Source organism: Coturnix japonica, chromosome 3 (assembly GCF_054131305.1).
Source record: "Coturnix japonica strain WE chromosome 3, WE-NBRP24, whole genome shotgun sequence".
Taxonomy (NCBI): Eukaryota; Metazoa; Chordata; class Aves; order Galliformes; family Phasianidae; genus Coturnix; species Coturnix japonica.
The window spans coordinates 30,239,507-30,375,518 of NC_140665.1; the positions used below are offsets into that span (position 1 = coordinate 30,239,507).

At 45.3% G+C, this 136,012-nt stretch overlaps 2 long non-coding RNA genes across 3 annotated transcripts; both read left to right on the plus strand.

The window, feature by feature from the left end:
• Positions 1-8,923: 8,923 nt before the first annotated feature.
• LOC107311357 (uncharacterized) lies at positions 8,924-49,934 on the plus strand. 2 transcript variants are annotated; one of them, XR_014944678.1, is made up of 4 exons: positions 8,924-9,056; positions 9,349-9,422; positions 10,058-10,225; positions 17,647-19,090. It is a non-coding gene; the product is annotated as an uncharacterized LOC107311357 (long non-coding RNA). The 2 variants fall into 2 exon arrangements; XR_014944679.1 differs by lacking the exons at positions 10,058-10,225; positions 17,647-19,090 and adding an exon at positions 48,941-49,934.
• A 37,844-nt stretch (positions 49,935-87,778) lies between these two features.
• Positions 87,779-108,709, plus strand: LOC107311360 (uncharacterized). Its single transcript, XR_001554019.3, has 2 exons — positions 87,779-87,888; positions 108,462-108,709. It is a non-coding gene; the product is annotated as an uncharacterized LOC107311360 (long non-coding RNA).
• The last annotated feature ends 27,303 nt before the right edge of the window (positions 108,710-136,012 follow it).

Genomic DNA, 136,012 nt, shown 5'->3' on the forward strand with positions numbered 1-136,012 from the left:
CCAGTAGAGATCTCCTCACTGAGGTGTGCAGGGAAGGGAGCCTGGGAGACACGGTTTGCCATTAGGAGAAACTCAGACAGCTCCCAAGTCTCAGGAGGGAGCCCTACACCCACCCTGAAAACCACACAAACCAAAACAAAAAGGTGGTTTAAGAAAGCAGCGTGCTCTGAGAGGCTGTGCTTTTGTGGTGGGAATCAAACCTTTAGTGGGAGGGAAGGCAAGTAGTGGGAGGAACCTGCCCCCCAGGAGGAGATAAAAGAACTGATGGTCGGGAAGGTAAAGCTAGGGTATGGCTCAGCTCTGCTGCTGGTTCCAGCTCAGCCTCTCCCACCACAGCCCCTCTGCACGATCCCCACAGTGATAGGGTTATGGCGTGATGAAGAGGCAGGCACGCACTGGAAGCCTGTTCTTCAACCTGGAGAGAAGGGTGAGTGGGGAAGGGTTGTGCTCTGGCCCCACAGCTCCATGTTTCAGATCCCCAGCTGGCACAACGGGGTGCACTGGCAAAGCATGGCTGCGCATTGCCAGGGTTGTGTCCATCTCCAGAGCCAGGAGCACGTGTGGTGGAAGCAAACTGGTTGTGGAGGTTTCTGGCTGGCTTTGCTCTGTGTGTACACGTGCTCGTATTGCTATTTACATACACCTCCACCCACACAGAATCTGAACTGGAATCAAAATAATGAAATCATAGAGTGCAATTTTCCTATAGCAAATCCTGAGCTTCACCCTCTGGATGCTCCTGATGCAAACTTCCCATTCTTTCCTCTACTCTTTCCCACTGCTCTCTGTAGATGAACCCCCCTTGCACCACCTTGAGCTCCCCGATTCTGATCTTGCTCAGTGGGACAGCTCATCTTCTGACATCACAACTTCTGAATGGTCCTGCACTCCCATGTGCAGCCCTTGCTGTGTAGAGGCTGGTGAGATTAAGTTCCCAGCAAGCACCCAGGAAGGGCTGCCAGCTGCAGCCTCACTCCGTTAGTACATGTGCAAGGGACTGGGAGCTGATCAGCCCCAGAAGGCAGCTTCCTGATGCAATTAAGATAGAGGTGAATTTAGAGACATCTTGCCAGTCTCCTGGGACACGTGCTGCTAATTAAAAGTCAGTCAGTGCATTTAGGATCAAGGACTGAGGTGCATGCTCTGGTGGTAGAAGACATTTCTGCATGTTCTCGTTAGTCTGGTGTTTGGATCTACAGAACGTGGCTGTGGCTGCCTGTGCAAGAGCGGTTTCCTCGGACTCTTGGCTTACACTGTACGCTTTATCCAGCTTAAACGTTTGGAAAATCAGAGAGGCAGGATGTCCTGCAGGTCAGGCACTGGGGTGGGGCTCAGAGGTTTTCAGTTTTGCATTTGAATCGTCTGGATTTGAAGCACAATGCTGGAGAAGTAACTTTCTTTATGCCTTCGTTCACATCATACAGGCAGGGCCTGCAAAGGGCTTCCTCTGGTGGGACCCTGCCCAAACAATAAAGCTTTGAGCTAGGGATGGTTTCCTATTCCAAGTGTGCAGCATGGCTGGTCTCTCGTCTCCCTCACCCTTAAGACAGCTGTGATACAAATAGTCAATCATCAGAGGACTGTTTTTTTTCCCAACCGTGAATACAATTTTAACCAGGCATTGTCTTCTCTGCAAACTATGAGCATTTCTGTTGGAAGGTTTGCGACCCTGGCAAGTAAGTGAATAGGGTTTGCGCACTGACAGTAATTAAATGATGCATTCACTTTGGGGTTGAGGAGGAAATGTGCTCTAGGGTGGTCCATCGAATCCAGAAGCAGCACCACACGACTGAAGAGGCAGCTCAAACAAAAGATTTCACAACGAGACTTTTACAGCTCAGGCATTCGGGGTCTTTGGATTGGGATTTAGTTCCCAGACACAGATCTGCAGCAAAAGCTGAGGCTCTCAGGTTCAACTACAAAAGGGGATGCGCAGCTACCTGGCAGGCTGGAGGGGCCTCCAGCAGAAGGAGCCACATGTATGTGATGATAATGATGATAACACATATCCTGGTGTGAGGCTAAAATCTCTTCTCCAAATTATTTGAAATGGCAAACTTAGGAAAGCAGAAAATCAAAAGATAAACCATCTGTTTGTAAAGGGGGCACGAGTTAATGAAGTGTTCATCATGTGGAGTGAATATTTGGTGTGTATTTAATTATATTTCCCTCTCCTATTTTGCCCTTTTGTATTTTTAAGCAGTTCAGAAACAAAGTAAAGTTGTGTTTCACATCAGCTCCTTCAGGTCTGGGATCAAGTAACCTCTTTCCCCCTCCAGCTGTCAAAGGAAGCTGGTGGCTGGGGACTGCCAGCAGAGCGGATAAGCATCTGCTGAACACTGCCAGTTCCTAGGACTGATCCAACGCCAGGCAGTGCCCCTGATGGCTCCCAGCTTCTCCCCCCAACATTGTTCCCCTCCCAGCCCTCTCTGATGGCCACCCAGCTGTTCTCCTGCTCCAGCCCTCAGATTTACAGTCTGTCACAGCTTGCAGCTGCCAGCAGGGCTTGATTGAGGCTGGCGTGCTGTGGTTGGAAGGGCTGGCCCTTGTTTCTGGGGCTGCCACCTCACCCTCTGAAAAATCCGAGTGCTCAGAAGAGCGAACAAAACCATACAGAGAATACTTCAAGTGGATGGATCCCAAAGCAGGGAATCTGCCTGAGCACACCAACAGCTGGATGCAAGGACACCATGAAACACAGAGTTGCTTAGCTATTTTGGAGGACTCAACCTTTGTAGCCCAGGGGAGATGCTGGAAGGTCAGCACAGCTCCCACCATATGGGAAGAGGAGCGCTACAAAGATTTGCTTCATCACCTTTTGGCTGTTAGGAGGAGGACACCATCCTCTATCAGCTCATAGCCCTGGGAGCACTCACCAGAGCAATACCCTCTAATGCTCACCCTTGCAGTTCTTCTCCCCAGTTCTCTCCCCAAAGATGTTCTGACATATCCGCCTCAGTTTCAAATCCTATCTCTCCGTCCCTTGTTAAAGCTCTCACACTGCTCTGCACCCGCCCTGCTGTGTCTACATGTTGCTTGGGTTCTGTCTGTGCTCCATCCCTAAGCTCCTTTTTATGAGGCTGGGAGCAGACTCTCAGACTTGGTGCCAAGCTCAGCACAGGCCCTGCAGTTCCCTCCTTCCCTGCTGCCAGGTCGTGCCAAGCTCCAGTCACTGCCTAGGGAGAGGGTGATCCTCTGCAGCCATTCCCCTCCTTCCCCTCCAATGCTGGAAACTGCTTGAGCTTTTTCTATGCTTTTATCCCTCACACCAAGAAGATTAACCACTAATGAAAAACATTTAGCTCTCATGTTCTTGCTGCTCTTTCATATCAAGGTTGCCTACAACTACTCCAGTAGCCCAGAGACGTGGTAAGTGATGGCTGTATGGCTTCTGCTCCTCAGCACTCAAACTTTTGGTCTTCACAGCCAGCTCAGACTGTTGTTAACCCCATTCTCCATCTACTGAGGCTACTGGTTGGGACTGTTCTGATCATCTCTCAGACCAGCAAAGCTTTGTCAGCACTGACATTCACCAGTTTTTCATTGCACTCCCCAGAGCACCAAGGTACATCTGCCGTTTCTGAGCTCTTTCCTCATGCAGAGATGCCTGAAATTCCTCGCATTAAGAAGCCAGACTGCTTTGATCTCCTGGAAGCAGCCAAGGAGGGAAGATCCTTGGAGCATCTTCCTCTCTGTCAGCCTCCTGCAGCCCAACATTCGGCCCCACTGACAAACCATTTCCCTTAATGAGCAGTGACTGCCTTACCTCCCTTGGGCCCTGCAAGGATTAAGGAGTTAATTGCTTCGGAAACTTACAAGGAGAGACTAATAATAATAATAATAGGAGTGGCACAAACATTTCACAAGGAGCAGCCTGTCAGATGCAGCCTTCTCCTTCTCCCTTCTCCTTCTCCTTGCTCAGCGCTGGCTGAGAGGTGGCACTCTCCTTGTGTTGGTCTGTTGGTTTAACAGACAAACCAAATCCTGTCTTGTATATGTGTGTGTGTGTTTGTCATGGAAGTGAAATAGTATCACAGCCTCACAGATCACCTGAAGGACCTGAAGCCGGGCGCTGTTAGCACTGAACAACCCTTTTCCCACTGTGGCTATGGTTGCAGTTCTCCAAGGGATGAGGCAGCACCACAGTCGCAGCCATCCCAGGACCTGTAGTTTTCCCTTCTGCTTTACTCACCCCTTGTGCACGGGGGCTGCGTGTGTTACTGGTTAAGCCCTGGCACGTCGCAGTAGCGCCTGCATCCCGAGGGCACCTTGTAAAGCTCTGCTGTTAAGTCCACACCCTATCGACGTCCAGCTTTCGTGGCACCTTCTCAGCCTTCCCCGCTGCGAAGCCATATGCTGCTGCGGCAATGTTGGGATGTCATCGCTGTATCCACAGCAACGCACCGTGATGTCATAGAGAGAGGATTAGGACGACTCTGCGGTCAGCCCAGGCAGGATTGCTGTCTCCAATTAGAGCAGCGGGGTGCAGCCAGAGCCCCTCTTTCTCTGGACGAGCCCCTTCAGCCCTCGCTGCCGGGCGAAGCCCCGGACCCCGGTTGATGGCAACATCCCCTCCCCGACCCAGAGGGGCCGCAGGAGCGCTCACAGCCCGGCCCCGCCAGCGCTGGGTGCTGGTACTAATTAGCAGCTGGAGCGGGGTTATTACAGGACAAGCTCTGGGGAACTTAACTGCTAACAGGCCGGCTCTGGCGGGTGGAGGGAGGGGGGGAAGAAACCAGAGGCGAGCAGACTTCACGGGGGCCTGGGGGCGCGGGGGAGGAGGGAGTGCAAGGGCTTCCTCTCCTCTCATAAGCAGTGCAGTTTGTAAAACACAGATGTAATTGTCCTTTGGAACACATGTATGCAGGATGGGGAGGGGGGGGGGGGGAGACAGCGAGTGTAGCTCATCAGCTCAAGCGCAGAGCTGCATCCCCAACAGCCTGGCTCTCTGCACATCTGTTTCATGGGCTCTTTTTGTCACCAGAAAAAAATAGCAAAAGCTTTCTTGTTCAGCACGGGCTGCTCCAGCACTGCACAGGCACAACTCGCATGCTTGGTGCTGTGGGGTTTCCCCGGATCCTTGGGGTCAGGTCCTGGCTTTAGCCCAGCCTCACACCTTGCAGCCTTGTTGGATCTGGAGCAGCCAAGCCCAGCTCCTGTGCTGGTTCCAGGCACATCTGGGAGGCTGAACATGGAAGAGAAAAGCAAGAGCATGTCTTGCATACACAAAGGCTGCCTTCAAGTCCTCAGTCTTAGAATTATTAAGATTGGAGAAGACCGCTAAGATCATCTCATCCAACCGTGCAACCATGCCAGAGGCTTGTCAGTCCTGCCCAGACTGCTATGGCATCTCATGGCACCATCAGGTGTGGAAAGGAAAAGAAGGCAGCAAGGGTGTACTGTGAACATGTTTCCTTATGAGCTCCCAAGTCGTCATGTCAACTCTGAACTGGAGGTGGTTACCTGCCGCTTCCCACAGAGGGCAAGATACCACTGATCAACCTTGGGAGGGAGAACTGCGGCCTGGTGTGCTGCACTTCAGAGATTGCTGACACCCAGCCCATGCTACTGAGGTTCTGCTTCTAAGCACAGACTGGATGTGAGTATTATTTGTTCACTGCTAACTAGGCTGGTAGTGAGGCTGTGAGGCAGGAGCAAAGCTACTAACAAAGCAGTGTGGTTCTGGATGGTGCTGGGCATTGCGAAACAGTGATGTACTGAACATGTCTCTCAAAGCAAAGCACCGGCTGCAGTCACAGAGCACACATGGCCTCCTTCTGAGCTACGTTCCCTTGCATGGTATGGCCTTTTAAAATGTGCCAGAGGGATCAAGTACAAGCAGCACGCACATCAGAAGCATGACACACCAGAACAACAAAACACTCCCAAAGAAAACGGGAAATGCTGTAGAATTCATTGAAAATGTCCCCAGGCCCCCTTAACTTTCATGCCAGGACCTATTATTTTTAATGTTACTAAAAGCTGGTCATAAACAGTGGCACGACACCAGGTCAATGCAAGTAGGGACAGAAGAAATGCAAACAGTAACAAAGCGCAGATTTCCACAATCTCTTTATCTATCTATCTATCTATCTATCTATCTATCTATCTATCTATCTATCTATCTATCTATCTACTTTGATAGAACATATTGCAGCCATAGAGAAAATGCCACCAAAGACAGGCAGGTACTGGGTACATGCATCATCTTGCAGCCATTCCTCAAGCTGAAAGGGTCCTGAGCATGCTGGAAGAAAATGGGAAGCAAAAGACTGTGAGGAGTCATACAAGCCTTTCTCCTGCACCAGGGCCACCCCAAAGGGTCAGTGCTACTAAGGTTTTTGTGGCCAACATTTTTGCCAATGTGGAGGGGAGAAGTGGGAACTTTTCCCCCATCGAGCTGTGTGAATAACACCCAGAGAATGATGCAGATAGATCTGTGGGGTAGGAGGATGGTTTTGCCTTTCCCCTGTGATGTGCCCACTCCCTGTGTCCCATTTGGACCTGCCTGCCCCCTCTGGGCTGGGATCCTGGCACACAGTCCAAATACCTCTGTGTAGATGTAGATTTGGTGTTTTGAACAAAGAACCAGTGTAACACTGCAGAACTGCTATGGGAGAGCATGGCCCTCCATGCAAACCACTTGGACTTTGCAAAACCAGCCCCCCACCAGGGCTCCCTCCTCTGCTGTCCCCCTCCACGCCCCTCTGGGAACAGCCTGGCAGGGGGGAGGAAGGGGTTAAAAAAGCCCTTGGGCCTGGACGACCCATCTGCCACCTCATCTCGTGTGACACCAGTCATGCGATGGGGGGGCGGAGGGCAGGGAGCAGCTCTCTTTCTCTCCTGTTTGCTGAACCTCTGATTATCATTTCTGTGCCGGCAAGGAGGTGGCATGCCATTGTGCGTCAGCTGGGAGAGCCTGCTGAAAGGGGGGCTTCTCCCTTTCTTAAAGGAGACGGCCCTTTCTAATCCTCCCTGCTTGGAGGAATCACCCTCCTCCCCAAGAGCCTTCCTTTATTGAGAGGAAAGGCCCCTTGGTAGCTCCAGCCCACCCAGCCATCCCAGCTCCAGCCCTCAGGGCACTGGTCAGAGCCTCCCAGGGATGCTGGACAGGGGATGCTCAGGAATGCTGCCTCCAGGAACAGGGACTGGGGAGCCTCAGCCTTCTGCAGAAGCTCTCTGACAGAGAGGCCAATTAGCAACAATTACAGCACTGGGTTTAGTGCAATAGAGATGCTTGGCCACGAGGAGCTGGTCCAAGCTCCTCACCTCGTTTCACATAGGCAGCAGCAATCAGATGGTAATAACCGTGGGTCACTAGAAGGTGACCTCGAGGTGAAAGGCTCCATATCCCATTACTAGTTTACTGAGCTAGCAGCCTAACACATCTCTCCAGGGCTTTGAATCAGAAAATGGTATTGAAACCCTCTGAGAATGTCCCTGCTGGCTGGTGTTTAGCATTGTGCATTTCCCAGCAGATATGTGGGAACTGTAATTAAAATCCTCCATGACTACTGAGCACTGGGACCTTGCCATTAGTGTTATGTGACTGGGCAGGAATTTATTGATTTCTTTCTTGCTCTGTGCATGCTTTACAGCAGATGCCAGCTCTGATTTTTCTGCTGTTTTATTATGTCTTTGTACTCTCACCATTACGCTTTCCATTAGCATCTGCTGGTATTCCGTGGTGTGAGGAAAGGCTTTGAATAAGAAGGATCGTTCCTGCTCCCATCTCTGTTGGTCCTGTTTGCATCCAACAGCACCAACAATCCAGCTGGGTCATTTATCCCACCCAGGCCCTGCAGTGCTACTTTGATCTCTTGCAACACCCATTCCAGCTGCTCTTTTTTATTCTCCATCCTCACAGGGTTCAAGAAAGTGTTCTCTTCTTCATGGCCATTTGTGCCATGATGGCAGGGAAATGGGATATATCTATCGGCATGAAATGCTCCATATGCAAACCCCAAAAGCTATCTGCTTCCCACTCCAAAGACACCTCTCGAACCTGTGTCACTCTCTTGGCACTTCCACCGTTGTCTCTGAAAGCAGGTGCTAGGGGACACCAGTTACTTAAGAGCGGGTAGCAATTTCTTACTATAGCACGGCAGCCAAAGCAGAAGGTGACCCTGAGGGATTTCAAAACCTAAGCATGTTGGGATGGAGGCCATCATCCCTCTTGAGGCTGATCTGGCTCCTTTTTGGAGGAGTTGCAGGAGTGGCAAGGAGAAACAGGTTTCAGTCAGCAGCAAAGAGCTACCCTAGAGGGATTTTCTACATGGCTACCAGATGATTATGGGGCTCTTTTGTCCAGAAGAACTGTCAGAGCAGTTCTTTAAGCCTTCACTGTGCTGGGAGTCTCCTGGGCTTCTCCGTTGAGGCACCACAAGCAACCAATGACTGAGACAGCAGCAACTAGCAGAGAGGGTTTGAAAGCTGCTGCAGGGTGTTGCACAGGGCACTGTAACATAGGGAAATGCAACTGGCTTCTGCAATTACGCATTCATGACTCCTGCAGTAGTTCAGGTTAGAAGGCACTTCTGGAGGTCATCTGATCACACCCTCTGCATTACAACGGACCTCTGAAAGTCAGTTGATCCAACTCTTTGCACAGTGTGGCCAATCTCTGTACCAGATCCACTTTCAGAGCCAGATCAGGGCTTTGATTTGTAGAGCTGTGAAGATCACCAAGGCTGGGTGTTACACAATCTCTGGACAGCATGTTCCAGGTCTGACCACCCTAATTGTGAAAAAAATATTTCCTAATATCTAATCGTATTTTCTCCTGCTACAGCTTGTTCTGTTGCTTCTTGCACTTTTGTGGTGCACCTTCAGAACAAAAGCCTTAATTTTCTATATAATTTCTAATTAAGTGTTTGAGGAGATTACACCTGAGAACATACAAAATCTTTTGGCTTCTTTCAGTGTGAAAAGGAGAAGCAATATCACATCTTGACCTTGAAATCCTTCCATGCTGCTCACAGATGCACCTGCCACTGGGATCGGAGCAAGTCAAATGATTATTTCATAAGCCAATACAAATTGTTCTCAGGAAACAGGTATGATCTGACTTAGCCTGGAGAATTAATTAACACTGAGCAAATTCCTGGTAAACGGTCCAGTCTCTTTCTCTGGATTGAGCAGATGAGGAGTAGGAAAGATAGAGGGGGAAGGAAGGCAGCTCTGAGGAAGTCAGTGGTGTGGGATTGTAAGGAATGAGAGGGAGAAGGATCACATGGGGGGATAAAGCATCTTGTGGCTGGCAGCTTGGTGGAGCAAGATAGGATAGGGCAAGCTTGACAAGGAAAGAACATTAGTATCTTGCTTACTATAATAATGACTTTCTTTCAGCCAAAGAAGTGCTACAAGAATCAGAGGAGAAGGCAGCAGCCCAAGAGGGATTGTGATCCTCTCAAGCAGCCCAGGTGATTATGTAGTTAATTGCTAGCATTACCTCTGCAGTGAGAGCCCTATGACATCTTGTCTGAGATGTAGGTTTATCCAATGTGCAGTTCACAAGTTTAAGGCAATACAGTTTGCTCCAAGGAATCTATAGCTGGTAAGTGAAAGAGCAGAACTCGCCTGGGTCAGTTACAGATCCTGTATGCCCTTCCTAAGAACAAGTAGCTACAGCTGAATGCAGCAAACCTCACTGCCCTGGGAGAATGGCAACTACACAGACTTTGCCTTTGGATAGACAGACAAGCAATAGCACGGGGATGGGGAGAAAATGTATCCTCTTTTTTTTGAGAGGCTTTTCTAGTGGGATTGTGGTCTGTTTTTAGGGAGCAAGAAAAAAGACAGTGGGAAAATAGCATGGTGTCCAGCAGAGCTTTAATTCTTGCCTTTGAAGACAAGAGGAGGGGCTCATCTGGCACGTCCTACATGCAGAAAATGATGCAGGCCATCTAACGTCTGTCTTGCTTTCTGTAAAGGTCTGTGTGTCCTGTGACACACTGCTTACCAGAACCCTGTGTCTGAGGTATGGCATTCAAGTAAGATCCTATGGGATGAATGCTCCTTGGATGAATTGTCATGGCAATCTTTTCCTTCATTCCAGAGTGGAAGAAACCAAAGACTAACAAGAGGTTTGGGAATGCAAAATTAGTGTGGAATGGGTGCTGCTTTCACATGGATGCTTAGAGTGGAGTATGGGGGAGAACTCCAGGGGAAAAAAAAAAAAAAAAAAAGAGCTGGAAAGAAGCAGTACAGAAAAAGACCAAAGAGAGTAAGTAGAAGACTGGGGCAGAGGGCTGGTAAACACTTGGGTTCCTCAGCTGGCCTAGAACAATGGTTGGAAGATGGGTGGACCAGAGAAGGATTTAAGGCCAAGCTCTGACTTGCAAACAAAATTCATGTTTGGATTTGACCCTGCTGATTGTCATGGGTGTTGCTGAGTTTACAGTTTTCCTCGCTGGGGAAGGAACACGTAGGGACAGGAGCAGCAGGGTCAGGTGTGGCTGCTCACTACTTCAGGCTTGGTGTTTCCCTCCCCGTGGACTTTTCTCTGGGAAAGTCCATTGTTGCTACAGAATCATTTACCATCATCTTCCTTCTCATTTTGGTTCAGAGGATGGAAAACGTGCAGCAAGTCAGAGGGACTTTGATATTGGAGTTGGTTAAATATGATTAATGCTTGGAATCACGTACATGCTTATTTTTATGTTGTTGAAATATGTTGCTTATCCTGGGACATGCCCAGCTGCATTTATCAGAAGCACTTTCCACTGCTTTTCTTCGGTTTAGCGGTAGGAACTCTAGTATCATCTCGGATTCTACCTCCTACTGCAAAAGGAGAGAAAATCCCTTTCCTTCCAACACCGTTTTGTCGCTTAGGGTTGCCAGAAGCACAAATGCAGTTAATACTATTGCATCTTCTCCTTAGAGAAGCTCCATCTGCTTTTCAAAAGTTATTATTGTTATTATTCTTATTTTAACACCATTCTTTTGAATACGAATGCTCAAAGCCAGTTCTCAGGTGCTGAGATGTATACATGCTTGGGGACAGTTAACAGCTTCATCGCTTTTACAAACAGATTCTGATGTTCACACAGAGCTCTGCTGGAAAAAGTGTCATGGCCAAAATGAAGGAGGGGAAAAGCCATGCAAAAGAGGAAATTGGAAAGGTTTTATTTCTGCGTTGCGAAGACCTGGGGCAAATCCATCATTAGTGGAGAGGCAGATGTACATAGAAGAGAAAGAAAAGCCAGTGAGATCAGTGAATACAAGTGATGGTCTCCAGTGCAGTCATGGCCACAGCTGTAGTGAGCCATGGATATACACAGGGTAGCTTTAAATGAGAGCCGGTGCTGCTGCATAGGTAGTAACAGCACTGTTGGTGGTGTAGCTGTGGGTAGTAAGGGCTGCCAGCAGTCCTGGAGGTTGGCCAGTGAGCTGCATCTCCACCACCCGAAGAAATCTTTTCAGGAAGATGATCAGAGCCACTCAGGAAGGGAGCAGCAGGAAGGAATCACAGCAGAGCTGTTTGCTGTTCACAGTGGGTCGGATGCATTTCTTAATTCCCATATTTATGTTCTCCCATGGTCCTGGCCCCTCTGAACCTACAGACACTGAACCCCCATGCTAGCCCAGTATTACTGGTATGTATATCACCAGTACCAGCCTGTGGTACAGCCACCCTAAGGGCTTCCAGGTGGTCCATGAATGAGAGCTTTTCCCCCTTCCAGCACTCACAGGGTGAAGGTTGGAATAACCTCTCCACAATGAAAATGAAATGAAAGAGCCTTCTACCTCCTTCTTACAAGCAGAATCCCGGCCTATTAATCAGGATGGCTGGAAGGGGGGGTGCAAAGCAGGGGAGAAACATATCTTTGTGTCTGCTTGACAACTTTGTAAGAGGCAATGTTACCATGGCAATGGGTGGTCTTTAGCGAGAAGGGGAGTGAGCTATAGTGTCAGGGTGAGGAGAAGGGGGAGCAGAGCTAAAGGGAGGCAGTTTGAAAGAAGAGGGGGAGAAGGGACTGTGAAGCAGTCATTTGTGGGTGATGGCCAGAGATGTATGTTTAGAGATGTACATTCAACAAAGGGCAGGCAGCTCTGACGGCAAATCTGGGGGTTGGCATGGCTTCCTTGAACACAGGCTCTCTCCTGAGCTGCTACAAGATGGGCACCTCTACAAGGGCCCACATCTTTCAGAGGGATCATCGCCCCTGGCAAATGGGGCACCATGCTGAGCCCCTGAAGCTTCTGCCTGGCCTGAAAGCCACCACTTAGATGTCAGCAGGCTGCTCGCCTCCATCCTACCCCCAAGTCCCAGCGCATGTTAGAGGAACCCTGTTGCCCATCCCAAGACGACCACACACCATGGCCACCACATAAGAGTTGGTTGGCAGCAGAAACCAGTTGTCTGGGTTGGAGCCAGAGAGATACTCCAGCACTGTAGCAAAACATTGCTGAAAGGCCGTTGCCGCATGGGAAAGGTCTCCTCCTCCCCACCTCGCTCGGATGTGGATGGAGTTCCTCCGGTCTCGTGTTTTTTGCGAGGGGAGGGGCCGGGTGGGCAGATCGTCTGACAGTCGGATGATTGTGTGGTAGGTGGGGAGGAGAGGGAACAAAAGCTGAGCGCTGAAAGCAGAGCGTGACCCACAAGCGCCGAGAAAAACCCAAACCGACGAGTTTCCCGTGAGCTCTGCGGCGGGGCGCAGCCTCTTCCAGGCCTCTGTGTGCGCCAGCGCCGGAGCTGCTCGGCGTTACGGCCAAGCACCTCGGTGCGGGTGACAACAGGGGGATGCCTGGAGGCCCAGCCATCCTCCACTCGGGCCCCAAGCCGGGCCGGGCCGCAGGAGGTGCTCAGCCCGGCGGTGCCGGCAGGTGGCAGGGCAGCCCCGCGCCTCGGCCCGGCCTCCGGCGGTGCTGCGGGCGCGGCGTCTCTATGCGGGGCTGAGGAAGCCCGGCTGCTCCACGCCTCGCCCCGCCGCCCTGCGGGAGGGCTGCTGGCTGCGGGGCACGCAGAGCTCGGAGCTGCTCCGGCCGTGTGCCGGTTCGGTCTTCCTGTGTCGTCAGCCGTGCGACGTGTGGCTGCAGGCGGCGTGAAGCTGGGCCTGGTGGCGGCTGCGGGTGCCCTGCCCCGTGCGTTATTCCCGGGTAGTCTGCGAGAGAAGGCTGCTCGGGAGAGTGATGGGCATTTTTATTATTATTAATGTCAGCGTGTTCGCACTGAGGTTAGATTACAGCCCCATTGTGAGCGGCTCGGAGACAGCCTGTACTCTGGGAACACGCCGTCCGAACAGGAACGGCAGCAGAAAGGGCAGGGAACGAGCAGAGCCGGAGGAGAGGAAGCGCTTTTCCTCCGGTTCATGCAGCAGAAAACAGACCTCTCGCACCCTCCTCCTGCACCCATGCAGGCCCCTTATCCTTTGGACCGCACGGTCCTCTTGTGTAAGTGGAATAAATAACCTGTGACTGGCTTTTTTTTTGGTGGTTCAGCATTTGTAAATGCTGACCGTTCACCTTTTGGTTAAAGCTAAACTGGCCTTGTTTCCCCAGAGTTTTGACATATACAGGGAGCCCAGAGCCCGCTTGGGCCCGCAGAGGCAGTCATTAACCTGTGGGGTTCCTAGCTGTGCCCTGCTGCCCATAGGTGCCAGAGCTCTGATGGAGGAGTGCTGCCCACCCAGGGACTGCTGCAGGCAGCTGAACCATTCACTCCAGCTTACAAATCGATTCCAGAGATGTTTGAAGGGAGGGAGCTGAGGGGAAGCAAGATTTGCAGAGGGAACCGGCCTGGCCTTTTTGAATTCAGCCGCAGAGTTAGTTAACAAAGTTGCAGGTTCTCAGTCTCCTTTGCTCTTTCTTTGCCAACTCTTTTTTTTCTTCCCCCCTCCCTCCCCTCCTTTTCTTTTCCCTTCCTCAATATAAATACCCTGGGGCAGTTTCTTTTCTTTTTGGTATGAATGTGATGATCTTTCGGGCCTGCGATTGGCTCCGCGGCTTGTCATCGGGGACACACCTCCTGGCGAGGGGCCACCGCCTCCCCCCTCTTGTGAAAGCTTCCCCTTGTAACAAGTGAGCGTAATTACATCAGTTACTCACTAGAGCACAGACCTGCTTTAAATTTTGGCCTCTCTCAGCCTGTGAGAAGCTGAAGGACTAGAAAATGCGGTTTCAAAGGCCTGTAACATTCTGGGGCGTGCAACTCAAGCTGGGCTTTTCCCTCTCGGGAATGGAGTCTCCTAGTCACATGTGAGGAGGAATGAATATCCCTACCAGCCACTGAAATGGCTATAAGTTAAGAGAGCAGACATGCTGCACCAAAAGAGGATTTCCACTTTGCCAGACCCTGGCCCACTAAATGAAAAAAAAATACATATCTGATCCCTTTTGCTTCTAGAGGTGCTGGGAAGGAAGATGGCTGAGTGAACTGGAGGGGCTGTGAGTGATCTCTGCAATAGAGTAAAGCCAGCTAAAAAAGGGCATCTGCTAACAAAAGAAAGTGTATTTCATCCAGCAGCCATGGACTGCAGGACAGGGTCGGTCGGGCATTTCAGGGGAAGAGTGGCCCTGAAGAGTGGCATTTAATGAGCTGGGTGGACACGACAGTAGCAGTTTGACACCTATCAGATGGGTTGGGATGGGAACTTGCAGTGCTTCTGTGGGCTTGTTCCAGTAAGGGCTGAGTGCGGGTGAAAGCATTCTACTCATGCTCCAGATGGAGGATTCTCCACTGGGTAAATCACTGTAGCACATGGGAAGCCAGTGCTGTCCCTGTTCCACACTGCCAGGGCAGAGCGTGGCCATTAAAGAGGAAAGTTTCAGTGCAAGGAAGTGATGTTCTGAGTGATGAAGAAAACTCACCACTTCTTATCCCAGGACATTTGGTCCTTGAGGGACACAGTCATGCATGTCGGAGATGCTACTGCTGCTTGGGGAGCTGGAAGGATGAAGATGAGGTGCAAACCATTTGACTAAAGCTGAGTCCTGATGTATAGGCATTTACTGAGTGTCAGAACTACTGTTCTGACACAAGATGAAGCTGGGCCTTTTCAAACACGTCTTGCAATAATTATACAAGGAAAGACACCTTTCTCCTCTTGTCCTCCAGCTATTATCTAGCACATAGGTGTTCACTGAGACCAAGCAACTGAACAGATTCAGCCCTGGTCTAGATCAAGCAGAGCAGACCTTGAGCTGGCTCTCTCAACTCTCACTGCTTGACTAGTGGATTGACTGGAACCCTTTTTTCCATGTCTCTGTCCTTCAGTTCTCCACCTTCCTCCAAAATCAAAATAACCACCTGCTTCCTACCCTGCATCAAAGGGTCTTCTTTCTGGACTTGCCATCGGAACTGATGTAACCCTATGAAAAATGTAGGTTTTCATGAGACAGCATTTTCCCAAGGACATAAAAAGCTCCTTTGTTTCTCTCATTAGCTCTCAAAGCAATTGGTTCAGTGATGCTGTCTGTGTTTTCTCCCACGGACCTTTTCCTGGAGCTGTCAAGAAGCTTCCTAGGTCATGGTCCATTCAAAAGCTGCCAGGAGTTGCAGGATGCTGCAGACCTGGTCTGAAAACCAGCAAAGAGCATTACTTCATTATTGCGGCACTAGAAATATGACAAATAATGTTAGGGGCTTTCCATGGTACCAGCTGTTCTATCATTTTCAGTAAGACTGGGATTTAGGTACCCAAAACTGAGTGTACCCTCTCTGAGATGTGCTCCAGGGTGCCTGACACCTCTGCTAGTCAGGACTTCCCTGCCCTATGCATCCTATGGGCTGGAGAGCTGGGATAGATTGGACAGTGTTTAAGGTCTAGATATCTGGCACGGAGGGAGCAGGCAGAACAATGGGAGTTTGTGGTGCCGGGGACAGGTGCATCAGCAGGCCACAGAGCATTTCCACATTCCCAGATGTGCTGTCCACCTCTGCCCTGACCTCTGGGCTGGGGTGGGAGTGTTCTCTCCCAGCTTTGCTCTGCAGGATATCAAAGCATATTGACCCATTTCCCTTGCCTGTGAATGTCTACCAATTCACCTCTCTTATATATGCTTTTCAGGTAAGATCAAGCGTTCATTCTTTCTATTACTATTCTCCCTGATGTCCTCTGCAAGCAGTCTATTGGCGAGTGATGAAATTCTTTATGTAGAAACTGAAATGTAGGGACCGCATGGACAAAATAATAACGCTAGTCATAATAATAAATAGCAGCCCCATTCGCTTTACTCCGCAGCTCGCAAAACAACAGCCCAGTCCAAATTCTCATCTGCCGTGGAGATAAAAGGTGTGATTTACTCTGTCGGCTGTGGAGAGCAGACACACACAAGGCAGTTATCTCTGGTCATAAACAAACTGGAGTGGCTTTGCCTTTTAACAGGCTCCCTTCTCCTCTCCTGAGGAGTGCTACTTTCCTCCTTACGTAACCCTCTGGGCAACTCCACTGACCTATTTTGTTTTAATAAACTCGAGCAGTTTGAGTTATGCGCCCTCCACTTCTCAGACGCCATTGCCACTCCACAGGGCTCCCTTTCCTGCCCTGCTCCGCAAGGCTGCGTAGGTAATGTCTTGGGAGAAGTCAAATAAATGGCTTCCATGTTCTGACACAGCCCATATGTGCTAAGCTTCCCTTTTGACTGTTAGCCTTGGAAAAGAGAAGGAAAAACTGAGTTGTCTAGGAAAAAGCATAGCCTTTCAGAAACAGTTTTTTATTACCTTCCTTATCATTCCTTTAAGGCCATAAAGATTATACCAAAGAAACTATTAAGTTTTCCAGGATTGCAAAATATTTTATCAATGATGCACACGAGGCATGCCGTTCCACTTTTCAGTTTTCTTTTTGGCATTAAATTTCCTTTTATGTTCAAGGATTTGATCTTAATGTTCCCTCCGTACCTTTCTGTTTCCATCCTGCTTGGAGGCAGTCAGACATGGTTAATGGTTTCTTCTAGCCAGGAGCCTAGAGTGAGCTGCAAATAGAAGACCTTGCAGGCATTAAAAAACAAACAAACAAACAAACAGTGAACATGGGAACTAGAACTGTGGCACCATGATTTCTAGAGGGGCTGAGCTTCTGGCATTCCCTCCTTCATGGGTCCCAATGTGGGAATAAACTTCAGGAGAACAGTGACTGGTGGCACTGGTTTTCTATAGTGCCTCATCTGCTTAAGTTCACATAGGGTATATTCTTCCACTAAAAAAATATTATTAAAATATATTCTTTCGCTGAAAAACATCTGTGAAAACCTAACACTGTAATGCTTCTAATGCTTTAATTCTGGGATCTGGGCTGAAATTGCTGCATACTGGTGTATCCACCAGGTTATCCTGGGAAACAACTAGGGCTCAAATGCAGCAGCAGGCTGTTTGAGATTCTCTTCCCCACATGCTACAGTGGAGGAGCAGATTAGTGTCCTGCTCGTAATGAGTCCCTTACAAATCCCATTCTGGAAAAGGATATCCAGAGCTTTGGGAGAAACTCTGCAAAGAGTCTCATGAGAGGCCCAATTCTTCACACTGGGAAGTGCTGTGGGTGGACTGCAAAGCTCTACTGGATATTGAGTTAATCCAAGATTTACATGCCATAAGCCTGCAAAATTGGGCTGTGGTGGGCTTTAGCTAAAGCAGTGTTAGCTAACCTCTTAAGAAACCCAATTTTTCTCTACCTTGCAGTCTTTCCAATGGGTCTTGTTTTCCAGGTCCTGATCTTCAGCTGGCAGAACACAGCTTCATCCCACTGAAAAGCCAGTGGAGCAGATAGGAGGATCTTAACCTGGCACAATTCTGTTTCCTGATGACATTCTTGTTTCCACCAGGCAGGACAATGAACCAAACACTAGCAATGGAAGAATAGCAGATAGATGACTGGCACAAAGATCCTCCATTCACCTCTCCTGTAGCATTTACTATGAACAGAATCCAGAGCAGGGAGGTGAGACTTCGGTGGTGTTGGCACAAAGAAGACAGGAGTCTTAACTCAAGCTGAGTTGCAGTGGAAAAACTTTTATCATGGAAGTGCCAAGTATAAATCTCTATCTGAGACTCCACAGTTGAGACACTTCAGAAACAGGACTGTAATACCAACTGAAATATAACAGCGGTATTATAGCCATGTACATCACAGTGTGCCAACCTTTTCCATAGTGTCCCACGTGGAGAAGCTTCCCTTTTCCTACAGGATCAGACCTCCTGCCTGGGGTGGGCAGAGTGGTTGGGAGCATGGGACCTCTGAGCGCAGGTGCCTTGCCAATCTGAGCAGATATCTCAGCATCAATTTAGGCAATGCTCATATTTTCCAGGTTCTTTCTCCTGTAATGCAACAGTATGGAAAGACCCCATGACTAGAACATGAAAAACAGGTGAAGGAGGGAGCTGCTGGGTGAGCTTACAAAATATGTAAGGAAAAACAGTCTCTTGGATAGTGCCTTGTGATGCTAAAGGCACCCACAGTCTTTTAATGGCAGCTTAAAGGAATCTGCTCACTGGGCAGGAAGGAAAGGCCTGAACTGTTCTCAGCTCTCCAACTCAGACAACAGAAAGTATCAATTACAAACTTTAAATTCATTTTTAATTCTTTTTTCTCTTTTGAAAGAAAATGGAAAAGAAATGTGAAGCAGTGGCAGTCTGTGTCGGGGAATGAATTCTAGTATATTTGATAAAAAAAGCTTCTTTTTGTTTTGTTTGAAGTGTCAAATAACACATGCTTCCTGCCAAAGCTTTTCAGAAAGTTGAACCAAACCACTGCCTTAGCATCTGGAACTAAAGCTTGGTAAGTGCTAAACCCACTTTTGACTACTACAACTCTTCCGTGAGTAGGAGACGATGACTGTTTGTCCATTTCAGTTTATTCAAAGACTTAGATTCAGTGGCTTGTTCCTTCAGCATTGAGAAACTGTATGAGGTTTGGAGAAAGCAGACAAGCTTGTTTTTCCCCTCTGGTTTACAAGGAAAATAAGGATGAGAGGACAAGATCCAGCAGATCCGAAATGTTGGGGTATATGGTGTCCCGGAACAACCTGTTTAACCCACCAGCCACTGACAGTACTTCCTTTGTTTACTAGTACTTTTTCTTCTCTGTTTTGCGATTAATGTGGTTTATTTAAGTAATAAAAATTTAAGAGTTCAATAAAAAATGGTTTTAGACTTCTTAGTGGATTCAAATTTCATTCTAAATGCAACCCGATATAAATCAATTCGAAAGAAAAACAGTCGTCCCGTAATAAATTAGGAATGAATAATGCACAATTTTCCAGATAGAAAAATGCAATAATCAAGACCTAATGAAAGCACGTAAAATTGTAGATAAATACGCATAGATAAAACTCTACTGTGAACAGTAAATAACAGAGTTGGTAGGCAGGCTGTGCACAGTTCAGAGTCAACAGTCTTAATGGTTACAGCCTGATGAGTATCAACCTTTCATTAGGGAAAATAATTAAGGATAAATGGAAAAAAAGCTTTGAATTAATATTTAAAACTAAGCTCTCCTGCTTGCTAATTTAATTGGGTGATTTAATCTGTTTGCTGAGGTTCAAATTGATCAGTTTTAGTTCAGTTTCCCTGTGTTTACAGGATGGATGGGGTCTTATGCATCTGAAGTTTCCCCTTTAGCTCTGCGAAGCTGAAGCCAAACCTCTCTGGACTCAGGGCACTTTCCTCACCAGTCTGCCAGGAGTCTGCCACCAGTCTGGAGAAAGCCTTCATTATTAGTCAGTGCCTAGTGCAGTTTCTAGTAGGTAGCTTCTGTCGCTGCCTAACGCATCACTAGCAAGCATGATTGTAGCATTCCTGCAGAGGAACCAGGAAACAAGTTGCTCTGATGATGACACGTGCTAGCAGCTTGAATTGTCCCTCCCCATGCTGCATCTCTCTTTCAATCTAGCCTGTCCTGTTCCATCCCATCCCATCCCATCCCATCCCATCCCATCCCATCCCATCCCATCCCATCCCATCCCATCCCATCCCATCCCATCCCATCCCATCCCATCCCAACCGCTTGGGTGCCTGAGGATCTTAAAGCTCTGTTTTCATTAGGCTCTATGGGAACACCATGTGTGTATAGGTGCGGAGTTCTACTCTCTGTGTGAACTTGTTCTGACCTTGGTGTGCACCACTGAGCACTATGTACCCAGGATATGTTAAGGATAAGGCATGAGGCAAGCAGTAGTGACAGACTGACTTCCAGCATGCAATGAGACGATGAGACAAAGGCAGGCAGTGGTCAGGGCAACTCTGTGCTACGTCACATTGGTTCTCAGCTGTCTTTGTATGCAAACAATTCCCCTAGTGCAAGATACATGCTGCGTGTTTGCATCTCTACCTATCTGCTAATTATCCCATTTATGTCATGAATCAGCTTCTCCACAGAGGAGAGACCCATGGAACAACACGTGGCACCTATTTAATGTATTTACTGTGGTGTATTTACTTTGTTTAACTAGTAATGGCACAGATCGCAGGGAACTTACCAGGAAAAACATCTTCCTATATTCCATGGAAAATACATGCACAGTTGTCTAGCTGGGTTCCAAAACAACCCATACTTGTCGTCCCCAAATTGATTTTTGTTTTCCAGCCTTCCCCATCAGTCTCCTGTTGCTGTTCGTGAGTTCCTTCCTCTGGCTGTAGATGCCTATCAGCATAACTGGAATTCATGGCATGACCTTTGATTCATTCTGTCCTCATGCCAGACTCCAGCAGGTCTCTGTTATCAGATACTAAGGTCTATTATAACCTGAAGTGCATGCACAAATTTACCCAGGCGGGTATGCTGGTATCCTTGCCTGATAGTTCCTCCTTCCCAGAGGAGCACGGGCATCTCTCAGCCTCCTTAGGGCCGCCAAGGCCTTTCTTTACATAAGGAAAATATGTTGGCACAAAAGGCAAATGGTTACACATGCTTCTGCTATTTTCCCTTTCGGAGGGCAAATGCTCGTTCATATCCCATGATGTCATCTTTTGACACTACGTATTGATGTGCCAGGCAAGTATAGTGCCCTCATCTGCTATCTGCCTCAGCCTGCAGGGACCCTCTGACCCTGGAGCACAAGGATTTGTCCTGATTCTCCTCTTCAAAGGAGAACAAGGAGGAAGGAAGTCAAAGGAACATTGATTCCCCAGGCAGAGGCACAGGAGAGGGATGTGCTTTGCTCAACATCAGCTTGGGGGCTGTGGCAGAGCTGGGGACAGAAGCCAGACCTTGTCATCCCCAGCACTGTCCTTCCACAATACTATTGCTGTTTTTATAGTGTGCATGAGTTCTTACAAGCAGTCCTGTCTCCCAAGTGGACACCACAGTCTGGGTCATGGCAGGATACATCCTATATCTGGTTGACCTGCTGCACTGCTCCAGAAGCTGCAACACAGCAAAGGTAAGGGCTATACTGCAAGCAGGATGTTACTAGCAGCAGATGGGATGCAGAGAGAGCTCCTGTTCTGTCTGTGTGCCTCCAGAGATGCCTACTAGGACCATTTGAGCCAAAAAGCCCGATCTCATTTCCTCTAATACCCTCGCTGTGTTCATCAGTGGTCATTAGGAAGTGTTGCTGCAGCAAGTGGGAGGAGGTAGCATGGACCTTGTGTGACAGAGCCACGTGCCGACAAACTAGAGTGCTTCAGCTGATCCAAAGGGATTTTAGTTGAACTGCCTTCGCCCACTGTGAGCGAGTGCCAATTTGTCAAGCCTTGGTGACACTACCTGGCATCAGGCAGTACAGCAGGTGGACATGTGTGCTATCTGTGGGACTGCACTAGCGTTTCCCCCTAAAGGACCACATATATCTATTATGCCTTTGCAGTCATTGAATGCAGGAAGTGCCTTTGGTGTACGTGCTCATTACAGTTATCCTGGAAGATGCTTCCCACTTACCACAGTGTCTCTCAGTTTATCACACAGCAAAAGCAAGATGAGGCTGACAACAGGCTCAGTAAATCCAGCCTTAGCTCATCAACTAGCAAGTTCTGATGCCAGGTTCTTGCTGCTTAAGGATGTAGGGAACTCCCTGTTAAATTTCCTTCCAGAATGGTATAGGGTTAGTGTCAGATTTGGCTTTAATCAGATCATAGGCACCTTTTAGCAGTGCAGATTTAAAACCAGCACATACAAGGGAGTGCAGTAAGGCCACCTCCAATGAGTGCCGCTTGTTCTTACATGTGTGCTGTGTGCTGTTCTCACACACAGCTTCATACTCCCTGGTTATACATTAGCAATGACACATTCTTTAGCTCAGGTTTGAGTTAGATGTAGATTGAGGCTCTATATGACCAGCTGCGGTTGGGGAGAAACAAAATGTCACTAGGGATCAAATATTTTCTGGTCCCAGATTAACAGACAGAACTTGTGACAAACCACTGCTGCTAGTTACTGATATTCATTAGTATGAGCCTGTTCCAGATTGCAAAGCTGAAGCCATCTATCTCAGATGTAACAAAGGTTAAGAGACTGCCATGATTACACACACAAGCAAAAAAACCCAACAACTGGTAGAAACGGGATCATCAAAGTGGGGCCATTTATGTCACAGGAAACATATTTGGGCGATTCTTTCTGGGCAGGAGTTGAGAACTATGATTTCTAGAGAGCCCTAGATGTGTTACAAACACATCCCTTACAGAGTCTCTTGGACAGCACCGGGAAGGCAGGACAGGACAGAAACTTGTTGATTCTCCCTTTTATCAAACCGGGCAGTGACTGCACAGGTCAAGTGTTGTCCTGGCTCACTCATCTAGGTCAGTGCAAATGTTGCTGGGGTGAAACCAGTGTTTCAGCTATCAGAAGAGAAGATGTTGGCCTAATACACTGACAGAGAAAGGATGTATTTTTGGAAAAACCTAGTAACTGCGCTGTGGTGGTGATTTCTTTCAGTTGTTTTGTAGAACAAGTGACCCATGCTGGGACAAGTTGGATATGGCCCTCGTTCTTCTGTACCTCACTTCTCTCCAGTGCTGGCTCCTGGTACAAGTCTCAGTGCAAAATGGGTTACACACAGCAGTGTGCTGACATGTGGTTTGCTGGCGAACAAACAGCAGATTTTCCCAATGCTTTCATTCTGCCAGTGGGAGGTAAAATTTAAGGAACATTAACATGAATAAGTGACTTTCTATGGCAGCTGCATTTACCGGTCCTGCTTCTCTCCCTTGTCTCCAAATTTCTGACATGACCTTTGATAAGAAAGTGTCTTGCTGGAATGACACTAGATTGCTGGGAGCTCTTGTGGGACAACCCCTTATCAAAGACTGAGCGCAGCCGTGACCGGCATGGAGTGCCAGTCCAAATTTACCCAGGCTGCTATGTTGGCACACTTCCCTAAATTCTCAACTTCACAAGCTTTTATCCTGCACTGCAAAGTGAGGGCATCACGGACTCTCCTCTTAGCTGCCACTAAACCCATTTGACACCACAGAAATATGCCCAAGTGAGAACATGCTCACGCTCCCAACCCATGTTCAAATCTCCCCTCCCTAAAAACCTCAGGAAAGAAATGTTCGAAATATGTCTTTCCCAAGCACGGTTCTGTTTACTCGATGGTGATTGTTCAAGGAGGTGTTTTTGGCTTCTCCTCTCCCATTCTTAGGTTCTCAGCTGAACAAGGGCTGTATTCTTGTCACGGTGTGTATCGGGCAATGAAGGAGAAGCAGCAATGCCTTTCTGGTGCCAGCTGGCACCATGCCCTGTAATTGTTGTTGAATGGGGATGTAATAATCGTAATAGTATGTTTCTCACTCAATTCAAACCTCTCCTGAGATGCTCTTTTTATTTGAGGGGGGCAGGGGGGATCTGTGTCTCTCTGCACGTCTCAATCTGCCGCTCCAGCTGGTTTCTTTATCCTTCTGACCATGCCTGTGGCAAACCAGGTGCTTCTGGAAGGCTGTGTGCTCTGCTTCACCCCGATGCACTCCTCAGCTGCTGTGGGAACACAAAGACAAGCCCCCGAATGAGCACCAGAAGGGCTGCTGGGCTTCAGATCTGCCTCCTACGGCTCTCTCTGCCATTTGGTTTCTGCATCTGAAAGAAGGCACCAAAGCACCGGGACAGCTTGTACGGTAGGAGAGGGGTGGCTCAGCCCCAAGTCTTCCCTTCTAACTTCCCTGCCTGTCTGGCCTTTAGGAAGTAGAAGGGAACTCAGCCATTAATAACCCTTGCAGTTTTTTGGCCTCCACGCTGAGCCTGTCCATGAGAGACCAATTATAATTGTGCGGCAGCCAGAAATCTCAGCTAAATGGCCAAAGCCCTCTGATTCTGAGAAATTCTGGGGGAAGGATTTCTTTGTGGAAGGAGAGGATGAGAACAAAAAAAAGAAAAAAAAAAAAAAGGAAGAAAAAAAAAAAGAGGATTTTCTTGGACACATGGCAGGCTGTGAGCAGGGCCAGGATTTCATACAATGCAGATTGCTGTAGCTGACTCCAACACGAGGCCGTGTGCTGCTGCAGACCCAGCACAGGGCAGGGATTTCTCCCTCTGGTTCTTTCCAGAAGACCCCACCACCACTCAGCTCCCTCCAGCAGGCACCTCACAGTAGCAAGTGCCTTAGAAAGGGGTGCTTGAACCAAAGCCAAGACCCCAAGAGCTGGTCCCATTTCTTGATGCCTGAGTAATGGGGTCCTTGGGGAATTCTGTCCTAATGGTCAGCCTGCACTGTGTGTTGGCTGTGCACATTTAACCCATGTATGTGTCCGAATGGGAGAAACCTGCCAGGCCCAGACACCTTCTTGGCTCAGCTTATTTCCATGTGGAAAATGAGCAGTTATTTTGAAGGGCTGGAGGTTGTTATTGCAGTAGCTCTGGGTCATCCTCTTCCCTCCCACATGCCAAAAGCTTGGGTATCTCAGCACACCAAGATCTAAATTCTACATTTCCTAAGCAAAAGTGAAGATTAAAATGATTGCAAAATATATTATGAAATGGGGGGGAAAAAAAAGTAAAATCTCTTTGTCGAGAGGTTTATCCCTGAGCACATGTCAGGTCTGTATAACAATGCAGGGAGGGAATATGTGCAAAAGACTTTATGACAGATGAAGGCTTAAAATGTGTAACTTTTTCAGGAGTTAATCCTAAGTACAAGAACATTTTACAGATGCATGTTACATGTTTGGCTTCATTCAGGTGCAGATGCAAGGGTAGGTGAAGAGAAAGCATTGCACATGTTTAGTTATATGATGAATGGGTAGGAAGGTGTATTGTTCTTAGCTGGGACACAGCTCTGCTGCCATCATTTGCTTACCCAACAGTTACATTTGGAAACAAGGGGGTTCTGTAAGGTGTTGTTTGTTTTTTTTTTAATGCTACTTGTTCAAGGAAATACAGCTGTACATGTCTCTGTTCATTGCAGAGGAGCTGGACTAGATGACCTTTATTGATCCCTTCCAACTCCAATGATTCTGATTCTGTATTACCAAAAGCTGGGAATGGGCAGAAAGCACAATGGAGCCACCCTAGTTTAGAAGTGTGGCAATGATAATGGTAGGGAAGGGTTGAACCTCATGCCTTGATCCCTCCTGGGACAGTGTGTGTGGACAGATGTCAGCACTGGCTTTTCTCTAAGAGGCAGCAACTGTCTTGTCAGTTTTGTGAATGTTATGAGTAGGCGCTTAGTAAGCACTCCCAAAATGTCAGTGTTATTCTAGGTGCAAAAATAGTTTGAGGAGCTTCACAAGAAAGCTCTTTGCTCCCCGAGAGAGTAGGAGTAAAAAGATCTTTGGAAGATTCTGGCCCATTTGTCTATGCTATTACTAATAGCATTTCCTGGATAAGCAGTTGTGTTGCTGGACTATGAGAGTAGATGACAAACAGAGAAAATCACCTTTGTGGTAGTTTCCTAACTTTGTAATTTTGGTAGTGTTGGCAGCCGTGGAGTAAGACATATTTTGTCCAAGAAAGTGGTACAGAAAGTTGGGTACTGAGAGAGAACCTAGAAGGTCGATGTTTTCTTTAAGAATTCTGTTTCTTCTAGCTCTGCTGCTTGATGCCTTGCTTAGTGTGAGTAAACACTGAGATACTTCCACAGCTCCTGTGTGGGCTCCAAGGGCATTCCTACCTAGATAAGACTGGTTCCTAGGAGCTTCACACTCTTGCTGCCCACTCCTCTGTGATGATGGTCTGGATTATCTACAATTGGCCAGAGCTCTGGTGCCCAAGCCTGGCTGCAAAGCACCAAAGTCACAGAGTCATTGCAACCCTGAGAACACAACTGAAACTCTAATCCCATTATAACGATTCAATGTACTTTCCTCAAACTTTTAATAGGGTAACATGTACCTGAATAACTAGATTTCCTCCTCATATCCATGATTCCGCTCTTGGCGATGATTGGAGAACTATGATAACATAATCTGATTTGGATGGCCTGTGCAGGCACCACCGGGCAGCTGTTGATATCAAGTTAGGAGAATGAAGATGTATGGTCCACAGGAATATTCAATTACATGGTTTCCTTTCCAAAGGTAATAGCCTGATGAATAACAAAGTTACTTGCCCTTTTATTTTATTTCATTTATTTATTTATTTATTTATTGCTGTCACCATCTCTGTTTCCAGGGGTTTCTATTGAGTTATTTTCATTTTTCTATTCAGCACCCATCTGGAGATGGATGGGAGTTCCCTCTGTTTCTGGAAGCCACCACTGCTGAATCAAAATCAGCTGCCTGTGTTGGAATACTGTTAAAACATCAAAGTAAAACTTGTGTGCAATAGAGCCTGGCTTTCTAGATCCTGTTAGCAGAAGCCCTTGGAGACAAACTCTCAACAGCCCATCTTGCAAGCATTTGCAACTAGTCTCAGCTCCCAATAAAGAGCTTCATTGCAGAGACAACTGAAGACCTTTTTCACTTCACCCTCTATAACTAGACTGGATGTCTGAGAAGTGCTGAGTTCACTGAGATGTCTAAAGTGGAGTGAAAAGCCACAAAGAAGCTTTCCCTAAAGATGCTGGGCACCACAATTACTTTACTAATCATCTGTCTGAAAAAGCTCTCCCTGGTTTGTAAAGCAGAACTAAAGGTTATGAGTAGATGTCATCCTTGTTCATGCACTGACAGACTACTCACATAAATTTCTCCCTTATGGACTGAATACCTTGGGCTTGTGCTGAATTTTCTGACTGGGGTCCAAATACAAGCTCAGCTTGACTGGGACTCTCCTTCCCACTTTGAAACTTCACGTCTGCTCTCTAGAATAATAGAAGCATTAAGATTGGAAAAGACCTATAAGGTCACCTAATCCAACTGTCCACATACCACCAATATTGCCCACTTAAACCACATTCCTCAGTGCCACTTCTCCACATTTCTTGAACACCTCCAGGGACAGTGACTCCACCACTTTATCCATCAGCATTCAAAGGAGGAGGCCACAGTACTTACAGCCCACCTGTGCTTTAGGGGCAAAGAGCATTTCATTTCTCCCTGTCATCATGCAGGACTTGGGAAGTGACAAGTACTATGTTCTTCCAAAAGCGCTTTAAGCCTTTTGCGGATATTTAGTAGCTTTCAAAAGATTTAAGGAAGAACACTTCCATCCTCTTTCAGATGTGGGAAAGAATTAGCAAATGGTGACTTACTACCCCAAATCTCTTCAGTGAACCTCAGTCTCTTCTCCAGAAATAGTTTGTGCCATTCTCTTCCCAGTACGTGAGACATCTGGTGTTTCTTGCTCCTGTGAATGTTTCTGGGGACTGTTTTTTAATGTTTTGGCATTAGACAAAGGGGTCTTTGCATACCAGTATTTCTGTCCTTCCCCAGTCTCATCCCCTTTCAAGTTTTTGCTCCAGCTGGATTCTGCACAAACATTTTAAATTGCATAGCACCCAGGAAAAAGCATTATGGAATGATTGCCTGGTCTCCCATACCTGCTGGAAATAATAAATCAGCTCACGGTGCTAAAGGTGCTAAAGGTAAACTCAACATTTGAATGAACCTCAAGAGCTTGTGGAATTGAACGGAAAAGCTCCCAATGATATTAATGACCTTGTAGCAAGCTTCTTCTTGAACATAGTACCAAATTAAATCAAGGTCACTCTGGAGCAGGAGAGACACACGTACACTGAAGTGACATAAGTAGAAAGTAAGTTTTATTTAGCGGACAACTATCTGAGTGCTGGTTTCACTTAAAAATATAGGAAGTAAAGGGCTATAGAATAGACTGGAGGAATTTTCTCTCTTTTGCCTTTTTGAAAGAAGCATATGAACTTTAGCATAGAAGAGCTGCTCCAGTTTTGTGATTTATGACAGACGGAAATACAAACAGTTCTGCAATCGTCAATAACCATCTTCCTCGTTCCACTGAAATCTCACCTAAGGCTATGTGTTTTTGTTCCTAAATTGTCATGATACTCAGCAGATGTGAGGGTTATTATCATCAGATAATTTCTGGGGGAAAAAAACAACATGCAAAAAGGTGCCAAGTGTAATTTTCTTCCTTGGGCATCATGTAAGGACACATAAAGGCAGATGACACCTGAACTTGGAATAGAGACAACTCCCAGCCTATGGAATCCTTAAAGCAAGGGGTGGGAGACAGGGAGTGCAATTCTTCTCTTAGCTAAGGAAGTCAGGGCACGGAGAAGGATGTGCATGAGACTGCACAGGTTTAGTGGCAAAGCTTAGAGTTGAAGCCAGGTGTTGTACTTTCCATTGCTGTTGCTTAACCATAAGAACTCCTTGTCTCCCTGAAGTTTCCTGATTAGACCTGAACTCAACTGTTGCCACACCCTGAATGTGATGATAGTTATTATTTATATGTTTTATTTTCTGTATCTAATGCTGCCCTCAGCAAAATGCCATGCAAGAACTGAATCATTGTCTCAATGGGTACTAAAAGATCAGTGCTTCCATCTAACCCTGTGCACAGACTTCCAAAGATAGCACTTAAGTGATGAAATCAGTGCCATTAGACATAAAGATGACTCTGCTGAGATTCCAGTTCTGTTTCCAGCAATGCCCGCATGCCAAACTCTATACAGCTTGGACACTGTGGAGAAATCCCATCATGGCCATTTCTCATCATCTGTCTTCTCAGAAGGAGTGTGGTCACTAGGCACTGCCAACAAAGGTTTTAGCTTTGAGCTGGAATTGAAGAAGGAGACTTTCTGGTCACAGCCACACTAGGTCAGCCCACCTCACTGGCTGTTTATGAAAGCAATTTTCAGAGTCACAGATGGAAAATTCATTATGGGAGCTGACTGTTAAAGCCACAAGGATCGCAGTGGCCGATCTCATCACATCATTTGAAAACCCAACGTGAAGGACTGACTCTGCCTAGCCAGTTGGCAGTCCAGGCACTTTGTTCTGCCCCACTACTTATCGAATCCAATACATGTTGGTAAACCAGAACACGTGTTTTAGCCACCATCACAGACTGGACATAAAGAGTCCAAATGATGACAAATTTGCCACTTTCCCCAGGAAATGTTTTTAGTTATTTCTTTCATCAAACCTTAAACAGCAAGATAAAGCATAAGAAAAATTCTCTCTTTCCCTCCCAGCAAACTCCCTGAAAATGTGTGTCTTACATCCAGTTTGAATTTGACACATCTGATCTTGTGGATCAGACTTTTTTAGTCCCTTCTTTTCTTGGATGCATTTTTCCTTGGTAGATCATTAAGACATGAGTGTCCTCTACTTTTTCTCCGACAATTTATACGGTATCCTGAAGAGTTTTTCATGTTAGAGAGTATCTTAAAGATTTTATGTCATGTCTGCAGCTCATTTCGGAACCTTTTCCAGTCATTTTGCATCTTCCTTCAGCGTTGTCCTACAGTATATGCTTTGTTAGTGTTGTGCCTGTGGGAAAATCATGTCCTCAACTGCTAATCCATATCTTCTAAGTTAGCTGCCAGGAGGAACAACATAGGTTTTCTTGCTCTGTCTGAAGGCAGCTCCCAGTGAACTATCTGCATAATCCATCAGAGCTTCCCAGAGTCATTGCTTTACAGAACACAGTCTCACAAATACATAGTTTGTATATTTGCCCTATTCTGTGCTACATTCCACTAGGATAGAACTTACAACAAACACCACCTTACTGTCACCCAGTTACGAACATCAGAGGTCACTCTGTAACACCAGTCTGCTCTTACTGATGTTTTCCTTTCCCCATTTTCTGTCTAGACACTCCCCAACACACAGAGCATGGAATTCTTCTGTCTTCCAGAATAAGGAACATCCCACTTCCTTCCCCTGCCTCACCCACATTCAGATGAAATTGTCATTTCTCAGTATCTGTAAGCTATCCATGTTTTAATACACTGTATTCCTCTAGATTTCTCTCAGTCTGCATTGCATGTTCTGATCAGTGCCAACTTTTGGGAAATCTGATCCATGTTCTTATTTCTTTATTTTATAGTATGGACTGGAGGATCCAGAGGAGTTGTGCACTGTAATGAGCAACGTGTGCATGTGAGAAAACATTCCATGGCCCCAAGCAAATATAACCTATGCAGAGTGTAGGGCGAGGATAGGCAGATGCCAGGAAAAAGGATTTTACGGTAGCTTTGTTTTGCAGAAATGGGACAAAGACATGGAGAAGTGAAAAATAAGGATGTGTATGTCTTAGCTGTCAATAACCAAACTTTCCCAGCAGATGAGTAATAGGAAACACCCTCACCCAACCTTTTGCCCTCACTACTGCCTGACACATTGCTCTGATTCACAAGTGTCTTCCCTTTTTCTTCCCTTTCCCTGACCCTTTGCCATCCTTGCTCAAGTTCTCAACTAGCCGGCCTCACCTCAAGTGCACGCTTACCTATGTTGCCTTACTTTACCCGTGTTAACTAATTCCAGAAAGTCATATGTCCTCCCAAATGATATCATTTTGGCCAAGGGCTCTTTTCCTCCACTTTTGGATTATTTCCTGCCACGGAGATGCAGAACTGCTGTTTTTTTGGCTCTCAGCTCCCCTTCCAGAGCTGTGAAACCTCCCTTCTTTTGAGACACCTCCAAGTGGCCTCCAGGTTTTGCAAGGTTCAGATTCACCACACTCGAAAGCATTTTGCATCAGATGACCTGCACAGTGTCGTTTTATTGTAGTGAGCACAGAAATCTGCTCCCATGAGAAGTCACAGGCAGAATCCCAACCTCCTCCTGTGCACCTGCTCCTTTAAACAGCCTCAGGGCAAGCCAGCTCTTTCACAGCTGGCTAGCAGATGGGAAAAGGTGAGAACAGACAGGCTGCTGTTCAGGGTTTCTGTAGCAGAGTAGTAGGATTGCTTTAAGCTCCTCTTAACACATTATGCAGAATCTTAAGTCTTTAGCTGAACCAGGACTACAATCCTCTTATGCGTCTTTGCTGAAATTCCGTGAGTTGCAGGCACGCACGCACACACACCAGCACAGAGGAGCCTTCAGGAGCAGCTTACCCCTCACAGGTGACAAACGACACCAGGCAAGTTTGTGCTGGAAAGCCCATGGGGCCATCAGTCACCTACAGACAGGAGATGGCTTTTGGCTCCCCAGGCCTTAAGGCATGTTGCGATTGCCTTCTTTTTATTTACGGATAACGGAATTCCTTGTTAAGATTGGCTTGTCCTTTCTTGCTAGGGATTTTTGTGCCTGTGTTTGTTTTCTGCTTCCAGAGTATTGATGTCAAGTCTTTACCTCCCTTGACCTCCAGCAACAAGGCAGCTCATGTTTGGTTCTGACAGCCTGTGAGATCTATTTGCAATGGGTCACACTCACCTCTCTGCAGGACATGGTGCCAAACTCAGGTTGGATATGACTACCAGCAGTACATATGCATGTTCACCCATGTCTTGTGCAGGTGAAAGAGATCCTGTCCCACACAGAAGAGGGATTTCCCAGACCTTGTGCCAATTCTATCTACCACTGTGGATCAGGGGCACAGGGGAAACCTTATCGATCACTACAGTGCCCTGAAAGCAGGCTGTGGTGAGGTGGGGTTCAGCCTCTTCTCTCAGAAAACAGTGATAGGATGAGAGATAATGGTCTCAAGTTGCGCCAGGAAAGGTTCAGGTTGGATACTGAGGGAAAGCTTATTCTCTCAAAAAGCAGTGAGGCAGTGGCACAGGGTGACTAGGGAGTTGGTGGAGTCATTGTCTCCCTGGAGGTGTTCAAGAACCATGTGGATGTAATGCTGAGGGACGTGGTCTAGAGTGGTCACAGGCATGAGGTGATGTTTGAACTTAGACAATAGTGATGCAAGAGCTGACTATGGTGAAGAGGTGTGGAAAGCTCTGTTTTGACTTTTCTCATCTCTGGTAGGGCCTCAGATACTCACTGATGTGTGAAGGCTCATTCCATACATTTCAAACAGATGATCTATAATCTCCACGAGTGAGACCTTATTTTGATTGCAAGAAATGTGAAGAAACTCTCGTGGTTACTCTGGTATTGCATCATGATGTCCCCTTTTTCCTTCAAGAAGCTAAAACCTGAAGAACTTGATCACCTGGTACGCTGGTGTCAGAGCCCAGATCTCAGCCCGAGGTCCAGAGCTGCATTCCCTGACTGACGTCTTGCATTACATGGGCACTACAATGCTGGCACTGTACTAGATCTCATTTTCATTTAAAGAACAAATCAGTCAGAGCAAACCTACCCATCTCTGTTTGAAGCAGAGCCAAATCACAACTGAGCACAGTGTATGAAACAGTAACTGGAGCTCTGGAAACTGAGCTGCTATATTTATTCAGCCTGAGGTGAAGTCTGTCCCCAGATAATTGCAAAGGGGAATGAACTTATTCCAGTAAGGTCAGTTTTACCATTTCATCCCTCACAAGCTTAGATCATAGTTCCTGTTTGTTAGCTGCAGCCGAGCTGCGTACAAAGGAGTTTTTGCTGGGGGATCCCTCTCTGAGGTGAAATGGTGCCTGTCCCATTGAATTTACAGGGCGGTTGTTTGTCTTGTGCAAGTTGGTAGCAAGAGTTTTTGTTTAAGCAGAACAGTTTCCTACATCAGCTGTGCTTCCATTAATAAACACTCAAATTTGGGTGAGGTGCAAGTCTGAAGTGGAGGAGAAAGAGGAATCTATTGTGGGGGGTGAGGGAGACATGGAGGGAAGAGCTGGAAGGGAAGAAAGGTTTGGGTAGAGAGGAAATAGTGCAATGAGGGACTGTTGGGATGGGAAGAGCAGGAGGGGTAACACCCAAGAGCAGTGCAGTATGTGGAATAAAGCATCGAGATCACGTGTGCTGGAAGAGTATTGCTCTTCCAGAAAAGAAAGCTTGTGCTGTTGGCTGCACGCAGCTGTGATCTGCATGTGTTCTGCTCCAGATCTACCAGTGGTTTCTCCTGAACTGGAACCATCCACAGGGAGACTGCCAAAACCACTTTTGTGGACACTCAGCAGAGATGCTGGTTGAACTCACATGAGAGAACTGGCCTGGCTTGGCTCCAGTCGCACCCTGTTCATGCTCACTGCTCTTGGAGTGGCCAAGCTATTGTTTGCAGGGCCTGAACTGCAAAGCTGCATGCATGGAACTGAATCAAAGTCCCACACTCAACAAGGTGGACAGCAAGTCTTTGAGGCTGGGCAGCCTCAGACATACCGGGGGTAGGAGATTGCCACTGAGCATGTGTGTGCTTATGGTCCTGCTGATGAGGCTCTAGCTGCTCTTTGTCTGGCTCACTGCACTGCAGAAGCGTGGGATGCTGCTAGCAGTCTTGGAGCATAGCTTTAAATTCGGTTTGTCTTACAGCATCAGATATATTACAAGGATGATATGAATCCCTCTGTGCCAGTACCTGTCATGCACATTTCTACACTTATTACCCCGCTCTTTCAAGCATTTATATTCCCATACATCACAGTTAGGTCAGAACCATAAATATTAACAGGTCGGGTGGCCAGATGCTGCCCATTCTTGTCATAGCAGATGTCTGAGTCAGTCTCATGGCTCTATAGATGTGTAGGCTCCTCTAAGTCCAAAAGTAACTATTACCAGTTCCTCTGGAGAAATTCTGCGAGATGGTCTGCAGTGGTTGGTTCTAGACTAACCAAGCTGGAGGGCAAATTCCTGCTCAGCCCCACAGCCTTGAGAATGGTTTATCAGAATCAAGAATGCACATATTTCTGTTGGAAGTCTGACGTGTTTTAAATAGTTCCTATTCCAACAGAACATTTGGAGAGCACTGTAAGTACTACCTTCCTCTCCAAAAAATCTTGCTTAGCTCTTGTGTCCCACAGCACCCTGAGGCAGTGAGTTCCAGCGAATCTGATAAGATGACTGTAAGGTCATGTACTGTAAGTTCTGAGGTGTCCTCCTGCTGTTGGACTGTAGAATTCAGGGCTTAAGACACTTTTTTTTCTTTTTTTTTCCTTTTTTTTTTTTTTTTTTTCTCTCTATCTAAACATTTCCATGCCAGCTCCATCCATCTATCTTCTCTGCAAGCCAAGTATTTCTCACTGCTCTGCTCTTCTCTGAGGTTAGTCTTAGAGGCCAGTTCCTCTGGGTAGGGCCATCAAAGTGCAACTATATGCAAAAGAGTGCTGGGGAACTCCATCCTCTCCATCACCATCACAATCACTTCTCCAGCATTCAACAGGATGGCGGAGCTTCCAGAAGGAGTCAAAGTGATGGAAGAATTCCTAGAGGGCTGCAGATGAATATATCCAGCCTATTTTGATGGAGATGCTCTTACAGAACTTGGAGGAAGGCAAAGGGAGGGATGTTAAAATGAACGTCTAGGTTGGAACCCAAAGTATTAGGTATCTGCACCATTCAGCCTGTGTTTGGCAGCTCCTTGCTCCATGCCCTGTGGGATGCCAGGATGTGCTCAGTGTAGCAGTGTGAAGGCAGTGTGCCACTGGAATTTTCCAGTATGTGACAGTGCTGATGAATCCTGGCCCCACAGAGACTCAGTAGGGGTCTGGTTTGGCCTCATCCTGTTCTCTGATGGCTGGCATCGCCCTACGCAGCGGGTATCCTGGAGACACGAGCAAACACCTGGACGCAAGATCAATGCTGGCTCTCAGGAAACCTCAGCATGAGCTGAAGTGGAAGAGGAAACAGTGCCTTTTCATCGGCACACAAGTGTACTGGCATGTGCCTACTTCTGTGCCAGCAGGTGTTAATGCCCATCAGAGCGTGTCAACCAGCAGGCACTGTCTAATCCTGCTGTTGTATAATGAATAAGATTATTGAATGGGAGAACTGAAGGTCAGAGAATGAGGATGAAGCTCTCTGGTGCAGAGCTACTGTGCTCTGCTGAGATATCAGGGAAAGTCTTCTCTATTGCTAACTCTTCCTTCTTGGTCTTCTCTAAATCTGGATGTCCATGTTCAAGGAGGAGGCTGGAACAGGAGTGGAAAGACCAACTTCAGCTCCAGATGAGTGTGCCCACTTGTGCTGCATTTGGACACGATTAGGTATCAGAATCCCACCAATTTCAGGCCATTATTGAAAGCTAGAGCTGCTCCTGACAAAGCAGATGGAAGCTCTCCAAGAGATAAACCTTCCTTCCCTTCAGTCTGTTACAGGCCTCACAGTGTGACTGCCCAGTGGAAAAGAATGTGCAGCACCCAAGACAGTACAAATATATCTGAACAGAGGGAAAATGGACAAAGAGGCAGAAGAAGCAGATGAATGTTCAAATTATCAGCAGCTGAAACACACAGGAAGTGAAAAGAAAGTGGAAAAGCAGGAATGGAGTCTGAGGGAGGCAATAAATCCAAGTAATTTCCTTATATCAGCTCTTCATTATAAGCAGTAGCTTTTGTGTCCAGGCTTCTTCTCTCTTTCCTATACTCTGAAGAGCTGAGAAATTTGAAGATAAAAGATCATTTAGTGTACAAAAGAAGAAATGGTCTTACTGTGTTATTCTGCAGAGCCTCAGGGAAGAGCTGGATGCTTAATACTTTGGGTAGACTCTGAAGGGAAGGAACTCTTTGAGCAGTCTTCAAATGGATGGACTGATCTGCAGTCTGGAGAATTTGGGGAATGGGAAAAAGGATTCTTAGTACTATAAAGAGCTGAAGATTGAATTAATTTCTCCAAAAGCAGAAAAAATCTCTCTCATCTGCTTTTTTTTTTTTTTTTTTTTTTTTTTTTAAATTATCCAGAAACAGTGGGAAGGATCCAAAAGCTTGAGGCTAATGCACAACAGCTCTGTTAATCATTTATTAGTGTTTGGTTGGTGCCTGTAATGCGTGCGTGGAGATGGCTCTGATGAGCTCTAAACTTCTGGTTCCCATCTGGAACCTCTTGCCGTGTCCAGACTTTGCTCAGACTTTGTTTACCGTCAATTGGCCATCTGGCCTGTCACCAGGAAACACATCAGTACAGGTATTGATCTGTACAATTGATTTTGTCTTGCTTCCTCCTCCAGGAGTGTGTTCACATGAGAATGACTTTGAAAATATCAAGTTCAGAATGTCACTATGGACCCACACAAGGGTCCTCAGGCATGAGGACCTTTCTTCTCTGCCAATGAGACTCTAAAGAAAAGGGATCTATTGATACACAGAGCAGCCAGGGCTGAGAAGGATCAGAAGCCTGAGGGTTTCAAACTTATTTAATCTTATTTAGGCTGAACGATAAGTTTCTGTTGGGCAGAGATGCCTGCAGAACATCATGAGGATGACTTGTAAGAAGCAGCCCACTGGGGTGCTTGGGCAACGTTCACTCAACTTGGTTTATGGAAGAAGAAAACTTAAAAGAAGCAGTCTGGCCTCTAGACAGGCTGTGTGGTGCCACAGCTCGTGTCTCCTGCGTTCTCATGGGAAGGATGGCATTCCAACTCCTGCCTTGAAGGGTGTCACCTCCAGCTGTCTTTGATGCCTCTGATGTGTTCTTCTTCCTTTAAAGCACTGAGCTGGCCTTGGGTCCCTCCTCCTTCATCACTATGTTGGCTGCTGCCAGTGTTCCTCCTTCTAGACTACCAGTGCAGTCTCTGGTTGCTTCAGCTCCTGCTTCTTGCAGCTGGCTGACTCATCATTTCTGAACAGAGTGAAATATCAGTGAGAAACACTTGTGTTGCTGCCCCAGAACAAGTAGACTTAAGAAACTGCCCATTGAAGTTACAGTGCACGAGTGACTTCCTCTTAAGGTAGATGTGTGCGCTGCAAAGAAAGAGTGGCAGCAAGTAGAAATGAGTGAGATGGGGCTGTTTCCTCAGCAGTGGGGTTTCTGTGACCCATCCAAGGGCACTGTAGTCTGTAACTAAGCAGATTGAGTCATGCCAGTAGCAAAGGTAGCAGCCAGAAGGATGGTTGCCAGATGTTCTGTCTTTCTGTGTTCCCAGACTCCTCATTTCCAGAGGAATCAAAAGAAAAAAAATAGAAAAAAAACCCAACACCCCCTCCAAATAAAACCAAAAAACCAACTCTCCCCTTTCCTTCCCCAGCAGACCCAGCTGGTGAGTGCCATGCCAGGGTAAGTGAGCCTGGCAAGAGCTGGCTGTTGCATGGGCAAATCAGCACATATGCACTGCTGCACCATGCCTTGTGCCTCTGGTTGCACAGCAACTGGGGGACACATGCTCAGGTCCCAGCAAAGTCCCAGGGCCAGCTCTGCTGGAACCTGGTCCTCCATGTCCCTCTGAAATCTGAAGGGGAGTGAGCATCTGCGATGTCAAGGAAAAGGCTCAACTGACAGTGACTGAAGTTCAGCCCTGCCAGTGTACTGCAAATGCTCTGAGTTCTTGGCAGGCCAAAACAGGAGCCGTTGGGGTTATTTATTTATTTACTTATTTATTTATTCAGTTTGAGATGGAGGTTAAACGAGAGCGAAGGTTATGATTTAAATATCCATCCTTCTGCCAACCAAAAATGTCAGGAGGGTATTGAATTACTATTGACTTTGCAGGCTAGTGTTCACCCCCCTCGTCCCTCTAACCAGGCTCTCCCCATGTGTCTCTTGCTCCACCGTCAGGGCTGCTATAAACAGAAAGCCAGCCTTGCTGGCTGACACTGAAGGTGTTTTATTCCCCCCCTTCCCTAGCTGAACCAGCCAGCCTCCAATGGCAGGCCAGGATGGGGCCTCAGCTGTCCCCAGCTCTCCCTCCCACCACCAGACCTGAAAGCTGAATATTGCCTTTGATTCAAAGGTAACATCATGACCTTTGCAAAACCATCCTGCCTCTTAGCCATGGGTTCTTCAGTGCCAACTGGGACCATGGAACCATGGATGTGCTCTGACCTTCTCCTAACCTTAGCCTTGTTTTTTATATCTTTCTCCACTATGTCCCCATAGTATTTGGCTAATGCCAGGTGCTTTCACTTTCAGAATGTTCCATCACTCTTAGGGGGTTCAAACTCTCCATCATCTCTTCCTTCCTTCCTTTTTGGACATTTGGGTTGAGGTATCTGCTCGGCTGGGCTCTTCACAGGCTGAAATGAGATGAAAAGTCCTCTGCTGCTGCCCAGTGTTGCCTTTCATGGAGCTCTGCAGAACAGCATTTTCCAACAGTTGCAGGGTACACAGGGGCCATGTAAGGTGGGGTGTAGTCTCAGATATCACCCTTGCCTGATCTTGAGCTACCACTGGGATACAGACATGAAGTACCCAGCTGGGATCATGTTACCAAGGGGGGAGAAGTGTTCCCTCATGTTTGGGGAAAGTGTTGTTTTATGGGGCCTACTGGCACTGGCAGACGTATGGGACTGGGAAAGGTGGGGTGAAGGCAGCCTGGAGAAGAGGAATGAAGGAGATCAGGAGAGCCATAAGAATCTACACAGAGGCAGCTTAGCTCTCTACAGATGGGCACCGCACCCAGCTTTGGCCACCTGGATGGACATCTTTTGCAGAAATCAAGCTAGCCCTGGAAACCACACTGGGTGGCACCCTATGAATAAGCCTGTTTATCCTATGGGATTTGCCAAAGGTTTTGCTAAAGGAAAAATATAAACAAAAAGCAGTGTGATCCTGCAGTGATTTGGCTTCTTAAGCTTGTGGGCTTTCTTTGGTTGTGCTTCTGATAACAATATCAACCACTTTGCAAACGTCTCTTAAATGAAGTAATCTGCAGGGGTAAGCCCTATACCAAGACCTCGTGTGCGGGATCAGCAGGTAGCAGGGAGGGTGCTCAAGGTTGAGGACACTGCTGGGAGCTGAGCAGAGGTGAAGAGACATCCAGGAACCCACAAATTAGAGTGTACACAGTAAATGAGGAGGCGCAATTTGTGCCATGCCTCCTCCAATCAGTTTATCAGGGTGGTCCAGTTGTTCCAGCCCCAAATCACCACTTTGCTGAGTTGAGACACCAGCAACAGCAGATTATCATCAAACTTTCATCACCCAGGGCTGAGCAAGAGTGTGAGAAATTTCAGCCCAGGGGGAAAAGAAACACCAACTGGTTTCAGAAGGTTGCTGAAACCAGTGAAAAGAAGTGCTTAAAATAAAAGTGCCACCTCTACTATTAAGACAGCCAGTGTGTAAGTGCATCCTGGCAAGGAAGAGAGGAATTGCAAGATCTGATGTGGTCAGCACAGGATTTCAAAAAGGCATCCAAATATGTACACCATCAAATGAAAACTTACCTTTGTTTCAACAGGATATTGAATGAGGGCACTATGAACCAGAAAATCATTGAGTTGCCTATTGATTTAAAAGACACCTTTTTGTCAGCTGCTCTTCTGCTTACAGTTTGCAGCCACAACAGCTGGGTGGGCTGTACTGTGGGCTATGTCTCCTCCGAGGACATTGTGGAGACTTTATGCCATCCTTATAGTGTCATTGGTGCTCTCTTGCTCTGCATCCTGGATTGAGGGATGATGATACAGGGTCTGAGCAACACTGCTATGAGACAAAGTAGTTTCAGGTATACAGGACCATACAGCTCTGTGCGGGCAGCCTAGAGTAGTTGCTGGCATGCCTGTACCTCCCAAGTTCCATCTTACTCTTTCATGCCGTGCATCCAGGATATCAGTGCATATTGCAAGAAGTCAACACATGGCAATCCTGTCTACTGTATCTCTTGGAGTACTCCCAGCTCTTTACAGATTGATTGCACAAGCAAGATCTGGTGGCAAGAGCTGGAGCAGTGCTGATTTTGAGCCTCAATCTGCTATGTCTGCTCTTTACTCTCTGGTACTTCTGACATCTCTACAGCCTTTTTCTGTTTTGCTTTCCCATGGCTGGAAAACAATTTCTCTTTCCTTCAACAAATCGTCTCCTTCCAATTCCTTTAAATGGCTCGCACCTTTTGTCTTTCCTTTCATCACCATCCTCCTCCGTGACATGGTCGGCTCCCTCCATCGTGCCCGATCCTGCCTTGCCTGTTGGCATCTGCATAATCTGTGTTCAAGAAAAGCTTATTGGAGAAAGAGATTTGTCTTACATGCTATTTGTCTAGCATCAAATACACCTCTTGTGCTCTACAAGAAATTAACAGACAATGGTCAGGTGCAGACAAGAGCACACCCGCTTCTGAAGCCTCCAACTAATGCTGCTTCCCTGACAGCTTCTCACAAAAGAGTCATCTCAGTATGTGTGGGCAGTAGGAGTTTTGGGAGATCTGGGAGCAGACTATGGGCCCCTGTTTTTGGAGCAGCCCTCTGGAAGAGAGCAGCTGGTGGCTGCGGCATGGAGCAGCAGCAGTAGTACCCCTCCAGTGCCTCTGCTCTACCAGCACTGCCCCAGATCCTGGGCAGACACCAAATGGCAGAGTGGTAGGCTTGGGGCCAAGAGTGGCCTTTTCCAGTTTCTAGTGCCTGCCTCAAAGACAAGCCAAGGCAAGTCATGTACGACTCGGGGATGCTGCACGTGGCAAGGCTAATGTTGGAAGCCTGGCTATTCACGTCTGTGCAGAACAAAAAAAAAACAAACCCAAGCCCAGACATCTTTCCCTGCCAAGAACCATGCTTGTCTTACTGGGTGCCATGCAGGGGGTTGGCTGCTCTGAGAGCTAACCCAACATCAGCTGCAGGGCTTAATAAAAAGCTGTTTGCTACCACAGCAAGGAACCTGTGTGCAGCTCGAGTTCCTGCCTGATGATAGCTGATGATCAGGCTGGCACAGGGATATGACTGATCCAGTTGCATGGCACTGAACATCCATCTCCTCCTGCAGAACTAGGTACTTGAAGAATGTCAGGAATATCAGAGACTGGTGTTTTGGAAGTGGCTTTTCCTCAGCTGAGATCTCACTATATTGATGTAGGTGCAAGAAACATCTCATTTAGCATCATGCTGTGAAAGCCAGGTATATCATCTCTTTTATGTGAGACGTGCAGAAGAAACATCTCAGAAGACAACCTGGTATAAGTATATCCCATGACAGTTGTTCAGGACTGTGTCACGGTGTCATGGGATATTTGGGTTGAGTTAGAGTGTGTCTTACATTAGTTGTTATTCTGGGGCCTAGAACTACAAGAGACACGCAGTGGTTCCAACACAAGCAAAGAAAGCTTTCCTGAGCTTCAGACAGCTCTCAGTCTGTCAGCCCAACATGCTCCTTTTGCTAAAGTGTGTCTGCTCAGCAGCCAGAAGAAAAGCAAAATACGTTTTGAGGGGAGGGTGGAGGGAGCAGGGAGAAATGTTATGAAATAAAAGATCAGAGGATCAAGAGCACTTTTGAGGCTCAAACATGCCACACACAAGCTCTGGGCCTGTGGTCAGCCGGAAAACATCAGTTTAAAATTCCACAATAGCCCTGGTATTTAATCCTTCTAATGCAAATTCCCCCCACCCCAGTCCTAGATCGGCACTACTACTGTGGTGGCACAACCCGAGCCTTTAAGCCCTTTTGAAGTATGCAAGAGTCCCTGTTTCTCAGCAGGAGGGCTGGGAAGCTATGTCAACAATGTCAAAAATGTTCCTGTGATTACTGTACCTTTCTGAGCAGAAACCAGGAGAGAAAGCAATTAATGCCTCCTAATCTTGCTCATAAATAAAACTCGCTCTCGTTGAAGCGTCATCTCTGTAGCCCGCTAATTAGGAGGGCTGTCTGTCACTTCTAGTCCTGCAATAGTGGGAGGACACCCACTATCTCCCTCTGCCCAACACAAGGGTTAGACTTTTACAAGACAAGCCATGTGTATGAATGCAATTGCAGGCAGTGCTGTGCACCTCTGTGATATTCTTCATGGTTTGGCTCCCAGAGCAGCCAGATACTGTGGGACATGGACTTTGGGGTCCTGGCCAACACCTGTGCCAAGCTCTAATCCAAGATGTATGAAGGGTGAGGCAAGGGGAACAAGCCAGAAGGCACAGGTGTTGACATATGATGGTGATGAGAATTGCAGACCACTCCAAGTCAGACGGAGGGAGAGGCACAATGTGTATTGGCAGATAGTCCAGCCTTATCAACAGGTGAAGTGCATGCCAAATATTTCCACCAGCCTCCCTTATGTAAGCTGGGTGACTTCCTATCAGCATCAGGAGCAAGACCTAGGAGAGCTGGGAGCAGTGCTTACAGAGCAGCTCTTGAAGGCATTCTAGTGTGTCTGGATTACAGTCACTCCAAGTCTTTGACATGTAGCTGCCTTGTCCTGAGGTATTCTGGGGGTCTTTCCCATGGACTGCTCCAAAGCAGAGGGAAAGGCTCTGCTCTTGGATAAAACATTTCCTTTAGAGACCAGTTTGAGCCAGAGGAGAGCTCAAACTTTGGCTCACAGCCCCAGGTGAAAAGTGTGTTTGTAAAGACCATGTGTGTGCATAGGGAGGAAAACAATCATAACTATACAGGCTGAGATAAACCATGCGGGAGGGGCATGGGAAATGCAAAGATGGTTGTGCCATCTGAAAGTGTGGACTTACTGCACATAGCTGATGGGATCATGGCAGGGGGTAGATAAATATCTAAAGAGAGGGCAAATAAATAGGGAGGCAGTGGAATGAATGTGGAACAGCAGAATGGATGATGGTGGTGGCATGTGTAGGGTGTGAAGACAGCTGAATACAGACCAGGAAAGCTGATCTTCACTTTGCAAGGTCTGTGCAGGTGGGAGGCTTAGTGAAGGGGCAAAAGCTGAGATGGAGAGGATGGACAGGAGTCAGTCATGGTGACTTTGGTGCCAGTGGAGGTGGTGGTCCTCAAATCCAAGTATCTGCAAGACAAGCCTCACATCTCTGAGTGACAGACCAAGGGAGACAAAGAGTCTCATCACCACCTTTTTGCTGAACAGTAACACCAAAATGAGCCACTGAAGTGCAGCCCAGCGCCATGTCTGAGCCTACCCCTTCCACCAGCACATGCATAGATACATAGAAGCCAGCCCAGATGGGAGACAAGAGCTTGAGGCACTGATTTTTCCATGCCAAGAGGTATTGCCAAGCCATTCCTGGGGATGCACGCATCCCTTGCTGAGCTCAGAACAACTTACATGGAGGGGCACAGCTTTACCTGCAGCTTCTGACCAAAAGTCCTGGTCCTCCCTTTGCACTCCCTGCTGACCACCAGTGAGGAGCTGTGGGGCACACCTGCAGCCAAGCACACAAGCCTGCAGAAAGTGCTCTACCTGTTTAATCTCAGTAACATAAAAAATCCTGCCCCTAATTGAGGTTGGGGAGAAGCATTTCAGACCCCATGCTGTCCTATGAGGTGCTGGGTTGCCAACAGGCCTGCTGGCCCTGTGCAGGGTGGGGAGCTGGGCCTCAGGAATTTGTGATATAGCATTTCTCCCCCCTGTTGACTGTGCAGGAGTGTGGTGAAGCCAGGCTTGGCACTACCGTCCCCATCAGCAATTCTGCTAAGAGGAATTTGAGTTTTTATGGCCACTGATAAGATTAAACTCTTTGTTGCAGCTGGTCAGGCAGACGGCTTCGGGCTGCATAAAGCCACTGTTGCAGGGGCAGAGTTAAGGCAGTTTGGTTGCACTCCTTGGGAATTCCCACACTTGCAAATGTTTGGATTTCACACTGAGTGCAGCCTTAACTCCACTCTTGCTGGTGTGCAAAAGGCCTAGGCCTGAGGATGCAAGGGACACCCAGAGTGGGCTTCTCTTTGCTGAGCTCTGCTAGCAGCACCCCTGCACCATCACCTGTCCGGTGGAACACCCCTGGGCACAGCTCTTTCTTCAAGGAATCTCTTTGTTCCCCATAACACACCCCTGTGACTCTGAGCACCAGGTATTATGTGTGTCCAAGAAACTACTTGTTCTTCTATCCTAAACCTTAGTTTTTCCATCTCTCTGTCTTGCTGTGAACTGTTACTGCTAATGCAATGATAAGACACTGGCAGATGCACCCTGAGAGGCAGAGCACTGATTTATTTCCCTTTGATGGAAAATACCTACCTTGCCTTCACAGCCTGTGAAGCCCATACTTTTTTTTTGCTTGAAGATTTAGGAGAAAAAGATGTTGTAAATTTAGACTGCGAGGTACCTTGTTCAGAGTCATGCCTTGGATGAAGACTGTGGCTGGGTCAAAGTGGGACAGAGGGAAAGGCAAAGTGCTGTGTCAAGCTTCTACACCTTACTGAGAACTCAGCGCTGGGTGCACAAGAACCAAATGGGGCTGGCTGAGGTCCCTTGTGCCCTTTCAGCCTGTGCCAAGGAGGTAAGGTATCCAGGGACAGGTGGGCAGCATTGCTTCCATTTTAAGACAATTATTCATACCAAGCCCAGCTTGCGGCTGCTCTCTGAGATGTTGGCCCTCCCAGCAAGTAGTCAGTAAGGTATGTCTGCTTGCATTACAGCACCTCATGAAATGGAGCAGGGCTGCAATCCCCGTCCCTGCTTTCCTGTGTCTTTGGTGACACTTTAGAGGAGCTGCAGGTGAGCCGAGAACCTTGGTGTTGTGAACTGCCTGGAGAGCACTTCAGAGTCAGCAGCAGCAGGTGCATTGGATGAAGGGGATAAAAGAAATGAAATATTAGAGGAGCAAGGTGCAAGAAAAGGGGCTGCCCTTTGTGAAATATAAACGTTAGGTATTAGAAGGCCTTTCTCCCAGATGTAAGTTGCCCAGAGATGCTGTGGATGCCCATTCATGTGGATGACCCATTCAAGGTCAGGTTGGATGGGGTTCTGAGCACCCTGATATAGCTGTAGGTGTCCCTATTCAGTGCAGAGGAGTTGGATTAGGTGATCTTTAAGAGTCCATTCCAACTCAAATGATTCTATGACTCCTTGAGTCCCATCCAACTTACATAGGGGACAATTCCATGATGTCTGAATTCCACATCACTAAAGACAGACATTCTCAGAACCAGTGTGAAAAGCAGCATCATGGCTGTGATCTGCCCTCTGCCATGCAGGTCCATGCTACAAGATGCCATTGCCCCATGGTGGGACTGCTCTGAGCCCCAGCAGGGTACTTTCCCATTACGTGTAGTGCTTTTATTAAACCAAGTGCTGGTGCTGACGTTGAGACCTGCAGCTCCTAGAGATGGGTTCACACTAGAACTGGCAGGGCTTTGACGATGTCATATTTCAGCAGGGCTGCCACCAGCAGAGGTCCTGAAATACCAGTTTTAATTAAAAGCTTTATTTTCTATTATGCTGCATGGCTCATACATGCTGACTACTGCTTTTTCACTTCACAGGGGCTAAGTCCACACTTAAAAAATGTGTCATGTATCAGTAGGACAACCCATAGGGGTTAGGGCACTCACAGACCAGAGTTTGGTTAAGTCAGAGCAGTGTATAGAGAACAACTGGAAGAGTGACAATGGGGATAGTGAAAGGTGAATTGGATGGAAAAAAAAGAGAAGGAGGAGATCTTGGAGGCAACCGGGGAAAGGAAAGCAAAGAACAAAATTATGCCCAGGCTTTCCTCCTGTGTCCTGTGAGAGCTGAGCCATATAGAAAAGCCCAAGGGAAAGAAAGAAAGAAAGACCTGTTATGTTTCCTATGGAAAGGGAAAGCAGACACAAAAAGTTTGTAGACTTACCTGAAAGCTGTCAGAAACTATTGATTGATACTGGTTTTCCAGTCCAGACCTCCTCCCAGCCCTTCTGACCAGAATTTCCCAGTTTCTCCTAAATGTTTTGCAATCTCTGCTCTCCACGTGGAGCCCAGCTGTGTAAAACCACTAATTCCAGCACAAGGCTGGCCCTGTTCATGCCCATGGTGCTTCCTGCCCTTTCTCTCTCCAAAACTGTGACCCCATCGGGGTTATAGAGGTGCCTCCAAGGGTCCCTCACAGTGACACATTCCCTCACCACCCCAGGGACACTCATTGGCCACAGAAAGTTGGAATGTGCACAGGATGGGGTCAGTGATGGCAGACTGGGAGAATCTGGATACACTCTGAGTGCCCTGCAAGAGGGTGGCTGCGACACAGAGAAGGTGTAGAACAGAAGGTTGCCAGCTCACCCTCCTACTGTTTGGGAGGAAAGGTAGGGCTGTGTCGCCTTATCTCCCATCACCTGTAGATGGCTCTTTCATACTCTGTAAGGCTGGAGCAAAGCTGCCTCAGTCCAGAACTCCTAAAAAGTTGACAGTGATACCACTACTGTAGCCTCCAAGAAGGAGAAAGGGGAGAAAAATGACCTCCCTGTAACCTCCAAAAATATGTTTGTCTGACATGGAAGCAGTAGGAAAGCTTAAATCCTGTGCCTGCCCTTTCCTCTGACTTCCCATGCCTAAAATGAGCCGTTGCCCTGCTTGCCATGGAGACGTCATGGAAGCGGAGCTGTTGGAAGTGACCTCACGCTCTTGCCCTCCTGCCTGACAGGGGTACGGGGCTGGCAGAACATATGACAGCGGGACCTCAGTAACAGAAGATGGGAGCTATTCACCCTGACTATATTAAGAACAGTTCACAGGCTCCGGCCTCTTGGTTTAGTTTGCTTACTGGGATCTGGTGTCAGTTCTTTTGACACTCCTTTCTCAAACAGCAGTGGAAATTTGTAGGCTCCCTGTGAGACCCAGCACCCGCAGGAGTGCCAGAAAGGGCTAAACACAGCACTGCTAATTTTGGAGAGGTTAGGTGATCAGATAAGGAGAGATGGGGCATGGGGAGAAGGAGACAGTCAACAGAGACAATAATGTTAGGCAGGGATTAGGTGGGAAGCAGTTGTTAAAGGATATTGCCAGTGGTCTCCAAAAGGAGCAGAGCCATTCAGCAGCCTTAGCTGGCTGCAGAAACCTGCATCTCCTGCAGTGTTCCAACACTGCTTGTAAGCCAGCTCCCAGTGCATGCAGAGTACGCTCACCTCTGGTATCGGGTAACCATGCAGGATCCTGTGTGGATGACCCCTCCATGCAGTAGACTAAATGATCTTTGCCACTAAGAGTGAAGTTCACTTTGCAAGTGACTAGGAAATGTTTTAGGATGTTTGCACTCAACACCTACTTGTAGCAGTGCTTCTGCTGGAATTTGTATGACATCCCACAGCCCTGCTGGTGCAGTGCTCCTCAGCTGAGGAAGGGCAAAGTCATCTGTTCTAGCTTAACCTAATGCACAGACTGGTTTGCACTACATGGACTAATGATGCACTGAAGCAGATGAAGGGGAGCTCACATTGGCTACCTCAGTTAGGCAGCAAGCTCTTGAGGCTCAGACTCATGGTCTGCCATTGGAGACTGCTGTGTATCAGCTGGGCACAGGAGTGGATCCCCTGTGCAAGCATCTCACAACTGTGGGCTGAGGTTGCAGGTCTCACCTCCGCCACATGACGCATCAAACTGCTCAGCTGCTGATGATAGTGACTTCCCCAGCAGTATCTGATGGGAGAGAAGTTTGTAAGCTGCTTGGCTTCTGCCTGGCTCAGGTGCCAACTGAGCTCATGTTCTGGGTAGGTCGGGAGGCAGCTTTCTTTGAACAAAAAGGGAAAGGAGGGGAGAGGGAAGCCCTCCTGTGGTGCTTCCACTCCATACAATTCCCAAATGGCCTCCCACTTTCACATGATTTGGGCATTTGGTGTGAGGACAAAAGCAAACCCTGACAGAGCTCTGCTGCAGGGTCAGTCGCATGCTTCAGAGACAAAAATAAGTATTGGCTCCGTTTCCACGTTCCCTTATCACTGAACCCCTGGCTTCAGCTTGCTGTTGGCCACCAAACAGCTTGCTGTGCCAAGACTCTGAACTTAAGAAAGAAATAATGTTTAAGAGCTGGACAATGCTGTTACTATGTCTCACTGAGACATCACAGATGGGATGAAACCTCCTGAGACCCTCTGAAGAATATTTGGTGGCTGCTAGTGCAAAGCATGCTATTTCTGTTCTGTTGATAGGTGATTATTGTGCAATGGGAGCTGGTATTCATGGAGCTGCAATTCATGGAGTTGGGAGTCATGTCACTTTTCAGATAACTGAGATAACTGATAAGTGAATGGTAAAGTAGTAAAGAGTAGCGCTGTCAGTTTGAGCACACGATCCCAATGCTAATCATGTCATTGTAGGGTGCTGTTAGATTCTATATCCAAACCCAAAAATCTTCAGAGAGGAACATTACTTTTTGGAACAGTAAAGACTGCAAAGGGAAAATGTGTTCAGATTCATAGGAATTCATTTATAGGAAGCTATGAGTTGCGTGACAAAGTTCCATTTTGGTACTTTCTTTAAATCTATTTAGCAACAATTGGATAAAGTTTGGGATGTTCAATAGCAGAGAGCTGCCTTTTGTGAGGCTGAGAAGGCAGAGCTCCAACAATCTGATCCTGCGGTCGGCTGACACTTCACATGCAGCGATTGTCATCCAGAACAGAATGTCATTTTGACTCCTCATCCTTAAACTCTGACTCACATATTGGTCCTTGCCACCTCGCCTCACTCATCAGAGCTGCAGAAGCAAAGGTTAGAAGCATAAGACCTTTAAAAATGCAGATCTTAATTTAGAATGAGAACATATATTCTCCCTGATGCAGAACTGGATGTTTCTTGTTTGACTCCTCTACATAGAGGTCCAGTAACAGAGGGCTCAAATCTAGCCAGGCCTTTTCAAGCTGATCCTGCCAATGCTCTTTTCCCTGCTGAAGGAAGGACTGGGGCGGGGGTTATGAAACCTTTCTTTGGTAACCTTACTGAGGTGATTTGTTCATACAAAATCAATTTAAAAATCAGTTTTTCTAGTTCTGAGAAGGACACGGTGTGAGCTTAGTGCCTTCAGAGAGACAGACATGCTCTAGGAGTGACTTTGGACGAATCTTTTTATTCACACCATTGCTTCATTCAAAGAGTCTCCTGTTGAAAGGAAGAATAATGCCATTCCTCATTTTCAGGTACTCGAATTGTGCAGCCTGGGATTTAGAAGATATTCTCAAAGGCTCTGATACCTGCTTCTGATCCCACATTCCAACAGGTCTTTTCCCTTAAGTAAGACCTCTGTGCTTCCTGTGGTTTGTTTTTAAATATGCCACATGATAACACTTTCAATTTCTCTGCTACATACAAACACGATAATTTCTTGCCAAAACTTCCCACGTGTTTGGCCGCAATGGTGAACTGCAGGTGAAGAACAGCACCAAACAGATGAGTTTATAGCAGCAGTTCTGGCTGGATGATGTTTGCTGCAGGAGAGCAGGCATGTGGGCGGGCATTTTGGCAGCACTGCATCTCCCTGCTTAGGGCTGTGTGAATGCTCGCATACCTGCCTGCCTTTTGCTGGTGTGAATGTGCTTTTGGTGCATGGGAAGGCCTGCGTTTTGAAGTTTGTACATGTGGCAGCAGAACACTGTGTGTGCTTGTCTCCGCTAATGACAAAGAATCAACTTTGATTAAAGCTCTTCTTAACATTTGGGAGCACATTTTCCTGGGTCCATTAAACTGTGGTCAAACAGCATCCACATGCTTTGCAATGGTCTCATTAGAAACAAGTCAGAAATGATGAAAGTTTTGAGCTAGAGTGAGGGTGTGTCAGGCCTTTGGATCTGGGTGTGTAAACAAGGGCACAACAGATTTTGTGAGTATAAACTCTGCAGACCTATAAGACTAAACTCCTGTGACATATTTATGTTTCCTCATACACAAATCACATTGACTCTCACACTCCCCTATCACGCGGAGTCACCAGACTTCAAACGGAGTGGAGGAGGCAGCTGGATTCGCTAAACAACATCTTGGGCACTGTGAACGTGTGCCAGATAATAAGGAGAGAATCGCAATTAAAATGTCAAACTGTATCACATTTCCATAACAAAGTCAGAGAGGATTTCCCTCTCTGTGCCTTTCCTTTCTGTTTAACTTGTTTAGGGAGCCGAGGCCGCTCTTTCCATGCTGTGGTTTTCAACCCCTGCAAGACAGACGAAATATATTGTTCTTGCAATATTTGCTTCCTTCATGAGATAATTTGTTGAATACTTGAGCTAAACCGTGTAACAGAAGGAGCCAAAGCTGTCTCAGAGGAAACTATTTAAATCTTCCTGCTCAGTGCGAAGCCTCCTTACAGAGCTCTGCTCTTTGCTCCGCACGAATAATACCCCCACTTCATTCTCCTCTGGATCCTGGTAGTCTTTCCAGCTATGCTGCATGCTCACAAGGTAGATAAAGCTGATTTGTGCATGCAGCAGCTAAGAAAAATCTTAATGTCATGTCTGGGGTTAGATAGACACACACCTGAGGTTACTGCAAAGCTGCTTTCAACCTTAACACACTGACTCTGGGCAAAAGGCTTGGGTAAAAAAAGAAACCATGGGGAACCTCAGGTGTTTGTTAATGATAAGAGCCTCTCTGGACCTAAAAATAAATGTTTCTATCAGTGTCTCTCTCCTGCCCACCTGGAAATCATGCAGTGAAATGTCAGAGAAGGAAGATCTAGACCCTAAAACAGAAAGAAACATTTTGACCCAGACCAAATGCCTACTTAGGGTAAAAATGCTTCCCAGACAAATTTTACTGCAAGTATGTGATTGAGTGACCGTTGATGTCACGTAGGCTATTAGTGCTATGAGCTTTATCCAGTGTTGTTTAGTGTTTGCTACAACATTTGACATGCAACTAGGAACTAATATGGAGGCTGGTTCCCTTAGCAGCTGGCTCTTATCCCCTTGAAGAATATCTAGCTCTGAGCCAGCCCTTCTCAACCTCCATAAACACAGCCCTTGTTTTTATATACTGTAATAAAGAGACCTTGCTGTGTTTTGCCTGGCTGTGGCTGCCCTGGCCTTGCACAGGCATATCCAGCAGCTGGATGTGAGTTTGAACTCTGGGATTCCTGTGGCAGCACCATCTGTGAAGGAAAGGGTGTGGAAACAGATGCTACCGGATAAGGTCTGAAGCCACCAGAGCTGCCTCCCAGCTAGGAAGCCCCAGGCAGGCAGCGGCTCATGTTCCCAGCCATCATGAAGGACTGCTGAGCAGACTGCCATTAAAGAGGAATTGATGCAGCCTGTCTTTTTTATGCAGCAAAACTGGTAGTACATAGTCTAGCAGGCAGTACTAGTGGTAGCTGGACAGTTGGACTAGATGATCTTAGAGGTCTTTTCAAACAATGATTCTATGATTCTCAGGGGAAGAGGGCTGCAGAGGCGCTTCAGGGGCATGGCACCAACACACAGCAACTCCTCCTTCTGGTCCCTCTGAACACCTTTTCCCACATGCTACTAGAGGAACAAAGCACCACAGAAGGAGAATGACCTGCTGAAGAAGAGGAACACAGTTTCTCCATACTGTTTGGATGGATATACTGTTGTGGACAGACTTTTGTGGCCTCTTGTGATCCCAGCTGCCCAGCCAAAAAGGAGAGGAAGTGGTTAAAATGGATGTGGTCTCCTCTCTTCTGCTTTCATTCTGGTGTTGCAATGGACTTAGTTTAGAGATCAATAGGCTCTGTGTAAAATAAACAGGCATTTCTGCTCCATTCTCGTCACCACTTTCTCTGTTTTTCTCCCCATCTTCACTGAAAACATCAACTCTCTATCTTGCCACATCTACTCTGTCTTTCCACTTCTTTCTGAAGCAAATCAGGTTCTCCCTCATCTTATAGAGCTTCTCCACTGAGTTCAGCCATCAGTTTATAGAAACCTTTCTTGCAATGACTACATCTTCACAGAATAGTAGAATAATTAAAGTTGGAAAGACCACCAATATCATCTGGTCCAACCACCAGTTCATTCCTACCACAGCCACTGACAGTGTCCCTCAGTCTTGCTCCTCCCTGCTGGTAAAGGAGGAGCTTCCCTCACAGAGATACTCAAATTTCACCATTTTGAGGACCTGAGGTCTTGAACCCATCAGGTCTTGAACCCACGTGTGGAGTCTCCTTGATTTTGGCATAATGTTTCATCACGGAGCCCAAAGTCATACACATAGGCTGGCCAGTGAAACCAGCTATTTTATCATATTGTCGGTACTGTGGCTTTTTTATCATTTGGTTAGTATACTGTGCAGAGACAAAGGGCTACAACTGCTGGCCTATCTTACCAGTGCAGCACATGGGTGATACTGCAGAACCGTTGCATTTGAATGGGATCAAAGTGTTTCATTGCACAGCAGACTAAATTTCCGTTCTAACCTCAGCCAAATGTGGGCAATTTGGGTTTTGCCATTATTTTCTAGTTCTGTGTATTGGGTATTGCATTGCAAAAGTGGAGGGGAAAGAAAAAGGCTGGAATGGGCTGTTTGCCTCAGCAGTGCCTTTTGGCTCTCTGTCCTGCCACACCAGCCAAACCACAGCTGCAGAGCCTCTGCTTCTGCCATCATTTTGCTGATGGAGAGCACTGATCTCAGTGCCACCGTCTCTCCCAGTTTCTGAATCTAGGCCTGAGCAATGACATTTCCCAGATGCACAGGGATAGTGGTGGCAGAGGTGGCAGCTCCATTCCTACGTCTCCAGCTCCAGTGTGGCTTTGACGAGGGTGCACACCAGTTGGGTCCTTTCCCCTTGAGTTCCCAAATAAAAGAGGCAAAGAGGCGGAGGCTGTGCTGTCTCCATGTGCAGCTCAAGGTCACCTAGGGAGACTGGAGGGGATGAGGCAACAGGACCCAGGCCACTGAGGTGCCAGGACAGCACTGCTGCCACTCTGTGGGTGAAATATTTCCACCATCTGTGCCTCCCTCCTAGAAACAAGGAGGTAACTCCTGCCCTTGCTGCCTGCCAGGCGCTGACTCTGCTCTGCTCTCCTTTCTCTTGGAGTCAATGCAGGCAAGCGTGACCGCTGAGGCCTTCCAGGACTGCACACTGGTCTCCTGGGAGACCTCAGCACTGCTCTGGACAGAGGCTCTGTTTCCTCAGCTGTGCCCCTAAGAGAGACTCAGGCTGCTCTGCTCCAGGTGGGGTTGCAGAGCCAGGATCTCTGGCTGGAGCACACCTTTGCATCTAGCAAGGCCAGGCTGTCAGGAGATACATGGCCCCAGCAGACAGCACTAGGCTGTTTCCTCTTCTCAGTGCGCACCTCAGCTCCCGAGCTGCAGTCCTGGCCCTACAGTTATGTGATCGTGCTCAAAGTGCCTCCTTTTAGGAAAAAGAAAAAAAGGAAAAGTGGCAGAGAGAAAGAATATCCCTCTTGTTTACTTCATTCTTCAGCAGGTAACCTTGTGATTCTGTGCTATTTTGGTGCTGACATTCCTGGGAGCTTACCGTAATGAGAAGCAAACACCACAAGCGAAAATAACAGCGTGAACTGAAGTGCAAGTCCTGGATTCCCACCTAGAAATTGACTCATCTCCGAGGGCCATTGGCTTTAGGATTCAGGGTGACCGGTGAGGAATTAGCAGGCTGCTAGCAAGCAGAAGATGGATAAGTGGGCTCCAAACAGTCCAAAACACCAATTTGCACAAGCCGTTCCCCTTTGTGTTGTCCTTCTTATCCTGACACTAACAGAAGTTCCTTACAATAACTGCAATGAGGCACTGGCAGAAGCTGCCCATAGAGGTGGTGGAAACCCTGTCCTTGAAGGCTCTCAAGGTCAGGCTGGATGGGGCTCTGTTCATAGCAGGGGAGTTGGACCATATGGCTTTTAGGGGCCTCTTCCAACTCAAATGATTCCATGATTCATAGAGTTTTGTATGAGGTTCCTGGTAAGCCTGCTACAGTGCAAGGCTGCACACTGTGCCCAAAAGCACAATCATGTCATGAAGTTTTTAAATCTCCCATACTTTGTGTGATGTCACCTTTAGCCACACTGAAGCAATCACTTCAGTTCCATGGCTAGTGTTGCATAGTGGCAGGGTGTGAAAATGCCTAGCAAACACACATAAACAGCAGGCAAGTGAGCATGTGACACAGGGACACAGCCCTCCAGTGGGCCCAAGAGGCCTTATGTCCCACCTGATCCACCAGAGGTTGTCACCCAGCCACCACTTGCCGAACTTCAGACCCCCAAGATCATGTGCTAATAGGTACTGCTCTCTTTGGACCTATGGGATAATACACTTCAGTAGGGTCAGCTAGATTGTGACCTTTCTGCAGCCTCTTAGCCAATCAGCCAACACCAGGATGCTGATTTGGGAGGGGGAAGTCCCTGCACGAGGATTTCTATTGTAAAACAATCCATTTGATATGTCATGGTTTTAGAGAAAGGAAGGCACATTTCTCCCCTTGCAGAGCTCCATGACAGTGGACAAAGCACAAAGTGGAAGCATACTGTCTCCTTGGCCATAGTAGAAAATGCAGCACAGCATCCAGCTTCTCTCCCCACTGCGTCTCCTGCGATCCCGTTATATAACGCAACTCGAGCCGCCAAAGGACTCTGCCTGAATTCATCTGATTAAATTATTAGCCTTATGTCCTGGCAAACATTTCCCCAGGCTGCCTCGCAAGCTAGATAAATCTAGTGCCAGGTTTCGGGTGTCGGAGCAACAGGAAAACATTACCTGCTTTGGAGTGTTCACTGCTGCACCGGAAGAGCTCTAAGCCCATGGGAGCACGAGAGCTGCACGTTGCTGCTGCCTCTCACCACACTGCAGCCAGCCAACGTCACCTGTCTCCAGGGCTGCAGGGACACAGGTCATGCACAGGGGTAAGGGACCCTGCACTCTCCAGAGCATAGCGGATATATCTGGCATTAAGAACTGGCTCTTGGGCACTTGTTGCAGCTTTGGAGAATTAGGGCTGGGCAGACTGCGCAACCTCTATGTGCCAGTGGGGATAGATCCATGTCTACAAGTTTGATCTGGTACAAAATAACCTTTAGAAAGAAGCAGCGTAGGCTAATATGATTGCTGCTGATCAGCTCCAAGTGTGACAGTGCTTCAGCATAGCTGGATATATCCCAAAGGCAGGAAGTATGTCTTCTGACTAAGAGATACCTGGAGGTTTGCCTGTGATGAGTTCCATATTCATTTCACTTACTGTAAGTGCACTGAATTGGGACAGATGTGCTGTTTTGTAAAAGGTTTTCCAGCTCCCAAGCAACCCAGTGACTGAGTACACAAGATGATCAATGTTACAAGCACCACTTATGCTCTACCCTGGTGCACTGCCAGGATCCCACACAGATCAACCTGACCTAGCCAGAGAAATCATTGAGAAATAAGAGTGAGAGGGAGGGAGCAAGAAGAAATCCCCAAATCCCCAGAAACACAATGTTAAACCCTCCCACCTGATCTGTAAAGCGAAAGCCAGCCCAGACCAAATATAAACCAAGGCTGCACAGCCAAAACAACCAGACTGTGGAAGGTCAGACAATCTCAAATGTGCACATCACAGTGAGGCAGACGTGCCTGCAGCCAGCTCGCAGCATGGAGGAGGAATGCTATCTCCCTGCACCGCCTCACTGGGGATCCTCTCAGACTCTGGTCCGCTTGAAAGCCACAAGGATGGCTACACTGGAGGAAGCCTGGTGGCTAGCAGCTGCCATCCTATGCCTGGCAGCAGCAAGCTCAGAGGCATTGCCTGCTCTGCACCTCCCTGTCCACACCTGGGTGCCATCGCAGTTTGTGGGACTGCTGATAGGGGAAGGAACCCCCCCAGCAGATTTGCACCAGAAGCAGAAGGACTGAAGCACTGGAGAACTTTGAGGTTGATGTTGAGTTCTTAACTCACATAACATGCCTGATCCCTTTTCATCTTAGTAAGATAATAGTAAATCCTGCCATAGCAAATGCCCCAGCACTGCCAAAAATCTTTTCTCATATTCAAGTGTTGCTGTTTACTAGGTTGTTTTTTTTTCCTCATAAATCCTGGGGTCACTTTTCCACACTGGCAGGAAGAAAGGCAAACATATTTCTAATAGAGAAGTTGAACAGTTCTTCCAAGGGTGGGAGGACTTGCAACATGTTCCTGCTTTGCAAAGATGGGGTCATTTGTCCTGGTACTGTCAAAATGTTTCTAACACCTTCTGAAGTGCCAATATGGGCAGTAAGCTCAAGAGTTTAGCAGTCACTGCTGGTTTCAGCTTCAGTTTAGATCTCAGTGGGAGATTCCTTCTAGAGATGTGGTCCCCCATTGATGCTACTCAAAAATGTGAGCACATTCTCATCCCAAGTCTCCCAGGCTGCTGCTGCTGCTTCTCCTGTGGAAACTGTTAGAGCAGCTAATGACAGTCTTTCAAGTGGCCTTCAGGCTGCAAGGAGTCTATCTTTCTCTGACTCCACTTCTGGCAGTCTTTCTGCTACATGAAGAATCTGTATATATTAAAAATAGCCTTGTAACCAGGGCTGAGGGGCTTGACCCCTGAGGCCATCACGTCTAGATGTTCCATCAGTTCTGCACTCCCCACCTGGGTGGGACTTCACAAGAACTGCAACAGCTGGAAATTGCTCTCTCTTCAGGAACAATTTTATCTTTCCTATGTTTTTGGATTCCAGTACCATCATGAAATACTTCAGCTGCCCGTACAAAAGGGAGGATGAAGGTTGGAGTTCATCATTTGAACTCCATTCTTTGCCAACCTACTTGAATCTCTCAGATGTTCTTCACCAGATAATGCACATCCCTTTCATTGTGTGCAAAGATGTTTAACTTATGGTGTTTAGTTATATGTTATTCTTACCATGACAACACGGAAGGGAGTGTCCCTCATATAATGATAACCCCTGCATATCTTTTCAGAAACACTGAGGTTTTCCACCTTGAGTTCCTGTACAAATTCCTGCCCAGAGCTTATGTACTTACTCTGCACCACAGTAAAAACATGTGGGACCATTACAGCATGGCTGCATTTTAGGAAATCATCCCTCAGACCCAAGATGCACAGCCTTTGCTCTTCCTGTCTTGGCCAAGGACCAGGTGGTCACCCAAGAGAAAGCAGACAAGTTAACTCAGGTATTCTGCAGCTTCTCAGAGAGGATACTACCTAGCTGTCCTACAGGACTGTGACATAGAAGGCTCTCTCCTGACATGTCCCATAATCCCTCTGCATTAACACAAGCCTTGATATCAGGTGGCTGCAAGCCTTGATGTGTGATGGATATTTGTCTTCCCAAAGGATGATTATGAAATTCCAGCCATGGATGTTTTTTAAAGACTTTATCATAAGACTTTGCTAAGCCTTTATCCACCAGCTATTTGAAACCATCACTACATAATCACTGAATCATTAATACTGGAAATACCTCTAAGATCATCTCGTCCAACCACCAGCCCATCCCCACCATGACCACTGACCACGTCCCGTGGTGCCACATCCACATGGCACTTGAACACCTCCAGAGATGGTGACTCTCCCATCTCCCTGAGCAGCCTGTGCCACTGCCTCACCACTCTTTCTGAGAATAATTTTTTTCCTAATACCCAACCTGAGCCTCCCCTGGTGGAACTGGAGGACCTCTTGTCATATCACTGTTATCCAGGAGCGGAGGCTGACTTCTACCTCACCACAACCTCCTTCCAGGGAGTTGTAGAGAGCGATAAGGTCTCCCCTGGGTATCCTCTTCTACAGACAGAACAATTGCAGTTCCCTCAGCCATTCCCCATCGGGTTTGTGCTCCAGACCCTTTCCTGTAAAGCTCTTCAAGCAATGGAGAAAGTGCTAACACACTGCTGTTCTGCCTTGGAGGCTGTGTTCACATGGGATAGAGGACTAAGGAGATTTGTTCACATGGGGCGGTAGGCTGAGGTGCAGGAGGTGTCGAGCATGTTTTGGGATATCATCATACCAAACATCTGAAAGTGTGCTGGCAAATCCTCTGCCTGATGTTTGGGTGATCAGCTTGCAGCTAAGTCAAATTGCATAATATTTCTCATTTCTCTAGTCACTGTAGGTGCTGAAATAAGGTGATGCTCAAGAATCACTTCTTTTATTTAAAGGTGCAGTGGGTGAAAAGGAGGCTTCTCTACCTTGAATGGCAGCTGATGAAAACTGAAGCCTGGAGGCAAACACCACTTCTGGACTGTAGAAGGGTTACAACATGTTTTTTTAAAGGCAAGTTTGCTTGCTTTATAGCACAACTCAGTGTAGGTGTTTCTGAGCAGCTTACAGCCAGTGAATTGAGATAATGTAACTCAAGAGTGGAAATGTAGCATGACCTCAAATATACCCAGGTGACGATCCAAGCGGAAGTGAATAGAAGTATAAGCATCGATAAAAAGTGTCTTTAACCACATTTGTACACTGTATAGCAGGTAGGGCTCGGCACTTGTTCTGGAACAATAACCATAACGTGAGAAAAAGTAAAATAGGTGTGCCACAGTACAGAGAGAGGGTGTGAGGAGCTGCACTCTACAAGGATCCCTACCTTAGCCAGCGGGAGCTCTTCCAAAGGGATGGCTTAACTCCACGCCATTACTTTATGCTTTGCAAATATTTGCCTTTGAAAATGACAGTATTTGTGGGTACTTGCAATTTTCTCTGACAGCTGCTACCAGTAGCTTTCCATAGCAAAACAAACTGGGGAAATGTAATTTCCTGAGGAAATTTCCATGAAAATGTTGCAGGTAAAACTTGTCTAACTTAGGCTAATTTTAAGAAATGTTACCTTTCCCACCATAAAAATGGCTTGCTTCAGTGAAATACTCTTCCGCCGAGGCAGTCTGACTTCCTTTCTTTTTTCTTTTCTTTTCTTTTTTTTTTTTTTTTTGTACTAAAATTATGGCAAGGGAAAAATAAAACAGCAGAGAAAGGTTCCGTTTTATAAAAATACCACCCAATAATACAATTGCACTCATTCATCCCCCAGTAGGGCAGCAGTGAGAATGGGCTTCCTTCCCACAACCACCACATAGAACTGAGGAGTGGGGAGGTAAACCTGTCAGGAAAAGAGTTGTGATATGCACTCCTTCCTTTATTTGAAAGGATAAATAGAGAGCTGGGACACTGCTAGCTTTTGCCAATTGGAAAGTGCCAAGAACTTTTCAGGAGCTTTAAAATTGGCAACTATGACCAAAACATTCAAAATGACATTTGGAGATCATTAGAGTAATAGCAAGAAGAAAGCCCATAATGAATGATGACCTAGCTAATGGGCTTAATGTACTGAATAAATAACAGAACAAATAGGCACAGAACAAAACCTGGTGTGTCTCTCACATATTGCAGCTGAAAAGCTTGGTTCTGTACTAATCCAAGTAATTACGCTAAGGTCAGAGAGAAACAGCCTTTTGCAAGGTATTAAGCTGACAGATTTGAAGAGGAGAGATGGGCAGACAGAGCTGTGTTGCAAATGTGCGTCTCCAGGCATCATGAGAGCCTTACCCTGGGTTTTCAGATTTTGCACTATAGTTTCCTCTCATCCGAGGGTGGATTCTCTGGAGAAAACTGAGTGATTCACTCTCAAACTGGAGCTGCTTCACCCCTCTCACAGCAAGGTCGGCTATAGCAGGTTGCTCAGGGCCATGTCCAGATGTGTTTTGAACATCTCCCATGATGAATGGAAACTTTATAATCTCTTTGATCCACCTGTTTCCAGATCTCCCTCTTTGATGAAGCCAGCCCTTTTCAGCCCCAGGCTTGCAAGCCTCATCACCGATAATCATTAAACAAAGGCTGCTCTGATGTCTATGATACATCAAGAGAAGACCAAGAACCCAAATGCAAATTGATGCCAAGACCCCATCCCTATAATGACCAGCAAGAGTGTAGATTGCCCCTCAGCATGGGAACTGAGCCCATGCATGCTCTGATGGGAGAAATCCTGGCGCTTCCAAAGGTTTCATACCCCAAGGCCACTGCAGCAGGAGCTGACGTAAGGCTGTAACCTTGGCAGGGTGGGAGAGGGGGAGAGCAGCATTTCCACTTTGTGGAATAAATAATACCCAAGGCTTCCCTGATAAGAGGAGCTGTATCAATAGACAACTTTATTCAGAAGGTTAATGAATTGATCTGATCATTCCTGAGATCATCTATTAGTGCGGTGCTTGCTCATGAAAGGGGGCTGCCCCCGAGCATACGCTGCACATCGCTGAATCCACTGTGCAAAGAAAGACAGACACGCTCTGAGAGAAAAGAAGCCCGGAGCAAAGCCTGACACTGAACAGCTGGACAGCAGCACTCATAATGGAAGGCACGTTGTGAAGGCTGTGTTATCCAAATAAATCAGCAGAGGAGATTTAGGGAGATGAGAGGGACATGTGGCAAAGATGTAAGAGCTACCATCTTATTCTTTCCCAAAATAGGCAATAAATATTCCATGAGACCCTTTGTGACAGCAAGGCATTCTGAGCCTGATTTTTATCCAAAATGAGACGTCTCAGACACAATATGAGAGCAGTAGCCTGGAGGGAAATGCCTGTAGTTGGAGCCCTTGCTGCATCTCACACCCCAGTGGGGCTTTCCCACTCCACAGCCCTTGCACCAAGGGGAAGCACCCCACAATGTGTGACTGATGGCCACCAGTGCTCACCAGCACCTGCCTTGCAAAATCCCCCATCCCACCTGGCACTAATTGGCATCCTCGTTAGGAGGCTTATCAAAGAGAGCCGGGCAAGGTCATAATGGCTGAATTATCTCCTTGTTCCTGGAAGTGACCCTGCTGAGCCGAGGCTGAGGCAACATGACAGGTCACTGTAGTGGAAGCCAGTGCTCCAGGACTGTGATCCCTTTCTTTGGTGCAAGTGTAGTACAAGAAAGAGGGCAGGCCTGCTGCTGTGATAGACTGTAAGGAAGCAGTTAGCCTGTGGTTTAGCAGGAGTGGTTATGTTGTGTTATTTACTGGTGTTATTGATAAGCACATGAGCGGTTATAACAATGGCCTGCCTGAACTGCATCAGGGTCAGAGAAGATATCTAGCATTTGTTCACATCTGCCTTTTCTTTGTGCTGGACATAATTGGTCACATGGATGTAGAAAACTGCACTTTTAGTACACACCTGGGAACTTCAGGCTTCTTCAGGATGCAAGGTAGCATTTCAGTGTGGGCAGTCCTCGTTTTTCAGCACTATTGACCGCCCATGTTTTGCTTTGGGAGCACTGATGATCTGTGTTTGAGCTTGACTGAATACAGTCTCATCTCTGCTTGTGAGCACTTCATCTAAACCTGAATTCCTGTAATATTTGCTCGTGTTTAGACTACTTATATGTAGCTGTTTGCATCAAAGTTGGAAGTTTCATCTCCCCTTTCAGCTACTGCAATCCATGCTGCTGTAGGACACCGGATCAGTCCCAGGCTGGGTGTTCATTCAGTCCTCCTCCCATGACTCTTAGACTGAAAGCCTCATTGCTTGGTGTGAAAGCCTCATTGTCCAGGTCATTTATAGAACAGAATGGGCATGGAGAATCCATCCGACGGTATTCTGCTCAACAGCAGCAGATCTGACAAAACCCTCAGCAGTGTCAGCTGGGGCTAGATAAAAGCACCTGGTAAGCTCATCAGCCATAAGGTTGTAAGGTCAAGGAGGAGATAATCCCTCTGAGCCTTGTCAATGGAACAAGCTTATTTCCAAGCTTTCCCATTCAGTGATGGGGTCATAGCTCCACCAACGCTGGTGAGGAAGAGTATTCCCGCTTACCCTCACAGCTCAGTGCTTGCTGATATTACATTTCGGCTCAGCCCATAGGATGCCCACCCAAAGGAGCTGTGTCCTGCTCTTGAGGAAATTATCATCTCCAACGAAGATCTCAAAAGAGACCGTGCCATATGAAAGCAAGAATATCACTGACTCCCATTGGAGTCACACAGAACAGTGTGTCCCACTACAGCTTCCTGCCTTCAGGGCCAGTCTTCCTCAGAGGGCAGGTCTGAGACGTACCAGCTTGTGAAATATAATCGGGGCATTTCTATGCTGTCCCTGTCATGCAGCCTTGAGTTCAGGGACGTCTTGAATTCTGTGCTCAATTTGCCCTGCTTTGATGTCTCATGGCGGGGGCGTTGATTAGAACAATGAAAGTAATTGCAGCTGCCCTTTGGTTTAGAGTGTTAATCATCCCTCCAGCCAGTTTAATGCATTGCTTTCACATAGCTTTCTCCTCCTCTACAAAGTGCAGTCCTTCTGGTTGCAAAGATTTCATCTTTTAGCCAAAGGGTGAAATAAAAACCTCAGAGTGGCATTGGCCAACAGCTTCATGAAGGGGTGCAGCATCCCTTGCATGCCTGATCAAAAGAACTGGGGAATACACTATACTCAGAGTGATCTCTTGAGGGATCTTATGTCACCGTGGTTGAAGAAAAGTGTGGAGATGGCACTGGGATCTCCTACTGTAGTTCAGGTGAGCATGAGCAAAGAGGTGCTGCCCTTCCTGTAAATTCAGATTTTTTCTACCTAGTTTCAGGTCACCTCCATCTTCCTGAGCACACTGACTGTGCAATCAGTCACAAGCCTTGGATTCTGCAGCAAAATCCTCCTCCAAAAGGCTATATATCATTTGCCTTTGTTACCTGCAGCTCTACAGGCATCAGATACTGCTTTTTCTGCTAAACCAGGCTGAGGGCCTTTTGCTCAGTTTCTCACTGGGAATCAGGTAGGTATGGGAGAGACTGCATTTGTTTCATGTCTGGAGAGGCATGAAGAAATGATTTCTAGCTTGGCAGCCTCATTGGAAAATAATTTAGATTCAGAGGAAAACAAATGTAAATTTTTGGGGGTTTAACTCATGGGGGAGCGGGAAATCAGTCTCATTGTTTTCAGCTGACAAAATGTTCCATGTGATCCAAAATGAAAGGCTGAGCTATGGATGCACGCAAACAAAAGCAAAGAGGGGGTGGATTACGCAACTGCAGGCAGAAGGAACAGTTATTGCTATCCCCGTCTTTTATCTCTTATGAAGAGGGCAATAAGAAAAAACCATCTCCAAAGGCCTTGTGGTCTGGTCAAGGCTTGGTTGGGTTGAAGACCCTGCCTTTAGTCAGGGACCTCAGCATGAGAGCTCCCTCTTGGCCAGGAGTCCCAGCCTTAAGATGTCCCGAGCCAGGCTCTTCTGTACCGTTCCTACTTTCCTGCTGAAGATGTTCTCTTGTAAATTAAAGCATCGCTCCCCAGCCAATTAGATTAGGGCATTGTTCGAGGATTTGGGGTATTCATGTTCCCTTCCGTGAGGGATGGACTATGTACTGTAGGTCAGAAGAACTCAATCAAAGCGGAGAAAACCTTGTGCCCTGAGGGGCTCCTCTGTGCCCTGCAGCTTATAGCTGTGCTTCAGGCAGTGGTAAGGCTGCATCCTCCTGTGCTGAGTGACTATTTAACCTCGGTCTCCTACGCTCTTGGGTCTGGATGTAATGACACAAACAGCACTAACTCCTCTTGCAGATTTGCAAAGCTAATAAGCCCTTTTCTTTTTTCACAGCTAACATCATTCAGGAAATGCGGTACTAATGTGTGAATAGTTTCAGGACAACTAAAACCATATTTCCAGAGACTGTATTATTCTCTGGAAAAAATAATGATTGTTCAGGTCTATTCATGAACAGACACTTGCAGAATTAGTTCCATGTATCTGGGAAGGAACCATTTCAGTCTCTCTTTTGAAACTGAGCAATTGTTGGATATTACAAAAACTGACCAGGAAAATAGGAAGAGACTCAACTGGAAGTGCTTGGAATTTACTGAAGAAAATGTTATTCATATTGGTGCCAGCATCACTGAGATTAAGGAAAATGCAGCTTGATTCAACAAGCTTCTTCCTAATGCCATTGTATTTGCCAGTGGTTTTGCTTATGCAAAAAGGATGTGCTGCCTGTTATAAAACCGCCTTTGCCTGTGCTATTGTTGAAGGGAACACATGCGGACTCTGCTGTGGGACTCATATTGTACTCCATGGGGCAAAGGCTAGGATATGTGCTTGGTAAAATATAGGCTCCATCCTCAAAGGCTTCCCAAGCAAAGATAGAACCAGTTACAGAAGGTTGCAGAAAGACAAGTTGGCAGCTTATGATGGGATAAAAGGAAGCAGCTGAGTAAGTGCAGAGACTTCAAATGGCCTCCATTATAGCAGGCTTGGGTGTGTCTGATCCACAGATCACCTAGCTCCTAAGAGAAGTGAGTTGTGGTAGTAGAATATGTCTATTCAGAGTGTCACTAAAATGCAGAGGGTGTGAAAGGAAAGAACTTTGAAGAAAGAAAGAAAATGAAAATAAATACTTTTAGGACAATTGAACTTGGATTAGAGAATGAGGAGAAGAAGCAGGAGTACACAGCAATACAGGTGATGCCAGCCAGCACTCCTGCTTCCTTTTCCCATAAAGCAAGACCAAAACACCCCATTTGAAGAAGATAGACTTGAAAGGGTAAAAGGATATACTTTGTCTGGCATTGCATAATGTAGGGGTTTTTTTTGTTGTTGCAGAATGTTATTACGGCAGATAGTGTAGATTGAAAGTGTGATAGACATGGGATTAAATTTAGCCTTGCTGTAACTCAGGGAATGGACCGTGTCTTAATAAAGCATGAATAATAGCATCTGCAGTTGCAATGCATAACACTAGTAATACTTGTGTCTTCAAAGCCCAGACTGGCCAGAATGAAACTACAAGTGCTATCAATGCTCGCATTCAGCATGCAAGATAATCAGCCAAGAAAGGGGCAGGGCGAGTTATCTCTACCACTATGGTATTTGGGTGAATTAGGAAGGGTTTTGCAGCTGTCCTTCAAACACAGAATCATCTAAGTTTAAAAAGACCTTTAAGGTCATAAAGTCCAACATTCCCTATCATTAACTTTAGGTTGGATAACAGACAATGTGAACAATTACTTTTTCATAGTGAATCAGACCTTTTCTGCAACTTGTTCTCCAGGAACTTCCTGCACAGCTTCTCACAAATGAGTTTCTGAAGTTTTTTTTTTTGTCAGAAGGATGCTGTGTTAGGTTGTTTTCATTCCATGGGTGCCTGGTGGGCAAAGTGGGCTTTGTGCTGTTGCAGGAGAGGGTTTCCTAGAGCATTAACCAAGGAAGTATTGTTTCTTATAATGAACAAGTTGCTATCAGCCAAGCAAAACATTGCAAAACTAAACAGTGTGTGCTGCACTTCAAGAGGCTGATCTTGTTTTGACAAGAACCTAAAGGAAATGCTAGCAGAGGGCAAAACAAAGAGAACAAAAAGACTTCACTTCTGACTGGGCTGAGGGAGAAGAAGCCAGCCAGATGGATAGGCCACGGACCAGGTGTTGTGTGTGCAAAAACTCTTTCCTCTAGGATATCAAGGATAGGATATTGCACTCTGAGCCCACTGGCATGTGAACTCCCTTGCTCAGTTTGTTAAGTGTTGACCATCTACATCAGAAATGCCTCATTCAGTGGAAGGTCTGTAATGAAGATCTGATCATCTGCTCTGGCCCCATTCCTGTTCTTTGGCATTTCATTCCCACTGTGCAGCTCACTTGTAGATCATCTTGTCTCACTCTCACGATGGAAACGCCGGCTGCATCACCCAAACACTGACTGTGTTATTCATGGTTCATCTGGGACCATTCTTGTTCTTGTTGTTGCCCTAAAGATCTCAATTATCAGCTGCCTGCAGTCTGCTAGCAGAGGCTTTGTAGAATCAGCTAGATCCCCATCTGGCTAATAAAAGGGACATTCATCCATCTCTGCTCCCCGTCACCTCTGCTATGGCCTGACAAGGCTACAGGCTTCCCCCAAACCAGACTCCAAACTAGTGTCTTTAGTCTTTACTCTGATGTTTCTAATATATGGGAAGTGCTCAGGATGGGAGGGTAACAAAACATAGGTGTGTGTGCAGCTATTATCAGGAAAGAAACAAGGAAATACAGAACGTGGCTTTAATCATGGGTGGCATATATTGCCTTAGTGCATACATTACTTCCCTGGAGGATATATCTCACTGAGAAGAAAAATAACCAGATGGACTGTATTTCTTTAGTGCTAGGAGCTCTATAAAGCAGCATTTAATTAGGGGAATACAAACTTCAGCGCAGATGAGCCTGAAAAGCAGGAGGGTTATTCATGTAGTAAAGAGGTGGTAATGACCAGGCTGGAAATAACATGGAATTAGAAGATTCTAATAATTCTAAAACTAAATAAAGTAGTTTTAATAGTGTGACAAATTTCACTGACCTGTCACTGGAGGCTTTTTGGCTTTTATTTGATCTTGTACAGCTCTTTCAGGTGAGATCGTTTCAGCTCTAGGAAAAGGAATTCCAAATCTTGCTGAGATGACAGACATTAGAACTGAAAATGATCTTTTTCTTTCACGTAAGAATTGAGCTTTATGGAACTACTGATTTCTGAACATAATGCATCACAAGATAGTGGTCTGTGTCCAGAAATTGGCCTGCTGGCTTCTTCTCTCTTATTGTGAAGCAATTCTCTGTTCTGCTTTCTGCTTTCTGAACACTATGCTGAGGGCTGTTGTTATTTCATTGATAGAATTCATCCATGCAACTTGCACCTGACTTGATTTTTACAGCTCTCCCTGCTGATAGCTGTAGTGCAGCATCTCAGCTAGCTCATGATTGGAAAATTGCTGGAAAGTCTGTCCCCAGTTGACAATTCCAATTCCCTGTTATTACAGGCAGGCACACCATGTCACATTCCTCATAAACTCAGTGAGCTTCAGCATCAAAAAGCTTTTAAGGTAACCCTAGTGACTATTTGTTTCAGTAGAAGTTTGCTCTTAACCTCTACTTTCCCCAGAGGAGTTCTGATTATCTGTACACTTTTTTTTCTGCTCTGCTTTGTTTTCACAAAGACAGATAGTACGATGGATTCTTAGAACTCCTTTTATAAGTTTGACATGTATTTAATTCTTTGCTGTAGGTGATTAATGCTCTGGCAGAGCACTCAGAGCAGAGTAATATGCAGAGTGAAATGGAGAAATCAAAACTAATATTGATTTGGTCCCAATACCAAGGCAATGGTAAGGTACCTGACTTCTGATCTGCTTTCTAATGTAATTGTAAAGACTACAGGATGAAACATATCCTGGCATTAGGATGGAATTTAACAACTACCTCATCACCCACTACAGAGAGCTGAATTTCTTCCGCAGAGAGCACTCACCAATGAGTGCAGCACACCACTATGTTTTGGAGAGCATTTCCAAGCACTGGTGGGCCAGACTTTGAATGTTCCAATGTGCAATAAATGAGTGATCACCAATAATTTATGGTTTTCTCAATGAGGAAGACTTCTAGAAAGCAGAAAAATTTACCTACAGCCAAGGAAGGTGCGAGTCAGAGTCTGGGAACTTCAGAACTTGCTAGGCCTGTTTTTGTTTTTAGGTTTTGGAAGTGTACTGGAGACCTCATGCCACCATAACCTGAAATACTTACAGCCTTATAGGGAACATGTAATCCATGCTGGTTCAGCATTTCAAACATCCTCAACTTACTTGATGGTTTTTAATTGACCAACATCCAATTCATTGTAAAAAGCTGTGCAACCAACTACAAATAGCCATTACCAATATTACGTGTTTGGGAGGTGCAAATCATATGCTGTCATTTTCCAGCTTGGTGTTAAGTCAATATCTAAACCAGATGCAGTGGTGGCATGTGGTATACATATATATATATTTTTCTAATGAACCACCCAAATAGATTAATGCTTTTGGTCTCCTGGTAAAAAAAACATGTGGGAACTCATCAAGAAAATACTCCCCTTGTAAAGGCCGTGCGTGGATCAAGAGCTATTCATTACAGAAGCTTTTGAAACTGTGTATTGATTCTACTCTCTGGAAGAAATGAAAGGCACATATCAGTGCAGGTGACAGGAGGGGATCCCTTGTCTCACAAGTGAAGAGGGACACACTTGGTTCTGCTACGTGGTCAGCCCCTGCAAAGGAATTCAGAGACAGTCTGGATGCACGCATTTTAACTGTGAAAAAAAGAAAGTTAGAGAAAGGAGCATAAAAAAAATAGTGAGTAAACAATTCCATGATTTAAATTAAAAAACAACAACAACAAAGTAAGCCACCAAAACTAGCACATTTTGGTAGGCAGAACTGCATTTTCATAGGAAACACATCTTAGACTTTAGGGGATGATACAAAATAAAAATGTTTTTTATTTCCAGTTGTTGCAGTCTAAATGCAATTACATCTTTAGGAGCTAGACACCAAAACTTGGAGCCCAAACCTTAAAACCTTTACTTTGCAATTGAGGTAGTTTGCCATTGGGCTCTTCACAACAAAACTCTGCAAAACTTTTAAGTAAAAGCTTCAGTAAACATCAGCAAAAGCTCTGCCAAACTAAACTTGCAGAAACAATGACCAGCTGAGGCTGCAAGTCATAAGGCTGCTCTTAATGTTCAAGAGCTCTTCAGACAACTGTAATTGGGTGGTCACTACAAGGTCACGATGTCTGAGATCGTTCGCAGTCAATACAGAATCCCTCGCAGAGGACCTTAGGGTTACAGCACAAAAGAGACATACTTACTCCCCGATTAGAGGAAGTTTATTTTACTAAGTCAACAGAAAAAATACAAGCACGGAATGACTAGAAAGTCTCAAAGGATCAAGGATAAAATGAACAAACAAATCTGCCCTACCACTCCATGACAGCGCATACACAGGCAGCAGGGACGTACTACATTCCTCAGGACATAAAAACCCCAAATGCACGTATACCAGCACAATCATCAGTGTGAGACAGATGACCTCTGTACATCCACCTTTTCTACAGTCTCCAACATGGCTCTCTGTGCTCTTCAAGCACCAGGAGTTTCTTTTCAGTAGATCCCTTCCATGTGAATCCTACTGCACCTTAAAAAGAGGCAAACCCACCAGTATTTCCATAAACACCAGTGGATGTAAGCAGGCTCCTGAAATTAAGAAGGTGCTTTGCAGAACTGAGCCTGCAGTCAGCAACTAAGTGGATCCCCAGTGACATGTACCACTGGGGCATGCAGACTGATACCTGGAACTGAAACACAACAGCCAGCACTGCCTGCCTGCCTGCCAAGTGGAGGAGTAGGGTGAAAGACCCTTTAAAGCACTGCCCGCACCCTACAAATTCCAGTCCACATTTCAAAGAATGGAGATGCTCTTCTACATCCCACAGGTGTTGCTTGTTTCTGTGCCAGAGGCTGAGGAATTACATGTGCATTTCTTCAAAGCCCAGTACAATATCCATAGCATTCCTTCATTTTGAGGTCAATGATAAGTCTCCAACAAACAAGATTTAGTTTTCTTCTTTTTGCTCTGTGAGATCTCTCTACATAAGGCTTTAAAGAAACAGCCTTCACAATCTGTGCTGGTCATGATCAAAGTGAATGTCTTCTGCCAGCATCATTTTTGAGGGAATAGATCAAATGCCTGCTATTCAAAATCCTACTCCCCTTCCACTGCCTACTTTTCCTTCCCCTGCATTCTCCTCCTCCATAAAGAGAGAAAGAGGACTGTGGATCTATGATCTATCAGACTTTACTGTTGGTCTCTCCACCTAATCATGAGCACTTCTAACTACCTGTATCACTTACAATCTTTTTGTGCTAAAGTCCTCAGCATTTCAACCAATCCAAGGGTTTTTTTGGTTTTTTTTTTTGGGTGTGTGTGGGGGGGGGGAGGGGGGGGGGGTGTTGAACTGTAAACAGTTTGAGTTGAGGACTGTGTACTTCTGCCTTCGCATTTATGCAGTGCTGAAGACAATGGAGTTACTCTTGGTTTGTCATTAGGCACCACCGAAACAAATCTAATAACAACAGCCTGAACTACCTGCTTCCACTCACACCCAGACATTAAGGCTTGAGAAGTATCACATCACTGCTGACAGTCCCCCTTAAACATGGAACAGTAACCACCTTGAGCAGAAGAATTTTAAGCATCTTTCTCAGAAAACAAAATTCATTCACATGATAGTATCTGCACACCATGATCTGCTCAGAGGGAAAAATGTGTTTATGGATGTAGATGAGGAGCACTCTCACAGATGTGAACAGGTTGTGCCATGCAGGTAATTCTATTCTGATGTTGTCAGCTCTGGTAACCTTGGGTACCAATGATATCAATAAAATCTGTGCTACACATGTAATCCTGGGTACCAAGGTCATCTTCATTAACTTGCATGTTAAAAAAACAAGCAGCGACTTTAGACGATTCTGGCATTGTTGGTTGCAATTGCAGCTGTTCAGGCAAAAGGAAGGACTGCAAGGTACTGAGAGGTCTGGTATTTGCCACGGTAGGATCTAGGGGCACATGCTGCAGCAAAGCTTCATAAACCTGAGGCTGTCACTGTGCTACATTTGGCACTATTCCTTTAGAACAAAGCTGTCAGTTATGAGGGGCACTTGCAGTAAATGGTGAAAGATCTCAGGTACTTTGCTCCAGGGGAGCTAAGCAGGTGACATGTCAGTCCATGGTCCCTCATTGTCACTGCTATCTCTCATTCCACTAAACATCAGTTCTGATTTGGTGTCTCCCCAGATGACACTGTAGCTAGATTTAGATGATGAGTACACATCTTATCCATCATAAGTCCTATAAATAGTCATCACATCCATGTACAGTATCTTCCTGGACTATTTACAGCATGATTCAAAACCCCCTTGAAGCCAATGGAAAGGATTCCACTTACCTTACAGGGCTTTGAATCAGGCCATTACAAACTCCTTGCCTCTAGGACATATGGCCATGGTCTTCCATAGTTTAATGGCATGGTAGTGCTGGGTCATTGGATGGGCTTGATGATTTTAATGTATTTTTTCCAACCTTAATGATTCTGTGATGACCTCAGGCAGAAGCCAGTGAAGTCAGTGTTAATGATACCTGCATAATGACTGATGACCCTACTAACCCAACAAGATCCAACAGAGCGGTTCTAGCTTGAGGGAAATTATAATTCAAATATAAATAAAAGGGATTAAATTATAATTCAAATATAAATAAAAGGCAGAAAGGAGGCAGCCCTGAACTGATGATGAGGGAACTGATATCAGTGTTATGGGCCACACATGTGTATAGGACTGTGGGCAGAAAGAAGGCCTTTGTGGAGTTTTGCTGGTTAAGAGAAGAGACATTAAAGTAGAAGAATTTCACTGCAAATGGCAGCAAGGGAGACCTGACAAAACCAAACACACAAAGATGAACAAGGGAGAGTTGGAATCAGCTGCAGCTGGGGAAAGGGTATGTACAGGGTGAACAGGTAAAGGGACAGGGTGAACAGCCTGCCTCTCACAGAAGTTACCAAAGCTGTCTGCAGAAAACAAAAAAACAAAAAACCAAAAAAAACCCAAAACAACCCAAAAGAAAGGTCAAGGAAAGAGGCCAAGAAGTAAAGTTCCAGATGGAAGAGGTGCCAGAGGTGCTGGATGCTGAGGAAAAGGCTGTATTTACTCCCTCTCACAGAGCTGGCAAATCTGTCCTGTCTGAATCAGTTTGCGCCCTGAAGCAGCAGTGTTAATTTCCTTTTCTGCTGCAGTTGTAGCAAGTCTAACTACAGATATTATCACTCATATAAGTATCTAAAAAAGGATATGGTGTGGAGCAGCTGGAGCAGAGCTGTGGAAGGTGAATGATGTTAATACAGTTTTTATTGAGAACTGAGCACTGAGTTTAGGTCTTTTCATCTTTCCCACAAATAAGACGAGGCAGATGACAGAAGAGTGTATTAATAAAACTGAATGACCCTTCTGGAAACTGTGCTTCAGCAATCACAAAATGGCAGGTAGTTGGACATGTCTCTTGCTGCCAACATTCTCATTTAGCGCCCTCCACAGAGAGGAGACATCGTCCCCTTTATCACAACCTCAACAAATCTGTCATCTTTTTTGCACTGAAAATCACCTGCAGAAACCCGCCTTCTCCAAGTAGGATCTTTCAGAAAGGGGGAGGCAGCCCAAGCAACCTCAGACAAAACCAAACCAAGCTTGAGGCAGTGCACTCGGTAGTTGTTCTGGAGAACATCAGCATTAGTTTCTGCAGAACTATGGGGTCAGAGGCTTTGATGTCCTCCCTGAACCCTTGGAACAATGTCGGAGAAGAGGGATGGTTTACTACCACAAGTGATGTATATTGTCCACTGCCTTTAATACTATGGAAGTTACTGGTTCAACAAGCAAAATAAAGGAAAAAAAAAATAAAAATCACCCAGTGTTTTGGTTTAGTTAGAAACAAAACAAGTCTGTTGTTTTGTTTCTTTGTTTTGTTGCTGACACTTTTTTTCTCTTAAATTTACTCCAGTCACCGGAAAGCTTTAAGTCAACCATAAGCACAGCGTGGCGATGAGTGAGAACGATGTTAAGCTGACATCTTGGCCACCTCCCAGATCTGGGCCTCATGCACTCACCCCAGAGGTGAGTGGTTCTCTGGGAGTTCTGACGATGTTCGACTTTGCAAAAATGATGAACTCCTCCCTGGAGTGAAGCTCATGGCTCAGGTAACTCTCTACCCCAGGCATGTTCCAGCCCCCAAGCTAGAAAGTAGCAAGTTAGGATTTTAGAAGGATCCTGAACTGCACCAACAGGTGGTAAAGGAAAAATGCCATCTTGGATGGCTCCTGGAGGAGCAGAAGACTGCAGTTCACTGTTACCTAATCTTCTAGGACATCTGTGTCCTCAGCAATTGACAGGAAAGATTTCACCAGCTCATTTGTGTTCTCTATTCCACTATTTGCCTTCAGGCTTTAATTGTGTTATTTTTGAATGCACAGTCCAGAGTTGCTTTGGTGTTATTTGTGCAACCCTTGGAGAGTCTGATCAAAATCCAAGTCCCTGAGGAAGACTTAATGATAAGGTTTACAGGGCTCTTTTCTATTGAAGTTCAGCTCCCTCACCACGCTACTTTGCTCTTGACTGATAGTAGGCTGGTCAGTGCAAAGACAGGGAACACAGCCATGGTGGTTGCTAAATCCAGCCTGAGCTCTGTGGCAACAGATGCCTAGAAAAGAGCAATACACCAGAAAGAAAGCTCTCCCATTGACATTTGTAGGGAATTTCTTCATGGATCATCAGATGAAGTTATTTACTCAAGCCCTTCCCTTATCTTTTTCTTTCCGTTAGATCTGGCACTTGGAAAATGTATCTGGATTTCCTAAGGATATTACTGTTTGGATTATGATATTTGGATTAATACTCACCTACTGCTTACACAGAATAAAATGTTCTACTTCCAGGGTAAGCAAATTACCAAGTCCTGGATGCAACCCATTTGCCAAGATACACAATTAGAAAAGATGGACTTACAAGCCTAGCCTGTCCAGGAGTCTTCTTTATGCCAGCTGTGGGACATCACTCCTTTAACTGTAGCCTGCTCCAGGAATTGCTTCTGTGGCTTGAAACATCCAGGGTAAAGACCTTTTCTCCTGAGCCTTCTTCCCTGCCTAGTGCTGGCCAACGCTGTTGTGCTACTGCAAGGGCTGAAGTTGGCATCTTAGTGCCGAGCAGTACTTTGGCAGGTTTCATTTCAGGTGCTTGATGAACTCACTGCTGGCTTAAAGTGTATGACAAGTTTTACTCTTCCTGACTGCCATGCCCTTCTGTAATGAAGAGGAAAAGAGCAGTAGGGAAATTACCACTGCTCAGATGAGTCAAGAGACCAGTAATGAGAAATAGAATCTTTCACCACAGTGTTACCAGATCACAAGTGAGCTAGGTGTGTTTTCATGACCAGTATGAGCCAATGCAAGTCAGATTTTTGCCAAGATATGTACCGCTGATTTTCTGCCCCTGCCACGAGTTCCCTTCCCTTCTCCTGTGCTAGCTGTAGGGCTCACACATCTGGGAGACCAACTGCTCCAGGCTGATCCGGCTAAACACTCCAGTCAGCAGAAAACAGGAAAAAAGGGAAGAGTTCCTTCATCTGAGTGCTCAACTGCACAGTCTCCAAGGTGCACAGGTGATGAGGTGGGAACGAATGATGTAGAGCTGAGTCACCACTTGCAGAGGTAGTACTGGATTAGATTGCCTTAAGCCAACGATGAAAGCATAGAAAAAAAATCAACAAAACTAATATATTTTTCATCTAGGAATTAAAAGTCTATCCATTTGTCATCATTACGCTGTCTGAAGTCTTTATAATAACTACTACAAACCTAAATGATGGGACTCATCTCTACTCATTTATCTAGCTTGTTTAAGCTAGTTTCTCAGATCTGTCTGCTTCACAGATCCCTCCAGTCAACAGAGAGAGAAGCTTTCAAAGGAGGATGCATTTCATCCAAACACAGACATTTGAGAAGACTGAGCCATCCGCCAAATATGCTTCTAGTTTAGTGAAAATTTGAGTTCTGTTTCCAGGATATCTGCATTTAACATCCCATCTTGTTCTTGCCTGGATCAGAAATCCCTACTCTACAGGAAACAGGCTGAACAGTAGAAGTGCTTTCCTATTTATATATTCTCACTGAAAGTGAAGTGCTGAGACTGCACATGCAAGGGGCCAGATAATTTATTCAGTGTGTTTTGAATCAGGCTTGTTAGGCCAGAAGCAGGTTCTCAAAGGTAGGATCTGTGACATCATAAGGGTCATCCCAAAAAGAAGTTGACATCATAAATGACAAAACACTAGGGAGAAGTGCCCAGCTTTCTGAGCTCCATGTGGGGAAATTAAGCAGAAGTATATCCTTCCAAAGAGCAATTGATTTGGGGGATGGGAGGAGGAGACATTATTTCATTAATAGTTGTTAACAGCATCTTTCCCTCCGGAAGTTTTTTCTGCTATCTTAAGGCAAGGTCTATGTGTGTATAACTTAAAAGATCTGGTATGGAGATTTTGATCATAATGTCTTAATTAAATGGGGTGTTTTAGGAGTTTAATATTACATGGTTGCTGATGGTTGGCTGATTGTTTTACTTGCCTTTGATCAACTGTGTGAGTGGAGGGTCATCCCAGTCACCATGGGCCTACAGTATCTGTCATCACCCCTCCGTCCTATTTGTCTTGCGTGTGTATGCAGAAGGCCTGCTTTTGATGAACTGTGAAAAGAAAGATGAACTGTTGTAATGAAAACATTCCCTCCCCAAGATCCTCTTTAGACAACGTTCAATTGGTTTGACCTTGTCCCCCCTTGCAGAGGACGGTAATGATTCCTGCAGATGGCTGGGTCATTCCTTGGACACTTGGGATCGAGGGAGCCAGATTCTCTGTGCCCGTTAACTCTCCAGCTATGTAGGCTGCAGCTGGGAAATGCAAGAGTTGCACAGGCTGACATACCTGAGATAGTTGCCATCTAGTCGGTTGGAGTCCTCAGATATCCTTGGCTGCCTATTTATACTGAGGGGACTTCTCCTAGGTTCATGGCACATGCACACTCAGTGCACACTAGCTCACCAAGGAGGGCCAGACCTCTTGGGACTGCAAAAGCATGGCCTGGGGGAAGACGGTCAAGCCCAACCTTCCTTGCCCAATTGCCTGTAAGCTTGCTTATGGCAATATGCACAAGCAAAATACATACCTACTGGCCTAGCCCTGCTGCTTTCCTTATACTTCCTCTACTTCAGAAGTTTCTTGAAAATGCAGATTTTGTTTGTGTGGCAGTTATAAGGCATCCTGACACTTGGGCACAGGCCAAGCACTGACCGTTTTTGCTTTGTCATGCTTCAGTGATGCAAGAATGCCACTGTTTCTCTTGGAAACGGCACAGCTACCAGCATCTTGGTACCTACAGTAAGGAGTCTTTTGCCAGATGCTGCTGTCTGCAGCTCAGACTGGTGTGTTGGGCTTTTCTACCTTTGCAGCATGGGTCACACGGGTATGACCCAATTTGATAAGTTTAATCACGTTTTCTTCAATTTCAGGTGCTTTAGATGTTACAGCCTGAGCTGGCTTTACTTCTTTTAGACTCTGTGATAGATGCATAAAGGTATAGTCACCTGAAAGACTGCAGCCTTGTCACTTGTTCAAAGTTAAGGGGTCTATACCAGTTTGACTGGTCCACATCTGATGTGAGAGCAGCCAGAATGCTTCACCTTGTGTCAGCTTTAGTGCATGCTAACTCCACAGCTTGACTGCAGTGTTCTTAGCCTACAACTCCCCATCGGTGTCCTTGGAAAGTAGTACTGCCAGTGGAGGTTTGCAGACTTATTCATACAGGCAGAACTCCTCCTTGGCCTTTAGAGATGTTCTCCTTGTGCAAGAGCTGTCAGGAGTGGCAGCAGAGAAATTGAGCATGGCATTGCCACACTTCAGACCTTCTGCAGACCAAGAGATTTTGATTGCACATAAGGAAGATATTTTTTACAGTCAGGGTGGTGAGGTACTGGCACAAGTTGCCCAGTAATGCGGTGGATTCCCCATCCCTAGAGACACTCAGCATCAGTGTAGATGGGGCTCTGAGTACTTGATGGAGCTGAAAGTGTCCCTGTTCTAAAGTTACCCAAATGTTGTTGAACAAGAGAAAAAGACATTCCTCCAAACAGCATCTGAAGCAGTACAATGAGGCTACAGCCCTGAGCTGCACTTGTCTGGCTGCTGTGTGAGTAGCAGTTGGAGGTGCGTGTGGCAACAGGCATCAGGAGATTACTTGCTTCAGTAACTTGGGTTGGGTGTTCAGTACCCAAAGTAAACACTCCAATTGCAGGTTTGTGAAAATACTTAATATCCTTGTCTTTTTGTTTTGTTTTGTTTTGTTTTCCCCAAAGAACTATTCAGCTACATCTTAAAGCATCTGTATGCCCCATATGTACAGAACAGAGGCTGAAACTGAACTCAGTAACTGTTTCACCAGGCAGCAACTGGAAGAGGATAGGAGGAACAATAAGGTATTTATACAATGCTCCATATGCATGAGCCCCAGCCATCTGGGATCCAAGTGATCCATGCTCCCAGGGACATCCCAGGCACACAGAGTGTTACCCAGGGCTGACCTGTGCTCACATGTGCATTCATGAGACAACACAACTAAGTGAGGTGTCCAAGGTCTTGTTGGAGGGAATACCCCAAGATATAAAAATGACTGTTTGGCCAAATATATATATATACATATAATATAATTCCATACATATATATATATATAATTCCACAGAAACAAGATTCCAAAAGAAAACTAAACACTGAACTTGGTCATCTGAACTATCTGACAGTGTTTCCTGAACACTGCCATCATGATGCCAGTACTGGTCCAGTGAGAGGGAAAACTTTATCCTCGGTGCATGTCAGCAGATCAGTCCAAGAGTTCCATGCATATCCCAAGTACTGACAGCACCAAGTATGGATCCTGCTTGCACAGAAAGCTCTCCATGTTTAATCTTGTTTAAACAAGAACAACGGAGCTAAAGTTCTGTGCAATTAGCAGATCAATGAAAAAGAAGCCCCTTAGAAGGCTAAAAATTTCAAATGCGTTGCTGATCTTCAACACTTTGCAGATTAAAGAAAGAAAAATATCCACCCATTTCTGGATTTCAGTGAAATCAGAAATTGCATGCTCTGCACTCCCATACAAATGGCAAATCTCGCACCTCATCAGCATTTATCATTAGTCCCACTTAAAAATGAATCTGTTGCAGACAAAGTGGAAGATCGAATGAGCTCACTGGCCCCTGGCTGGTGCGTGCTTCACAAAGCTAAATTCCAGAAGAGTAAAAAAAAAAAAAAGGACAAAAAGGACACAGAAGAACAACCGAAAGGAGCTCAGCTTGGGAAAACAGGAGAGCTGCTTTCTGCAGGGATGTCTGAAATGCCTAAAGCACCCTGATGTTTGCACCAGCTGAGCCAAACTCCAGACTCCCTCGGGAGCAGCATCATGGTGGCCACAGCCTGGGGAGCTCCAGTTCAATGATAACCAACTGTGGGGCTCTCCACCAGTTGCTTAATGTTCCATTATTAAAAATGGATGGGATTAAAGAAAAGTAAGGCCTAAAAATACAGGCTCAATGAACTTGCTGAGAAGGCAGCTTCTTTGCTGGATCATAAACCCTTGCTCATCTCACAGCGTTTGTTTCTGTGAAGGTGTGCATGCTGTTGTTCTACACACATCTAATATATGCATGGCAGCGTGCCTCTTGGCTTTTTGTTTAATCTTTGACAGCGCTGGAACTTGCTTCTCTGTGAAATCAGAGAAGGAAGGGTTGTTGTGTGCGTCAGGATTTGCTGTTGTTTTGCTTCTTTCCCTTTTCTTGAGTTACATAAAGAATCCCAGCAATTCCTGGCTGCTCCTGAGTGATCAGGTGTCCGTTTGTTCTTTCCATTGGATTCAGGATGTACTTGGTGCAAAGACCACCACACTGGCCACAAACAGATGGATGGATTAGGGTGCTGATGAGGGCAGCTGGTCCAGCGAAGCCTTATTTTTACAATGGAGAAACCGGCCCTTCACTTTTGTTTGGTTGGATTTGCAACACCCTTTAAATGTTTTTAATTTGGGATTTTCTTCTGGATGATCTCAGGATGAACAACTTCCCTAAAACCCTCCTCCCATCAAACAACCATTCATAAAACCAGAATAGTGCCCAGGAGCAAAATGCCCTCCAGATAATTAAGAGCCAGCTTTGTGAAATTCTGCTTTGATAACAGAAATCATACAAAAAACTGAGCTGGAAGAAACTTTTGAAGGTCATCTTACTCTTCCACCAGCCTCCAGATAGGATCTGCTGTGCTGAAGGTGCTGGATTTGAGATAGTTATCTCAGCCATTGCTCAGACCTTCCCATGGCAGTGTTTTCACACAGCTAATCATCCCAGCAATTCATGAGTCTCACAACTGGAAAATGTCTCTTAACATCTCACCTGAATTTCCTTTGTTGCACTTTAAACCCATTACTTCCTTTCCTGTCCCCAGCAGACATGAAGAGCAGTTTATCCTTCCTCTTTGCAGTAGCCTTTCACATACTTGAAGGGTGTTATCACGTCTAACCGTCTTCAGTTCCCTAGACTAAACAAACCCAACTCTTTCAGTCTTTCCTCATAGCTCATGTTTTCTAGTCCTCTGATCGCTCTTGTTCCTGTCTTCCTGCTGGACGCTCTCCAGTTGGTCAACAACTGTCTTGGAGCCTGATGCTCACAAGTGGGCACAGACTGATTCAGCAGGTTATTTCAGGTCAAAAACAGAGAAGAGTAATTTCAGAGTGGAAGACCCTCACCATTAATGACCTAATGACTACTTGCACCAGCTGCAGCACCTCTGTGGAACTTGGCTCTGGGTCAAACTGGCAGTCTCCCTGAGAAGTGTTATACTCATAGATGAATATCAGCAACTTGGATTCATCCTGGAACCTAAAAGGCAGCTGAAGCCAAAAAAAGAAAAAAAAAGAAGACAAAAAATATCTTCTTACTAGTCTGTTAGTAGAGAACTCAGGGACACCTGGCATTGTCCTGCAGTCATAGAACAGGGGATTCTTCCCTTCCATTTCCCAAGGCTTGATCTTCAGCTGAAGGAACAAGCTGGTATGTGTAATACTGCATTTGTAAAAAGTCCAAAGCAAGCTCCAGGAAGACTTGTCTGTACATTCAGCACAGTGCAAAGCCTGGAGGGAAGTGAACTCACTTTGGAAATCATGGCATATTGGCCTCTAAGCAAGGAGGATGGACTTATTCACTGGACCACATTGACACAGCCCTTGATCTCCTGGTCCTGCTGTCAGCTCTGTGGCCAGCACTGGGATCCTTGCAGCATGCTTCATCGTGTGGTGTGGACATGTCCTAAGGAGCTCATTAGGCTGTGGGAGAGATTCTTACTCCTAGAGTCATTTTGCAGGGCAGAAGGATTTCTGCTGTCTGGCTTTCTTGTCACGTTGCAGACTCTTTCCCTTGAAATTGCTCTTTGCAAACTAACCTTAACACCCCTCAAAGAGCACTTCATGAGCCAAAATCTTTCGCTTCTGTCAAGAGAAGACAATGGAAGGACGTGTCAAAACAGCTATGCTGCTACACCTCAGGCAAGGCTCAGCTCTCTTCTGGGGAACTGCTCCATTACATATTGGCTAGGATTTGTGCCAAGATTTGTCAGTTAATATTTGCAAAATTTAATCACAACAGCCCAGATTCTGCATTGCCTTAATCCCATTGAATTGTTCCTTAGTCCGTGGCAAGTGCCTCCTGTTTCAATTAGACCATTCATGGTTATGGGTGCTTTTGAATAAGAAAGGATCAAAACCTCATTCTGGAAATCTGGTTTCAAAATGTCTTCATCCTAAACAGGACTTCATTTCAGCTTCTGAATTCATAACATATTATAAAAAGTGGAGGTTTAAATGAATACCATACCTGGAACATTGTAGCAAACGACTGTGAGGACCAGACTTGCTGGGAAGAGATGAGTGCAGCTTGGCTCTTTGCAATGCATCTCGCTGGAATATTCCTCCTTTGAACGAAAGAGAAATCAAACCAGAAAAATAAGCAGGTCCTACTCCAAGAGGCAGAACTGCCACCTGAGTGCCAGATAATAATAAATGATGTGTTTGTAATCCAAAGCAGAGAGACACTGGCATTTTCTTCGACATCAAATGCAAAAAGGGAACAAATAGTTTTGTAAAGTGCTTTTACGATGCAAGGTGAAAGATCTTCCACTAGAGAGAGGAGACTCCCAGGGGATGGCTGTTTGTGTCTTTTCATTTCACATCAGCGTGAAGAATCTGGCAAATAGGAAAAGTGTATATGTACCTAATAGCACATAATTTGAGGAAGAAAAGAGATGAAACTACTGTTAAGAAGAGTCAATAATGCATATATATATGTATACCCAGGAAGGAGAAATAAACTCAAGGGAGAAAAGCTTGAAAGCAAGGAAGAACTGTACTTCTTTGTGCTGAGTTTTTTTATCTCAGCCCAAAAGCTCCTTCAGAGTGTAACTGCACAGAAGGGAAATCCCACCTCCTCCAGGAGGCAGCCACTGTGGGACTTGGTGGGTGCTCCTGGCAGCAGCAGCACAAGGCTGCCAGGGAAGCACAGGATCTGTGCAGCCGGAAATTAATTCCAGCAGAACAGAGCTGACTCAATAATAATTCAACCAGACCACTCAGTAGAACTCCTCCACAAACACCAAATGCCCTCTGGAATGATATGAGGGCAGCTCCGAAAGTAATGCCTTCTGTGTTAATAGGTTGGCCCACAATGTTAGAGGCCGATAGTGGTGGTACAGCAGCAGAGGTTGAACCTTCCCACCAATATTCCATTGCATGTTGTTGACAGATGGCAGTAGAGGGACAGCCTGACACAATGGCATCTGACGTGAAAGTGCGTATGAAGCAAAGGTGTGTCACCGAATTCCTCCATGTGGAAAAAATGGCATCCACTGACATTCACCAATGACTGCTGAATGTTTATGGAGACCAAACAGTGAACGTGACAGTGGTGAAAGTTGGACTGTGTGGACTTTTCCTAGCAACAATGCCATTGTAGCAGCTGGGAAACAGTGGGTCACCCCTGCTGGTGCAGATTATTATGAGTGTGGAATGCTGGCTCTTGTTCATCACTGATGAAAATGCAGAGCTAATGGTGATGACTATGTTGAAAAGTGCTTTTTTGTAGCTGTGAATTTGCTCTATCAAATAGTGTTATTGTGATCTCTGTATCTGTTGTAGTTTCCATGGAAATGAATAGGAGGCATTACTTTTGGAGTGACCTACATATTTCATGCAACTGTATAGTCTGGGCTCAGTCCTGTGCCCCATTAGAAGATTAGAGGGCAGGATTAAACTTTGTGCAGAACATTTTACTTCTGCGCATCAATTCCACCTTTTGAAAAGTGTGCCAGGCTTTATTCTCTGGTTATTTCCTAAGGACACACGTTTGCTCAGCAGTCCTGGGTTTCAGTGCAACACCTGCTCTTTACAGGCTCTGCTGACTGAAGGACAAGGTAATTAGGAAACTTACCCAAAGGTCACATGGTGAGTAAAGTAGGATTAGCACTCAAGTTCCTCCTGGCAACTAGTCCTGCACAGCGACAATTAGAAAAGGTTAACCATCCTCTTTTAGCTTTTGTTTTCCACCTCCCAGAATGTGGCAGCACGTAGGCAGGGCTCAGCACTATTGGAAAAAGAAGAAAATGCAAAAGGAAGCAAACAAAGAATTCACCCCCAAAAGAGCTTTGAAAAGCCGTCGTATCTGGTAGGATGTGGTGCTTAAGAGAGGACGGAGCAAAATACTGGATTAAGCTAAGCGAAATGAATATGAATTCTGGAAAATGACCGGCTCCCTCGATAATCCCCAAAGCAGCACACACAGCCACTGTGCAACGCTTTGTTGTGCTGCTTTCTGTCTTTGCTCAGAAGCCAACCTGGCTTCCCTGCCCATCCACCCCATAGGTGAGGCAAACATTAGCAAAGGCTCTGCTAGAAATGTCCTGCCACAGCTCCGTGCCTGAGACCTCTTGTACAGGTCCCTTGTGCAGGCGTAAGCCAATGGGAAGAGTCCCATTGGTAATGGGTGTACCCCACAAAATGTCTGGTTCCTCTTGGTGGGTTGTCCAGCGGACTGGGCAGACAGCTCTTCTTGGGCACAGCCAAGTGCTTGTCTTCCTTCCTTGGGGAAGTTTGGTGCTACTTTTGGCAGGATAGCATATGTCGTCTAAAGGACTTATGCATGTGCCATGTGGATGCCCCACAATTTTGGTGGCATCTAGATAAGAAAATCACCATGCTCCTTGTTGTTTGCTCCCAAAACCATTCAGTGGGACTCCTCCTATTGACCTATAAAATGTCTCTGCATGCCAAGGACCTTGGCTGTTTCCAAGAGAGGTCAGCAGGCTCCTTCCAAAGAAGGTGGACCTTCAGAATCCCTCTCTGGTCCTTCGTGTGCCACTCCTCCCACCTTCTCTTATTAGTGACTGAACATGAAGGCCAACTGCTTACCATGTTGCTGTCGCTCACTGAATGCTTTTCACCCACAGCCTTCAGAGGATGTGCATGTGAGACAGGCTCACCTGCCGTAGTCCCAGAAGGTGCGTCCCACACTAGGCAGTGTAGCTGGGTGATGTATTCCTCTTTCCCACTATAAATATAGCCCTAGGGTAAAGGGTTGCAATAAAAGAAAATCCTTTTGCCAATTGCACTATGCAGTGGCAATGCAGTCATTTATTTCTCTGCCTGCTAACTGCTTGAAATTCAGGTAGCTCTATGAGCTGAGAATTTACTGGATCATTCATCATAAAGCAGCTGTTTCAGAGTCAGTCAGGGACCACAGCTTCCCAAATACTAGTTGTCGAGGTTTGCATTACTTAAATTCACAGTCATTGAGAGTATTTGCAAAAGCGAGCCCTATTCCTAAGCTGTGAGTGGGACAGCTTGACTTTAAAGAGTCAGCTCATATTTCTTATGTGTTAGAAAGAGCACCTGTTTAAACTATGTAGAACTGACGAACAGTGGGTATGTTTTGGGCACTGACCCGTTAATAGAAAGGGTGGGGCTCTGCAGTCATTAACAGCAATCAGCAACTGAAACAAACGCAATGAAATAAATCAGCATTTTCTTTAATCCAGGGACAGGCAGGAGGGTGAAGACCAGGACTGAAATAAACTTCCATCACCTCGTGTCTCATCCCCAGTTGCTGGCCCTCTCAAGTGCCAAGAGCCGAGGCACACCGAGAGCTGAGAACCTCAAAAACATAGCTGTTTCTATTCCTGCAGCAGCCCCAAGCACCAGTGTGTTATTAATGACTCCAAACTGGCAAAAGAGTCTGGAGCAAGACAATCAGAGCATCTCACACTAAGATATCATACTATCCACTCTGAGAGCTTTTACATCTCTGAGGACATCACTGAGTTTGTCCATCCCAGCGGCCCAGCGGGCTGGGTGCAGGGTTGTGTATGCCTTCTGAAATGGGCAGTGATCTCCTCCAGAACCACTGAGCTCAGAAAGCATGCCCTGCACCTACAAGACCAGTCACTCACTAGAAAGTGAAACGGCAGAAAGCACTTGTGTACAAAGCGCTCATGGCATTTACACAGCGCCTTGACTGGGTGCTGGACATATAATACTTCTGGAGACTCTGTAATATAGCAGGCATAGCGCCTGCTGTATCACAACCATGTATGGTCACCTCTGACTTGGTAATGTCGTTATTAGTCACCAGCACCACCAAAAATTCTTCAGTCTGGAATTGTTTTATGAAAGATCAAACCTTTTATGAAATACCAAGCCTTTCAAAATTAATGTATTTTTCATTACATCAAAGAGACTTTACTAGCATTCAGTGAAACACTTTTCCTTAGATTCTAAAGGGACGAGCCTCATAAAATAATAAATGTCTTTGCATTTTATCTCCTGGTGCCTCTATCTATGGAGGTATTTATATGGCCCCATAACTGGTCTCTGGGCCCTTACCTGACCTGATTAGAGAACAGATCTACTAAACAAAGCCATGATTTGTGTGCACACCAAACTGATCTTCTTAATATAACTTTCTAAAGGAGAGACAAACTTGCTAGGGAACTAGAGTCACTAGAAAATGAGTTGCTGCAGCAAGTTTGTTGTTGTTGTAGTAGAGGACACTGCTTGGCTGCAACAAGTTTTTTTGTTGCTTGGTTGATGCCATGCAATTTAAAGAGTTTATCCCTTAAGTGCTGACAGAAGAGCCAATCAAAACACCGAGGGCCTGAAACTTCACTATACATATAATCTTTTGGAAAGCAAAAGTGTTCGTATACCTGAGTCTCAACCCATTGGTGAATTCCCCATGGGTGGGGATATCAACAGAAGAGATCCTACAATCCTTTTGTAGAGAAGCAGGACAAATGAATGTGACCAGACCCATGGTGTACCACAAATACCCTGCATGCCAGAAGAGGCATCTCTGTCCCTTTGCCGCTACCTGGCCCATGTCCCAGCCTTGGGACTGCCTTGTCCCTGTAGCCATGCCCTGTTTATGGGCAGAGGGAGTGGAGGATGAGTGCTGAGCTTCACTTTTACTTTAATGGGAAGTTTGCGCTCTGCTGATAGGAGGGAAAAAATTGCAGCTTCCCTGAGAGCAGAAGGCCACTTGGAAGAACACCTGCACAATATATCCTCATTTTGGAGGATTGCTGGGCCAACCTGGGATGCTAGAACCTATAAACCAGCAGCACCACAAGGCATCCCCTGCCCCAATTTCTGAAGAAATGCCACAGTCTGCACTGCTCTCCAAAGCAGCACTCTTACAGATGATCTCAGACACCATCTGGGATGCTCCAGCCATTGACTTGGAGATGCCCCTTGAAGTCATGGAGGGGTTTGAGAGGCCAAGAGACTTTTTTGCAGGGTTTACTTCTTGAAATGCTTTCACCCCACTGAAAGCTGGAATGCCAAAATCAGGCACAAAAACTCTCAAAGAAAGCCCTTCCAGGCTCCAGCTCAGCATGCCACCTGCCGTCATCATTTCTCCAGTTGTTCTCAGGGGGCTCTTACAGCAGACGCATTGGGCTGCAGCCAAGTTGGCATGAAGTTTGCATGAATCTTTAGACATTTTATGACCTTAATAATGTTTAGCAGAAATAAGCAGGGCTGTTTGCAGCTCAGGCCCAACCTAGTTAAAAGCATTTCTTAGCAGGGTGGTGGGCACATAAATCAGTATCTATCCTCTTGCCTCTCTGTCATTGACCTTTCTGTGGGAAGAGAAGCTGTGCAGAGACATGTGGATTGCAGAGTACACTCATGTGCCATTGTGCTGGCACCATATCCATTACAAGCTTCTGCCCTTATTCTTAGAGGACATGTTCCAGTAATAATATACCCCAGTGAACTTTTCCATTATGAGATCATGTTTTCTTCCATGGGAGATTCAGTAGCGTGTTACAATTTACCGGCCTTTAGTTAGCCAGTAAGAATTTTCTCACTGCAGCAACGCAGTGGTGCAGTTTTCTGAAGCCGTAAAGCTGTGTCCAACCTTTTAAACCAAGATTCACTTCCGCTTTTACACCTATGAAAACGAAACTTTTCTTGCAGAAAACTGAGTCTGCATTTTCATACGCTGCATTTTACATGCCTGATTTATGCTTCCCGTCAGACAGCTCTGAAGGCCAAATACTAGGACTGACAACCATGAAAAAATTGTGAGCACAGGGACAAAAAGCAAATGCTAATTTTGCTACTGAGATCTCTGAAAGGGAGATTTATACTTTCGAAAATGCCTAAAAAGAAACTCGTGATGTTGTGAATAAAGCGTCAATATATTTTAACCAGGACAGGGCATCACTGTTGATTTATATTGATGTAATATAATCGTGCTTGTTACAATCATTTTGAAGGGAAGATATACACAGAGAAGCGCAATGGATGACTCAGGTCTTTGTCACAGCAAAACAATAAAAACTGCAGAATTTATAGCTGTATAATCAGGTTTTTATTAACACCAAATGTAATTAGATAACAAAGTCCATCTCCTAAGCCTTTTCTCAAGACACGATCTGTCCAAAGTTCTTCCCTCCTCTTTGTTTAGCTCAGATCCTAGGTTGCATAAAAACAGTTCTTGGTTAGAAAACTGAGCCCTTCAGAGGGACTTAAGGAACTCTATCTATTTGGCTGATCAAAGAGGCATCTAAGAGACAACTCAACTGGTGTTTCAAAGTGTCTGCGCAAAAAGTATCTAGAAAGAGGGGTTCTTTGCTTGGAAATGTGTAAGTTGAAGTGCAAATAATTAAGAGCAGAAGCCACGAAGGCATTAGCACTGCAGTAGATTCTCATGAGACTTCCAGATTTTCCATTCTTTGAGGTCTTTCATTGACAACAGCTTTTTTTTCTTTTTTTCTTTTTTTTTTCTTTTTTTTCCTAAAAGAAATGGGGCAGATCATTGGTGGGAACAAACACAAACTAAAAAGACTGACTGCATGGAAAGCCACTGCTCATGGCTTGGCTCAAGTAGGTATTCACATAAATATTTCAAGAGCCCCAGTCCATTGCCCTATCTATGTCAGTAGGCTGCAGAACCCTTCTTCACCGCCAGTCTTGAAACGTGCAAAAGGCACTGGCTTTGTGTGGAGGTGGAGCTTCACACAAAACTGCTTTGTTTTCCAGCCATTACCCTGTTCTTCAGGACCGTGGCCGACTGGAAGATCTGGTTGCTCCTTGTAAGTTTAGAGTATGTGATAGGTAGTTTGAAAATGTAATGAGCCTTGGGATTGAGATGGGATTTGGGAACATTTAGCTCCTTTCTCAGCACAGAAGATGAAAATCAAATTATAAAGATCTGCACACATTTCTTTCTCTTATTGTTCTCTCTGTTCTGGAGTAATTTTAAGTTTGGGTCAGTTCAACAGATACATCAGACTTGCGTTCAGTACAAAAGTCACACTGGATTCTTCCTTCTCCCCAAAACTGATTCTAGGTCCTTGAAAAAATCTCACAAGTCTTCTTCAAAAAGCTTTTGTAATCCCTTCAGTTCTTTGCCCTGTCCTATTTCCATTCTCCCATCCCTCTCTTTGTAGATATGAGCCACGTTCCCACCGACGTCATTACCATATCAATTGTTTGCTCCGAGGACGGTCATTATGACTCCGTTTGTCTCTGTTATTACTCGTTGCCCTTAGACTGGTGCTAAAGGACTTGTCGGCACGGGCAGAAACAGAAAACACTGTGTGATAGGGCAAAGACCATAGCAACAATATCACATTAATCAGGGTTTGTAGTCTGTGTGAAGACAAACTTCCCAAATCATCACAGTTTGTGTGATGCAGAAGAGCATAACATTCCCTATCAGTTGAGAAACTACAGATCCCTTAAATGTTCCCCTAGACCTTCCTTCTGCAGGTGAGAGTGTGAATTGGCCTCCAGCAAGTTAACCCCTCATAACACTCTCAGAGGACAATCAGCACTTAATGTCACCTTAGATGCTTGAGCAAAAGGCATCTGAGACTTCTGAAGCTTTTAGTTTGCCTCCCTCACTGGAGGCTGATAATTTGATTTCCCTCAATTCAGGGAACATGCTTCAGACAGTTAAGGCTGAGCAGAAAACCTTACAAATGCTATGGGATTTCTAAAATTCAGGTGTTAGGAAAGGAATAATACTGATTCATATATGCATATATGTTCAGAATAGATAAATACATACTTATAAAATTCATTTCATCATTTCTTCCAGGAACAGTGACATAATCGTAAGCTGATGATGACAAAGTGCGCATGGAGCATCTCTACCATTGCTGATTTGTCAAGGTGGCAACACCCTCTGGGGTGAGATGTACCTCTGAGGTAAGCAGCTCAAGTTCAGTCACTCAACACTGCTGTTACTACACGGTTACTGTGAGTAGAATCATAGAATCATAGAATCATAGAGTCACAGAATCATAGAATCATAGAGTCACTGAGGTTGGAAAGGACCAGAGAGCAAGAGGAAACCTCTCTGGGACTGAAAGCTCACTGTTTTTGGTTTGTGGACGTGGCATATTGCCCACAAGTCACAGAGTTCAACCCTCTTGGACAGTGCTTTGGGGACCTTAAACAAACAAGCACAAAAGCATGAGATAAGTAAAGCAAAAAAGAAACATTTTTGTGAAGAAATGCTTGCAAGTATGACAGTAGAAGATGGCCAAATTTCACAAAGCATTGGGGTCAGCGAGGGACCTCCTGGAACTCCTCTGAACCCTAATAAAAGAAAGGAAAAAAAGCAAAAGGAGCCCAGACAGAACTAAAGACATGAAGAAAGGCTTCCTGAATATCAACACCAAACACAGCCAGTATATTTGACGATAGGCTGCACCTTCCATTCCTATCCATCAGCTAACCTTCCTGAGAGCTGACACTAAGATGCTATCACCAGAAATAAAAGATAAGATAGAGGGCACGACTCGCAGATAATTCAAGGTAAAAAAAACTAATTTCCTTAGAGAAGGTCACAGTTCAAAAGGCATTTGTTGAGATGGGACACCTACATGAATTACTTTCTGAAGTTTCAGCAGTTAATTGAATGTTAGAAGAAAATCAGAGTAGCATGCTGAACATCAGTGTGCCTTTATTTGTGGAGGACAGTCTCAGGTGAACTAGTGAACCCGGACCAATATGACCAATTGCTTCTTGGGCAGCTACAGTGGTACTTTTTGGTGTTGTGCAGAGCGTAAGTGACTGGTTCTTTTCCTGGTCCACTGGGGACCTTCCAGGCAGCAGATATTTTTTCAGGTAGCTGGATATGCAGAAACTGGGGTTCACTCCCTCTGGAAGCAGGTGAGAAGAGGTCTGCAACACAGCTGCTATTGCCTGCTGTCCTCCCTGCTGCCATAGCCCAGGGCTTAAGTGGAGGTGAGCAGCTACATCACATGCAGGGCATGTTGTATTTGTATTTGCTATGATTGTGGCATCTAATAATATAGAGCGTTATAACTGCTAGATGTGTATGCAGACTCAATGAATCTCTTCTGTTGCTGTTTGCATCAGCACAGGTCAGCAAAGGATCCTTCTGGGGTGCTACAGTTTCAAGTGTGGCTTTACGAGGCGTCAAAAATACCAGTCACTGTGGTGATATATTGCTCACCATGCTGATAGAGCTCCCACTTAATGCCTGCTGGTGTCACTTGTTGCTCACAGAGCTTTAGGGCAGCTCTTGGCTGACACCCGGCTGAGTTAGTGCCACAAGCAGAGGGGAGGTGGAGGGGCAGCAGTGGGGCAGGACAGGGGTGATACCAACAGGGAGGCAGATGAACCACAGGTTCTCTGCTGAGCAAGGAAACAGCTGAGATAAATGTTAGTACAAAGATGGGGTCAGTGCAGAAACATGGCTTTGGGGAATGCCCCACACTCTGTCTGCTCTGGAAAGTGCATGACTAGTTCCTCAGTCTGGAGGAGAAAGCTTCTTTGGTGCTTTCGGCTTCCCTTACCTTGGGGAGGACTGGGGCTGTGAGGATGCTGCCCTGCTGAACAGCTCTCATGGCCCAGATTTTTCTGCCTCTGCCTCACACTGTTTGTTTTCACATCCTTAGAACAATACATCTGCAAGCCCCATACTCTCTGATCTTGTCCCTTACAAGGTTTGAGGCTCAAATCTGGTACTCCATGTGCTGCCAAGGGCAGAGGGCTTACAACCCAAACAGAGCCAAGATTGCTCTGAGTGTCTACAAAAACTGCAGGGATAGGCACAACCAATTTCGTAAGAGGTCACACTGTTCCTCCAGATTCATCTCCAGCCCTGTGCAGAAGAACAGTCCTGACTAAGACAGTGTGGATATCTCTGAATGATGTCCCTGGGCTATGTTTGCAGAATCCTTGACTGCACTTGTGTCTCTATGAGGAGGGTGAGAGCTACAGTCTCGAGACATGTGCAGGGTCATTAGTCGGGCCAGATTCAGCAGGTTTGTGGTATGAGAAGGCTACGCACAACACTTGGTGAGGAATTGTCCGTGCTCAGTGGATGTAATGCTTTTCATTTATCGCAGCAAAACAGACATCGTCTCTTTTGGGCAGCAAATTAACTCTTCTGTCATTGTTCAGCATAGTGGTATGGTTCTGATGGATCCTCAGCACTGCTTCAGCCACCAGCTCCAGACATTTGAGGTCCAGTGAACTGCTGAGGTCCCAGAACATCTTCCACATACCAGTACTCCACTCTCAGTCCTGAACAGCCCTGCACAGCCCATGGGCAGCTGCAAGCTGCCTCTCAAGGTCCTTCTGGAATCATTAAGATTAGGGTTAATTCAGTAGCAAAGGGTTCTTTTTTGTGTGTGTGAGATAACCTCTAAAAGAAATGGACCTGTGAAAGCACAGCTCTTGCAGAATATCCAGACTGTCAGTAGTGCACAGCATTGGTCATAGACTGCAGATGTTCTGTTTTCATTGTCCCATAAAGTAGCAGAAAAAGGAAAAGAAAAGAAAAAAAAAAAAAAAGAAAAAAAGAAAAAGAAAATGGAAATGAAAAAGGAAAAGGAAAAGAGGAAAAGAGAAGAAGTAAAAAGAAAAGCACCATTAAAAGAACACATTTCACATGAGGCAGGGCATGTTGAATTCATTCTGAAGGTATTGGCCATATGGTCATTTCCATTTCAGAAAACTCATGTTCAGCAGGATCCCAAGCGTACACAGACAAAAACGAATGATAAATGAGCATCTGCTTGCTTAAAACCCAGTGTTTGACATAGTTTGTTTTCTTAAGCAATTAAAACACATCTTGGCAGTCTCCATCCCATTCCAGAAGGGGACTAGTATCTCTTCCTTTCACTTTGATTAAATGTTTGCTTTGATAAAATACTTAGTAATATGCTTCTTTTAAAGTTAACTCATTCACAATAGAGACCTTACTAATGGAGGAGGATTTATATTTTTGGGGGCCTCTGTCATTTCTTTATTCCTCATCCTGAGTCTTACAAGTTTCCCAGCAAACTGAGGTTACTTTGAGTAGAGATTACCATTCAATTAAAGCTGATCAAAAAAATTCTCCTCTGGTCTTATATCATCCTAATGGACAACTGAAATGTCCACAAGAGCTGCCAAGGAATAGCCCATTAATCTCTGAAGTGGTGCAGGTGTGTTTCTTAACACAAAGGGCATCCTGTTTAAAGAGTAGAAATGCCACTGATACATCAAATGGCTACCATAAACTTCAAGATTCCTCCTTCAGCTCCTCCGGAAACATAGAAATGTGCAGGGCTGAAACTCTGTCTGCTTCTTCAGAGTTTCCCCGCAGGTAGGCTCCAGTCAGCAGTAATTAAAACCGACATAGGCTAATCATACTGCACTTCACAAGGGTTCCTAACTTAGCGTGAAAAGCCTATTGGAATGCACTAATGGTTCTTCTATTTTAAAAAGGAAACTGATTATTTGGCCCAACCCAGCAACATGAAAATTCAGTGGGTAAGAAAGAATTTTGTGAATAAACAGTGAGAAGTATTTCATTTGGCATTGACTTGAGGAACTCTGGAGAAGCAGCCATTTTGCTGAAATATGGTATTTACGCTACTTTGACATTACACTTTGTTTAAATACATTAAGATAATTTAACCACATCTGTGAGAGGCCGAAATGCTTGCTATTCAGCATTTCCCCATCTGCAGATTGTGTGGCCTTGTCTGGAATCACAGAGGTCAGGGGAGAGACAACGACTGCGCTGCCTAGTTGGATAGTGTTCATTTGGATGCCTGGGGACTGTAGAGGTGGCCCAGAGACTTCTGCTGACTTTAGGCAGCACTGATCCAGGTCTTCAATGCTGCGGTTTGGTACAAGGCTTCTTTTGGAAGCATGGTTGAAAAAGATGACAGCATTTACACTGAATCCACTCCTGGTCTACTCTTACCACGGAATTGAGTGAGGTCTGATAGTCTGTTGAAAGAGCCACTGTTTTATTACTTTCTATCCATCCTACTCCATGGGCATGGTGTTGTTCTAAAGAGAAGGATGGATTTTCACAGGAAGAAAGTCTGTGTAGGAGAGTATTATTTATATTAAGAAATAATAGTTCTGACATGCCAGGGTGTCTTACAGAAATTGAGTATTAAAAAGGACAGGATAAATTTTGCTTATGCAAAACATTCTAATCATTTTTTCCACCTAAAAAGGAATATATATATATATATATATATATATAAAAATATATATAATAGTCTGAACTCTGTAACTTCAAACTCGCTATATAAATAATATATATGATGATGCTACCAGCAGGGTTACATTCCCCTTGTTCAGAGGAGGCCAACTCAATATGAGCCCATTTCTGCACCTTGAGAAAGGCTTAGAAAAATTGCCAAATTGCTTCTCAACTCTGACCCGCTTTTAGACTCACATCCTTAGAAAAATAAAAGCTGGATAGATAGCAAAGAGGAGCAAAGTGGTACAACTGTTCAATGAGACAGCTGCCCTTGTGGCATATTCTGTCTGCAAGTGTGATGTACTTGAACCATGAGGTAGTTTAAGCAAGGCAATCTGACCATATATTGTAACAACCTTAGTAACACACACATAAACAGTAACTTCAATAAACTGTCCAAGTGACATTGCAAGGCTCTGCTTCCATCACCTACTTAGGGTGAGCAGGGCTTGAGCTAACCTCTGAAACTGGGGAAATATAATCCTTAACAGATCAAGAAATATCCCCCAAGCTTGGTGCTGTGTGACAGCAGAATGTGAGGAACTTGAAAGAGAGCATGACATGCAGGATGCTCCGAGCATCTGCTGGGGAATATACATCTCAGGGAAAGCACAGCGCAAAAACAGGGATGCAAGCAGTATCAGTCAGAAAGGGGAAAAGGAAAACCCGAGACCTCTTGTGCACCGCCTGCTTCACAGCCTTTCCTGATTTTCTCACCAGTTTCCTTTTCTAGCTGAAAACTTCTCATGATCAGCTACCAGCTGAAGCCACATAGCTAAACATATGCGTAATTCATTCGTGCATATAGAGCTAATTACATGCTCCACTGGTTGGCTAAAGGAATTCACACATCCCACCAGCCAAATAATTTTGGACCAGGAAGTTTAAAAGCTAAGGAGCTGATGTTACCTTAGCTAAAATTTTCAGTAGAAGCATGACTGTGAGAGGAAAAAATACATCTAGCAAAATTTGAATGCCCTTTAGGAAGGAAGCATCTGAGCAAGTTTGTTACAGATGATGTCCATATGGCATTTTGCAGGCAGGTGTGAACTTGCTCTGTCTTCATTCAGAGCTGGCTGAGCACGAGGAAGTCTCGGACAAGTGAGGTCATTCACTTTGATTGTGCATGCTGTTAACACTGCTGCAAAGCTCTCCATCTGAGGCATGGGGAGACCTTCTTTATGGCTGCCCATGCAGCAGATATTCATACAAGAGCATCCACCTTTAACACCAACACAACATTGCAGAGAATGGGGCCTTGTTTGAGAAGAGCCAGCAACTATTCACTGCCTGGAGAGACCAAGAAGGAATTAATATTTGATCCTATTGCATGGAGCCCTCTGATTGTCATTTGTTGAAATGGGTGATAATGGCACAAGGCACAGCTAAATGACCAGGCTAAGGCTTTTTCAGAAATCCATAGGGCAAAAAGCCAGATGCTAAGTCCATATGCAGGCACTTCAACAAAGACAGCTTGATTTTCAAGCCCTCCAGCACTTCCCGGGACAATTAGAGATGAGCAGCATTTGAGAAAATTGCCTTTCAGGTGTATGACTATGGATCTTGGACAGCCCTCCACAGGCACCACCATTGGCAAATGCCTATGGCATGCCAGTGTGAGTGGTATAAGATGTCAGCCAGCTGGAGCCACATGGAGGAACTGAAATTCTAGCCTTGTCGCTCCGTGTCTGGCCACCAGATTTGGACTTGTTTTTTGTCTCTTCCTTCCTCCTCCTCCTCCTCCTCCTCCCCCAACCTCCATTTCAATTCCTTTCCACTGCTCTCACCCTGCTGTGGTCTTTGACCCGCTCTCGTCCTTCCTGGTTTCTTCCTTGAGAACATGCTCTTGCAGAAGAGAGAAGACAGAGTGAAACATTAGACTGCATGTTACGATGATTAAAAGGCATGTAAGAAAACCAAGGCTGTCATTTTAATCTCTCACTAATGTTCATTGGCATGTCTTTGAGATAGGGTACTGTGCTGACAATAGTGATGGACAGAGTGTGAGATTGGCCCCTTGAACCCAGGGGCCTCCCAGGAATAGATCATGTCTAGACCTGGTTTGCATCAAGGACCAAACCGGATAAGCTGATTAGCCAATTAGAAATAGTTCAGCTAGTGGAGTAGAGGGACCAAAGAGACCTGAAACTAGAGGTCATGTGGATATCACAACTGATTAATAACCCTGCAGTGATGTGGAACATGGGAGGGGCCAAAGCTGAAAGGGGAAGAGGCAACTAAGTTAAAAACCAGGAGATGAAGAGAAGATTTTTTTTTATCTTTGTGCATTTTTTCCCTAGAACCTGAACAAGAAGATCAAACATCAAGCCTAAATGTGGAGAACCGTGATATTTCATCTCCTACGAAAATATTTCAAGTACATCCTTTAAATGTCATTTTACAAAACGTCTCACTCCAGAGGCTTCATTTCCTATCTTTACCAGTAGTAGCCTTTTGTTGCTATATTCCCGTCAGTCCCTGCTATATATGGATACCATTAGCACTAAATATGGTTTTCATCACGAAACTCCTCGAATTTTCCATTGTGGGCACTATTAGTCAGGGATCATGTGAATCATAGGAGTTAAAAATTACTTGCTTGGAACATTGTTGAGAGCAAACCAGAACGAACATAGAGGTGATAATTTCTAATAAGTGGAAGAAATGCTAATTTAAACTCCCTTTGGGAAGGCTTCAAAATCCGGGACTTCCCAATTAAAATTTATCAGGCTACTGCTTTGCAAATTGCTTTCCAAGAACACAACAGATCATGACCTTTCCTGCTACGTACTGGTCTGGCAGGATCATTTTGCCCACCCTCATTGCCTTTCATGCTGGCTAAGATGTAGAAAAAGATACTCCCTCAGCAAGGGGGAACACGCTTGGCTGCTGCTGCTTGCTCAGCCCACCTGGAGACAGCAAGACTTGCAGGAATGTTAAACGAGGGGCATGCAAATGTGCTGATCTGCTGCCTCATGTCTCACACCTGCCATGTTCCCTGCTCACATCACCATGAGAGTTGGACTAGATGACCCTTAAGGGTCCCTTCCAACTCAAATGATTTCAGGGACGTAGGGGAAATTGAAGGTCTGCCCGGGTCATCTGCAGGCCAGCAGGTGTCTTTCACTCAGGCATACCTGAGGTATTCAGGAGCTGGCAAGCAAAACGTCACCAAACATCCCCAAATGAGAGAGAAGAGCAAGCTCCTGGTGCAATGGGAATACCCATTCTGAGCATGTAGGAACAGTTTCTGGGCATTTTAAAGAAGGGGCATGCTCAAAAGTTGTTTAGATTCAAGCCAATATGCAGGTGGGTATATCCCAGGATAATAGTAGGCATTTTCAAAGAAGTATGACACAGTTGGCTTATTTGACAGATCCTTCTGTGATTCACCAGGGTTTTCTCCTTTAATTTTCTGCAAATTTTCCACAAAAAATTCTTCTTCATTATGGGCTTATGCTGCTGATTATCCCTGACCAAGTGTATGCCTTGCGTGTGTCCCTGTTGAACCGCGTTCTGTTGTTTTGTTTTCCAGAGCATTCTTCCAGTTTGGCAGGATCATTTTGAATTCTAATCCTGTCCTCTGTCAAACTCACAAGTCATTCCTGCCTTGTGTCATCTGTAAATTTAATAAACATTCTCAATATTCTATCATGAGGTCATTAGCAAAAATATTCAACACTAATTCCAGATGGTCTCTTACATTTCTGGGCAAAGAGGAATGTGTTGAAACATTTCCTTGACTGACAATTCCCTCCATTCGTGATACTGCTGAGAACTTTGGATCTGGGTTGTGTGGTCACCAAGGTTAGAAAAAACTCTTGCATGTAGATGAAGTGAGCATTCCTTCTGGCACGGCATGCTGTATTTCTTTCCCCAGTTAAAGATCTGAAATAGCTGTATGCCTTCCTAACCTAGAGGAAATAGATAAACTTCTGCTTAGTCAGACAGGCAGTCTGCTCCTTCATCTTCATTTGCTTCTAATGGTGTTTCTGTGTCCTCAACCGATCCCCATTATTAAAACCTCATTTGTGCTACTTTTAGTTTGAAGAAAGAGCCACTACTGATTTCTCTGAGGAAGTGGTGGGTTGAAAGACTTCAGAGTAGTACACACACACACACAGAGAAGTATGGACCTCACAAACAAGCATTCTCACCTATTAGATGACACAGCAGGATGAGGAAGATGTGCAGAGAGTAAAAACCTTATGTTCAGTATGCACTCACACACACATCACAGTAAACTAGAGGGAGACTTTGAAACTATGAAACCTGAGACTATTTGCCACAGCATCACTGAAGAATGAAGTTTCAATAAATCTAAACTCAGAAATGCAGGTTCACAAGGAAGACCAGAGATAGAAAAGGCACCACTTTCTCTTCATTGACCCCAAAGATGAAGGGGAACCACAATGACAGACAGCAAAACAACTGATGTCTGAGTATGAGCACAGCTAAATAAAGCAAGAATAGGAAAATTAGAATAAAAACAAAATTTGAAAAAATGCCAATGATAAAACAAATCAATCTTTTGCCACAAGGAAAAAAGTATAAAACTTTCAGTATCTCATAAAAGGAAAAGAAAAAGGGAAGATCACTCTGAGAAAACCAAAGGATTTTGTGTCTTTAAAAATATGTATATATATTTTATTAATTTTTATCTGAAAAGGTGAGATGTAAAAATGCATTTAGTACAACTAATGCCAATGAAGGAGAGGTGATATTTAAGGCTAGGGTAGGGAAGGAACAGCCTTGAGAGCAGGTAGAAAAGCAAGAAGTTGCAACACGGACGAAAAGCTGCTGTGTTACCATACAACTTAGCAAAGTATCTGATTCCACAATGATGGTATAAAGTTGAAGAACTAGGCTGAAAAAGGTGGACAAAGCAAGATCAAGAGATAAAGTCCAAGTAGAAAACAAATTACTCTGCAGATTGTATAGGTAAATTGTAGGATGCTCAAAACAGAGAAGGAATTTTTAGTTAGAAAGGATTGTCTGTAAAAATGATTCATGGGTTAGCTGAACCTGAAACTGCAAAGTCATGCTGGTGTGGAAAAGGCAAATATTACATGGAAGTGTGCAAACAGGAATTCAAGCTTGCACACTATGAAACGTAATATTTACACTGGACTGGGAGGGCCTTCGATGAAATATTATTTCTTAAGCTTAAGGCATACACTTCCAAAAAGGTGAAGAATAAAATCTGCCATCAATGTAGAAAATGAAGTCTATGAAGGAAAAGTGAAGAATTATGATTACTTACAGAAAGTAGACTGACGGAGAAGAAGTAACACTTTCAAAGTGTTGGGGAAGAGACACTTGGGAAGAAATACAGCAACAGAATTAGAATTGAGAAGAAAGAAGGAAAGAGAGAAAGAAAGGGAAAGGAAGGAATGGAAGGAAAGGAAGGAAGGAAGGAAGGAAGGAAGGAAGGAAGGAAGGAAGGAAGGAAGGAAGGAAGGAAGGAAGGAAGGAAGGAAGGAAGGAAGGAAGGAAGGAAGGAAGGAAGGAAGGAAGGAAGGAAGGAAGGAAGGAAGGAAGGAAGGAAGGAAGGAAGGAAGGAAGGAAGGAAGGAAGGAAGGAAGGAAGGAAGGAAGGAAGGAAGGAAGGAAGGAAGGAAGGAAGGAAGGAAGGAAGGAAGGAAGGAAGGAAGGAAGGAAGGAAGGAAGGAAGGAAGGAAGGAAGGAAGGAAGGAAGGAAGGAAGGAAGGAAGGAAGGAAAGGAAGGAAGGAAAGGAAGGAAAGGAAGGAAAGGAAGGAAAGGAAGGAAAGGAAGGAAAGGAAGGAAGGAAGGAAGGAAGGAAGGAAGGAAGGAAGGAAGGAAGGAAGGAAGGAAGGAAGGAAGGAAGGAAGGAAGGAAGGAAGGAAGGAAGGAAGGAAGGAAGGAAGGAAGGAAGGAAGGAAGGAAGGAAGGAAGGAAGGAAGGAAGGAAGGAAGGAAGGAAGGAAGGAAAGGAAGGAAGGAAAGGAAGGAAGGAAAGGAAGGAAAGGAAGGAAAGGAAGGAAAGGAAGGAAAGGAAGGAAAGGAAGGAAGGAAGGAAGGAAAGAAGGAAGGAAGGAAGGAAGGAAGGAAGGAAGGAAGGAAGGAAGGAAGGAAGGAAGGAAGGAAGGAAGGAAGGAAGGAAGGAAGGAAGGAAGGAAGGAAGGAAGGAAGGAAGGAAGGAAGGAAGGAAGGAAGGAAGGAAGCAGAGGGAGGAAAAAAGGGAGGGAGGAAAAAAGGGAGGGAGGAAAAAAGGGAGAATGGAGGAAAATGTGACTTTTTTGCAGGTCATGAACTGCTGAGTATCGCCATGCCATTTCTCCAAGGCCATAGCTAACCCCCTGCAGGTACCTATCTCATCATCCTTGCCTGCACAGGACCTCTACATTCAGCTACTGGTCAACTTGATGGTGCAAAGAAACCCCACACCTCAGGCGCCCTCTCTTTGCACTGCACTAGCCAAGCTATAAGATGCTGTAGAGTCAGAAGGGAGCAAATTACATAGGGCAGACAGCTGCTAGACAGCTGCATCAAGCTTTCTGACCCCCTGTTATATCTCTATTAGGTTTGTTTGCATATAGTGCTGCACAAAATGTTAACTAGTGGCACTTTGAAGGAGAATTTTTCTATTACTCATTTTCTTCTTTAACTTGATTTGCCTTTTATTTATTTAGCTTTCCACTCTCACTTGAGTTTCCAATAATTTAATGCAGATGTTCTATCTTTCTGTAATTTATTAATGCTAACTTGCTATTCCCTCTCTTTTCTATAAATGTTTTTCAAATGTTCACACTGACTGCGTGACTTCCCTTGCTTGCCTCCACAAGACTGGGAGCTGCAGGGTTGCAAAGAGAAAATGCACTGGAAGCATCCCATCATCTACAGCACCACACACAGCTGGAAGCAGCAGACCACTCTTGCCCACAGACAGGAAGCGGGTAATGAGCTCACCCCAGCCACCCTGTGCGTACAGGAAACCTCTTACATTAAGCAAGAGCATGGAGCCATGCAGAAAAGATGCAGAGGCTAGGGAACACGGTTGGGATTGGGCCAGAGATAGGTAGCTTGTCCTGTGGATCCTCAGTTGACTCATTTGCTTCTCTGTGAGAGGAGGGAGACTTCTGGTGTTTGTGCAGTCAGTGGGAAAGTGTCCCTCTTCAAAAACTCACTGAGGAGGCATCCAGCCACTGATTCACCCAGAGCAAGAGGCAGTGAGACACTGAGGAGTCGTCACTGAGTGCCTGCTTTCAGACAGGACAATGGAGCAGGGATCCTCAAGTTTTGCATTTGCTTACCTGACAAAAGATGTCCAATGTTCCAGCCTAGGAGACAGATCCAAGCAGCTGGTGGTTACTGGCACCCTGTAGACATCAGTAGTATATCAAGCACCACCCATCCTTGCTGTCTACACCACACAGATCCACAGTAACCAGCATATGCCAAAGCTTAAGGAAAGAATGTTATTTCCATGACACCAGAACACTACGGACGTACTCTAGGGTTATTGAATTAATCAAAAAAACCCACAATAGCTTTTTTCCAATATATTTTTAACACTTCCTAAGTTATTTGGATGGGGATCAGTCTGGGTAAAGCAATCCTGCATTCCTCCTACTGGGTTTCCAGAGGAGATCTCCAAAACCTTGATGCTCCCAAGCAGGCTTTATGTCTAGGCCAAGGGAGAATTAGATTCAAGCTAGGGGAGAAAACAGCATCTTTCATTCCTTTGTGCTTACCTGTTTCTCCCTAAGCTGTGTTGGCATTAAGTAAGGAGCAATACAGCACTCTGCACAAGCATCGTAAGGGGAAAGTATTTCCAAATGTGCAAAATCAAACCACCAGGGCAAGAGAAACAAGAAACTAAAGGATTTTATTATTATTATTAACCCTCATTTGCATTTCAGAACAACTGGAATAGGAATACTGGCACATTAGTATGCTATTCCTCTGCTCTCACTGCAGTCTCTAACCTCATGGCTGACCAAACTGAGTCCCAGTCACTGTTCTGCACACACCTGCACTTATTTGTCTGAGCAAGGAAGCCCTTCAGCATGCTGGCACACTTCTGGATGTTCACCATCTCACTTATAGTGTTGTGGTCAAGATACTGAAAAGGTCATGGAGAGTAAAAGACAGAAAATTTAGAGTCCAAATACACTGCCTCATAAACAGGGCACGTTTCTGCCCTCTGCAGTGGAAGATCCCATTCCCTGGTGGCAATGTCAGATGGTTAAAATGGAATAGACAAGCAGCAATGTGAGGAGTTTTCAGGGCACAACTCCATATTCCCTTTCTCCTCTTTCTCCATCCAGCTGTTCCATATAGGCCACAGGTAATACAACTGTTGCCCCCACTTCACAGATCTCCCGTAGATTTCACATCCCTTCTTTCGCCCTTCACAAGCTGCATTTTTCTCCACTGCTTGGCTGCTCCCTGGGGTGACCAAGTGCTGTTGGAATTGGGCTCCTGCACAAAGACCCTATAGCTGACTAATGCAATAGTGAAATTTTCACTTGGTGGTTATAACCCCATGTTTTGAGAGCAAAATGTTTGCATTTCAATCCTAGCACTCTTCTCTGTATTCACATAGATTATTTGATGATGGCACAAGGAGCAAAGCTTCACCTTTGCTACCCTTCTTCAGCCACCCTGCTGTGGACATCCAGCCACTGCGAGTACCCAGTGCCACTGGGTGCATGTAGCTCTATCTCCACCACGCCAGCAGAGTGGCATGCCAGCATGCTCATTGTAGTGTGTCTTTTGGCAGGGACAATAAATTCAGTGACAGGAGGAAAATTTGAGTGACAGCAATATCCGTTTTGGCTCTTCTACAGAAGCACAAAGGGAGAATTCAATATATATGCTGAAGCATTTTGCTCCTCTCTGTCCCAGCTCATTTCTTATTCTTACAAAGGCAGTTTGCAAGCCCAAATTGCCCTAACAGCCCATTAGGATCCAATCTGCTCAAAGCCGCCCACAGTGCAAAGATGATTTGAAAGCTCAGATAAAAATTTGCTGCGAGAGTTCAGCTCTGCCCTCCAGCCCTGTGGGGTGCAGTGTGGGGTGTGTGACACAGCACTCTGGACTACTGGAACTAGATATGTGATGGCACAAACCTCAGAACAACAGGGAAATGGTCCTGATCATGCTTCGCCAACCAGCTTCCACTCCTTTGAGTTTGGCATGGAAAAAACAACACTGTGACTTGCTTATGGAGGTGGTTGTTTGGGAAGGAATGGTTTGAAACTTGGGTGGCATAGGGAGAAACTTGCTGAAGTAAAAGCAAAGGTGGTTTTTGTGCAGAGGAAGTCAGAGAATGGAGAAATAATGTAAGTGATTTCAGAAAAAACGGAGCAGAAGATGTTTTGTAAATTGCTGGGATAAATCTGTCTGCGCACTCAGGAGGAAAAACAGGTAACAGGAAGCAGAGGACAGGACAAAATGCAAATGAGGGATCTGGGTAACATCACGGAGCAGCGTGATGCCCCTCCCAGATCCCTTAGAGTGTTTTTGTTGGGTGACTTTCCACTGGCCTGCATAGACCAGCTACTATTTTACCCAAAATGCATCCTCTTAGGTAAAGACAAGCTGATGCCGTAGGACTTTCCACATATTTGGAATCATAGAATCATGAGCATATCCATTTAGAGGAGCATCGGACACTAGTAGGAAGAAAGCTGTCTGAGTAAATCTGTTCTCATGATGGAGAACAGTGTTAAGGCTTTCAAGCCTTTCTCTGCTATAGATGTTTCTGCTGGGCTGTGTTCTACCTTGTGTTCATTCTATCTGCCTCCTTGCACGACAGCTGTATGAGTTCCTTCAAGAATCTGAAATGCTGCTTCAAACTCCTAAACAATGGTTAAAGCAAAAGACTGGGCCTTCAAAAGCTCTCCTGTGGAGCACCGCCATGTGGGTGATGCCCGTGTCATAGTCAGGATTCTCTGTGACCATTTCCCTCTTAGAAGGGCTTCAGAAGGACTTCAGCCCATTCCATGTGGCCATGATGACTTAGGCCCAAGCTGTTTTGTATTCAGAGAGTCATCCTGTGTCTGTGAACAGCTGCACTTCAGCAAGTTGTAATTCCCACAGATACGCAATCTACTGCAACTGCTTATAGGGCACCATAAATGTATGTATCTAACTACAATAGCAGGCCCTTACCTAGGAGGTTTTTAGTGTTGCAGGTACGGTAAGATAAAAAGCATTAACAAGAGGAAACATGCACAGTGAGGTGTGGCTGTGAAGGGCTTACTGCAGTATAAAACAGGTAGGGTAAACATTATTTATGATGTGAGCAGGATGCAATTTAAATACTTACAGTAAAGTCCTCCTAAGTGCTTGATCTGCCTTTTAAGATGTGGGTCTTGAAGACTATTCAGAGTGAAACATACCCAATACAGCAAGATGATGTTTCCTATGGTGAGGCAGTGGTACAGACTGCCCAGGGAGGTGGTGGAATCACTGTCCCTGGAGGTGTTCAAGAACCATGTAGATGTGGCACTGAGGAACATGGTCTAGAATGGTCACAGGCATGGGTCAGCGGTTGGACTAGATGACATAGTGGTCTTTCCAACCTTAAAGATTCTATGATTCAATGGTCTGTTCAGCATCCTTTCAGGGTATGACAAAGGATCCAAAGACCTGGTCTTCTTGAGGTACTGGAGTGCCAGCTGAACTGGTAGACTCACACAGAGGAGTCTGCAGCTGCCCAGATGCTGAAGCATGGTTAGGGGTGGATAAATCAGCCTTCCCTGAAAAGTCAAGCAAATATCATATTCAGTGGTGCTTGGGACTTTTTGTTTCTGTTCTTTTTGAATGAGAGCCAGTCATCTGACAAGAAAGGAAGAAACAGCGAGGGACATTAAAACAATGCAGCAGAAGTTAACTCGTAATGGAACTAACAATAACAAAGGTGTAGCTTTGTGTTCTTTTGCAAAAATATTGGAGACTGTTCATGTGGCAAACCCATACATCCATTTCACCTACACAGGTGATGCTCTCATAGCACCCTCTGCATCTGACTGCCATTGTGATGGATAAACATCAAGTCCTACTGTACTGCTGATCTCCCAAAGCCCTTAAGCAATCTGATATTGATAACATTGCGAGGATAATCACTTAATAATAGGACTCCCTGCAAACCAGACACCTCTACCACACGCCATGGGAGGAGAAGATGCTTTGCATACATCATCCTGTCAGCTGAGTTTATTATTCTAGCATTCAAGATAAACTGCAGCAGGCAAATGCTGGCCTGTATAAATTCCAGCCTCAGGAGTCCAGCAGGCACTGGGCTCCTTGTTAAACACATGCACACATGCATAAATCCAGCCGGGTAAATAATACGACATCTTCCTATTCCCAGTAGATCTTTCAAGAGCTGTTGTTTTCTTTGTTACCTGGGGTGGTCTTCGGACCAGCTGTATAAACCAGGGATAAGGAGTGAGTACATGGACTATGCAGAGACAACAGGCAGGAGAGACTTCTGGCCACATGCAGACCTTGCAGCTTTGTGCTAATAAAGCTTTGTTGTGTGGCATTTAAACAGACACCAGCCAAATAAGCTCCAGGCTTCAGAGACTTTATCTCTTCTGTTTACCTCTCCCCAGGATTCACCGCTATATCTGCTAGACAAAGAACATAGGCATCTAAGAGGCACAGAAAGACCTTCACAGCTGAAGCCTCCCCATTGGAATTTCTGAAGAAAATCCATTCCTTCTTGTAAAACATCTGCTTGGGTCTCTATGAGGATGATGAAGTGGTGAAACCACGGAATTGGCCAAGAAGGTCACCTCTATCTGGTTGGCAGAGGGGAACAAACAGATGTCACTCCCTTCAGTTCCCTCTTTAAGTGTGTTTGGCCTCTCTATGATTCTGGTTAGGCTTGGCTAATATTGCTGCTGACCTAGCAGTTTGACTAGTTACCAAACTCCCATGGAATGGAAAAGAAAGAAACCTTCCCCCACAAGTTTTTTGTTATTGGGGAAATTGACAAAAAAAATAAATAAAATAAATAATAATTATTATAAAAAAATATGGCCAGATAATACTTTCTTCAACAATGTGCCTTCAGGCCTGAGCCAGAACTGGCATCTTTTGGCACTGAGGTGGGTCCTGAGGCTGTTCTAAAAGCAGGTCCGAGGCCATAGTCCAGGAAGAGCCTGGCTGCCCAGTTCAGTGCAGGGATGTAAGATCAAGACTTCAGTCATCTGTTGACATAGATATTGGGAAAAATGTCTCCCTGCAGGAAGAGCAAAACGAAAGGACAAGAGAGAGGTAAAATGGGAGGTGGCTGGCTAAGATGGAAATAACTCCACGGCTTAGTTTGTGCTTTGGGTTAGCTCCCTAAGTAGCAAGTTTCTTCCTCTTTGCTTTCCCTAGAGAGAACTGTCTCAGAGAACAACAGGAACCACATGGGTTCTGTATGAAGATCCTCCCGTAGATCTCAGTACAATTTTAAAGGAAGAAAATATTCTCAGATTTTCATTCTTCTTTCACACACCAGGTGGAGGGAAACCAAGGAACATTCCTTCACATACGTCTCTCTGGCAGTCCCTGGGCTCCCTGGAGCCTGCACAGAACACCCAGGCATGTGGAACATCATCATTGCGCTGCCATGGTCTTTTCCATATCTCTGAGCTCTTTCATGCTACCACAGAGGCATTCCCAAGGGCCAAGCATAATGTCTCTGCCGGTCTTTCTTATGGCACCAAATGTATGAATGAGCCAATTCTACCTGTCCAGACTAAGAGATCAATAGCTTTTACGTCTGTTAGAAACACAAAAACCAAAACAGCTGCAAGGTTACAGAACTGCTGAAAGATGAATCGGTGTTTCCTCCTCCCAAAGCCATATGCAACAGCAGCAGAAGACTTCTTCTAAAGACTTTAGTCACTGCAGCCCCCCCATGAATTTTCCAGCCTCAGAGCCCTCAGGCAGGAAAGTTCCCAGCAGTTATTGAAATAGATTTCTATTTTCACTCTTTGACAGAGTGATCATAAATACGGGCTGACTCACCAAAAAGAAGTGAAACTGAAAGATCCCAGAGCAGTTGCTAAGTGCCCTCTGTTACAATGAGAGCAGCATAAAGATGGAGTGCCAGACTTCAAAGCGCCTGAAAGTGGGCAAGAGTTGTGTCCCATTACAAGAAAATTTACAGCTTCAAAACAAGTTAAGGGATGAAGGGCTTCAAAAACTTCTTCCATTCATCTGGATAAGACATTTTTCTACCACTCTTCTTCCCCACTCTTCTTTTTTTACCATAGGGACCATCTTTGTAAATTATTTTTTTTCTAAAAAGCTGAGCTTTGGCCCATTGCTCCCACAGAATGGGATTTAAGCACTGCCTTCTTCTTTATTCAAGCTCTTTTCTGCATTCCTAGAAAGATGCCTGGAGGGAAATAAGACTCCTAACAGTGTCCTGCAACTGGAGGGAAATGAAGCAATGTCTCCACTAAGAGCTGACAGAAGGATGCTGTGTTTGGGAGATACCTTGGAAGCCAGTCCACAGCTTTGCACATCTGTCGTTCTGCTCCTGGACAGAGAACAGAGCCGTGGAAAATGCTTCCTTAACCAAACCCTAGATCAGCTGGAAAATCAAACTAATGCTGGTTTGATTTTCCACGAGAACTTAGAAAATCTGATCCCAAGGCACAAAGCATGTTTGAGTCTATGCTATTTTTTAATACCACATTTGGCAGCACATCAGGTGAATGGCAGATTCCATGCAGCATTTAATTCTGCTTATGATTTCCAGGACATGCATGTCATGGGCATGCTGCCTGTCTCAGTTTTTCAGCTGCACATTGATCCCATCAGTTTTTCTGCTGCAGAAATTTACATCTGCATTTTTGCCTGCATGTATCAGCAGCTGCATGACCAGATCTCCTGGAGAGATATGCTTGCAGATAACCTCTGCTTTGTATACACAAATTTTAAGGAAATCAAGGGCATGGTTCATGAGACATTCCTCACCACCTTGTCCTCACTTAGACACAGGTGGTCCCATACTGAAAAGGTAGAAGATTTGGCCAGCAAGTACTCCACAAAATCCATCAGCACTCTGCTAGCTCACTTTTTGCAACACCAGATGCAAGCAGCTGTTTGTCTCTCTCTTCAGTTCCCAGTTCCTCAGAAAGAAAACCATTCCTTATATATCTCCGTGATCTCTGTGCAAAGGCTGCAGTGAAGGAGTCACCTATGTTTGTGAGGCATTGCCAGCTCACCTCAGTTCAAGTCCTCTGGTGGGATCTTCTATGATCAAAGAACTGCAGTTCCCTTTCTCCGAGCTGTACACATACTGCAGCAGTGTGAGCTGGATCCCATTACTCTGATGAAATCTTATATCGAGCATCAGAAACCAAACGAGTAATTACATGACTGGCATTTTAAATATCCCCCGCTGAGTTTGTATGACTGTGAAAAGCAGCATGATTGAGGAGGAGTTACTGTAAGTTGTACTTTTTGGACATGTTGTTAGTTGGTTCTTCTCCACAGCCTTCAGCTCCCTGGTTGTGACAGCCTCTGCTGGGGGCTCTCACTGACTTGATAGTTCTCATGCACTCTCGAGAGTGCATTCAGTCCAGCCATCCTGAGGGCACCCCCTTGACACCATGCTGGGCAGGGTCTAGAGACACAGGAACAGAACCTAATGGACATGAAGTCAGGCTGTTCTATGGGTTTTCAATCCCATTGTAGATAGTCTGGGAACAGAACAAAGCCCGAAGCTAGGAGAAGACAGCTGGATCACAAGCCTTATGAGGATGGGCTGAGGGAACTCGGATTGGTCAACCTGAAGAGGAAAAGGCTCAGGGGAGACCTTGTCACTCTTCACAACTCCCTGAAAGTAGGCTGTGGTGAAGTGGGGCTCAGCCTCTTCTCCCAAGTGACAGTGATAGGATGAGAGGTAATGACCTTAAGTTGCAGCAGAGCAGGTTCAGGTTGGGTATTGGGAAACACTTATCTGAAAGTGGTTGGGCATTGCTGCTCAGGGAGGTGGGGGAGTCGCCATCCCTGCAGGCATTCAAGAATAGGGTATTTGTGGCATGTGGTCAGTGGGCACAGTGGGGATGGGCTGATGGTTGGACCAGATGATCTTAGAGGTCTTTTCCAACTTTAATGATACTGTGATTCTATGAATTTTGCAGTGATGCACTTGCTGGTCAGGAACTCCCCAAGTGCAGTAGGAGCACTGAAACTTGTTCATAGAAGAATAATGGTTTTGTTTGTTTGTTTGTTTTCTGTCCACACATTTATATTTGGCTAAAGGCAAGTCTTAACCCCAATAAGATGTTTCACCCATTTTGTGGAGATGGTTGTGGTAAACAAGCAGGTACCTTTGCCCTTGGCACCATCAAACATGCTTGCAGTGCTGGAAGTTCTGCAGCTGACCCAACCCATCACTCCACAGGGAGATGGAGCACCCCTGCTGCAACTGGGAGAGCAGCGTGGCTCAGGAAACCACTGATCTTACAGCACCTATCAGCACACCTGTGGGAGCCAAGAAATCTCACAGACAGCCTGTCCAAAGGCAGGCAATAGAACCCTGGGTGATGTTTCCTTGTCTTTCATCCTACGTGCAGGGAAAAGCATTCGGCCGGCAAATACTGGGACAGATTTTGTATTGCTTCTCTAGTATTGTTCCAGACATGATGAGAACCACGTCCGCTAAATGTGTGGGCTTAGTTTGTTTATCTGAAGTGGTGATTCTTCTTTTGGAGTACTTTTTAAAAACTGCTTCAACAAAGCCTGTCCATAGGAATAATCCATATGTGATAACAGTTTCAAAAGACTTTAGTCTGGGATCTGTGCCCTTTCTGATAAGTGCTTTATATAACCTTTACGTGTTCAACCTAATATGTATAATCTAATATAACCAAACAAGCATTTGTAATCTGCATTCAAAATGACATTGCACTCTCCATGTCTTCACATTAAACTCTGTTTTTCTCTTCTATCTCATTTCCAGATCTAGTCAGTCAATAAACAATGAATGGCTGAGGGCATCAAGTATGATTTTTAGGGCATTTAAAAATTATTATGAGCCTTATTAAGGCCAAAGAGATGTGTTTGTGACTGAAACACGCTGCTTTCCAGTCAAAAACTCCCCAGTGTGGGGAGTAGATGCTAGTTGTTTACAAAGACCAAAGCTTCACCCAGCGCATCAGGCCTGCTGGCAGGATGAAGCGCTACTGTAGTGACAGCACTTAGAAGTCCTTGCTAAACTTGAATTCTCCCAGCCAGTTCCTCCTGATGCTTTCTGTTTGTTTGTTGCCTTTCAGATCTTCATGAAAACAGATTTTCTGGCATCCTGATGGAATGAGGTTCCTGTAACTATGGTATCTAGGAAACCCCATTCACTCCCAGCTTTAGAACCCTTCAGCAAAGGAATGGGAACACTAAGAGATCTTGAATTTCTACCTGCTTTGTAAAAACTGGCATCTGGTTGAGGGAGAAAGAATAAAATTGCCCACCTTCCTCAGAAGGAAGCTAATAATAGAACCTATTATTATTAAATTATTAAATATTATTATTAAATTATTCATATTATTAAATATGAAATTGTCCACAGTAGACAGCCATAGCAGAGAGCCTAAAACATTCTGTTGCTTATGCAATTACATAACATTTGTGTTCAGACATTCAGCACCTTCCTGTTCATTGCAGAGCCCCAAGGAATCACGCTGTTGGAAGCCAGCACCCACCACAAAGCACTGAAGGTGGAACTGCTGATGAAAGGCCACATGTGAGCCCTGTGCTGTCTGCAGGACACCTGTCCTCAGCTCTTGACTTCACCATGAGCTCCTTGCAGCATCTCAGCAGCTCAAACGCAGGTCTTGAGTGTACCTGCCAGCTCCAGAGAGTGGCAGTGAGCAGGACCAAAGGCAGGAAGGCTGTAAGAGGAGACATGCCAGCAAGGAAAGGCAGGGGGCTTTTGGGGTGCTCTGGTGCTTGCCTTAACTCAGCCAGCAGGCAACATGGTGAGCCATGCTCCCCTAGCTGCAAAGTTAACACATCTGAAAGAACAACAGAGAAGTGTCTACTGCACACAGCCAAGTACAGTAGGCTTCAGAGGATAAAAATATCCAGTGGAAAAACACATGGGCATAAGTAAAACTTTAACTATCAGGGGTTGCCTAGCCAGCAACATCTGTATCCTTCACAGGCTCTCCTGCTTGCGGAGAGCTTTGAAGCTCCATAGGAAATCTCCGGCTCGTTTCGATTAGTGGCTTCTCTGCCCCAGCCCCTGATAATTACACCACAGGCCCTGCGTGAGATTACAAACTTGTTTGATCCAGAAAGGCAAAGGGGAGCGTGGACAGCCGTGATGCAGAGAGATGTGATGGCCCCACCATCCACCCTTTCAAATTTTGGAGCTTAATTCCTGAGATCCCCATCTGCAGTCTGGGTGGCAGGATGAATCTCCTGCACCTGCCTTGGGCAGGGTGCTGCAGGCCCTGCTCCCGCTGGCATGGCTGCAATGAGAGGAACCATGCCTGCCGGACTGCTCCCACTGCAGCTTCCCAGGCTGAGGCCCGAGGTGAACAAAGCACTTAAGCACGTGCTTAAATTTAAGCGCATGAGCAAACAATCCCAGGGCAAATACTTACACGCTCGAATGCTTTGCCAGGTAGGTGCTGTTCTCGGCCGCACACACCTGGCGGGAGGTGGTGCCATTTTTTACATGGGCACTGCTCTGACTGCATCCAGGTGAGAAAGGGAACTTTCCACTGGCTGCGGGCCAACGAGCACTTCAGGTATGTGTCAAAAAAAAAAAAAAAAAAAAAAAAAGAATTTTTAATCTTATCTGTCTCATTATCACCCTGACATTTGCTTTGGCTTCAAGTTTAATTACCTCTTGAATTGAACAAAGGTTCAGAAAGGGCTGAGATAATAAGAAGTCAGTAAAGCTGATGTATATAGGAAACAGGGCCTCACCAAAGGTGTTAGTCCGTGCAGGCTGACCCCCAGTTATGAGAAAGACAAGCTGATAAGGGAGAATTCTATTAATCAGTCAACCAGGAAACCTGGAGATGTGTAAAGAGGTGTCTGATGTTTGCATCTTACATGCCACCTGGGCTGGTACAAACACAGCAAACCCCACTTAGACAAATACCTGCGCATCAGAGCAAAACCAGGCAAACAAAGGGAAATCCTTGGGGAAAAAAAGAAAGAGACAGAATAAACAAAGGATATAGGTATATTACCATGAAAGGCAATGTTCGGAGTAGAAAAGCGCACAATAGAAAGGATACATTACCCGTCACCAGAGGCAGAGGGTGAGATCTCCATCATGCTCCAGGTGCTTTGCACACAATAAAGGCAAGCCACGGTTTCAGCCTGGGAAACACCCCAGTCCAAGCAAACAGAGCTTAGGAGGGGAAAGCAGGAACGGGCACTCTCTGAACATCACAGAGGAGCAGCAAGGTCTGGGAATAGATTTAGGGATGCCACATACATGAGAGATGGGCAAGACTGGCTGCCACATATCTGCACCATTGGGCTCTTTGGTTATAGGACAGTTTTATTCTGTATTTTAGAGGCTTCCTGACTCAGCAGGTTACAAAGGATGATATTTCAGGATTTCCTTCTTCTCATCCAGTTTCTGGAGTAGTGGGTTCCAGGTGGCTAAACAGAAGGGGAGGGTGACTGGGAACTACAACAGCAGGAGGTGGCATAGCTCAAAGTATGACACTAGCACCACAGGCCAGGACTGAACTTTTGCAAAGATCTCACTGCTGAAGCTGATGAAGAGATAGGTACAGCCCTCAGAAAATCAGGGACTGAACTGTTACTCTGAGGTGCTACCTACATGCATCTTTCCCTCTATGATCTGGGCACAAAACATTATGTGTGTTCCATTCAAAACCCACACCTGAATGAGAAAACGATATGTTGAGACTGTATTGCGGAAAAATCCAGCGGCGATTTTTGTTTTGACTTTATCAAACAAATGGAAAAGAAACACAATCTTGTCAAAACAAAACAGTAATTTCATTTTGATTTCATCAGCTTGACCCATGTCGTAGCACGCTCTAGAGTCAAAACAGTAAGACTATTATCCGGTGACCCGTCATAATATTTTGGCACGGCAATTTAATAGACAAAACTTTAAGGCTTTTGTACTATATTATAAAAGTCAAAACAAACGTTTCAATAAGCTGGCAAGCGTTGCGCCTTCTCTGAAATGCTGTGAGAATCGACACCTTCCCACAGAAAGTTAATACAACATTGAAGCACCCCTTTCCCACGTAGGGGCACTCAATGGCCAACAACAACCAGATCAGAGCAGTGCTTGTTTCCAGCAGCTCCACAGGGAACCAGAGCAGTGGAGCCACAATTCTTGTTGGTCTCTACATTCCCAGAGACACACCGTGTGAGCAGTCCTTACTTTTCACATCAACATTATAGGTTCATCACAGAATAGCTTTTAATGTGCCAGTAAATTTAAGCAGTAAAACATGCCCACCTGCACTGCTGTGATAATCCAGTCTAAGGCATCTGTAATTTCTTTAGGAAATCCTGACAGAGGATAGAGCTGCTGGTAGAAGTTTTTTTCCAAATGGCTGTAAGCTCTTCTTGGATGAGAAAGGATAGCCCTTAGCATCACTTACAGGACAACTAGAAGAACTGAGAGAGAGAAGAGCAGAACTTGCTGACTGAAGCCCTGACAGTACCCTTTCCTTTCCCACACAGCCTTGGAGTTGGCTCCAAAATCTAAGAGTTGCTGCAGGCAGGAGAGCTGGGGTGGAGGATACTGGCTGCTCAGCTGTTCATTCCCCTCTCTCATGTCCCCATGAACATTCCCCTCTCCAGTTTTGAGAAACAGGCCATTGATCTCCTATCAAACTCAGTTTTTGAGATGGGGTTTCCATCTGGAGTATTGTTTACCAGCACTTAATTGTGTTGTTTTTTATTTTTCCCTCACTTTGTTTCCGATGCTACATGTGCTTTGCAAAATGAAATTAAAAAGAAGAGGGCAGGGAGGAAGGGAGGAAAGGGAAGGAGAGGAGAGGGGAGGAGGGGAGAGGATTGGAGACAATGCATAACCCCCCTGGCTTTTCTATCCCCCAGCTGTGTGCAGTGGTACCAGATGTTGTCCCACAGCAGCCTCCTGGATGCTGGCTTCTGGCATGACTGATGCCTTCCACTCCAGCTGTTCCTACTTCAGGTGTAGCTCAGTTGCTGGCTCTCAAGGCATAGGGCTGGTACGTCCATTAATTTCTACTACAGAAGGAACAGCCTGTGACTGCACTGTCAAGCATTCAAAAAAGGAGAAGAAAAAATGAATAGATATTTCAAAGAGCATGAGTAATATAATGGAGAATATTTTAGGAGCATGAAGCAGTTTCATCACTACTCTTCTCCATTAGATAGAATTACTGTTAAAAAGCACTGTATTACTAAAATCTTGTCCAGGTCTACTTCAGACTGGTCAAAGTAAACGGCTTAGATTTGGTTCTTTGGGATTAATCTGCAACCACTATTTGTCTTAGCAGGTAGGTAGGAAACATTTCTCATGGCTTCAGAAGACTTTGAATTATGTACTCCATAATGGTAATGTTAAATATGGAGCAGAAATGGGATCAGTGGATTCAGGTTGTACTTCAGGCTGATCTCTTGTGTAAGTCTTATGCAGCTGCTCCTAGTCTGTGAGTTGCTGATTAACAGCTGCTGGTAAGGACATCTTTGTTCACTGGTCACCTTTCCTCTTTAAGCAACACAAACAGTTTCATGCAGCAAAACCATTAAGTTCATATTCCCACTGAAAGAAAGTCAAGCCCAACACTATGCATTTTATCTTTCTTTTTATTTTTTTCCTTCCCCCTCCACTCTTCCTTCTCTTCGTGCTGTTTGGCCTTGCTTCTGTCAGCCTATCAGGTGCTGCTTCAGACCCAGGCGACACAGAGCCCTGAAGAGAAGTTCCTATTTATTGCCCTGTTGTCCCAGGTTTGGAGGAAGTGGGTTTTATTCATGAATGCACATAAAAGCATCCTGGTGGTTGGAACAAGCTGCCCATCCAACTACACTAAAAAACTTGGAAAATATTTTTGATTCTAGAAACACTTAGTTGAGGTTTTAAAGGAGAGTTTATCTTTGGGCATCTTTTTCCCTGGAACTGAGACATGCTTTGAATTACCTCTGCAACATACATCTTTTACTGTTCTGCTCATGCGCAGTCTGGAAAGAGATTAAGCTCCTTCAAGTTTTCATTACAGTCTTTTGGATGTTCTGCTCTTTCAAAATGCTTCCTCCTGTGAAAGCAACGCAGGCATCAGTGCAATGAAGACTAGTGACAGAGCATTGGAAATTCCCAAGAGTAAGCAGTAAACCATCTCCCAGTTTTCTGGGTTGATGAAACAGAAACGTGATTGCATACAGACCACTATGCCTTTATCTAAATATATGTGAATATATTTATAATGACTAAAGAGGATTGCAAAGCATATATACATCAGGGTATTTTAGGCAACAAAGAGGTTAGTTTCCTATACCAGACACACACGTGCAGAAGTTGTTCCTTGCCTCAGACACCTCCTGGCTCCCTGTCATTCATATGCCAAGAAACACAAGTTGTAAACAAGCCCAGTTGCTACGGCTGATGCCTCCTGCTCCCTCTGGAGCGACCCATGCTCTCTGACATAGGTCTAACTGTGTCCCTCCACAGGCTGCCCTGGCACTGGGAGCAGACTGTCAAGGTCACCTCCCCGCTCCTGGGCCAGACATTATGAGTGCCTGCAGCTATCCCCTCATTCTGGGCATAGTGACCATCCCCTGGCGGGTCAGGCATCCACCAAGCCAAGAAGATCTTAACTCTACCGAGCTGGTTTCTCTCTGTCTGGATTCCTCCTGCATCTCCAGTTTCTGGCATCCATCCTCCTTTCTTCCTCTGGCTGTGATGCCCCTAGTCTGCCTAGGAACTGCAGAAGGTGACAGCACTGCCAGTCAAATATGAACCCTGGAGCTGCAGTCTGGAGTCACTCTCCATTGCTTTGTGGCACTTTGCCATGTGCAGCTGTGTGTTTGGTCAAGCAGAAATGGAGAGAAGACAGCCCATGAGCAGCCTTAGCAATACCAGGCATAGACACTAAAAGGTGCTCTTTGCTTTGCCACATTTTGATGCCAAAAGCTGGATTCAGCTGTGGGAAATGGTGTTTATCACACTTCACTGTAAAAAAACTGAGCTAGGAGAACATTGTCTGTGATTACAGACAATTACGTATTGCTGCTTTGGTTTGGTTTTTCAAGCTTCCTTATGGCTCAGAGGGGCCAGTAGTAGCTTTTATTGGACAAGCATATAGGCAGAGAACAGGCACGCTTTCAGACACCCATAAAGGAGGACATCTATGGACAAAAGTTAACTTTGTTTTCTCCACCTGTAACATCCAGTCTAGGAAAAGCTGTCATTCTCCCTACATCTCCTCCCTCAGTAATGTTCAGAACACACCACGACACCATGACTACACTCAAGAGATGCCCAAGGCATGCATTGTCAGCAGGAGTTGCTTCCCTTTTGCAGGACTGCAGGATCTGATGTGGGTTTTTGGAGGGGCTCCATGCACACAGCCATGCCACTGGCCTGCTGAGAGGTTTCTCAAGATAGAGAAGCATTTGGAGGAAGAACCCACCTCTGCACCCAGGGAATCAGGCCACACAGCAGCTGTACTCTGGTGCTGCTCTCCCCTGTTCCCAGCCGCCACAGATAATCTAAACAGTGCAGTTCCCTCTGCTTTTGGCAGCGGCCTTTCTTTGGCTTGCTCCTGTGGTTTGTGGGGAACCAACAAACAGCCCCAGGCTGTGGCAGTACCAGGCACAGCCACTCAGACTGGTATCCTTCAACTCCTGGGAAGGTTGCTGGAAAGGGCAGCAGCCAAGAATGGACAGCGGTGGTGCAAAGCTCTGTCAGAGGTCTCTCCACCTACCTGTGCTGAATCAAACACTGTCTTTTGGATAAACTGATCATTGGTTCCTGGTGCCAACCCCTGAACACCATTCTCACCTCGAGAGACCATGACCTCAGCTCTACTGGCCCTTGTAGCATCCTGTTCCAGCCCCTCATCCACATGTGAAATGGCACCTATCTGTTTCCCAGGGTTCATTTCCAAACCATGATCCTCTGCTTTTCTTCCAGTTTCTTATTTCCACATTGAGGCCCAGAAATGGCTCCAACATGTCCACACTGGCAAGCCAAGGCAGTGTGGTGCAGAATCTGCCTATAGGGACTCCAGTAGCCCATGGGGTTAAGCTTGGGAGCATGATGCTAGGGAAGCCCACAGGCTGTCCGGCACCTGGCCCCAAACTTGCAGGGTGCTCCACACAGCAGAAGCACTAAGCCCTCCCTTCCTCGCCACCCCAGGACATCATAGCTCCATGCTCCTGCTGCCCTGACTCAGCCACCCTGAGAGTGCCCAGCCATTGCTGCCTGTTGAGGCAGGACCTGCCTGCCTGCCCCTGGCCCCTCTCATTCACCACATATCAAGCCCACGCAAAAACACCAGCTTTTCTGCATATAGCTCAGCCTGCTGCCTCCACCGGGGGCCCCACGGGTGACTGAGACGCACTGGCACCACTGCTATTCAGGTCTCTTGCAGTCTGAGTGGAGAATGGAGGCATGGGAAGAGGCCTTTCCCCCCCCCCACCCCCCACGAGCTGCATCCCAACCCTTGCATTGGGCTACATGTCTTTCTTCTTTCATGTCCATCCCAAATACAGCATCCTCCCCACTAAATTATAACGCAGTCAGGGAGGACGTGACCAATGTAAAATAAATTTAAATTTACATTTGGCACTGATGCCTGAGTTGAGCTTTTGCTGCAGAATTGGCTTGGTAGCTCTCAGCACTGAGCTAGTCTTTGGCTATGTGTTTCACAGCCTTCACTGGTTGAGTTTTAAAGGAAAAAGCAAAAAATAAAATAAAAAAATAAAGAGAGAGATTTAAATTATTTTTAGGAAGCAACCCAACTTCTCAAATGCTCCAGACTTCTTGTGCCCATCCTCCCCCTCAGGTCAGAAGGAGTTGTTCTGTCTGGTTTTCATAGGCTCAAGCCATCAAGCAAAGGGTAAAACGTACCCCCCCACACACACCAGCAACAGGCCCTTGCACTGCTTCAAAGCAAGGATGGGGCCAGACAGGGCGTAGGGAGCCTTCAGTGATTCACAGTGGTACATGTCCTCCTCAGAGTGTCCTCTGCCCTCTGTCTGCAGGCGAGACCTCAAGCCCTGCAGCCGCCTCTCTGAAAGACCTCAGAAAACATGCTTGGGACTGTTGGGTTTTTGTTGTTGGTTTTTTTTTGGTTTTTTTTTGTTTTTTTGTTTGTTTTTTTTTTTTGAGAAGGAAAGTTTGCATCCTCTGTGGACTTTCACTGTTATAAATCACACCTTTCTTTACTCGCACAAACACAAAAAATAGCTCTCCCACCAGCAAACTTGTTGGGTTTTTGTTTTGTTTTTTTTTTTTTTCAGATGCGCTGCTCCAAAATAAGCAAAACAATGCACAGTGTTTTTGTTTGTTTGTTTGCTTTAATGTAAGAAAAATATATAACCCCAAGGCTGAGGTTCTTTGCTAAGAACAATTTTAAAAAAGGACAGTTCTAAAGGTCCAAAAATAGATTTTCATAATTGGAAGTGCCTGCAAGGGCCTAAGTATAGCAGGCCTTATTACATCTTGGCTACCAGGTACTTAGGTGCTGTTCTCAGAACCTGCCATTAGCCAGGTCTGCCGAGCAAGGCACACAATTATTTTTGTTATGAAAACGCTGGCTCCAGTTCACAAGCAGCAAAGGTGCCGAGCCTTTGATCCCCAGCGCCAGGCAGGTCCTTGAAAATGCCACGGGGTGATTGATGTGCCCAAGAAAAGGGAGATCTGCTGAAGGAAGGCAGGTGTGAGGTGCCCCTGGGCAGACTTTGTTCTGGTGGGGCAGAGCCGCCGGGCAGAAGAGCCTGGTGAAAAGAGTGTCCAGCTCCTGCCAGACTCAGTGCTGGCTTTCACCCTTTTTGCAAGGAGCAGACTGTGGTTTGCAACCTCCTTCCAGCAAGAGACCTAGGGACTAGGAATGAAAATAGTCCACGTGTAAAAGATGAAAAGAGGAAGAACTGACTAATTCTTTGATTTAGCTGTTGTAACATGGGCTGTGTGTTTCAGTAGGATGGTAGAATAGAAGGGAGTGTCACTGTGCAGAAACACTTTGAGTTCAGAACATGAAGGCCAGAGCTGTGGAAATGGGGGCCTAAACTTAGGAACCTAAATCTGTCTAGGAGCACCCTTTGATTTCTAGCAGTTAGAGAGCAGTCGAAGCCTGGCGAGTCTCAGTGCTTGTGAGGCTTGTGATTTAGGAGACTGGGATCTTCTAATCCTGCTGCAGGGTTCACCAAAAATCCCAGCACAGCCACCTAGATCTGCGCATCCAGATGTGAGCGGGCTGTGCAGCATGGAGCAGAGCACATGCTGGCTTTGAAGCGAGGCTGCTTCTAAATCTGCCTCCTTGGGGCGGAGGCTGCCCAGAGTATAAATCAATGGCCACGCTGCATATGTGTGTTGTAAATAAGCGCTGGAGAACATCCAAGGCAGCCAGCTTCCTGGCTGAGGCGCCAAGAGTTGAACCTAGGCTCTCCAAAGCCTCAAGCGTGAGATAAGATAGCTCGGGTTGAAAAGCTAACCATCCGTAGCTGGGGGCTGCAACCACCCGTAGCCTTTGGGATTCAGCTATGGAGGATGAGCAACATTTTCCCCACTGTTTTTTAAGAGGCTCAGGTCATCAGGGCTGGGAGGAAGAAGCAAAGGCTGCAGCCTGTGCCAACTGGGCCGGGCCTGAGGAGGAGCGAGTGCTGGCGCCGGCCGTGGGCCCTGGCTGCGGGCGGCTGGAGCCTGTGGCCACTGGATGCCTCTTAACATATCCCAGTGCCCTCAAGACAAGGTAAATTGGTGGTTGAGGCAAAACTCAGCTTTGCGTGCAGTTCTGCTGCACTGCCTGAATTCTTGGTCAACCGATTTTTGTTTGTTTGTGTTATACACTCATTTCCCTTCCCACTTTAAAGGCCATTTTGTGCTGGCAAAGGGTGCCATGCTGGCAGCTCTGGATGCCCCAAGAGATAGATTTAAGCCTTTGTGCAGGTAGCCAGATGCAGTGGCTGGGTGCATTGCCCTTCTTCTTGCTCCCCTTGTGTGTGTGTAGAGGGCAACATCCAGTGCCAAGCAACATCCAGCCCCACATATGGCCAGGTCCTTATCTACTGATCAGCTTCACACCCCAAAGGATGTTGTGGTACTTCTGGCTGTAAGAAGCAGGGAGATATCTGCTTTTACATCTTTAATGTAAGATTGTAATGTAATTCACTGCGAGAAAGTCTTTGTCTAGTTTCCAACAGCTTTCTAATTTTTGATTTAACCTTTCCTGTTGTATCTTCAGACATCCCAATCGGTCATGATGACATCCAGCAACTCACCCTCCTGAGACTGAGGCTGCAAGTAACTCTGCTCTGACATTACTTTTCTGCTCTGACATTTATTTTTTCTTGCATGACACTTTTTTTGTTTGTTTGCTTTTCACGTGCCTTGATTGTGCCCTTTTCCCTGTATTCGGATTCAGCAAGAAGCTTACTAGACCTTGTTTGTAATTATTAATTAAGCTTCTCTTCCAGGCTACATCCATCCATGACTTTGCACTCTTTGCAGGCACTGAGCAAGACCTGCCTGCAGAAGCTGAGTGGCAGCTGCGTTAAAGGAGTTATCACCTTGAAAATCCCAAGCTCAGGTTACTGTAGGGTCAGTGCTACCCTGTGGCACCCGATCAGTTCAGAGTTCAGATAGTGTATCTCTGTCTGGCTTTAAAATACCTTGTAGGCATGCCCAGAGCTCCAGGTCTGATCCAGAAGTAGTCGTCCACCTAACTCCTTTACACTTACTTTTTCCTGACAGACTTTTTCTGTTTGGAAGCTTTGAGAACACCTTAATAATCATTTCAGTCAGTTTAGCTACCAGTTCACTGCCTCATTCAGATGCATGCTGGCAGCCTAACAAGGTCCAGCTTCCCTTTGTGAAGATGGAGCTCTTTGGAATCCATCCTCTTGCAGTCACTTAGGCAATTAATAATTCTGGTTTTAATTAATTGTCAGTTGATCCCATGCCCTTTATATACAACATGCTTGTCTGGTTCCCACTGTCCCTATCCTGCTGATTTCCCACCTTTGTCCGAAAGCAAGCAGGGCAAGCTTTCCCACATTTTCAGCTCACCCATTCTGAAGTCATCAGAAGTTTTGGTTCCCATTAAGAGGTGACAAAATGTTTTCAAAACCACTTAACATCCAGGAGGAGAATGTGAGCTCTTCCAGAAGCCTGGATTAGGACAAGAGAGGAGAATGCTATTCATTGTGACAGTGGCTAGGGAATACACATGAAGTCTTGGAACATCCCCAGCTGCTCGCCTGCAGCAGGATGGACACTTGCCACTGAAGCACTGCCATCTCCTTGGGGTTACACAAGGTTGTACGCTGTCCTCAGCATGGTGCTCTGCTGGGTGCTCTTGATATGAGCTCAGCCACTTGTTTGCCCCAGAGCAGTTCAGATATTCCTGCCTATCCCCTGGTAAAATATTTACTATGCAGTCTTATCACCTCCCTAGAAGGCTTTGTTGGAGCTGGATGATGCATTAATTCCTTCAGGATCTAACTCGGGGTTTTTCTACAGAGGCCTGGACCACGTCCAATGGCATTAAGAAAGAAACCTTCCTTTCTTACTACATTCTTTCAGGCAGGCTTGCACCTGAAACCTGAACTGCATCTGGCACCGAGATGGCTGCACGGAGCTGCCCTCCTCTCTCCTGAAGTTGGCTGTGAACATTGGTTTGCATGTGGGGAAAAGCATCAACTTAATAAGCCAGTTGTCACCTCTCCAGACAGAGGATAAAAATGAATGAGCTGAAGAAGAGCCAGGTTAGAGTCTGAGGAACATTTTCTGACGCAAAGTGTATGAGGCAGTGGCCTTGGCTGCTCAGGAATGCACGTGTGAGAAGAGGTGAGGCACACACCTGGGCAGGGCAGCACAAGCCACAGGGTCCAGTGGCACTCTTGGGGCTCAGCTTCATTATTTCTCTGATGCAGTTTCAGCTTGACACTTAAAGGTTTCAGCAAGGTGCTATCATTCCTGGATCTCATCCAGTCATGCGAACAAGCAAGCCTTCACTCAGGATTATCAACAAGAAATTCCTTCCTAGGATAAATGAATGGCTGATGATGATGAACAGATATAGCCTGCCATTGTTTCGTGGTGTTTGGTAACTATCAGAAAGTTTTCTATTGCATTTAAATAGAATTTCTTATGAAAAAGCCCTTGTGAGCCAAAGCGTTACACAAAGGCCACATTCAGCTCTTTCAAAATGTACATGAAATTTGAATTAACATCCAGCATGCTATATACTGTACCTGTGCAGCGGAACGGCTCCTGGGCAGGCTGATATAGAACAATGTCACTGTCTGTTCCCTGGAGACCCCCTCCGAAATCCTCACCTACATCATGGGATCATTCCACACTGCATTTCACCAGAGGGCACATCGGTTGTGGCACAGGATGCAGACTGAATCTGGGAATCCCAGCCATTCTTCAGTCTCACCCCCTGCAATTGGCTCTGTGAAGCAATGAGAGTTGAACCTCTGTTCAGCTCATAGTATGACTGCACAATGAAGTTCTACCAGACTCCAGAACCCCATGTGCCTCAGAGGCACAGACCATCAAAGTAACCCAACTCCATCAACAAGCTGACCAGCTGCCTCCAAGTGCTCATGCTGAAATGCTGAAATGCTCGCAATTCCTGGTGTAAGCACAACCTACCAGGAGCATTTACCATGATTTTTTTTTCTTTCTTCAGCAGGTCATTCTCATACTCATTCTATGTTTGTGACAGAACCCATGCCATTGTGTTATATCTAAATGCTGCACTGCTCCAGGGACACAACCTCTGCTCTAAGGACTTATGGTACTGCATGAGCCTAATAGTAGCTGACATCTGAAAGCTCTCTTTTGTGCCCTAAATGGCACAGTGTTACCACTATCCTGGGATCTCATTCTCCTTCCATCCCTCACCAGTAGGAAATACAGCCCCTCTCCCTCTGAAGACCTTGCTGCTTAGCCATGGCACCGGCTGCGATGTCCTTGCTCACCTCTGTTTTTTGTTTGCTCTCTGTTACAAAACTCAATACACCAATCAGCTGGCTGTCATAGTGCCAGCCATTGTATTTGGTGATGGAAAGAGAGGATTATCATTACCCCTGCATTCGTGTGCAGCTACCCCAAACAAGGATTATCACATGGCTGTACTAGGCACCACACAAACAAATAACCCAAGCACGCAGCCTGGCCTGTAGACAATCTATCTCACAGGTGAGTAAACAAAGGGAGGAAGAGCCAGGCAGGAAGGTGAAGACCAGTTAGTGGAGAGGTGAATAGTCCTCATCCCAGAAAGAAATACTTCAGCAGCCAGAGGTGGAAGCCACAACCTGGAAACATATTCTTGGAACAGGATTTATCCAGGAGCACCCCATGTCTTTTCTGTCCAGGTTTTATCTGGTAGCAGTCCTATGTCCTCTGCTGTTCTAGGCTTCCACAAGAACTCCCCCAGATTTCCATCAGACATTGACCTGACCTTGCAGCAGGAGAAACCACCATTATGAACTGTGTCCTTTTTTTCCATGAGCAACCTGGTAGACTGCTTTAGAGAAGAGGCTGTTTTTCCATCCTGCAAAAGCTAGGACAAAGGGATTTGGTCCTTGTAAAATAGTCTCAGGAATAGTTCATTCCCACTGTTATCTGCTAGCAAGGGTAATATGTCAGGGAAACCTGCTGTCTGTCTGAGCATCCAGGGACTTGTTACCCACTCATGTCAAGTTGGGTCCCTTACACTGAAAATGAAGCAGAAAAACTTACAACGTTACTTAACAAAGCAAACACTTTCTGTAATAATTTGCTTTCCATTCATTTAATTAAGGCTTTTTTGTACATTGAGCACAACAATGGCAACCTATCAGTGAAATCTGCTTTTGGGATTAACCTACTTGCAAGCAGGGGCATGGGGCAGACAAGGAACATTTTTTCCTCCTTCCCATGCTGTTTTTTTCCTACGGTTGGATAAGGGAGTTATGGTGCAATTAGAAATCACTTTCTTCTGGAATACCAAACTCTTACCAGGTGCAGAAGATTGAAGCTTTTGCCTTGCTAACTGAACGTGGAGGACTGACTGACTGATCATAACAGGTTTCCCAGGGGAGTTTTCCATACAGGTTGAGTCTCTGAAGTTCTTTTCGAGGGATCCAGTAGCAGAATAGGAAAACAATATTTTCCCTAGTAGAAACGACACCAGCTGTGGTGAGGTATGCTTCAGAAAATACCATGGAAGTGAGAAGGCAACTGTGGAAAACAGGAAGCTGTGGAGAGCTCAGATTTCTGGGTTGATAGGGAAGCCTTGCTCAGGAAAGGGAGACAGCGAAGAAGGTCAGCAGTCTTTAGGCCTAATAAGTTTGGTTTAGGTTTGGTAGAGAAGAAAAGAGTTTGGGAACATTTCTGTTTGTAGAGAAAAACTATTTTTGTGTACAGAACAGATAAAAATCCAAACAAATGAAGCTTATCCAAACCTTGCAGAAATGTTGGATATTCACCATCCTTTTGAGGGTCTAAATTTAATCTCTGGACTGTTCCATCCAGATAAAGTTGGCATTCATGCTGTACCAGAAAATAAGCCTGCCTCCCCAACTTGTTTCATTTTTTTTCTCTGTTTGGAATGTTTGTGTAGAATACGCTTGGTTCAGGACAAATTATCTTATGCAAACAAAAGACAAAGACCTGATTCCCAGTGAAAGACTGTGCACACTAAGACTCTAGCACAAACTTTCCGTGCTTAAAACACCTCTGTGCATTGATGTGGTGCTTTTCATGTGAAAACACTTTCCTCTAGCTCTGTGCGAGATGAATGAGGAGTAGGGACAGCTGAGGTCTTTGGGAGAATGTCATCCATGGAACGTCAGATCCAGACCATGACACAAAGCAGTATCTGGGTCACTGAGAGGGAGCATGACAAAAAACTCTTAAGTAAAAAGTGTCATTTAAGTAAAGGAAAGAAACAGAAGTACCACATGCTAGAAATGGCATCCTACTATCAGCTGCCTTCTTCTGATGCCTTTCAGGACCTCCTGATGTGCCACAAAGAAGAAAGACCACTTTAACTTATTCTAGGCCAGCTAACTAAAAGACACATACAGAATTTATCTTGTATTTCATTCTGCACTCTGGGCTTACATCCTTAGATGCTATAAAATCCACATGGCTACACCATTCACAAGTGGGCTTTGTTCAAGCTAACACCTTTCTTTCCTTTCATTTTTTTCCCCATAGTCCACTTCCTTTGATAGTTTTGTAATCCCCTCCTTAGAAACCCTCCTAGAAATAAGGTATTTTAGTAGAAGGAGTCATAATTCCTTCGAGCTGCAGTACTCCTTGGCCATCTCCTTTTTATTCCAGCTGGGAACAAAACAAAATGCAATGGCCTTGGCTGCTGGACAACACTTACCCACCAGTTCCCTGTTTCTCTTCCAATCTGCAGCCCCTTTTTCTTCTCCAGATGAACTTCTGCCAGATGGATGCACTCTTGAAAGACCTCTTGTTTGGAAGACCTCAGTTGTTAGATACCATGGGTTTATACCCCATTGTGATACACAGCTGTCCAGTTCTTCCCATTTCAAGTCTTGCCATTCACATTAGCACTAGAATTGTCAGATCCTCTTAGTAATTCTCCAAAACTTGTGGTTTGTTCACATATTGTGTTGTGGGGTTTTACAGGATAATTCCACAAAGAATCATAAAACCATCATCATTTATTTTTTTTCTCATAATGAAGATGGAAAGGCTGAGTTTCACTTCCCTGTCCCATCCTCCGTTTTCTATCTCTCGTGTCATTTTACTGGTCTCACCTATATCAGTCTTTTTACCTGCGTACTTTCCCTTGACAAGCAACACCAAGTCATGCTTAAAAATATATTTACATATTTGAAAAATGTGAAAGTGACTTAACTTCTCAGGAAAAGCCACACACACAACTTTTTTTGGCTCCATTCTTACTCAACTTTTTCTTGGTTGTAGTTAGTGGTTTGGCAGATCTTCGTGTATTTTTGGATCAAACACTCACGCCAGGGAACACAAAGGGTCCTGGTATGAAATTCAGAGGAAGACCTCAAAGAGGGGTATTTATTTTTGTTAAAAATAGTTCATCCCATCTCTATCTGTATTGAAATTGGCAAAAGAATGGGTATGATTTTCATTTTTTTGCAGTGCTTAATTTTAAACATTTGATAAAAATAGTCAATAACAAAAAAGCCAGTTTATTTTTACTGCAATGCAAATTTTTCCTCTTGCTGTTCAAGTCCTAGATGACAAATATAGGCTGTGGGGACGGCATACTAAGAGGAAAAACAGAAGACTTTTCCTTCTCATTTCCACTAAACTAAGCGTGTAACTAGAAGCCTGCCAAATCCTTCATCTGCTGTCTTATTTCTCCATATATATACCACCCCCAATCCCATCCTCACGTATGTTTCCATGCTCATGTCTGCGATGGCACCTCTCTCAATTACTCTGCATTTCTCTCAGGAAGATTAATCTTTAAAAGAGTCTTTTGCATGCCCAGTGGCTACTATCTAACCAAACAGCATAGTCCAAGGCATCACGTAGTAAGGGCACCTCCTGAGTGTTGTTTTTACTCCTAGGTCACATTGTTCTGTGCTTACTGTGATGTCCTTCTCCTGAGAACTTTGTTCCACGAAAGAACATCATGAAGCATGTGGTGGAGAAAGCAGTCTTTGTGGTGATAGGGATATGCCTCCCACTCGCTCTCCATAATCCCCTGTCCCTAAATCTTCGAAGCTCAGCTGCCAGAAACTGCTTATGCCCTACTGAAGAACCACACGGCCACGCTGATTTACACCTCTTAAGGACAGAAGCTAGTACCCAGAATGAGGTGTAGTTTTAATATAGGTACTGTGGCATCTATTTCTGACTATTCCTTAGTGAGAAATGAGCAGTACACTCAGGGACATCTAAGGAAACTCAGGCTCTACAGTCAGCTTTGACTGTGGTCTTCAGAGGATTGCGAGGTCTGTGCTATAGAAGACCACGCAGCATTGTGTGTGGTGCTGTACAAACACAGCAGAACAAAAGTTAATCCTTGCCCTGAAGGGTTTCGATGAGAGAAGAAAAGATTCTTTGCAAAATAAAAAAAGGAAGCCTCACCCCAGACATTCAAGTGTACAGTAATGAGTCACCTGGTCAAATTCTGTAGTGGTACCTGAGAAAGAGGATGTTTCTCAGGCCAGTGGCAAAAGCTCTCCTGCCACAGGTCACTTAGAGCAGTTATACTGCACTAAGGCAGATCTTGCATTTAAAAAAAACCAAACATATAGCCCTCATATAATATCGTCTACGTTTTCCTAGCAGACTGCTTCGTGCAATGTATCAAGCCATCACCAGCACATTAGCTCCATACTTGTGGGCGTAGATGACATCAGGAAATCACTGAGTGTATTTTTAGGCCACTTGAGTTCTGCCAATACCCTGGGATTTCAGTTCAGTGAACTTCCAGCTATACCGTCTTAAGCTACGCTGAAGGGAATGGATATATTCTTCCTTTTGACGTTTTCCGCAGTAAAGACAGGGAGTTTCTGAAAAATCACATCCTTGCTAGAGCAAACTGTGAGGCTGGGGAAGGGATAATGGCAACAACGTTAGTTTATTTTTCTTTGCCTGGCTTCCATTTTTGATCTTCACAAAAGGACACAGAAACTGCAAAAAAAAAAAAAAACACCAAAAAACTTTCCATAACATAATGCAGTCATTGAGAAAGTAGACAAATGAAAACCACAGGTTCTGTGGAGAGACTGCCTTTCTGCACTATGCAGAGGGTTATTTCTTTTTCTGAGGAAGTATATACAAGAGTAGGCCATGCACACTACACAAAGGGAAGATCACATTTCCTTCCACCCTCCAGGTTTCTTTTGTTAATAATAATTATAAACCAACACTTAGCCTTGGAGTCACATGCCTAGTGATGAGAGATGGGCTCTTTCTCTAATCTCAGTCCTCCTCTCCCATTATTGTTTCATTGACTACTATTGACTTTATAGCGTGGCTGGAAGCCAGAAATGAATGGAAGAATTGGAATGGCAAAACTGGTGGGGCAGGTTTCCCCGGCCAATGTTGCAAGAGGCTGAAAATAAATAAATAAATCAATAAAATAATGTCATTTATCAACAGCCAGGATCCATGTCCTCTTAGGGTCAGAATGCACATATGTCACTGCTGGAAGACAATGGTCTGGAAGATCTCTTCAAGTTTTGGAAATAGAATTCCATTTCCACAGTCATACTCCACACCTAAATGTTAACAATTTTATATGGCCTCTAGACTCGTGTTAATGCCTAGTAGAACCAAACTCATCTCCAAGTATATATATATATATATTCAAATAAGGCTTTCGGAGCACATCTTTAGATAGCATTGCACAGGACAGTGAAAGAATATTTCCAGGCGGGACTTGATAACATGATGGAGTTGCTGTCGTTCTGGAAAGCAGATCCAGAATGGGACAGAGAAAATTAATCTCTGCTGTGATCTTGCTGCCAGCATCCAAGGGACTAGATTCTCAAGCTGTGTGAATGAGCCCTTCATATCACAGTCATTTAAATGCATGAGTTGAATTTTGCCCCAGGATTTTCCTCAGCTGTTTCAGTGACCCAATCTTAACCTGATCTACTACATCCCCATCAGAGGGAGGGAATGCATTATACCAGGAGAGAGTGCAGAAATGTAATGTGTGAGCACTATAGGCACAGTTAGCAGGTCTGTAATCTTTGTTGTAGCATATGCTTTGGGTCATATGATGGTAGAACAATGTCCCTGTTCTCACACAGCTCGCCTATACTTTGCTGGCTCTGCTCCACTATGGACAGCAGGGGTGTCCCATAAAAGACAAGTACAGTTCTCTTCTATTAAGACTTCAAAGGAAGCTCTGAACCATCCTTCTCTGCTTCTTTCAGCTACCCCAAGCCATGCAGTTGTTTACTCCAGGGATATGCTGCCCACTGAATGGAGCTGGACTCAGAGCTAGGATATCACCCTGCTACTTACTCTGGGAACATCTGGGTCTGCCTGAGAGAAGGAACAGAGACGGCAAAAAGAAACTAACCACTCTGGATGAAGGTGAAGGGATTCAGGAGGTACTCAGAGCCTTTACTCAAGATTGGAGTCTTATGTCTGGTGCTGGTTAGGCGGAGCAGAGGGGACAATGTTATGTCAAATTGAGCACGAACACTGCCTGCCCTGGGAAGGACAGCAGCAGGGTGCAGAGTGTGATGATACAGCTTTTAACAGACCATCCAGGAAACAACTCATATTTTAAACAAACAATTCAGCCAGACCAGACAGAACTGCTTCCAGCTCCATCTGGCTCTATTACTCACTGGAAATCACACCTTCTTGAATGAAGGCAATTCAAATTACTTACCCACAAATGAACTTACCCAAATGATCCTTTGAGATTGGAGGTTCTCATAACAGTGAGCAGTGATCCTACTAAACTGTGAGATCTTCAGGGTACTCCAGAGTGACAGTGACAGTCTTAATATGTAGTTATCCATGCACTGTTCATAACTATGGGACAGACTGTCAATTCAGAAAGGACTGCACATCCCTTACACAGTAATTTCTTATATGACTTGATCTTGACAGAGAAAAGGAACTGATCAGTGATCATATTAATAGTTATTTACATTCAAGTAATCAAGATTTGACTACATTTATGCTAAGTACGTCCAAACCTGGTGCTGCACGTGGACTTCACTAAATACTACATGTGGAGACTTAGGGCAGGATCCATAAAGCCCAGGATGGTTAGAGAGGACTTCAAATAGAAGCAAAAATAATATTGAGGATCTTGTTTACAGGCATGCTGATTATAAATCTGTAAAATAATCTAGGAGGGATACTCGAACTCAGCAAGAGAATCAAATTGTGAAATGGATGAGGACTTGGTCATGAGGAAAATGAAGAGGGATGTCATATCCCTGGAGAAAATAGCGTGCACAATAGGTACGAGATTTCACATTTTTTTAGCAAGTCTCATTGGTGTCTATAAATAGGGTAATTCGTGATTGGACAGCATGGGGAGCAGCACAGATTGCAGAAGATTTGGGGCACTCTTGAAAAGGAGCCAAAGAACAGCAATGTTCACATGAGCTACCGACAACCCCTTTAGCCCTATCAGTGACAGAATGCAAGGGTGAACTAACTACTGGTTAGCCGAGGGAAGTGACATTGAAGGTCTGGGTTTTGCAGGGCACTGGGTCAAATCCCACGTATAAACAGGATGACAGGCGTATTGCTGGTGCAGGAGAACTAATCTTCCTAGCCTCAGTCTAGCAGTAATCAAGGCATTACACAATGCAAGAACCGTGGGTTAAGGAACTACAAACAAGTTTGACATGTTGTAAAAAGATTTAACCATGTGACAAAGAATGTGAAAAGAAGACGTTTTCCATTTGCTTTTATACAGACATTAGGCGTCTGGGTAGCAGGCAAGAGGAATTGGAAATTCTCATTAGTGAGAAGAAATGTGATATAATCAGCATTACTGAAAGCTGCTGGTTTCAATTTGCATGATCGGAATGTTAAAATGACTGGTTATAACCTGTTTGGGGAAGATAGAGTTGGTGAAAATGAACTGTGTGAATCATACCGTAACATCATACCATAGAGAAGGAATTACTCCACAGCCTCTATGAGAATGCATGGAAAGAAGCAGCGTCACATGGACTTTCATACATGGGGGCTCCAGTCACTGAGAAAACATCCTGATTTGGGGAACACTATTGACTATTATCTAACACAAGGAGCCATCATGTGGTAACTCTTCTGACTTCATTCTGACAAAGATGAATTAATTACTGGGCTGAGAGTTGACGGTTGTCAAGGGAACAGTGTGGATGACCTGATTATATTCAATATGGGCAAACAGAGGGCTGCCCCTAAATTCAAAAGAGCTAATTTTTCACACCCAAAGTAAATTAGGAATCAACTTGATCGTGAGGAAAAACTGAGACAGGAAAAAATGTGAATGGAAGTAGGATATACACGAGGATTGTTATTGATGGCCAATAGCTGCAAGCCTACTGTATATATATATATATATAAATTAATAAAAAAGAACTAGTGTAGCATTAGACAAAGGATTTGTTGTAAAGTTAAGAATAGCAATTAGGAATAATAATAGTAATAAAAGTAAATGGATAAGAAAATAATAGAATTGTAAAACTTCAGAAAAATAGTGAAAGCATCTAAAACACGCAGCCCGTAAAATTAAGGTAAGCAATAGGACATTTTCAAAAGGATAATGAGAACAAAGGAAATTGCAGTAATCACTTAGGCCTATTACTGGGTGAAGATAACATGAAGAGGCAGAAGTGGTTCAATAAATATTCCTGCTTTGGTGTCAAACGTCTTTGGAAGTTGAACATCAACTAAAGGCGCAGCATTTCTAAAACAGCAGACCCAAATAATCTGCATTCAGGGACCACAGAATTGTTAGCTGAGACCTCTTGCAATTAATTTTGAAAGTGCCTTGTGAAATGGGAGTTTCCAGACAACGGAAGAAGCACTATCACTATTCCAGTTCAAACAGGGCAAGCTGGATGAGCAAGGTAACTACAGATCACTTAACACCAGTCCAAGCAAAATGGAAAAAATGACAAAGAATAGACGGACAAAAAAAGCAGCTGATTCTGATAACATTGTGGAAACTATGTCTCAGTGAACAAATAAAGTTGCACGCCTTCAGCAAGATTACAAGAACAGCCAGTAGAGTTGTCAGTCAGCTACTACATGATGGTTCTTGATAAAGCATCTTCCTTAGTACCACATAACAGTGTGATAACTGTAATCAAATGCCTGGAGAGCACAGGTGAAACGGCACAAAGAACAATGTGAATGACAGATTTAAACAAGCTGTCTACAGAGGAGTTATACTGAAGGCAGATGTATTGCTGCTGAGATTGGTACTAGACTCTCCTACTCAACATTTTCATCAATGAGACGGAAACTTGAAATGACCACTCATAATTTGTTGATGATACAAAAATTGGTAGATGGGTAAACAGTGGAGGTACAGCAATAACACTACCTGACTGCATCACTTGATTAATTGGGCCCTTCCAACAACATTTGTTTAGTAAATCAAATGCTAATGTATTCATCTAGAAACAAGGAATGCAAGCCGTTCATAGAACCCAGGGATGACATTCTGAAAAGAGATAATTCCAAAAAAGATTAAGGGAGGAAAAAAGGCTCATAGGAGAAGAGGATAGTTCCACAATATTGCTGAAAATAACACCAGTTGATTCTGCTTGCGTTTTTTAGATGATTGAATTTGATAGAGAGGCAGCTCATGAAAGAGTCATATTGAAGATTTTATAGGAGAAAAGTTTCTTACGGAGTGAGACTTAGAAGAAAAAGGGGAAAAAAGCCCACAAAGAACTGCTTCAGGCCTCTCAAAACAGGGCAGACTTAAGAGCTTGGTCAGGCTGCTTTAGGTGTTGTCTGCCTAAGTTTTAGAACTCCCCATCGATCTCCAGTGCATTATGGCTCTTCCAAGCGAGAAAGAACTTCATGTCCAATCAGAAAATGCCTCTGAAGCAACTCACACCCATTGCTTTTCATTCTTTCATAGTGCCCTTCTGTAAGAAGTCTGTCCCCACCACCTCCATAGACATCCAGCAAGCATCTCCTCCTTAGCGTTTGCTTCTTCAGTGTGAGCAATCCTGGCTCCTGCAACCTCTCCTCACATACTATATGTCCCAGTTGCCAGGTATTTCAGTGGTCCCCTGATGGAATCTCTCCAGTTTGCCAGAACCTTTCTTATACTTACAGAGTCCTATTTCTTTTGTCAATCTAAAGCCAGAATGAGAGAAGATTTAAAGTCCTGAGGCCTCTCTAAGCCAGAAGGAAAGGAAGATCAAGGATCTGTAACTGAAAGCTGAAGCCAGATAAACTGGATTACAGTGTGGGCTCTTTGCTACTAAACAGACAGTACAGGTGCTGGATTCTCCAACTCTTGATGTATTCAAATCAAGACCAGATGTTTATATGAACATTTTTCTTCAGCCAAGCAGCACAATCTTGCCTAGGATCAAGGCAAGGATAACAGATAGGAGATCATGAATTGGTGATATGTGAACTGCAGGACTCAACTGCCTCAAATTATGGAATGTTTTTGGAATTATACTCTTAAGGTCCAAGACACTGTACATTTCCAATATAAAAAGCCCAGCCTAGCTCACGGGAGAAATAACAGAAAGAAAGAAGAACCAAATTATACTATATATATTGCACAGAAGAATGGAGACGTTGATAATAGTGCTTCACTCTGATTGAGTTGTCCCTTGTTGGACACTCACTGGACTTCAAGATCTGTATCTGAGAGGCTTTCTTGACCTCTCATAGGAAGCCCTTGTAGCTGAACAACCTTTGGCCCTAAGGACTTGTTGCCCAGCACATTCCAGATCCTTAAAACACAGTTTTCTGGAACCAAAAGTGTGTTCTTTAGGAATCAGAAGTGTTTGTCTAACCTGAAGTCACCATTTGTCTTTTCAGGGATATATAACAGATGTAAGTACACAGATATATTCTTTGAATAGAGATTTTGGACAAGTTTGGTCTTAACACAAATGGCAGACATGGCATATTCAGGCCTCAGAAAATAGTCTCATGAAAGGAGCACATTCCACTATTGCTCACCCACAGGGAAGAAAGTGAATCTGTGTCAGTTTAAAATGTAATCTCAGATTTTAGAAGATTTACAAACTCAGCCAGTGGAAGGAAGAGATGATGTGATTTACCTAAACTTCAGTGACGCATTTGGCTTGGAATCACACAATATTTTTATTAAGGAAATATGTAATACAAAGCACCCTTGAAACTGATTAACAATCAACCGGTAGGCTTTCAAGTGTCATTATAAATTAGGAGCTACTGTTTAGCTCACATATTCTAGCTTGGTCTGCAGCTTATGTTATGTGTGATACAAAACTAAATTATTCCCTTCCAACCTAAACAAGCTATGGGTCTCTCTATGCTATACTTGCAAGCTCTGTAGTTCACAGATTGACATTTTTGAGAGACAGCTCTACCAAAGATGGTGTCTGAGAAAGAGGAACTGGAAGCTTCACCAGACTGTATAGCAACAAGTGTCCAGGCTGATATGTAGGCTGTAGGCATGGTAGGAGGAGGCTGGGCATTCTATATGGAAGTCAAGAGCTCTGCTAATTTACTGTTTGGCAGTATTCCTCCTACTCAGTGAACAGGTGGCTCCAAGGGCTCTTCCAGGGAAAGCCCACTGCAGGCATTCGGTACACGTCACCAGGAAAGAGTTAGAAGATTGCTGGAGTTGTACCTAACAAAAGCCTCACTTCTGCTAGAGAAAACAGCATCTGCTATATTTTGCACCTGTTTTTCCTTCTTGTATTTGTATGTGCGGCTTTTGCCCCTTTTCTCATGATAGTTACAGATCTTTTTCTGAAGGATTATTTTCAGGACACAGAAAAGTGTCCCTTATCATACTGTCTTATGTTCCTGCTGGATGTCTATTTGTCTAGGACTATGGAAAAGAAGCTCTGATGACCAGAAAGAAGCTGTTATGCTCCTGTTCTGTGCTGAGGCCTTCCCTACCCAGATCTGGCATTCCTGGGTGCAATCAGACTTCCCAGCACTGAGATGGTTGTTGAAACAAGTCTTATCTCAGAGAGACACTGATGTGCTACAGAATCAAATGCATCACAGAAATTCAGTCAGCTTGAACAATAGCTTGCACTGCTAGCTCAAACTCAGGTGTTCAGATAAAGCAATTCATCCACAGTGTTATGAGGAACCATGGGATGAAACCAGTGCCCAGAGACTTACACAGAACAGGACCAATTTTGCACACCTTGTGTTCCGCATTATGTGTTACAACCCCGCCCTCGTCTGTAAGGACAAACATGTGAATTCTTACTCTGTCACGGCCACTCCACTAGGCTATTCAGCTGGACAAATTCAGAATAGTAATAGCTGGAAAATAGCCACTATATCCTGAATACTCACAACGCTGCGGGCTCGCTCTGCAAAGAGGTGACTTTGTTTTCCCCTCAATCTGGTTTTGATGTTCTCTTTTTCCTCCCTTTTATGCAAAGCTCTCCACCCCAGAAGGCAGGCAAGCAGCCAATCCACCTCTCTGCCCCACTCCAAAATAAATGTTAGACGCTAAAGTATGCACAAAAGGGAACTGTGAAAGAGTTTGCATAAAGGGTTGTGAGTTGGTTTTGTTGTTTTTTTTCCTAGTCTTGAGGGGGTTTGTGTGTTTCACACGGCACACTCTACTTTGTTCCACTGAGGTTCTTACACCGTGGCTCAGCCTGACCATTCAGCAGGTCAGAGGACATCTGCCATAAAGACCTGATGATACACTGAAAATGCTACATGGCTTTCCTGTTTCATTCCTCCTCTGATGAAAGCAACATAACATGGGCTGTTCAAACAAGTGCTGCACTGAAAGATTAGTCCAAAATTTGGATATTTTTGTGGCAGATTTGAAATACTGCTTGTTAGATCCATATCCAGGGCTATGCAGATCTGGCATAGCTTCATCTAGGGCCAGTTTTTTTTAGCTGAGCTAAAAAAGATTTACAGCAGCTAGGGATATATGCCTACATTGCATGCAATTATGTGTGTATGGATTGGAGGCTGTTTGTTCTATGCAACCCATGGAGTCAATCATGGTTAAGCACTGACCACTCATCCTTACTTTGAAGCAGCATGTGTCACCTTTCAGAGTTGCAAATTTACACTGTTATAAAAGTCATAGAACCATAGAATTGAATGTTGGAAAAAAGCTCTAAGATCATCTCATCCAACCACCAACCCACCCCCACCATGCCCACTGACCATGTCCCTCAGTGCCACATCCACACAGCTCTTGAACACCTCCAGGGATGGAGACTGCACCACCCCCCTGGGCAGTCCATTCCAACACCTCACCACTCTGAGAGCTATTGGATCTGAGTGGTGAGCATACACGGCCCGTGTTACTGCTCTGACAAAGGCAGCTCACATTGCCCGCAGTCGGAGCAGCAGCTACTCAGCTAGGCAGTCAACATCCCAGAGCACAGCAAGGAGAGGATATAGAGCCCTTGTATAGCCCCATCATGCCCTGCAGAGGGGCCACTGGGGCTGCAGTGTGGGATGCGTGGTGGAGGACAGACAGCCCGACTTGAAACCCTTGATGCTACAGTTTCATCTGTGGATGGTCAATGTATGGATGGCCGAAATCCAGGCTCTCTCACAAATAAAGCATGCAGAGATACTGGAACTTCAGCTGTTGTGCCCAAATTCCTGTCTGCCACGGGGAAAGATAGATTGCTCACAGAAGGGCAAGTGTGAGTGGCTGGCCTAGGAGATTTGTTCTCCCAATCCATCAAATATTTCCATGTGCTTCGTTCCAAAATATTGATGTGTAGAGCCTTGGGAGTTTTATATTTAGCAAGGAACATAAATCACAGATGCAGAGGGCAGCTTCTGTAATGTTTCCTGGCTTATCGACTGTACCACTAATAGCTCAGAGGGGCTTGTAAATTGGACTGTGAATTCCACAGTACAAGCAGCGGTGAAAAGAAAGACATTTACCTCTAGTGGAGGCTGGGAAGCACTTTCTGGTGACAGGTCCTGGGGCATGTCAGGATCCTCCTTGCAAGGCTCCCAGGGGGCTGTAAGGTGTCAGTGAAACACATGGGACTAACCCATTCACAAGCCAGAGGGTGACACCAGCACATGGATTTCCTCAGATGTGCTCTGAGGATCTTTGTGCTGGCTCCACTTTTTCTTTCCTCTTTGTTCATTCACTCAGTAAAGGAGCTTCACGCAGGTCCTGTTCCTTTCACTGGCAAATGGCTTGTAAATCCAGAATATCAGATAAATTGCTTGAGATCTTGGGAACACTCATGTGAGCAGCATCAGCCTTTCCCTAGCTGGGAGGATCATCAGCCTTCCCAGCACACTCACTGGTGTGCTGTTGCAAGGAAGATTTGAGGTCTTCTCCTTTGTAATTCATTGTTTTACGCCTCTGAATAACTCAGTGTTTAGTTTAATAATAATGCTTTGTATTCTTGTAGTTCCATCCATCTGAGCACCAAGAATTGGTTTCCCAGCATCAAAGCATCTGTCCTCTTTCATTGACTTTTGGCATCAACTTATTTTCTTAAAATCCCCATTCTGACAGATTTCCCCTCTAGCAGCTTGTCCTGGCCTTTAAAAATTCTTCTAAGTAGAGTCTGAGAATGGCTTTCCTGCTTCCCTCTTGAGTTCACAGCAAACCTTGCCAAGAGGGAGAAAGTGTGCATCCAAAACAATGGCAGTAATATGCATGAGGCCCTGCCAAACACAAGGGGTAAACTGCCTGAAGGAGATAATCAAATACTTGCTTATTGTATTCACAGGGCTCGCTCACTAACAGCCAGAATATAATTTTAGCAATAGGAGGTACCCAGCTTTGAACAGATGGGATCTGAGAGCTGGCACATCCCTCGCAGAGCTTCATTGTGACCCCATGCGGACAAGCGCTTGCATCACTGAAGCCAACACAACTGCAGGAGCTGCCTGCTAGCCTGGCATCATGGCAGAGACTCTTGGGGATGCAGATCCATGATGTTAATGCATACAGTTATCTCAGATTTAGGCAGAGCCATGGTTCTTTTTAGGTCCTTGGACCAAAAAAAACCCCTC